Raw genomic sequence first — 144,179 nt, 5'->3', positions numbered from 1 at the left:
GAATGCTTCTGTGTAGTTTATATTTGAATATATTCCTTTTTCCACTACTACTCTCTTAGCGCTCCAAATGTCCAGTTGCATTTTCTACAGAAAGAGTGTTCAGATCTGCTCAATCAAAAGTATGGTTTAACTCTGTTAGCTGAATGCACAGATCAGAAAGAAGTTTCACAGAATGATTCTGTGTAGTTTATATTTGGAGACATTCCTTTTTCCACTATTACCCTCTTAGCTCTCCGAATCTCCACTTGCATTTTCTACAGAAAGAGTGTTTCAGAACGGCTCAATCAAAACTAAGGTTCAACTCTTTTAGTTGAACAAACACAACAGAAAGAAGTTTCACACAATTCTTCTGTGTAGTTTTTATTTGTAGACATTCTTTTTCCCAATATAGGCCTCTTAGCGCTCAGAATGTCCAATTGCAGTTTCTACAGAAAGAGTGTTTCAGAAAGGCTCAATCAAAAGTAAGGTTCAACTCTGTTAGTTGAATGCACAGAACAGAAAGAAGTTTCATACAATGCTTCTGTGTAGTTTATATTTGAACATATTCTTTTTTCCACTATTACCCACTTAGCGCTACGAATGTCCAGTTGCATTTTCTACAGACAGAGTGTTTCAAAACTGCTCAATCAAAAGTATGGTTTAACTCTGTTAGCTGAATGCTCAGATCAGAAAGAAGTTTCACAGAATGCTTCTGTGTAGTTTATATTTGAATATATTCCTTTTCCACTACTACTCTATTAGCGCTCCAAATGTCCAGTTGTATTTTCTACAGAAAGAGTGTTCAGATCTGCTCAATCAAAAGTATGGTTTAACTCTGTTAGCTGAATGCACAGATCAGAAAGAAGTTTCACAGAATGATTCTGTGTAGTTTATATTTGGAGACATTACTTTTTCCACTATGACCCACTTAGCGCTCCGAATCTCCACTTGCATTTTCTACAGAAAGAGTGTTTCAGAACGGCTCAATCAAAACTAAGGTTCAACTCTTTTAGTTGAACAAACAGAACAGAAAGAAGTTTCACACAATTCTTCTGTGTAGTTTTTATTTGTAGACATTCTTTTTCCCAATATAGGCCTCTTAGCGCTCAGAATGTCCAATTGCAGTTTCTACAGAAAGAGTGTTTCAGAACGGCTCAATCAAAAGTAAGGTTCAACTCTGTTAGTTGAATGCACAGAACAGAAAGAAGTTTCATACAATGCTTCTGTGTAGTTTATATTTGAACATATTCTTTTTTCCACTATTACCCACTTAGCGCTACGAATGTCCAGTTGCATTTTCTACAGACAGAGTGTTTCAAAACTGCTCAATCAAAAGTATGGTTTAACTCTGTTAGCTGAATGCTCAGATCAGAAAGAAGTTTCACAGAATGCTTCTGTGTAGTTTATATTTGAATATATTCCTTTTTCCATTACTACGCTCTTAGCGCTCCAAATGTCCAGTTGCATTTTCTACAGAAAGAGTGTTCAGATCCGCTCAATCAAAATTATGTTTTAACTCTATTAGCTGAATGCACAGATCAGAAAGAAGTTTCACCGAATGGTTCTGTGTAGTTTATATTTGAAGACATTCCTTTTTCCACTATTACTATCTTAGCGCTCCGAATCTCCACTTGCATTTTCTACAAAAAGAGTGTTTCATAACTGCTCAATCAAAAATATGTTTTATCTCTGTTAACTGAATTTACAGATCAGAAATAAGTTTCACAGAATGCATCTGTGTAGTTTTTATTTGAAGATATTCTTTTTCCCAATGTAGGCCTCTTAGCGCTTAGCATGTCCAATTGCAGTTTCTACAGAAAGAGTGTTTTAGAACGGTTCAATCAAAAGTAAGGTTCAACTCTGTTAGTTGAATGCACAGAACAGAAAGAATTTTCACAGAATGCTACTGTGTAGTTTATATTTGAATATATTCCTTTTTCCACTATTACCCTCTTAGCGCTCCGAATGTCCACTTGCATTTTCTACAGAAAGATTGTTCAGAACTGCGCAATCAAAAGTATGGTTTAACTCTGTTAGCTTAATGAACATATCAGAAATAAGTTTCACACAATGCTTCTGTGTAGTTTTTATATGAAGATATTATTTTTCCCAATATAGGCCTCTTAGCGCTCAGAATGTCCAATTGCAGTTTCTACAGAAAGAGTGTTTCAGAAAGGCTCAATCAAAAGTAAGGTTCAACTCTGTTAGTTGAATGCACAGAACAGAAAGAAGTTTCATACAATGCTTCTGTGTAGTTTATATTTGAACATATTCTTTTTTCCACTATTACCCACTTAGCGCTACGAATGTCCAGTTGCATTTTCTACAGACAGAGTGTTTCAAAACTGCTCAATCCAAAGTATGGTTTAACTCTGTTAGCTGAATGCTCAGATCAGAAAGAAGTTTCACAGAATGCTTCTGTGTAGTTTATATTTGAATATATTCCTTTTTCCACTACTACTCTCTTAGCGCTCCAAATGTCCAGTTGCATTTTCTACAGAAAGAGTGTTCAGATCTGCTCAATCAAAAGTATGGTTTAACTCTGTTAGCTGAATGCACAGATCAGAAAGAACTTTCACAGAATGATTCTGTGTAGTTTATATTTGGAGACATTCCTTTTTCCACTATTACCCTCTTAGCGCTCCGAATCTCCACTTGCATTTTCTACAGAAAGAGTGTATCAGAACGGCTCAATCAAAACTAAGGTTCAACTCTGTTAGTTGAATGCACAGAACAGAAAGAAGTTTCATACAATGCTTTTGTGTAGTTTATATTTGAACATATTCTTTTTTCCACTATTACCCACTTAGCGCTACGAATGTCCAGTTGCATTTTCTACAGACAGAGTGTTTCAAAACTGCTCAATCAAAAGTATGGTTTAACTCTGTTAGCTGAATGCTCAGATCAGAAAGAAGTTTCACAGAATGCTTCTGTGTAGTTTATATTTGAATATATTCCTTTTTCCATTACTACGCTCTTAGCGCTCCAAATGTCCAGTTGCATTTTCTACAGAAAGAGTGTTCAGATCCGCTCAATCAAAATTATGTTTTAACTCTATTAGCTGAATGCACAGATCAGAAAGAAGTTTCACCGAATGATTCTGTGTAGTTTATATTTGAAGACATTCCTTTTTCCACTATTACTATCTTAGCGCTCCGAATCTCCACTTGCATTTTCTACAAAAAGAGTGTTTCATAACTGCTCAATCAAAAATATGTTTTATCTCTGTTAACTGAATTTACAGATCAGAAATAAGTTTCACAGAATGCATCTGTGTAGTTTTTATTTGAAGATATTCTTTTTCCCAATGTAGGCCTCTTAGCGCTTAGCATGTCCAATTGCAGTTTCTACAGAAAGAGTGTTTCAGAACGGTTCAATCAAAAGTAAGGTTCAACTCTGTTAGTTGAATGCACAGAACAGAAAGAATTTTCACAGAATGCTACTGTGTAGTTTATATTTGAATATATTCCTTTTTCCACTATTACCCTCTTAGCGCTCCGAATGTCCACTTGCATTTTCTACAGAAAGATTGTTCAGAACTGCGCAATCAAAAGTATGGTTTAACTCTGTTAGCTTAATGAACATGTCAGAAATAAGTTTCACACAATGCTTCTGTGTAGTTTTTATATGAAGATATTATTTTTCCCAATATAGGCCTCTTAGCGCTCAGAATGTCCAATTGCAGTTTCTACAGAAAGAGTGTTTCAGAAAGGCTCAATCAAAAGTAAGGTTCAACTCTGTTAGTTGAATGCACAGAACAGAAAGTAGTTTCATACAATGCTTCTGTGTAGTTTATATTTGAACATATTCTTTTTTCCACTATTACCCACTTAGCGCTACGAATGTCCAGTTGCATTTTCTACAGACAGAGTGTTTCAAAACTGCTCAATCCAAAGTATGGTTTAACTCTGTTAGCTGAATGCTCAGATCAGAAAGAAGTTTCACAGAATGCTTCTGTGTAGTTTATATTTGAATATATTCCTTTTTCCACTACTACTCTCTTAGCGCTCCAAATGTCCAGTTGCATTTTCTACAGAAAGAGTGTTCAGATCTGCTCAATCAAAAGTATGGTTTAACTCTGTTAGCTGAATGCACAGATCAGAAAGAAGTTTCACAGAATGATTCTGTGTAGTTTATATTTGGAGACATTCCTTTTTCCACTATTACCCTCTTAGCGCTCCGAATCTCCACTTGCATTTTCTACAGAAAGAGTGTATCAGAACGGCTCAATCAAAACTAAGGTTCAACTCTTTTAGTTGAACAAACAGAACAGAAAGAAGTTTCACACAATTCTTCTGTGTAGTTTTTATTTGTAGACATTCTTTTTCCCAATATAGGCCTCTTAGCGCTCAGAATGTCCAATTGCAGTTTCTACAGAAAGAGTGTTTCAGAACGGCTCAATCAAAAGTAAGGTTCAACTCTGTTAGTTGAATGCACAGAACAGAAAGAATTTTCATACAATGCTTCTGTGTAGTTTATATTTGAACATATTCTTTTTTCCACTATTACCCACTTAGCGCTACGAATGTCCAGTTGCATTTTCTACAGACAGAGTGTTTCAAAACTGCTCAATCAAAAGTATGGTTTAACTCTGTTAGCTGAATGCTCAGATCAGAAAGAAGTTTCACAGAATGCTTCTGTGTAGTTTATATTTGAATATATTCCTTTTTCCACTACTACTCTCTTAGCGCTCCAAATGTCCAGTTGTATTTTCTACAGAAAGAGTGTTCAGATCTGCTCAATCAAAAGTATGGTTTAAATCTGTTAGCTGAATGCACAGATCAGAAAGAAGTTTCACAGAATGATTCTGTGTAGTTTATATTTGGAGACATTACTTTTTCCACTATGACCCACTTAGCGCTCCGAATCTCCACTTGCATTTTCTACAGAAAGAGTGTTTCAGAACGGCTCAATCAAAACTAAGGTTCAACTCTTTTAGTTGAACAAACAGAACAGAAAGTAGTTTCACACAATTCTTCTGTGTAGTTTTTATTTGTAGACATTCTTTTTCCCAATATAGGCCTCTTAGCGCTCAGAATGTCCAATTGCAGTTTCTACAGAAAGAGTGTTTCAGAACGGCTCAATCAAAAGTAAGGTTCAACTCTGTTAGTTGAATGCACAGAACAGAAAGAAGTTTCATACAATGCTTCTGTGTAGTTTATATTTGAACATATTCTTTTTTCCACTATTACCCACTTAGCGCTACGAATGTCCAGTTGCATTTTCTACAGACAGAGTGTTTCAAAACTGCTCAATCAAAAGTATGGTTTAACTCTGTTAGCTGAATGCTCAGATCAGAAAGAAGTTTCACAGAATGCTTCTGTGTAGTTTATATTTGAATATATTCCTTTTTCCATTACTACGCTCTTAGCGCTCCAAATGTCCAGTTGCATTTTCTACAGAAAGAGTGTTCAGATCCGCTCAATCAAAATTATGTTTTAACTCTATTAGCTGAATGCACAGATCAGAAAGAAGTTTCACCGAATGGTTCTGTGTAGTTTATATTTGAAGACATTCCTTTTTCCACTATTACTATCTTAGCGCTCCGAATCTCCACTTGCATTTTCTACAAAAAGAGTGTTTCATAACTGCTCAATCAAAAATATGTTTTATCTCTGTTAACTGAATTTACAGATCAGAAATAAGTTTCACAGAATGCATCTGTGTAGTTTTTATTTGAAGATATTCTTTTTCCCAATGTAGGCCTCTTAGCGCTTAGCATGTCCAATTGCAGTTTCTACAGAAAGAGTGTTTTAGAACGGTTCAATCAAAAGTAAGGTTCAACTCTGTTAGTTGAATGCACAGAACAGAAAGAATTTTCACAGAATGCTACTGTGTAGTTTATATTTGAATATATTCCTTTTTCCACTATTACCCTCTTAGCGCTCCGAATGTCCACTTGCATTTTCTACAGAAAGATTGTTCAGAACTGCGCAATCAAAAGTATGGTTTAACTCTGTTAGCTTAATGAACATATCAGAAATAAGTTTCACACAATGCTTCTGTGTAGTTTTTATATGAAGATATTATTTTTCCCAATATAGGCCTCTTAGCGCTCAGAATGTCCAATTGCAGTTTCTACAGAAAGAGTGTTTCAGAAAGGCTCAATCAAAAGTAAGGTTCAACTCTGTTAGTTGAATGCACAGAACAGAAAGAAGTTTCATACAATGCTTCTGTGTAGTTTATATTTGAACATATTCTTTTTTCCACTATTACCCACTTAGCGCTACGAATGTCCAGTTGCATTTTCTACAGACAGAGTGTTTCAAAACTGCTCAATCCAAAGTATGGTTTAACTCTGTTAGCTGAATGCTCAGATCAGAAAGAAGTTTCACAGAATGCTTCTGTGTAGTTTATATTTGAATATATTCCTTTTTCCACTACTACTCTCTTAGCGCTCCAAATGTCCAGTTGCATTTTCTACAGAAAGAGTGTTCAGATCTGCTCAATCAAAAGTATGGTTTAACTCTGTTAGCTGAATGCACAGATCAGAAAGAACTTTCACAGAATGATTCTGTGTAGTTTATATTTGGAGACATTCCTTTTTCCACTATTACCCTCTTAGCGCTCCGAATCTCCACTTGCATTTTCTACAGAAAGAGTGTATCAGAACGGCTCAATCAAAACTAAGGTTCAACTCTGTTAGTTGAATGCACAGAACAGAAAGAAGTTTCATACAATGCTTTTGTGTAGTTTATATTTGAACATATTCTTTTTTCCACTATTACCCACTTAGCGCTACGAATGTCCAGTTGCATTTTCTACAGACAGAGTGTTTCAAAACTGCTCAATCAAAAGTATGGTTTAACTCTGTTAGCTGAATGCTCAGATCAGAAAGAAGTTTCACAGAATGCTTCTGTGTAGTTTATATTTGAATATATTCCTTTTTCCATTACTACGCTCTTAGCGCTCCAAATGTCCAGTTGCATTTTCTACAGAAAGAGTGTTCAGATCCGCTCAATCAAAATTATGTTTTAACTCTATTAGCTGAATGCACAGATCAGAAAGAAGTTTCACCGAATGATTCTGTGTAGTTTATATTTGAAGACATTCCTTTTTCCACTATTACTATCTTAGCGCTCCGAATCTCCACTTGCATTTTCTACAAAAAGAGTGTTTCATAACTGCTCAATCAAAAATATGTTTTATCTCTGTTAACTGAATTTACAGATCAGAAATAAGTTTCACAGAATGCATCTGTGTAGTTTTTATTTGAAGATATTCTTTTTCCCAATGTAGGCCTCTTAGCGCTTAGCATGTCCAATTGCAGTTTCTACAGAAAGAGTGTTTCAGAACGGTTCAATCAAAAGTAAGGTTCAACTCTGTTAGTTGAATGCACAGAACAGAAAGAATTTTCACAGAATGCTACTGTGTAGTTTATATTTGAATATATTCCTTTTTCCACTATTACCCTCTTAGCGCTCCGAATGTCCACTTGCATTTTCTACAGAAAGATTGTTCAGAACTGCGCAATCAAAAGTATGGTTTAACTCTGTTAGCTTAATGAACATGTCAGAAATAAGTTTCACACAATGCTTCTGTGTAGTTTTTATATGAAGATATTATTTTTCCCAATATAGGCCTCTTAGCGCTCAGAATGTCCAATTGCAGTTTCTACAGAAAGAGTGTTTCAGAAAGGCTCAATCAAAAGTAAGGTTCAACTCTGTTAGTTGAATGCACAGAACAGAAAGTAGTTTCATACAATGCTTCTGTGTAGTTTATATTTGAACATATTCTTTTTTCCACTATTACCCACTTAGCGCTACGAATGTCCAGTTGCATTTTCTACAGACAGAGTGTTTCAAAACTGCTCAATCCAAAGTATGGTTTAACTCTGTTAGCTGAATGCTCAGATCAGAAAGAAGTTTCACAGAATGCTTCTGTGTAGTTTATATTTGAATATATTCCTTTTTCCACTACTACTCTCTTAGCGCTCCAAATGTCCAGTTGCATTTTCTACAGAAAGAGTGTTCAGATCTGCTCAATCAAAAGTATGGTTTAACTCTGTTAGCTGAATGCACAGATCAGAAAGAAGTTTCACAGAATGATTCTGTGTAGTTTATATTTGGAGACATTCCTTTTTCCACTATTACCCTCTTAGCGCTCCGAATCTCCACTTGCATTTTCTACAGAAAGAGTGTATCAGAACGGCTCAATCAAAACTAAGGTTCAACTCTTTTAGTTGAACAAACAGAACAGAAAGAAGTTTCACACAATTCTTCTGTGTAGTTTTTATTTGTAGACATTCTTTTTCCCAATATAGGCCTCTTAGCGCTCAGAATGTCCAATTGCAGTTTCTACAGAAAGAGTGTTTCAGAACGGCTCAATCAAAAGTAAGGTTCAACTCTGTTAGTTGAATGCACAGAACAGAAAGAATTTTCATACAATGCTTCTGTGTAGTTTATATTTGAACATATTCTTTTTTCCACTATTACCCACTTAGCGCTACGAATGTCCAGTTGCATTTTCTACAGACAGAGTGTTTCAAAACTGCTCAATCAAAAGTATGGTTTAACTCTGTTAGCTGAATGCTCAGATCAGAAAGAAGTTTCACAGAATGCTTCTGTGTAGTTTATATTTGAATATATTCCTTTTTCCACTACTACTCTCTTAGCGCTCCAAATGTCCAGTTGTATTTTCTACAGAAAGAGTGTTCAGATCTGCTCAATCAAAAGTATGGTTTAAATCTGTTAGCTGAATGCACAGATCAGAAAGAAGTTTCACAGAATGATTCTGTGTAGTTTATATTTGGAGACATTACTTTTTCCACTATGACCCACTTAGCGCTCCGAATCTCCACTTGCATTTTCTACAGAAAGAGTGTTTCAGAACGGCTCAATCAAAACTAAGGTTCAACTCTTTTAGTTGAACAAACAGAACAGAAAGTAGTTTCACACAATTCTTCTGTGTAGTTTTTATTTGTAGACATTCTTTTTCCCAATATAGGCCTCTTAGCGCTCAGAATGTCCAATTGCAGTTTCTACAGAAAGAGTGTTTCAGAACGGCTCAATCAAAAGTAAGGTTCAACTCTGTTAGTTGAATGCACAGAACAGAAAGAAGTTTCATACAATGCTTCTGTGTAGTTTATATTTGAACATATTCTTTTTTCCACTATTACCCACTTAGCGCTACGAATGTCCAGTTGCATTTTCTACAGACAGAGTGTTTCAAAACTGCTCAATCAAAAGTATGGTTTAACTCTGTTAGCTGAATGCTCAGATCAGAAAGAAGTTTCACAGAATGCTTCTGTGTAGTTTATATTTGAATATATTCCTTTTTCCATTACTACGCTCTTAGCGCTCCAAATGTCCAGTTGCATTTTCTACAGAAAGAGTGTTCAGATCTGCTCAATCAAAAGTATGTTTTAACTCTGTTAGCTGAATGCACAGATCAGAAAGAAGTTTCACTGAATGATTCTGTGTAGTTTATATTTGAAGACATTCCTTTTTCCACTATTACTATCTTAGCGCTCCGAATCTCCACTTGCATTTTCTACAAAAAGAGTGTTTCATAACTGCTCAATCAAAAATATGTTTTATCTCTGTTAACTGAATTTACAGATCAGAAATAAATTTCACAGAATGCATCTGTGTAGTTTTTATTTGAAGATATTCTTTTTCCCAATGTAGGCCTCTTAGCGCTTAGCATGTCCAATTGCAGTTTCTACAGAAAGAGTGTTTCAGAACGGCTCAATCAAAAGTAAGGTTCAACTCTGTTAGTTGAATGCACAGAACAGAAAGAATTTTCACAGAATGCTACTGTGTAGTTTATATTTGAATATATTCCTTTTTCCACTATTACCCTCTTAGCGCTCCGAATGTCCACTTGCATTTTCTACAGAAAGATTGTTCAGAACTGCGCAATCAAAAGTAAGGTTTAACTCTGTTAGCTTAATGAACATATCAGAAATAAGTTTCACACAATGCTTCTGTGTAGTTTTTATATGAAGATATTATTTTTCCCAATATAGGCCTCTTAGCGCTCAGAATGTCCAATTGCAGTTTCTACAGAAAGAGTGTTTCAGAAAGGCTCAATCAAAAGTAAGGTTCAACTCTGTTAGTTGAATGCACAGAACAGAAAGAAGTTTCATACAATGCTTCTGTGTAGTTTATATTTGAACATATTCTTTTTTCCACTATTACCCACTTAGCGCTACGAATGTCCAGTTGCATTTTCTACAGACAGAGTGTTTCAAAACTGCTCAATCAAAAGTATGGTTTAACTCTGTTAGCTGAATGCTCAGATCAGAAAGAAGTTTCACAGAATGCTTCTGTGTAGTTTATATTTGAATATATTCCTTTTTCCACTACTACTCTCTTAGCGCTCCAAATGTCCAGTTGTATTTTCTACAGAAAGAGTGTTCAGATCTTCTCAATCAAAAGTATGTTTTAACTCTGTTAGCTGAATGCACAGATGAGAAAGAAGTTTCACAGAATGATTCTGTGTAGTTTATATTTGGAGACATTCCTTTTTCCACTATTACCCTCTTAGCGCTCCGAATCTCCACTTGCATTTTCTACAGAAAGAGTGATTCAGAACGGCTCAATCAAAACTAAGGTTCAACTCTTTTAGTTGAACAAACAGAACAGAAAGAAGTTTCACACAATTCTTCTGTGTAGTTTTTATTTGTAGACATTCTTTTTCCCAATATAGGCCTCTTAGCGCTCAGAATGTCCAATTGCAGTTTCTACAGAAAGAGTGTTTCAGAACGGCTCAATCAAAAGTAAGGTTCAACTCTGTTAGTTGAATGCACAGAACAGAAAGAAGTTTCATATAATGCTTCTGTGTAGTTTATATTTGAACATATTCTTTTTTCCACTATTACCCACTTAGCGCTACGAATGTCCAGTTGCATTTTCTACAGACAGAGTGTTTCAAAACTGCTCAATCAAAAGTATGGTTTAACTCCGTTAGCTGAATGCTCAGATCAGAAAGAAGTTTCACAGAATGCTTCTGTGTAGTTTATATTTGAATATATTCCTTTTTCCACTACTTCTCTCTTAGCGCTCCAAATGTCCAGTTGCATTTTCTACAGAAAGAGTGTTCAGATCTGCTCAATCAAAAGTATGGTTTAACTCTGTTAGCGGAATGCACAGATCAGAAAGAAGTTTCACCGAATGATTCTGTGTAGTTTATATTTGAAGACATTCCTTTTTCCACTATTACCCTCTTAGCGCTCCGAATCTCCACTTGCATTTTCTACAAAAAGAGTGTTTCATAACTGCTCAATCAAAAATATGTTTTATCTCTGTTAACTGAATTTACAGATCAGAAATAAGTTTCAGAGAATGCATCTGTGTAGTTTTTATTTGAAGATATTCTTTTTCCCAATGAAGGCCTCTTAGCGCTTAGCATGCCCAATTGGAGTTTCTACAGAAAGAGTGTTTCAGAACGGCTCAATCAAAAGTAAGGTTCAACTCTGTTAGTTGAATGCACAGAACAGAAAGAATTTTCACAGAATGCTACTGTGTAGTTTATATTTGAATATATTCCTTTTTCCACTATTACCCTCTTAGCGCTCCGAATGTCCACTTGCATTTTCTACAGAAAGAGTGTTAAGAACTGCGCAATCAAAAGTATGGTTTAACTCTGTTAGCTTAATGAACATATCAGAAATAAGTTTCACACAATGCTTCTGTGTAGTTTTTATTTGAAGATATTATTTTTCCCAATAGAGGCCTCTTAGCGCTCAGAATGTCCAATTGCAGTTTCTACAGAAAGAGTGTTTCAGAACGGCTCAATCAAAAGTAAGGTTCAACTCTGTTAGTTGAATGCACAGAACAGAAAGAAGTTTCATACAATGCTTCTGTGTAGTTTATATTTGAACATATTCTTTTTTCCACTATTACCCACTTAGTGCTACGAATGTCCAGTTGCATTTTCTACAGGCAGAGTGTTTCAAAACTGCTCAATCAAAAGTAGGGTTTAACTCTGTTAGCTGAATGCTCAGATCAGAAAGAAGTTTCACAGAATGCTTCTGTGTAGTTTATATTTGAATATATTCCTTTTTCCACTACTACTCTCTTAGCGCTCCAAATGTCCAGTTGCATTTTCTACAGAAAGAGTGTTCAGATCTGCTCAATCAAAAGTATGGTTTAACTCTGTTAGCTGAATGCACAGATCAGAAAGAAGTTTCACAGAATGATTCTGTGTAGTTTATATTTGGAGACATTCCTTTTTCCACTATTACCCTCTTAGCGCTCCGAATCTCCACTTGCATTTTCTACAGAAAGAGTGTTTCAGAACGGCTCAATCAAAACTAAGGTTCAACCCTTTTAGTTGAACAAACAGAACAGAAAGAAGTTTCACACAATTCTTCTGTGTAGTTTTTATTTGTAGACATTCTTTTTCCCAATATAGGCCTCTTAGCGCTCAGAATGTCCAATTGCAGTTTCTACAGAAAGAGTGTTTCAGAACGGCTCAATCAAAAGTAAGGTTCAACTCTGTTAGTTGAATGCACAGAACAGAAAGAAGTTTCATACAATGCTTCTGTGTAGTTTATATTTGAACATATTCTTTTTTCCACTATTACCCACTTAGCGCTACGAATGTCCAGTTGCATTTTCTACAGACAGAGTGTTTCAAAACTGCTCAATCAAAAGTATGGTTTAACTCTGTTAGCTGAATGCTCAGATCAGAAAGAAGTTTCACAGAATGCTTCTGTGTAGTTTATATTTGAATATATTCCTTTTTCCACTACTACGCTCTTAGCGCTCCAAATGTCCAGTTGCATTTTCTACAGAAAGAGTGTTCAGATCTGCTCAATCAAAAGTATGGTTTAACCCTGTTAGCTGAATGCACAGATCAGAAAGAAGTTTCACCGAATGATTCTGTGTAGTTTATATTTGAAGGCATTCCTTTTTCCACTATTACCCTCTTAGCGCTCCGAATCTCCACTTGCATTTTCTACAAAAAGAGTGTTTCATAACTGCTCAATCAAAAATATGTTTTATCTCTGTTAACTGAATTTACAGATCAGAAATAAGTTTCACAGAATGCATCTGTGTAGTTTTTATTTGAAGATATTCTTTTTCCCAATGTAGGCCTCTTAGCGCTTAGCATGTCCAATTGCAGTTTCTACAGAAAGAGTGTTTCAGAACGGCTCAATCAAAAGTAAGTTTCAACTCTGTTAGTTGAATGCACAGAACAAAAAGGATTTTCACAGAATGCTACTGTGTAGTTTATATTTGAATATGTTCCTTTTTCCACTATTACCCTCGTAGCGCTCCGAAAGTCCACTTGAATTTTCTACAGAAAGAGTGTTCAGAACTGCGCAATCAAAAGTATGGTTTAACTCTGTTAGCTTAATGAACATATCAGAAATAAGTTTCACACAATGCTTCTGTGTAGTTTTTATTTGAAGATATTATTTTTCCCAACAGAGGCCTCTTAGCGCTCACAATGTCCAATTGCAGTTTCTACAGAAAGAGTGTTTCAGAAAGGCTCAATCAAAACTAAGGTTCAACTCTGTTAGTTGAATGCACAGAACAGAAAGAAGTTTCATACAATGCTTCTGTGTAGTTTATATTTGAACATATTCTTTTTTCCACTATTACCCACTTAGCGCTACGAATGTCCAGTTGCATTTTCTACAGACAGAGTGTTTCAAAACTGCTCAATCAAAGGTATGGTTTAACTCTGTTAGCTGAATGCTCAGATCAGAAAGAAGTTTCACAGAATGCTTCTGTGTAGTTTATATTTGAATATATTCCTTTTTCAACTACTACTCTCTTAGCGCTCCAAATGTCCAGTTGCATTTTCTACAGAAAGAGTGTTCAGATCTGCTCAATCAAAAGTATGGTTTAACTCTGTTAGCTGAATGCACAGATCAGAAAGAAGTTTCACAGAATGATTCTGTGTAGTTTATATTTGGAGACATTCCTTTTTCCACTATTACCCTCTTAGCGCTCCGAATCTCCACTTGCATTTTCTACAGAAAGAGTGATTCAGAACGGCTCAATCAAAACTAAGGTTCAACTCTTTTAGTTGAACAAACAGAACAGAAAGAAGTTTCACACAATTCTTCTGTGTAGTTTTTATTTGTAGACATTCTTTTTCCCAATATAGGCCTCTTAGCGCTCAGAATGTCCAATTGCAGTTTCTACAGAAAGAGTGTTTCAGAACGGCTCAATCAAAAGTAAGGTTCAACTCTGTTAGTTGAATGCACAGAACAGAAAGAAGTTTCATACAATGCTTCTGTGTAGTTTATATTTGAACATAATCTTTTTTCCACTATTAAACACTTAGCGCTACGAATGTCCAGTTGCATTTTCTACAGACAGAGTGTTGCAAAACTGCTCAATCAAAAGTATGGTTTAACTCTGTTAGCTGAATGCTCAGATCAGAAAGAAGTTTCACAGAATGCTTCTGTGTAGTTTATATTTGAATATATTCCTTTTTCCACTACTACGCTCTTAGCGCTCCAAATGTCCAGTTGCATTTTCTACACAAAGAGTGTTCAGATCTGCTCCATCAAAAGTATGGTTTAACTCTGTTAGCTGAATGCACAGATCAGAAAGAAGTTTCACCGAATGATTCTGTGTAGTTTATATTTGAAGACATTCCTTTTTCCACTATTACCCCCTTAGCGCTCCGAATCTCCACTTGCATTTTCTACAAAAAGAGTGTTTCATAACTGCTCAATCAAAAATATGTTTTATCTCTGTTAACTGAATTTACAGATCAGAAATAAGTTTCACAGAATGCATCTGTGTAGTTTTTATTTGAAGATATTCTTTTTCCCAATGTAGGCCTCTTAGCGCTTAGCATGTCCAATTGCATTTTCTACAGAAAGAGTGTTTCAGAACGGCTCAATCAAAAGTAAGGTTCAACTCTGTTAGTTGAATGCACAGAACAGAAAGAATTTTCACAGAATGCTACTGTGTAGTTTATATTTGAATATATTCCTTTTTCCACTATTACCCTCTTAGCGCTCCGAAAGTCCACTTGCATTTTCTACAGAAAGAGTGTTCAGAACTGCGCAATCAAAAGTATGGTTTAACTCTGTTAGCTTAATGAACATATCAGAAATAAGTTTCACACAATGCTTCTGTGTAGTTTTTATTTGAAGATATTATTTTTCCCAATATAGGCCTCTTAGCGCTCACAATGTCCAATTGCAGTTTCTACAGAAAGAGTGTTTCAGAACGGCTCAATCAAAAGTAAGGTTCAACTCTGTTAGTTGAATGCACAGAACAGAAAGAAGTTTCATACAATGCTTCTGTGTAGTTTATATTTGAACATATTCTTTTTTCCACTATTACCCACTTAGCGCTACGAATGTCCAGTTGCATTTTCTACAGACAGAGTGTTTCAAAACTGCTCAATCAAAAGTATGGTTTAACTCTGTTAGCTGAATGCTCAGATCAGAAAGAAGTTTCACAGAATGCTTCTGTGTAGTTTATATTTGAGTATATTCCTTTTTCCACTACTACGCTCTTAGCGCTCCAAATGTCCAGTTGCATTTTCTACAGAAAGAGTGTTCAGATCTGCTCAATCAAAAGTATGGTTTAACTCTGTTAGCTGAATGCACAGATCAGAAAGAAGTTTCACCGAATGATTCTGTGTAGTTTATATTTGAAGACATTCCTTTTTCCACTATTACCCTCTTAGCGCTCCGAATCTCCACTTGCATTTTCTACAAAAAGTGTGTTTCATAACTGCTCAATCAAAAATATGTTTTATCTCTGTTAACTGAATTTACAGATCAGAAATATGTTTCAGAGAATGCATCTGTGTAGTTTTTATTTGAAGATATTCTTTTTCCCAATGTAGGCCTCTTAGCGCTTAGCATGCCCATTTGGAGTTTCTACAGAAAGAGTGTTTCAGAACGGCTCAATCAAAAGTAAGGTTCAACTCTGTTAGTTGAATGCACAGAACAGAAAGAATTTTCACAGAATGCTACTGTGTAGTTTATATTTGAATATATTCCTTTTTCCACTATTACCCTCTTAGCGCTCCGAATGTCCACTTGCATTTTCTACAGAAAGAGTGTTCAGAACTGCGCAATCAAAAGTATGGTTTAACTCTGTAAGCTTAATGAACATATCAGAAATAAGTTTCACACAATGCTTCTGTGTAGTTTTTATTTGAAGATATTATTTTTCCCAATAGAGGCCTCTTAGCGCTCAGAATGTCCAATTGCAGTTTCTACAGAAAGAGTGTTTCAGAACGGCTCAATCAATAGTAAGGTTCAACTCTGTTAGTTGAATGCACAGAACAGAAAGAAGTTTCATACAATGCTTCTGTGTAGTTTATATTTGAACATATTCTTTTTTCCACTATTACCCACTTAGCGCTACGAATGTCCAGTTGCATTTTCTACAGACAGAGTGTTTCAAAACTGCTCAATCAAAAGTATGGTTTAACTCTGTTAGCTGAATGCTCAGATCAGAAAGAAGTTTCACAGAATGCTTCTGTGTAGTTTATATTTGAATATATTCCTTTTTCCACTACTACTCTCTTAGCGCTCCAAATGTCCAGTTGCATTTTCTACAGAAAGAGTGTTCAGATCTGCTCAATCAAAAGTATGGTTTAACTCTGTTAGCTGAATGCACAGATCAGAAAGAAGTTTCACAGAATGATTCTGTGTAGTTTATATTTGGAGACATTCCTTTTTCCACTATTACCCTCTTAGCGCTCCGAATCTCCACTTGCATTTTCTACAGAAAGAGTGTTTCAGAACGGCTCAATCAAAACTAAGGTTGAACCCTTTTAGTTGAACAAACAGAACAGAAAGAAGTTTCACACAATTCTTCTGTGTAGTTTTTATTTGTAGACATTCTTTTTCCCAATATAGGCCTCTTAGCGCTCAGAATGTCCAATTGCAGTTTCTACAGAAAGAGTGTTTCAGAACGGCTCAATCAAAAGTAAGGTTCAACTCTGTTAGTTGAATGCACAGAACAGAAAGAAGTTTCATACAATGCTTCTGTGTAGTTTATATTTGAACATATTCTTTTTTCCACTATTACCCACTTAGCGCTACGAATGTCCAGTTGCATTTTCTACAGACAGAGTGTTTCAAAACTGCTCAATCAAAAGTATGGTTTAACTCTGTTAGCTGAATGCTCAGATCAGAAAGAAGTTTCACAGAATGCTTCTGTGTAGTTTATATTTGAGTATATTCCTTTTTCCACTACTACGCTCTTAGCGCTCCAAATGTCCAGTTGCATTTTCTACAGAAAGAGTGTTCAGATCTGCTCAATCAAAAGTATGGTTTAACTCTGTTAGCTGAATGCACAGATCAGAAAGAAGTTTCACCGAATGATTCTGTGTAGTTTATATTTGAAGACATTCCTTTTTCCACTATTACCCTCTTAGCGCTCCGAATCTCCACTTGCATTTTCTACAAAAAGTGTGTTTCATAACTGCTCAATCAAAAATATGTTTTATCTCTGTTAACTGAATTTACAGATCAGAAATATGTTTCAGAGAATGCATCTGTGTAGTTTTTATTTGAAGATATTCTTTTTCCCAATGTAGGCCTCTTAGCGCTTAGCATGCCCATTTGGAGTTTCTACAGAAAGAGTGTTTCAGAACGGCTCAATCAAAAGTAAGGTTCAACTCTGTTAGTTGAATGCACAGAACAGAAAGAATTTTCACAGAATGCTACTGTGTAGTTTATATTTGAATATATTCCTTTTTCCACTATTACCCTCTTAGCGCTCCGAATGTCCACTTGCATTTTCTACAGAAAGAGTGTTCAGAACTGCGCAATCAAAAGTATGGTTTAACTCTGTAAGCTTAATGAACATATCAGAAATAAGTTTCACACAATGCTTCTGTGTAGTTTTTATTTGAAGATATTATTTTTCCCAATAGAGGCCTCTTAGCGCTCAGAATGTCCAATTGCAGTTTCTACAGAAAGAGTGTTTCAGAACGGCTCAATCAATAGTAAGGTTCAACTCTGTTAGTTGAATGCACAGAACAGAAAGAAGTTTCATACAATGCTTCTGTGTAGTTTATATTTGAACATATTCTTTTTTCCACTATTACCCACTTAGCGCTACGAATGTCCAGTTGCATTTTCTACAGACAGAGTGTTTCAAAACTGCTCAATCAAAAGTATGGTTTAACTCTGTTAGCTGAATGCTCAGATCAGAAAGAAGTTTCACAGAATGCTTCTGTGTAGTTTATATTTGAATATATTCCTTTTTCCACTACTACTCTCTTAGCGCTCCAAATGTCCAGTTGCATTTTCTACAGAAAGAGTGTTCAGATCTGCTCAATCAAAAGTATGGTTTAACTCTGTTAGCTGAATGCACAGATCAGAAAGAAGTTTCACAGAATGATTCTGTGTAGTTTATATTTGGAGACATTCCTTTTTCCACTATTACCCTCTTAGCGCTCCGAATCTCCACTTGCATTTTCTACAGAAAGAGTGTTTCAGAACGGCTCAATCAAAACTAAGGTTGAACCCTTTTAGTTGAACAAACAGAACAGAAAGAAGTTTCACACAATTCTTCTGTGTAGTTTTTATTTGTAGACATTCTTTTTCCCAATATAGGCCTCTTAGCGCTCAGAATGTCCAATTGCAGTTTCTACAGAAAGAGTGTTTCAGAACGGCTCAATCAAAAGTAAGGTTCAACTCTGTTAGTTGAATGCACAGAACAGAAAGAAGTTTCATACAATGCTTCTGTGTAGTTTATATTTGAACATATTCTTTTTTCCACTATTACCCACTTAGCGCTACGAATGTCCAGTTGCATTTTCTACAGACAGAGTGTTTCAAAACTGCTCAATCAAAAGTATGGTTTAACTCTGTTAGCTGAATGCTCAGATCAGAAAGAAGTTTCACAGAATGCTTCTGTGTAGTTTATATTTGAGTATATTCCTTTTTCCACTACTACGCTCTTAGCGCTCCAAATGTCCAGTTGCATTTTCTACAGAAAGAGTGTTCAGATCTGCTCAATCAAAAGTATGGTTTAACTCTGTTAGCTGAATGCACAGATCAGAAAGAAGTTTCACCGAATGATTCTGTGTAGTTTATATTTGAAGACATTCCTTTTTCCACTATTACCCTCTTAGCGCTCCGAATCTCCACTTGCATTTTCTACAAAAAGTGTGTTTCATAACTGCTCAATCAAAAATATGTTTTATCTCTGTTAACTGAATTTACAGATCAGAAATATGTTTCAGAGAATGCATCTGTGTAGTTTTTATTTGAAGATATTCTTTTTCCCAATGTAGGCCTCTTAGCGCTTAGCATGCCCATTTGGGGTTTCTACAGAAAGAGTGTTTCAGAACGGCTCAATCAAAAGTAAGGTTCAACTCTGTTAGTTGAATGCACAGAACAGAAAGAATTTTCACAGAATGCTACTGTGTAGTTTATATTTGAATATATTCCTTTTTCCACTATTACCCTCTTAGCGCTCCGAATGTCCACTTGCATTTTCTACAGAAAGAGTGTTCAGAACTGCGCAATCAAAAGTATGGTTTAACTCTGTAAGCTTAATGAACATATCAGAAATAAGTTTCACACAATGCTTCTGTGTAGTTTTTATTTGAAGATATTATTTTTCCCAATAGAGGCCTCTTAGCGCTCAGAATGTCCAATTGCAGTTTCTACAGAAAGAGTGTTTCAGAACGGCTCAATCAATAGTAAGGTTCAACTCTGTTAGTTGAATGCACAGAACAGAAAGAAGTTTCATACAATGCTTCTGTGTAGTTTATATTTGAACATATTCTTTTTTCCACTATTACCCACTTAGCGCTACGAATGTCCAGTTGCATTTTCTACAGACAGAGTGTTTCAAAACTGCTCAATCAAAAGTATGGTTTAACTCTGTTAGCTGAATGCTCAGATCAGAAAGAAGTTTCACAGAATGCTTCTGTGTAGTTTATATTTGAATATATTCCTTTTTCCACTACTACTCTCTTAGCGCTCCAAATGTCCAGTTGCATTTTCTACAGAAAGAGTGTTCAGATCTGCTCAATCAAAAGTATGGTTTAACTCTGTTAGCTGAATGCACAGATCAGAAAGAAGTTTCACAGAATGATTCTGTGTAGTTTATATTTGGAGACATTCCTTTTTCCACTATTACCCTCTTAGCGCTCTGAATCTCCACTTGCATTTTCTACAGAAAGAGTGTTTCAGAACGGCTCAATCAAAACTAAGGTTGAACCCTTTTAGTTGAACAAACAGAACAGAAAGAAGTTTCACACAATTCTTCTGTGTAGTTTTTATTTGTAGACATTCTTTTTCCCAATATAGGCCTCTTAGCGCTCAGAATGTTCAATTGCAGTTTCTACAGAAAGAGTGTTTCAGAACGGCTCAATCAAAAGTAAGGTTCAACTCTGTTAGTTGAATGCACAGAACAGAAAGAAGTTTCATACAATGCTTCTGTGTAGTTTATATTTGAACATATTCTTTTTTCCACTATTACCCACTTAGCGCTACGAATGTCCAGTTGCATTTTCTACAGACAGAGTGTTTCAAAACTGCTCAATCAAAAGTATGGTTTAACTCTGTTAGCTGAATGCTCAGATCAGAAAGAAGTTTCACAGAATGCTTCTGTGTAGTTTATATTTGAGTATATTCCTTTTTCCACTACTACGCTCTTAGCGCTCCAAATGTCCAGTTGCATTTTCTACAGAAAGAGTGTTCAGATCTGCTCAATCAAAAGTATGGTTTAACTCTGTTAGCTGAATGCACAGATCAGAAAGAAGTTTCACCGAATGATTCTGTGTAGTTTATATTTGAAGACATTCCTTTTTCCACTATTACCCTCTTAGCGCTCCGAATCTCCACTTGCATTTTCTACAAAAAGTGTGTTTCATAACTGCTCAATCAAAAATATGTTTTATCTCTGTTAACTGAATTTACAGATCAGAAATATGTTTCAGAGAATGCATCTGTGTAGTTTTTATTTGAAGATATTCTTTTTCCCAATGTAGGCCTCTTAGCGCTTAGCATGCCCATTTGGAGTTTCTACAGAAAGAGTGTTTCAGAACGGCTCAATCAAAAGTAAGGTTCAACTCTGTTAGTTGAATGCACAGAACAGAAAGAATTTTCACAGAATGCTACTGTGTAGTTTATATTTGAATATATTCCTTTTTCCACTATTACACTCTTAGCGCTCCGAATGTCCACTTGCATTTTCTACAGAAAGAGTGTTCAGAACTGCGCAATCAAAAGTATGGTTTAACTCTGTAAGCTTAATGAACATATCAGAAATAAGTTTCACACAATGCTTCTGTGTAGTTTTTATTTGAAGATATTATTTTTCCCAATAGAGGCCTCTTAGCGCTCAGAATGTCCAATTGCAGTTTCTACAGAAAGAGTGTTTCAGAACGGCTCAATCAATAGTAAGGTTCAACTCTGTTAGTTGAATGCACAGAACAGAAAGAAGTTTCATACAATGCTTCTGTGTAGTTTATATTTGAACATATTCTTTTTTCCACTATTACCCACTTAGCGCTACGAATGTCCAGTTGCATTTTCTACAGACAGAGTGTTTCAAAACTGCTCAATCAAAAGTATGGTTTAACTCTGTTAGCTGAATGCTCAGATCAGAAAGAAGTTTCACAGAATGCTTCTGTGTAGTTTATATTTGAATATATTCCTTTTTCCACTACTACTCTCTTAGCGCTCCAAATGTCCAGTTGCATTTTCTACAGAAAGAGTGTTCAGATCTGCTCAATCAAAAGTATGGTTTAACTCTGTTAGCTGAATGCACAGATCAGAAAGAAGTTTCACAGAATGATTCTGTGTAGTTTATATTTGGAGACATTCCTTTTTCCACTATTACCCTCTTAGCGCTCCGAATCTCCACTTGCATTTTCTACAGAAAGAGTGTTTCAGAACGGCTCAATCAAAACTAAGGTTCAACTCTTTTAGTTGAACAAACAGAACAGAAAGAAGTTTCACACAATTCTTCTGTGTAGTTTTTATTTGTAGACATTCTTTTTCCCAATATAGGCCTCTTAGCGCTCAGAATGTCCAATTGCAGTTTCTACAGAAAGAGTGTTTCAGAACGGCTCAATCAAAAGTAAGGTTCAACTCTGTTAGTTGAATGCACAGAACAGAAAGAAGTTTCATACAATGCTTCTGTGTAGTTTATATTTGAACATATTCTTTTTTCCACTATTACCCGCTTAGCGCTACGAATGTCCAGTTGCATTTTCTACAGACAGAGTGTGTCAAAACTGCTCAATCAAAAGTATGGTTTAACTCTGTTAGCTGAATGCTCAGATCAGAAAGATGTTTCACAGAATGCTTCTGTGTAGTTTATATTTGAATATATTCCTTTTTCCACTACTACGCTCTTAGCGCTCCAAATGTCCAGTTGCATTTTCTACAGAAAGAGTGTTCAGATCTGCTCAATCAAAAGTATGGTTTAACTCTGTTAGCTGAATGCACAGATCAGAAAGATGTTTCACGGAATTATTCTGTGTAGTTTATATTTGAAGACATTCCTTTTTCCACTATTACCCTCTTAGCGCTCCGAATCTCCACTTGCATTTTCTACAAAAAGAGTGTTTCATAACTGCTCAATCAAAAATATGTTTTATCTCTGTTAACTGAATTTACAGATCAGAAATAAGTTTCACAGAATGCATCTGTGTAGTTTTTATTTGAAGATATTCTTTTTCCCAATGTAGGCCTCTTAGCGCTTAGCATGCCCAATTGGAGTTTCTGCAGAGAGTGTTTCAGAACGGCTCAATCAAAAGTAAGGTTCAACTCTGTTAGTTGAATGCACAGAACAGAAAGAATTTTCAAAGAATGCTACTGTGTAGTTTATATTTGAATATATTCCTTTTTCCACTATTACCCTCTTAGCGCTCCGAATGTCCACTTGCATTTTCTACAGAAAGAGTGTTCAGAACTGCGCAATCAAAAGTATGGTTTAACTCTGTTAGCTTAATGAACATATCAGAAATAAGTTTCACACAATGCTTCTGTGTAGTTTTTATTTGAAGATATTATTTTTCCCAATATATGCCTCTTAGCGCTCAGAATGTCCAATTGCTGTTTCTACAGAAAGAGTGTTTCAGAAAGGCTCAATCAAAAGTAAGGTTCAACTCTGTTAGTTGAATGCACAGAACAGAAAGTAGTTTCAAACAATGCTTCTGTGTAGTTTATATTTGAAAATATTCTTTTTTCCACTATTACCCACTTAGCGCTACGAATGTCCAGTTGCATTTTCTACAGACAGAGTGTTTCAAAACTGCTCAATCAAAAGTATGGTTTAACTCTGTTAGCTGAATGCTCAGATCAGAAAGAAGTTTCACAGAATGCTTCTGTGTAGTTTATATTTGAATATATTCCTTTTTCCACTACTACTCTCTTAGCGCTCCAAATGTCCAGTTGTATTTTCTACAGAAAGAGTGTTCAGATCTGCTCAATCAAAAGTATGGTTTAACTCTGTTAGCTGAATGCACAGATCAGAAAGAAGTTTCACAGAATGATTCTGTGTAGTTTATATTTGGAGACATTCCTTTTTCCACTATTACCCTCTTAGCGCTCCGAATCTCCACTTGCATTTTCTACAGAAAGAGTGTTTCAGAACGGCTCAATCAAAACTAAGGTTCAACTCTTTTAGTTGAACAAACAGAACAGAAAGAAGTTTCACACAATTCTTCTGTGTAGTTTTTATTTGTAGACATTCTTTTTCCCAATATAGGCCTCTTAGCGCTCAGAATGTCCAATTGCAGTTTCTACAGAAAGAGTGTTTCAGAACGGCTCAATCAAAAGTAAGGTTCAACTCTGTTAGTTGAATGCACAGAACAGAAAGAAGTTTCATACAATGCTTCCGTGTAGTTTATATTTGAACATATTCTTTTTTCCACTATTACCCGCTTAGCGCTACGAATATCCAGTTGCATTTTCTACAGACAGAGTGTGTCAAAACTGCTCAATCAAAAGTATGGTTTAACTCTGTTAGCTGAATGCTCAGATCAGAAAGATGTTTCACAGAATGCTTCTGTGTAGTTTATATTTGAATATATTCCTTTTTCCACTACTACGCTCTTAGCGCTCCAAATGTCCAGTTGCATTTTCTACAGAAAGAGTGTTCAGATCTGCTCAATCAAAAGTATGGTTTAACTCTGTTAGCTGAATGCACAGATCAGAAAGATGTTTCACGGAATTATTCTGTGTAGTTTATATTTGAAGACATTCCTTTTTCCACTATTACCCTCTTAGCGCTCCGAATCTCCACTTGCATTTTCTACAAAAAGAGTGTTTCATAACTGCTCAATCAAAAATATGTTTTATCTCTGTTAACTGAATTTACAGATCAGAAATAAGTTTCACAGAATGCATCTGTGTAGTTTTTATTTGAAGATATTCTTTTTCCCAATGTAGGCCTCTTAGCGCTTAGCATGCCCAATTGGAGTTTCTGCAGAGAGTGTTTCAGAACGGCTCAATCAAAAGTAAGGTTCAACTCTGTTAGTTGAATGCACAGAACAGAAAGAATTTTCAAAGAATGCTACTGTGTAGTTTATATTTGAATATATTCCTTTTTCCACTATTACCCTCTTAGCGCTCCGAATGTCCACTTGCATTTTCTACAGAAAGAGTGTTCAGAACTGCGCAATCAAAAGTATGGTTTAACTCTGTTAGCTTAATGAACATATCAGAAATAAGTTTCACACAATGCTTCTGTGTAGTTTTTATTTGAAGATATTATTTTTCCCAATATATGCCTCTTAGCGCTCAGAATGTCCAATTGCTGTTTCTACAGAAAGAGTGTTTCAGAAAGGCTCAATCAAAAGTAAGGTTCAACTCTGTTAGTTGAATGCACAGAACAGAAAGTAGTTTCATACAATGCTTCTGTGTAGTTTATATTTGAAAATATTCTTTTTTCCACTATTACCCACTTAGCGCTACGAATGTCCAGTTGCATTTTCTACAGACAGAGTGTTTCAAAACTGCTCAATCAAAAGTATGGTTTAACTCTGTTAGCTGAATGCTCAGATCAGAAAGAAGTTTCACAGAATGCTTCTGTGTAGTTTATATTTGAATATATTCCTTTTTCCACTACTACTCTCTTAGCGCTCCAAATGTCCAGTTGTATTTTCTACAGAAAGAGTGTTCAGATCTGCTCAATCAAAAGTATGGTTTAACTCTGTTAGCTGAATGCACAGATCAGAAAGAAGTTTCACAGAATGATTCTGTGTAGTTTATATTTGGAGACATTACTTTTTCCACTATTACCCTCTTAGCGCTCCGAATCTCCACTTGCATTTTCTACAGAAAGAGTGTTTCAGAACGGCTCAATCAAAACTAAGGTTCAACTCTTTTAGTTGAACAAACAGAACAGAAAGAAGTTTCACACAATTCTTCTGTGTAGTTTTTATTTGTAGACATTCTTTTTCCCAATATAGGCCTCTTAGCGCTCAGAATGTCCAATTGCAGTTTCTACAGAAAGAGTGTTTCAGAACGGCTCAATCAAAAGTAAGGTTCAACTCTGTTAGTTGAATGCACAGAAGAGAAAGAAGTTTCATACAATGCTTCTGTGTAGTTTATATTTGAACATATTCTTTTTTCCACTATTACCCACTTAACGCTACGAATGTCCAGTTGCATTTTCTACAGACAGAGTGTTTCAAAACTGCTCAATCAAAAGTATGGTTTAACTCTGTTAGCTGAATGCTCAGATCAGAAAGAAGTTTCACAGAATGCTTCTGTGTAGTTTATATTTGAATATATTCCTTTTTCCACTACTACGCTCTTAGCGCTAAAAATGTCCAGTTGCATTTTCTACAGAAAGAGTGTTCAGATCTGCTCAATCAAAAGTATGGTTTAACTCTGTTAGCTGAATGCACAGATCAGAAAGAAGTTTCACCGAATGATTCTGTGTAGTTTATATTTGAAGACATTCCTTTTTCCACTATTACCCTCTTAGCGCTCCGAATCTCCACTTGCATTTTCTACAAAAAGAGTGTTTCATAACTGCTCAATCAAAAATATGTTTTATCTCTGTTAACTGAATTTACAGATCAGAAATAAGTTTCACAGAATGCATCTGTGTAGTTTTTATTTGAAGATATTATTTTTCCCAATGTAGGCCTCTTAGCGCTTAGCATGTCCAATTGCAGTTTCTACAGAAAGAGTGTTTCAGAACGGCTCAATCAAAAGTAAGGTTCTACTCTGTTAGTTGAATGCACAGAACAGAAAGAATTTTCACACAATGCTACTGTGTAGTTTATATTTGAATATATTCCTTTTTCCACTATTATCCTCTTAGCGCTCCGAATGTCCACTTGCATTTTCTACAGAAAGAGTGTTCAGAACTGCGCAATCAAAAGTATGGTTTAACTCTGTTAGCTTAATGAACATATCAGAAATAAGTTTCACACAATGCTTCTGTGTAGTTTTTATTTGAAGATATTATTTTTCCCAATATAGGCCTCCTAACGCTCACAATGTCCAATTGCAGTTTCTACAGAAAGAGTGTTTCAGAAAGGCTCAATCAAAAGTAAGGTTCAACTCCGTTAGTTGAATGCACTGAACAGAAAGAAGTTTCATACAATGCTTCTGTGTAGTTTATATTTGAACATATTCTTTTTTCCACTATTACCCACTTAGCGCTACGAATGTCCAGTTGCATATTCTACAGACAGAGTGTTTCAAAACAGCTCAATCAAAAGTATGGTTTAACTCTGTTAGCTGAATGCTCAGATCAGAAAAAAGTTTCACAGAATGCTTCTGTGTAGTTTATATTTGAATATATTCCTTTTTCCACTACTACGCTCTTAGCGCTCCAAATGTCCAGTTGCATTTCCTACAGAAAGAGTGTTCAGATCTGCTCAATCAAAAGTATGGTTTAACTCTGTTAGCTGAATGCACAGATCAGAAAGAAGTTTCACCAAATGATTCTGTGTAGTTTATATTTGAAGACATTCCTTTTTCCACTATTACCCTCTTAGCGCTCCGAATCTCCACTTGCATTTTCTACAAAAAGAGTGTTTCATAACTGCTCAATCAAAAATATGTTTTATCTCTGTTAACTGAATTTACAAATCAGAAATAAGTTTCACAGAATGCATCTGTGTAGTTTTTATTTGAAGATATTCTTTTTCCCCATGTAGGCCTCTTAGCGCTTAGCATGTCCAATTGCAGTTTCTACAGAAAGAGTGTTTCAGAACGGCTCAATCAAAAGGAAGGTTCAACTCTGTTAGTTGAATGCACAGAACAGAAAGAATTTTCACAGAATGCTACTGTGTAGTTTATATTTGAATATATTCCTTTTTCCACTATTACCCTCTTAGCGCTCCGAATGTTCACTTGCATTTTCTACAAAAAGAGTGTTTCATAACTGCTCAATCAAAAATATGTTTTATCTCTGTTAACTGAATTTACAGATCAGAAATAAGTTTCACAGAATGCATCTGTGTAGTTTTTATTTGAAGATATTCTTTTTCCCAATGTAGGCCTCTTAGCGCTTAGCATGTCCAATTGCAGTTTCTACAGAAAGAGTGTTTCAGAACGGCTCAATCAAAAGTAAGGTTCAACTCTGTTAGTTGAATGCACAGAACAGAAAGAATTTTCACACAATGCTACTGTGTAGTTTATATTTGAATATATTCCTTTTTCCACTATTACCCTCTTAGCGCTCCGAATGTCCACTTGCATTTTCTACAGAAAGAGTGTTCAGAACTGCGCAATCAAAAGTATGGTTTTACTCTGTTAGCTTAATGAACATATCAGAAATAAGTTTCACACAATGCTTCTGTGTAGTTTTTATTTGAAGATATTATTTTTCCCAATATAGGCCTCCTAGCGCTCAAAATGTCCAATTGCAGTTTCTACAGAAAGAGTGTTTCAGAAAGGCTCAATCAAAAGTAAGGTTCAACTCCGTTAGTTGAATGCACAGAACAGAAAGAAGTTTCATACAATGCTTCTGTGTAGTTTATATTTGAACATATTCTTTTTTCCACTATTACCCACTTAGCGCTACGAATGTCCAGTTGCATTTTCTACAGACAGAGTGTTTCAAAACAGCTCAATCAAAAGTATGGTTTAACTCTGTTAGCTGAATGCTCAGATCAGAAAGAAGTTTCACAGAATGCTTCTGTGTAGTTTATATTTGAATATATTCCTTTTTCCACTACTACGCTCTTAGCGCTCCAAATGTCCAGTTGCATTTTCTACAGAAAGAGTGTTCAGATCTGCTCAATCAAAAGTATGGTTTAACTCTGTTAGCTGAATGCAAAGATCAGAAAGAAGTTTCACCGAATGATTCTGTGTAGTTTATATTTGAAGACATTCCTTTTTCCACTATTACCCTCTTAGCGCTCCGAATCTCCACTTGCATTTTCTACAAAAAGAGTGTTTCATAACTGCTCAATCAAAAATATGTTTTATCTCTGTTAACTGAATTTACAGATCAGAAATAAGTTTCACAGAATGCATCTGTGTAGTTTTTATTTGAAGATATTCTTTTTCCCAATGTAGGCCTCTTAGCGCTTAGCATGTCCAATTGCAGTTTCTACAGAAAGAGTGTTTCAGAACGGCTCAATCAAAAGTTAGGTTCAACTCTGTTAGTTGAATGCACAGAACAGAAAGAATTTTCACAGAATGCTACTGTGTAGTTTATATTTGAATATATTCCTTTTTCCACTATTACCCTCTTAGCGCTCCGAATGTCCACTTGCATTTTCTACAGAAAGAGTGTTCAGAACTGCGCAATCAAAAGTATGGTTTAACTCTGTTAGCTTAATGAACATATCAGAAATAAGTTTCACACAATGCTTCTGTGTAGTTTTTATTTGAAGATATTATTTTTCCCAATATAGGCCTCTTAGCGCTCACAATGTCCAATTGCAGTTTCTACAGAAAGAGTGTTTCAGAAAGGCTCAATCAAAAGTAAGGTTCAACTCCGTTAGTTGAATGCACAGAACAGAAAGAAGTTTCATACAATGCTTCTGTGTACTTTATATTTGAACATATTCTTTTTTCCACTATTACCCACTTAGCGCTACGAATGTCCAGTTGCATTTTCTACAGACAGAGTGTTTCAAAACTGCTCAATCAAAAGTATGGTTTAACTCTGTTAGCTGAATGCTCAGATCAGAAAGAAGTTTCACAGAATGCTTCTGTGTAGTTTATATTTGAATATATTCCTTTTTCCACTACTACGCTCTTAGCGCTCCAAATGTCCAGTTGCATTTTCTACAGAAAGAGTGTTCAGATCTGCTCAATCAAAAGTATGGTTTAACTCTGTTAGCTGAATGCACAGATCAGAAAGAAGTTTCACCGAATGATTCTGTGTAGTTTATATTTGAAGACATTCCTTTTTCCACTATTACCCTCTTAGCGCTCCGAATCTCCACTTGCATTTTCTACAAAAAGAGTGTTTCATAACTGCTCAATCAAAAATATGTTTTATCTCTGTTAACTGAATTTACAGATCAGAAATAAGTTTCACAGAATGCATCTGTGTAGTTTTTATTTGAAGATATTCTTTTTCCCCATGTAGGCCTCTTAGCGCTTAGCATGTCCAATTGCAGTTTCTACAGAAAGAGTGTTTCAGAACGGCTCAATCAAAAGTAAGGTTCAACTCTGTTAGTTGAATGCACAGAACAGAAAGAATTTTCACAGAATGCTACTGTGTAGTTTATATTTGAATATATTCCTTTTTCCACTATTAACCTCTTAGCGCTCCGAATGTTCACTTGCATTTTCTACAGAAAGAGTGTTCAGAACTGCGCAACCAAAGTATGGTTTAACTCTGTTAGCTTAATGAACATATCAGAAATAAGTTTCACACAATGCTTCTGTGTAGTTTTTATTTGAAGATATTATTTTTCCCAATATAGGCCTCTTAGCGCTCACAATGTCCAATTGCAGTTTCTACAGAAAGAGTGTTTCAGAAAGGCTCAATCAAAAGTAAGGTTCAACTCCGTTAGTTGAATGCACAGAACAGAAAGAAGTTTCATACAATGCTTCTGTGTAGTTTATATTTGAACATATTCTTTTTTCCACTATTACCCACTTAGCGCTACCAATGTCCAGTTGCATTTTCTACAGACAGAGTGTTTCAAAACTGCTCAATCAAAAGTATGGTTTAACTCTGTTAGCTGAATGCTCAGATCAGAAAGAAGTTTCACAGAATGCTTCTGTGTAGTTTATATTTGAATATATTCCTTTTTCCACTACTACTCTCTTAGCGCTCCAAATGTCCAGTTGCATTTTCTACAGAAAGAGTGTTCAGATCTGCTCAATCAAAAGTATGGTTTAACACTGTTAGCTGAATGCACAGATCAGAAAGAAGTTTCACAGAATGATTCTGTGTATTTTATATTTGGAGACATTCCTTTTTCCACTATTACCCTCTTAGCCCTCCGAATCTCCACTTGCATTTTCTACAGAAAGAGTGTTTCAGAAAGGCTCAATCAAAACTAAGGTTCAACTCTTTTAGTTGAACAAACAGAACAGAAAGAAGTTTCACACAATTCTTCTATGTAGTTTTTATTTGTAGACATTCTTTTTCCCAATATAGGCCTCTTAGCGCTCAGAATGTCCAATTGCAGTTTCTACAGAAAGAGTGTTTCAGAACGGCTCAATCAAAAGTAAGGTTCAACTCTGTTAGTTGAATGCACAGAACAGAAAGAAGTTTCATACAATGCTTCTGTGTAGTTTATATTTGAACATATTCTTTTTTCCACTATTACCCACTTAGCGCTACGAATGTCCAGTTGCATTTTCTACAGACAGAGTGTTTCAAAACTTCTCAATCAAAAGTATGGTTTAACTCTGTTAGCTGAATGCTCAGATCAGAAAGAAGTTTCACAGAATGCTTCTGTGTAGTTTATATTTGAATATATTCCTTTTTCCACTACTACTCTCTTAGCGCTCCAAATGTCCACTTGCATTTTCTACAGAAAGAGAGTTCAGATCTGCTCAATCAAAAGTATGGTTTAACTCTGTTAGCTGAATGCACAGATCAGAAAGAAGTTTCACAGAATGATTCTGTGTAGTTTATATTTGGAGACATTCCTTTTTCCACTATTACCCTCTTAGCGCTCCGAATCTCCACTTGCATTTTCTACAGAAAGAGTGTTTCAGAACGGCTCAATCAAAACTAAGGTTCAAATATTTTAGTTGAACAAACAGAACAGAAAGAAGTTTCACACAATTCTTCTGTGTAGTTTATATTTGTAGACATTCTTTTTCCCAATATAGGCCTCTTAGCGCTCAGAATGTCCAATTGCAGTTTCTACAGAAAGAGTGTTTCAGAACGGCTCAATCAAAAGTAAGTTTCAACTCTGTTACTTGAATGCACAGAACAGAAAGAAGTTTCATACAATGCTTCTGTGTAGTTTATATTTGAACATATTCTTTTTTCCACTATTACCCACTTAGCGCTACGAATGTCCAGTTGCATTTTCTACAGACAGAGTGTTTCAAAACTGCTCAATCAAAAGTATGGTTTAACTCTGTTAGCTGAATGCTCAGATCAGAAAGAAGTTTCACAGAATGCTTCTGTGTAGTTTATATTTGAATATATTCCTTTTTCCACTACTACGCTCTTAGCGCTCCAAATGTCCATTTGCATTTTCTACAGAAAGAGTGTTCAGATCTGCTCAATCAAAAGTATGGTTTAACTCTGTTAGCTGAATGCACAGATCAGAAAGAATTTTCACCGAATGATTCTGTGTAGTTTATATTTGAAGACATTCCTTTTTCCACTATTACCCTCTTAGCGCTCCGAATCTCCACTTGCATTTTCTACAAAAAGAGTGTTTCATAACTGCTCAATCAAAAATATGTTTTATCTCTGTTAACTGAATTTACAGATCAGAAATAAGTTTCAGAGAATGCATCTGTGTAGTTTTTATTTGAAGATATTCTTTTTCCCAATGTAGGCCTCTTAGCGCTTAGCATGCCCAATTGGAGTTTCTACAGAAAGAGTGTTTCAGAACGGCTCAATCAAAAGTAAGGTTCAACTCTGTTAATTGAATGCACAGAACAGAAAGTATTTTCACAGAATGCTACTGTGTAGTTTATATTTGAATATATTCCTTTTTCCACTATTACCCTCTTAGCGCTCCGAATGTCCACTTGCATTTTCTACAGAAAGAGTGTTCAGAACTGCGCAATCAAAAGTATGGTTTAACTCTGTTAGCTTAATGAACATATCAGAAATAAGTTTCACACAATGCTTCTGTGTAGTTTTTATTTGAAGATATTATTTTTCCCAATATATGCCTCTTAGCGCTCAGAATGTCCAATTGCAGTTTCTACAGAAAGAGTGTTTCAGAAAGGCTCAATCAAAAGTAAGGTTCATCTCTGTTAGTTGAATGCACAGAACAGAAAGAAGTTTCATGCAATGCTTCTGTGTAGTTTATATTTGAACATATTCTTTTTTCCACTATTATCCACTTAGCGCTACGAATGTCCAGTTGCATTTTCTACAGACAGAGTGTTTCAAAACTGCTCAATCAAAGGTATGGTTTAACTCTGTTAGCTGAATGCTCAGATCAGAAAGAAGTTTCACAGAATGCTTCTGTGTAGTTTATATTTGAATATATTCCTTTTTCCACTACTACTCTCTTAGCGCTGCAAATGTCCAGTTGCATTTTCTACAGAAAGAGTGTTCAGATCTGCTCAATCAAAAGTATGGTTTAACACTGTTAGCTGAATGCACAGATCAGAAAGAAGTTTCACAGAATGATTCTGTGTAGTTTATATTTGGAGACATTCCTTTTTCCACTATGACCCTCTTAGCGCTCCGAATCTCCACTTGCATTTTCTACAGAAAGAGTGTTTCAGAACGGCTCAATCAAAACTAAGGTTCAACTCTTTTAGTTGAACAAACAGAACAGAAAGAAGTTTCACACAATTCTTCTGTGTAGTTTTTATTTGTAGACATTCTTTTTCCCAATATAGGCCTCTTATCGCTCAGAATGTCCAATTGCAGTTTCTACAGAAAGATTGTTTCAGAACGGCTCAATCAAAAGTAAGGTTCAACTCTGTTAGTTGAATGCAGAGAACAGAGAGAAGTTTCATACAATGCTTCTGTGTAGTTTATATTTGAACATATTCTTTTTTCCACTATTACCCACTTAGCGCTACGAATGTCCAGTTGCATTTTCTACAGACAGAGTGTTTCAAAACTGCTCAATCAAAAGTATGGTTTAACTCTGTTAGCTGAATGCTCAGATCAGAAATAAGTTTCACAGAATGCTTCTGTTTAGTTTATATTTGAATATATTCCTTTTTCCACTACTACGCTCTTAGCGCTCCAAATGTCCAGTTGCATTTTCTACAGAAAGAGTGTTCAGATCTGCTCAATCAAAAGTATGGTTTAACTCTGTTAGCTGAATGCACAGATCAGAAAGAAGTTTCACCGAATGATTCTGTGTAGTTTATATTTGAAGACATTCCTTTTTCCACTATTACCCTCTTAGCGCTCCGAATCTCCACTTGCATTTTCTACAAAAAGAGTGTTTCATAACTGCTCAATCAAAAATATGTTTTATCTCTGTTAACTGAATTTACAGATCAGAAATAAGTTTCAGGGAATTCATCTGTGTAGTTTTTATTTGAAGATATTCTTTTTCCCAATGTAGGCCTCTTAGCGCTTAGCATGCCCAATTGGAGTTTCTACAGAGAGTGTTTCAGAACGGCTCAATCAAAAGTAAGGTTCAACTCTGTTAGTTGAATGCACAGAACAGAAAGAATTTTCACAGAATGCTACTGTGTAGTTTATATTTGAATATATTCCTTTTTCCACTATTACCCTCTTAGCGCTCCGAATGTCCACTTGCATTTTCTACAGAAAGAGTGTTCAGAACTGCGCAATCAAAAGTATGGTTTAACTCTGTTAGCTTAATGAACATATCAGAAATAAGTTTCACACAATGCTTCTTTGTAGTTTTTATTTGAAGATATTATTTTTCCCAATATAGGCCTCTTAGCGCTCAGAATGTCCAATTGCAGTTTCTACAGAAAGAGTGTTTCAGAAAGGCTCAATCAAAAGTAAGGTTCAACTCTGTTAGTTGAATGCACAGAACAGAAAGAAGTTTCATACAATGCTTCTGTGTAGTTTATATTTGAACGTATTCTTTTTTCCACTATTACCCACTTAGCGCTACGAATGTCCAGTTGCATTTTCTACAGACAGAGTGTTTCAAAACTGCTCAATCAAAAGTATGGTTTAACTCTGTTAGCTGAATGCTCAGATCAGAAAGAAGTTTCACAGAATGCTTCTGTGTAGTTTATATTTGAATATATTCCTTTTTCCACTACTACTCTCTCAGCGCTCCAAATGTCCAGTTGCATTTTCTACAGAAAGAGTGTTCAGATCTGCTCAATCAAAAGTATGGTTTAACACTGTTAGTGGAATGCACAGATCAGAAAGAAGTTTCACAGAATGATTCTGTGTAGTTTATATTTGGAGACATTCCTTTTTCCACTATTACCCTCTTAGCGCTCCGAATCTCCACTTGCATTTTCTACAGAAAGAGTGTTTCAAAACGGCTCAATCAAAACTAAGGTTCAACTCTTTTAGTTGAACAAACAGAACAGAAAAAAGTTTCACACAATTCTTCTGTGTAGTTTTTATTTGTAGACATTCTTTTTCCCAATATAGGCCTCTTAGCGCTCAGAATGTCCAATTGCAGTTTCTACAGAAAGAGTGTTTCAGAACGGCTCAATCAAAAGTAAGGTTCAACTCTGTTAGTTGAATGCACAGAACAGAAAGAAGTTTCATACAATGCTTCTGTGTAGTTTATATTTGAACATATTCTTTTTTCCACTACTACCCACTTAGCGCTACGAATGTCCAGTTGCATTTTCTACAGACAGAGTGTTTCAAAACTGCTCAATCAAAAGTATGGTTTAACTCTGTTTGCTGAATGCTCAGATCAGAAAGAAGTTTCACAGAATGCTTCTGTGTAGTTTATATTTGAATATATTCCTTTTTCCACTACTACGCTCTTAGCGCTCCAAATGTCCAGTTGCATTTTCTACACAAAGAATGTTCAGATCTGCTCAATCAAAAGTGTGGTTTAACTCTGTTAGCTGAATGCACAGATCAGAAAGAAGTTTCACCGAATGATTCTGTGTAGTTTATATTTGAAGACATTCCTTTTTCCACTATTACCCTCTTAGCGCTCCGAATCTCCACTTGCATTTTCTACAAAAAGAGTGTTTCATAACTGCTCAATCAAAAATATGTTTTATCTCTGTTAACTGAATTTACAGATCAGAAATAAGTTTCACAGAATGCATCTGTGTAGTTTTTATTTGAAGATATTCTTTTTCCCAATGTAGGCCTCTTAGCGCTTATCATGTCCAATTGCAGTTTCTACAGAAAGAGTGTTTCAGAACGGCTCAATCAAAAGTAAGGTTCAACTCTGTTAGTTGAATGCACAGAACAGAAAGAATTTTCACAGAATGCTACTGTGTAGTTTATATTTGAATATATTCCGTTTTCCACTAGTACCCTCTTAGCGCTCCGAATGTCCACTTGCATTTTCTACAGAAAGAGTGTTCAGAACTGTGCAATCAAAAGTATGGTTTAACTCTGTTAGCTTAATGAACATATCAGAAATAATTTTCACAGAATGCTTCTGTGTAGTTTTTATTTGAAGATATTTTTTTTCCCAATATAGGCCTCTTAGCGCTCAGAATGTCCAATTGCAGTTTCTACAGAAAGAGTGTTTCAGAAAGGCTCAATCAAAAGTAAGGTTCAACTCTGTTAGTTGAATGCACAGAACAGAAAGAAGTTTCATACAATGCTTATGTGTAGTTTATATTTGAACATATTTTTTTTCCACTATTACCCACTTAGCGCTACGAATGTCCAGTTGCATTTTCTACAGACAGAGTGTTTCAAAACTGCTCAATCAAAAGTATGGTTTAACTCTGTTAGCTGAATGCTCAGATCAGAAAGAAGTTTCACAGAATGCTTCTGTGTAGTTTATATTTGAATATATTCCTTTTTCCACTACTACACTCTTAGCGCTCCAAATGTCCAGTTGCATTTTCTACAGAAAGAGTGTTCAGATCTGCTCAATCAAAAGTATGGTTTAACTCTGTTAGCTGAATGCACAGATCAGAAAGAAGTTTCACAGAATGATTCTGTGTAGTTTATATTTGGAGACATTCCTTTTTCCACTATTACCCTCTTAGCGCTCCGAATCTCCACTTGCATTTTCTACAGAAAGAGTGTTTCAGAACGGCTCAATCAAAACTAAGGTTCAACTCTTTTAGTTGAACAAACAGAACAGAAAGAAGTTTCACACAATTCTTCTGTGTAGTTTTTATTTGTAGACATTCTTTTTCCCAATATAGGCCACTTAGCGCTCAGAATGTCCAATTGCAGTTTCTACAGAAAGAGTGTTTCAGAACGGATCAATCAAAAGTAAGTTTCAACTCTGTTAGTTGAATGCACAGAACAGAAAGAAGTTTCATACAATGCTTCTGTGTAGTTTATATTTGAACATATTCTTTTTTCCACTATTACCCACTTAGCGCTACGAATGTCCAGTTGCATTTTCTACAGACAGAGTGTTTCAAAACTGCTCAATCAAAAGTATGGTTTAACTCTGTTAGCTGAATGCTCAGATCAGAAAGAAGTTTCACAGAATGCTTCTGTGTAGTTTATATTTGAATATATTCCTTTTTCCACTACTACGCTCTTAGCGCTCCAAATGTCCAGTTGCATTTTCTACAGAAAGAGTGTTCAGATCTGCTCAATCAAAAGTATGGTTTAACTCTGTTAGCTGAATGCACAGATCAGAAAGAAGTTTCACCGAATGATTCTGTGTAGTTTATATTTGAAGACATTCCTTTTTCCACTATTACCCTCTTAGCGCTCCGAATCTCCACTTGCATTTTCTACAAAAAGAGTGTTTCATAACTGCTCAATCAAAAATATGTTTTATCTCTGTTACCTGAATTTACAGATCAGAAATAAGTTTCAGAGAATGCATCTGTGTAGTTTTTATTTGAAGATATTCTTTTTCCCAATGTAGGCCTCTTAGCGCTTAGCATGCCCAATAGGAGTTTCTACAGAAAGAGTGTTTCAGAACGGCTCAATCAAAAGTAAGGTTCAACTCTGTTAGTTGAATGCACAGAACAGAAAGAATTTTCACAGAATGCTACTGTGTAGTTTATATTTGAATATATTCCTTTTTCCACTATTACCCTCTTAGCGCTCCGAATGTCCACTTGCATTTTCTACAGAAAGAGTGTTCAGAACTGCGCAATCAAAAGTATGGTTTAACTCTGTTAGCTTAATGAACATATCAGAAATAAGTTTCACACAATGCTTCTGTGTAGTTTTTATTTGAAGATATTATTTTTCCCAATATAGGCCTCTTAGCGCTCAGAATGTCCAATTGCAGTTTCTACAGAAAGAGTGTTTCAGAAAGGCTCAATCAAAAGTAAGGTTCAACTCTGTTAGTTGAATGCACAGAACAGAAAGAAGTTTCATACAATGCTTCTGTGTAGTTTATATTTGAACATATTCTTTTTTCCACTATTATCCACTTAGCGCTACGAATGTCGAGTTGCATTTTCTACAGACAGAGTGTTTCAAAACTGCTCAATCAAAGGTATGGTTTAACTCTGTTAGCTGAATGCTCAGATCAGAAAGAAGTTTCACAGAATGCTTCTGTGTAGTTTATATTTGAATATATTCCTTTTTCCACTACTACTCTCTTAGCGCTCCAAATGTCCAGTTGCATTTTCTACAGAAAGAGTGTTCAGATCTGCTCAATCAAAAGTATGGTTTAACACTGTTAGCTGAATGCACAGATCAGAAAGAAGTTTCACAGAATGATTCTGTGTAGTTTATATTTGGAGACATTCCTTTTTCCACTATGACCCTCTTAGCGCTCCGAATCTCCACTTGCATTTTCTACAGAAAGAGTGTTTCAGAACGGCTCAATCAAAACTAAGGTTCAACTCTTTTAGTTGAACAAACAGAACAGAAAGAAGTTTCACACAATTATTCTGTGTAGTTTTTATTTGTAGACTTTCTTTTTCCCAATATAGGCCTCTTATCGCTCAGAATGTCCAATTGCAGTTTCTACAGAAAGAGTGTTTCAGAACGGCTCAATCAAAAGTAAGGTTCAACTCTGTTAGTTGAATGCACAGAACAGAGAGAAGTTTCATACAATGCTTCTGTGTAGTTTATATTTGAACATATTCTTTTTTCCACTATTACCCACTTAGCGCTACGAATGTCCAGTTGCATTTTCTACAGACAGAGTGTTTCAAAACTGCTCAATCAAAAGTATGGTTTAACTCTGTTAGCTGAATGCTCAGATCAGAAAGAAGTTTCACAGAATGCTTCTGTTTAGTTTATATTTGAATATATTCCTTTTTCCACTATTACGCTCTTAGCGCTCCAAATGTCCAGTTGCATTTTCTACAGAAAGAGTGTTCAGATCTGCTCAATCAAAAGTATGGTTTAACTCTGTTAGCTGAATGCACAGATCAGAAAGAAGTTTCACCAAATGATTCTGTGTAGTTTATATTTGAAGACATTCCTTTTTCCACTATTACCCTCTTAGCGTTCCGAATCTCCACTTGCATTTTCTACAAAAAGAGTGTTTCATAACTGCTCAATCAAAAATATGTTTTATCTCTGTTAACTGAATTTACAGATCAGAAATAAGTTTCAGAGAATTCATCTGTGTAGTTTTTATTTGAAGATATTCTTTTTCCCAATGTAGGCCTCTTAGCGCTTAGCATGCCCAATTGGAGTTTCTACAGAGAGTGTTTCAGAACGGCTCAATCAAAAGTAAGGTTCAACTCTGTTAGTTGAATGCACAGAACAGAAAGAATTTTCACAGAATGCTACTGTGTAGTTTATATTTGAATATATTCCTTTTTCCACTATTACCCTCTTAGCGCTCCGAATGTCCACTTGCATTTTCTACAGAAAGAGTGTTCAGAACTGCGCAATCAAAAGTATGGTTTAACTCTGTTAGCTTAATGAACATATCAGAAATAAGTTTCACACAATGCTTCTTTGTAGTTTTTATTTGAAGATATTATTTTTCCCAATATAGGCCTCTTAGCGCTCAGAATGTCCAATTGCAGTTTCTACAGAAAGAGTGTTTCAGAAAGGCTCAATCAAAAGTAAGGTTCAACTCTGTTAGTTGAATGCACAGAACAGAAAGAAGTTTCATACAATGCTTCTGTGTAGTTTATATTTGAACATATTCTTTTTTCCACTATTACCCACTTAGCGCTACGAATGTCCAGTTGCATTTTCTACAGACAGAGTGTTTCAAAACTGCTCAATCAAAAGTATGGTTTAACTCTGTTAGCTGAATGCTCAGATCAGAAAGAAGTTTCACAGAATGCTTCTGTGTAGTTTATATTTGAATATATTCCTTTTTCCACTACTACTCTGTTAGCGCTCCAAATGTCCAGTTGCATTTTCTACAGAAAGAGTGTTCAGATCTGCTCAATCAAAAGTATGGTTTAACACTGTTAGCGGAATGCACAGATCAGAAAGAAGTTTCACAGAATGATTCTGTGTAGTTTATATTTGGAGACATTCCTTTTTCCACTATTACCCTCTTAGCGCTCCGAATCTCCACTTGCATTTTCTACAGAAAGAGTGTTTCAGAACGGCTCAATCAAAACTAAGGTTCAACTCTTTTAGTTGAACAAACAGAACAGAAAATAGTTTCACAAAATTCTTCTGTGTAGTTTTTATTTGTAGACATTCTTTTTCCCAATATAGGCCTCTTAGCGCTCAGAATGTCCAATTGCAGTTTCTACAGAAAGAGTGTTTCAGAACGGCTCAATCAAAAGTAAGGTTCAACTCTGTTAGTTGAATGCACAGAACAGAAAGAAGTTTCATACAATGCTTCTGTGTAGTTTATATTTGAACATATTCTTTTTTCCACTATTACCCACTTAGCGCTACGAATGTCCAGTTGCATTTTCTACAGACAGAGTGTTTCAAAACTGCTCAGTCAAAAGTATGGTTTAACTCTGTTTGCTGAATGCTCAGATCAGAAAGAAGTTTCACAGAATGCTTCTGTGTAGTTTATATTTGAATATATTCCTTTTTCCACTACTACGCTCTTAGCGCTCCAAATGTCCAGTTGCATTTTCTACACAAAGAGTGTTCAGATCTGCTCAATCAAAAGTGTGGTTTAACTCTGTTAGCTGAATGCACAGATCAGAAAGAAGTTTCACCGAATGATTCTGTGTAGTTTATATTTGAAGACATTCCTTTTTCCACTATTACCCTCTTAGCGCTCCGAATCTCCACTTGCATTTTCTACAAAAAGAGTGTTTCATAACTGCTCAATCAAAAATATGTTTTATCTCTGTTAACTGAATTTACAGATCAGAAATAAGTTTCACAGAATGCATCTGTGTAGTTTTTATTTGAAGTTATTCTTTTTCCCAATGTAGGCCTCTTAGCGCTTAGCATGTCCAATTGCAGTTTCTACAGAAAGAGTGTTTAAGAACGGCTCAATCAAAAGTAAGGTTCAACTCTGTTAGTTGAATGCACAGAACAGAAAGAATTTTCACAGAATGCTACTGTGTAGTTTATATTTGAATATATTACGTTTTCCACTAGTACCCTCTTAGCGCTCCGAATGTCCACTTGCATTTTCTACAGAAAGAGTGTTCAGAACTGTGCAATCAAAAGTATGGTTTAACTCTGTTAGCTTAATGAACATATCAGAAATAATTTTCACATAATGCTTCTGTGTAGTTTTTATTTGAAGATATTTTTTTTCCCAATATAGGCCTCTTAGCGCTCAGAATGTCCAATTGCAGTTTCTACAGAAAGAGTGTTTCAGAAAGGCTCAATCAAAGTAAGGTTCAACACTGTTAGTTGAATGCACAGAACAGAAAGAAGTTTCATACAATGCTTATGTGTAGTTTATATTTGAACATATTTTTTTTCCACTATTACCCACTTAGCGCTACGAATGTCCAGTTGCATTTTCTACAGACAGAGTGTTTCAAAACTGCTCAATCAAAAGTATGGTTTAACTCTGTTAGCTGAATGCTCAGATCAGAAAGAAGTTTCACAGAATGCTTCTGTGTAGTTTATATTTGAATATATTCCTTTTTCCACTACTACACTCTTAGCGCTCCAAATGTCCAGTTGCATTTTCTACAGAAAGAGGGTTCAGATCTGCTCAATCAAAAGTATGGTTTAAATCTGTTAGCTGAATGCACAGATCAGAAAGAAGTTTCACAGAATGATTCTGTGTAGTTTATATTTGGAGACATTCCTTTTTCCACTATTACCCTCTTAGCGCTCCGAATCTCCACTTGCATTTTCTACAGAAAGAGTGTTTCAGAACGGCTCAATCAAAACTAAGGTTCAACTCTTTTAGTTGAACAAACAGAACAGAAAGAAGTTTCACACAATTCTTCTGTGTAGTTTTTATTTGTAGACATTCTTTTTCCCAATATAGGCCACTTAGCGCTCAGAATGTCCAATTGCAGTTTCTACAGAAAGAGTGTTTCAGAACGGATCAATCAAAAGTAAGGTTGAACTCTGTTAGTTGAATGCACAGAACAGAAAGAAGTTTCATACAATGCTTCTGTGTAGTTTATATTTGAACATATTCTTTTTTCCACTATTACCCACTTAGCGCTACGAATGTCCAGTTGCATTTTCTACAGACAGAGTGTTTCAAAACTGCTCAATCAAAAGTATGGTTTAACTCTGTTAGCTGAATGCTCAGATCAGAAAGAAGTTTCACAGAATGCTTCTGTGTAGTTTATATTTGAATATATTCCTTTTTCCACTACTACGCTCTTAGCGCTCCAAATGTCCAGTTGCATTTTCTACAGAAAGAGTGTTCAGATCTGCTCAATCAAAAGTATGGTTTAACTCTGTTAGCTGAATGCACAGATCAGAAAGAAGTTTCACCGAATGATTCTGTGTAGTTTATATTTGAAGACATTCCTTTTTCCACTTTTACCCTCTTAGCGCTCCGAATCTCCACTTGCATTTTCTACAAAAAGAGTGTTTCATAACTGCTCAATCAAAAATATGTTTTATCTCTGTTAACTGAATTTACAGATCAGAAATAAGTTTCAGAGAATGCATCTGTGTAGTTTTTATTTGAAGATATTCTTTTTCCCAATGTAGGCCTCTTAGCGCTTAGCATGCCCAATAGGAGTTTCTACAGAAAGAGTGTTTCAGAACGGCTCAATCAAAAGTAAGGTTCAACTCTGTTAGTTGAATGCACAGAACAGAAAGAATTTTCACAGAATGCTACTGTGTAGTTTATATTTGAATATATTCCTTTTTCCACTATTACCCTCTTAGCGCTCCGAATGTCCACTTGCATTTTCTACAGAAAGAGTGTTCAGAACTGCGCAATCAAAAGTATGGTTTAACTCTGTTAGCTTAATGAACATATCAGAAATAAGTTTCACACAATGCTTCTGTGTAGTTTTTATTTGAAGATATTATTTTTCCCAATATAGGCCTCTTAGCGCTCAGAATGTCCAATTGCAGTTTCTACAGAAAGAGTGTTTCAGAAAGGCTCAATCAAAAGTAAGGTTCAACTCTGTTAGTTGAATGCACAGAACAGAAAGAAGTTTCATACAATGCTTCTGTGTAGTTTATATTTGAACATATTCTTTTTTCCACTATTATCCACTTAGCGCTACGAATGTCGAGTTGCATTTTCTACAGACAGAGTGTTTCAAAACTGCTCAATCAAAGGTATGGTTTAACTCTGTTAGCTGAATGCTCAGATCAGAAAGAAGTTTCACAGAATGCTTCTGTGTAGTTTATATTTGAATATATTCCTTTTTCCACTACTACTCTCTTAGCGCTCCAAATGTCCAGTTGCATTTTCTACAGAAAGAGTGTTCAGATCTGCTCAATCAAAAGTATGGTTTAACACTGTTAGCTGAATGCACAGATCAGAAAGAAGTTTCACAGAATGATTCTGTGTAGTTTATATTTGGAGACATTCCTTTTTCCACTATGACCCTCTTAGCGCTCCGAATCTCCACTTGCATTTTCTACAGAAAGAGTGTTTCAGAACGGCTCAATCAAAACTAAGGTTCAACTCTTTTAGTTGAACAAACAGAACAGAAAGAAGTTTCACACAATTCTTCTGTGTAGTTTTTATTTGTAGACTTTCTTTTTCCCAATATAGGCCTCTTATCGCTCAGAATGTCCAATTGCAGTTTCTACAGAAAGAGTGTTTCAGAACGGCTCAATCAAAAGTAAGGTTCAACTCTGTTAGTTGAATGCACAGAACAGAGAGAAGTTTCATACAATGCTTCTGTGTAGTTTATATTTGAACATATTCTTTTTTCCACTATTACCCACTTAGCGCTACGAATGTCCAGTTGCATTTTCTACAGACAGAGTGTTTCAAAACTGCTCAATCAAAAGTATGGTTTAATTCTGTTAGCTGAATGCTCAGATCAGAAAGAAGTTTCACAGAATGCTTCTGTTTAGTTTATATTTGAATATATTCCTTTTTCCACTATTACGCTCTTAGCGCTCCAAATGTCCAGTTGCATTTTCTACAGAAAGAGTGTTCAGATCTGCTCAATCAAAAGTATGGTTTAACTCTGTTAGCTGAATGCACAGATCAGAAAGAAGTTTCACCGAATGATTCTGTGTAGTTTATATTTGAAGACATTCCTTTTTCCACTATTACCCTCTTAGCGTTCCGAATCTCCACTTGCATTTTCTACAAAAAGAGTGTTTCATAACTGCTCAATCAAAAATATGTTTTATCTCTGTTAACTGAATTTACAGATCAGAAATATGTTTCAGAGAATTCATCTGTGTAGTTTTTATTTGAAGATATTCTTTTTCCCAATGTAGGCCTCTTAGCGCTTAGCATGCCCAATTGGAGTTTCTACAGAGAGTGTTTCAGAACGGCTCAATCAAAAGTAAGGTTCAACTCTGTTAGTTGAATGCACAGAACAGAAAGAATTTTCACAGAATGCTACTGTGTAGTTTATATTTGAATATATTCCTTTTTCCACTATTACCCTCTTAGCGCTCCGAATGTCCACTTGCATTTTCTACAGAAAGAGTGTTCAGAACTGCGCAATCAAAAGTATGGTTTAACTCTGTTAGCTTAATGAACATATCAGAAATAAGTTTCACACAATGCTTCTTTGTAGTTTTTATTTGAAGATATTATTTTTCCCAATATAGGCCTCTTAGCGCTCAGAATGTCCAATTGCAGTTTCTACAGAAAGAGTGTTTCAGAAAGGCTCAATCAAAAGTAAGGTTCAACTCTGTTAGTTGAATGCACAGAACAGAAAGAAGTTTCATACAATGCTTCTGTGTAGTTTATATTTGAACATATTCTTTTTTCCACTATTACCCACTTAGCGCTACGAATGTCCAGTTGCATTTTCTACAGACAGAGTGTTTCAAAACTGCTCAATCAAAAGTATGGTTTAACTCTGTTAGCTGAATGCTCAGATCAGAAAGAAGTTTCACAGAATGCTTCTGTGTAGTTTATATTTGAATATATTCCTTTTTCCACTACTACTCTCTTAGCGCTCCAAATGTCCAGTTGCATTTTCTACAGAAAGAGTGTTCAGATCTGCTCAATCAAAAGTATGGTTTAACACTGTTAGCGGAATGCACAGATCAGAAAGAAGTTTCACAGAATGATTCTGTGTAGTTTATATTTGGAGACATTCCTTTTTCCACTATTACCCTCTTAGCGCTCCGAATCTCCACTTGCATTTTCTACAGAAAGAGTGTTTCAGAACGGCTCAATCAAAACTAAGGTTCAACTCTTTTAGTTGAACAAACAGAACAGAAAAAAGTTTCACAAAATTCTTCTGTGTAGTTTTTATTTGTAGACATTCTTTTTCCCAATATAGGCCTCTTAGCGCTCAGAATGTCCAATTGCAGTTTCTACAGAAAGAGTGTTTCAGAACGGCTCAATCAAAAGTAAGGTTCAACTCTGTTAGTTGAATGCACAGAACAGAAAGAAGTTTCATACAATGCTTCTGTGTAGTTTATATTTGAACATATTCTTTTTTCCACTATTACCCACTTAGCGCTACGAATGTCCAGTTGCATTTTCTACAGACAGAGTGTTTCAAAACTGCTCAATCAAAAGTATGGTTTAACTCTGTTTGCTGAATGCTCAGATCAGAAAGAAGTTTCACAGAATGCTTCTGTGTAGTTTATATTTGAATATATTCCTTTTTCCACTACTACGCTCTTAGCGCTCCAAATGTCCAGTTGCATTTTCTACACAAAGAGTGTTCAGATCTGCTCAATCAAAAGTGTGGTTTAACTCTGTTAGCTGAATGCACAGATCAGAAAGAAGTTTCACCGAATGATTCTGTGTAGTTTATATTTGAAGACATTCCTTTTTCCACTATTACCCTCTTAGCGCTCCGAATCTCCACTTGCATTTTCTACAAAAAGAGTGTTTCATAACTGCTCAATCAAAAATATGTTTTATCTCTGTTAACTGAATTTACAGATCAGAAATAAGTTTCACAGAATGCATCTGTGTAGTTTTTATTTGAAGATATTCTTTTTCCCAATGTAGGCCTCTTAGCGCTTATCATGTCCAATTGCAGTTTCTACAGAAAGAGTGTTTCAGAACGGCTCAATCAAAAGTAAGGTTCAACTCTGTTAGTTGAATGCACAGAACAGAAAGAATTTTCACAGAATGCTACTGTGTAGTTTATATTTGAATATATTCCGTTTTCCACTAGTACCCTCTTAGCGCTCCGAATGTCCACTTGCATTTTCTACAGAAAGAGTGTTCAGAACTGTGCAATCAAAAGTATGGTTTAACTCTGTTAGCTTAATGAACATATCAGAAATAATTTTCACAGAATGCTTCTGTGTAGTTTTTATTTGAAGATATTTTTTTTCCCAATATAGGCCTCTTAGCGCTCAGAATGTCCAATTGCAGTTTCTACAGAAAGAGTGTTTCAGAAAGGCTCAATCAAAAGTAAGGTTCAACACTGTTAGTTGAATGCACAGAACAGAAAGAAGTTTCATACAATGCTTATGTGTAGTTTATATTTGAACATATTTTTTTTCCACTATTACCCACTTAGCGCTACGAATGTCCAGTTGCATTTTCTACAGACAGAGTGTTTCAAAACTGCTCAATCAAAAGTATGGTTTAACTCTGTTAGCTGAATGCTCAGATCAGAAAGAAGTTTCACAGAATGCTTCTGTGTAGTTTATATTTGAATATATTCCTTTTTCCACTACTACACTCTTAGCGCTCCAAATGTCCAGTTGCATTTTCTACAGAAAGAGTGTTCAGATCTGCTCAATCAAAAGTATGGTTTAACTCTGTTAGCTGAATGCACAGATCAGAAAGAAGTTTCACAGAATGATTCTGTGTAGTTTATATTTGGAGACATTCCTTTTTCCACTATTACCCTCTTAGCGCTCCGAATCTCCACTTGCATTTTCTACAGAAAGAGTGTTTCAGAACGGCTCAATCAAAACTAAGGTTCAACTCTTTTAGTTGAACAAACAGAACAGAAAGAAGTTTCACACAATTCTTCTGTGTAGTTTTTATTTGTAGACATTCTTTTTCCCAATATAGGCCACTTAGCGCTCAGAATGTCCAATTGCAGTTTCTACAGAAAGAGTGTTTCAGAACGGATCAATCAAAAGTAAGGTTCAACTCTGTTAGTTGAATGCACAGAACAGAAAGAAGTTTCATACAATGCTTCTGTGTAGTTTATATTTGAACATATTCTTTTTTCCACTATTACCCACTTAGCGCTACGAATGTCCAGTTGCATTTTCTACAGACAGAGTGTTTCAAAACTGCTCAATCAAAAGTATGGTTTAACTCTGTTAGCTGAATGCTCAGATCAGAAAGAAGTTTCACAGAATGCTTCTGTGTAGTTTATATTTGAATATATTCCTTTTTCCACTACTACGCTCTTAGCGCTCCAAATGTCCAGTTGCATTTTCTACAGAAAGAGTGTTCAGATCTGCTCAATCAAAAGTATGGTTTAACTCTGTTAGCTGAATGCACAGATCAGAAAGAAGTTTCACCGAATGATTCTGTGTAGTTTATATTTGAAGACATTCCTTTTTCCACTATTACCCACTTAGCGCTCCGAATCTCCACTTGCATTTTCTACAAAAAGAGTGTTTCATAACTGCTCAATCAAAAATATGTTTTATCTCTGTTAACTGAATTTACAGATCAGAAATAAGTTTCAGAGAATGCATCTGTGTAGTTTTTATTTGAAGATATTCTTTTTCCCAATATAGGCCTCTTAGCGCTTTGCATGCCCAATTGGAGTTTCTACAGAAAGAGTGTTTCAGAACGGCTCAATCAATAGTAAGGTTCAACTCTGTTAGTTGAATGCACAGAACAGAAAGTATTTTCACAGAATGCTACTCTGTAGTTTATATTTGAATATATTCCTTTTTCCACTATTACCGTCTTAGCGCTCCGAATGTCCACTTGCATTTTCTACAGAAAGAGTGTTTAGAACTGCGCAATCAAAAGTATGGTTTAACTCTGTTAGCTTAATGAACATATCAGAAATAAGTTTCACACAATGCTTCTGTGTAGTTTTTATTTGAAGATATTATTTTTCCCAATAGAGGCCTCTTAGCGCTCAGAATGTCCAATTGCAGTTTCTACAGAAAGAGTGTTTCAGAAAGGCTCAATCAAATGTTAGGTTCAACTCTGTTAGTTGAATGCACAGAACAGAAAGAAGTTTCATACAATGCTTCTGTATAGTTTATATTTGAATATATTCTTTTTTCCACTATTACCCACTTAGCACTACGAATGTGCAGTTGCATTTTCTACAGACAGAGTGTTTCAAAACTGCTCAATCAAAAGTATGGTTTAACTCTGTTAGCTGAATGCTCAGATCAGAAAGAAGTTTCACAGAATGCTTCTGTGTAGTTTATATTTGAATATATTCCTTTTTCCACTACTACTCTCTTAGCGCTCCAAATGTCCAGTTGCATTTTCTACAGAAAGAGTGTTCAGATCCGCTCAATCAAAAGTATGGTTTAACTCTGTTAGCTGAATGCACAGATCAGAGAGAAGTTTCACAGAATGATTCTGTGTAGTTTATATTTGGAGACATTCCTTTTTCCACTACTAACCTCTTAGCGCTCCGAATCTCCACTTGCATTTTCTACAGAAAGAGTGTTTCAGAACAGCTCAATCAAAACTAAGGTTCAACTCTTTTAGTTGAACAAACAGAACAGAAAGTAGTTTCACACAATTCTTCTGGGTAGTTTTTATTTGTAGACATTATTTTTCCCAATATAGGCCTCTTAGCGCTCAGAATGTCCAATTGCAGTTTCTACAGAAATAGTGTTTCAGAACGGCTCAATCAAAAGTAAGGTTCAACTCTGTTAGTTGAATGCACAGAACAGGAAGAAGTTTCATACAATGCTTCTGTGTAGTTTATATTTGAACATATTCTTTTTTCCACTATTACCCACATAGCGCTACGAATGTCCAGTTGCATTTTCTACAGACAGAGTGTTTCAAAACTGCTCAATCAAAAGTATGGTTTAACTCTGTTAGCTGAATGCTCAGATCAGAAAGAAGATTCACAGAATGCTTCTGTGTAGTTTATATTTGAATATATTCCTTTTTCCACTATTACTCTCTTAGCGCTCCAAATGTCCAGTTGCATTTTCTACAGAAAGAGTGTTCAGATCTGCTCAATCAAAAGTATGGTTTAATTCTGTTAGCTGAATGCACAGATCAGAAAGAAGTTTCACAGAATGATTCTGTGTAGTTTATATTTGGAGACATTCCTTTTTCCACTATTACCCTCTTAGCGCTCCGAATCTCCACTTGCATTTTCTACAGAAAGAGTGTTTCAGAACGGCTCAATCAAAACTAAGGTTCAACCCTTTTAGTTGAACAAACAGAACAGAAAGAAGTTTCACACAATTCTTCTGTGTAGTTTTTATTTGTAGACATTCTTTTTCCCAATATAGGCCTCTTAGCGCTCAGAATGTCCAATTGCAGTTTCTACATAAAGAGTGTTTCAGAACGGCTCAATCAAAAGTAAGGTTCAACTCTGTTAGTTGAATGCACAGAACAGAAAGAAGTTTCATACAATGCTTCTGTGTAGTTTATATTTGAACATATTCTTTTTTCCACTATTACCCACTTAGCGCTACGAATGTCCAGTTGCATTTTCTACAGACAGAGTGTTTCAAAACTGCTCAATCAAAAGTATGGTTTAACTCTGTTAGCTGAATGCTCAGATCAGAAAGAAGTTTCACAGAATGCTTCTGTGTAGTTTATATTTGAATATATTCCTTTTTCCACTACTACGCTCTTAGCGCTCCAAATGTCCAGTTGCATTTTCTACACAAAGAGTGTTCAGATCTGCTCAATCAAAAGTGTGGTTTAACTCTGTTAGCTGAATGCACAGATCACAAAGAAGTTTCACCGAATGATTCTGTGTAGTTTATATTTGAAGACATTCCTTTTTCCACTATTACCCTCTTAGCGCTCCGAATCTCCACTTGCATTTTCTACAAAAAGAGTATTTCATAACTGCTCAATCAAAAATATGTTTTATCTCTGTTAACTGAATTTACAGATCAGAAATAAATTTCACAGAATGCATCTGTGTAGTTTTTATTTGAAGATATTTTTTTCCCAATGTAGGCCTCTTAGCGCTTAGCATGTAAAATTGCAGTTTCTACAGAAAGAGTGTTTCAGAACAGCTCAATCAAAAGTAAGGTTCAACTCTGTTAGTTGAATGCACAGAACAGAAAGAATTTTCACAGAATGCTACTGTGTAGTTTATATTTGAATATATTCCTTTTTCCACTATTACCATCTTAGCGCTCCGAATGTCCACTTGCATTTTCTACAGAAAGAGTGTTCAGAACTGCGCAATCAAAAGTATGGTTTAACTCTGTTAGCTTAATGAACATATCAGAAATAAGTTTCACACAATGCTTCTGTGTAGTTTTTATTTGAAGATATTATTTTTCCCAATAGAGGCCTCTTAGCGCTCAGAATGTCCAATTGCATTTTCTACAGAAAGAGTGTTTCAGAAAGGCTCAATCAAAAGTAAGGTTCAACTCTGTTAGTTGAATGCACAGAACAGAAAGAAGTTTCATACAATGCTTCTGTGTAGTTTATATTTGAACATATTCTTTTTTCCACTATTACCCACTTAGCGCTACGAATGTCCGGTTGCATTTTCTACAGACAGAGTGTTTCAAAACTGCTCAATCAAAAGTATGGTTTAACTCTGTTAGCTGAATGCTCAGATCAGAAAGAAGTTTCACAGAATGCTTCTGTGTAGTTTATATTTGAATATATTCCTTTTTCCACTACTACTCTCTTAGCGCTCCAAATGTCCAGTTGCATTTTCTACAGAAAGAGTGTTCAGATCTGCTCAATCAAAAGTATGGTTTAACTCTGTTAGCTGAATGCACAGATCAGAAAGAAGTTTCACAGAATGATTCTGTGTAGTTTATATTTGGAGACATTCCTTTTTCCACTATTACCCTCTTAGCGCTCCGAATCTCCACTTGCATTTTCTACACAAAGAGTGTTTCAGAACGGCTCAATCAAAACTAAGGTTCAACTCTTTTAGTTGAACAAACAGAACAGAAAGAAGTTTCACACAATTCTTCTGTGTAGTTTTTATTTGTAGACATTCTTTTTCCCAATATAGGCCTCTTAGCGCTCAGAATGTCCAATTGCAGTTTCTACAGAAAGAGTGTTTCAGAACGGCTCAATCAAAAGTAAGGTTCAACTCTGTTAGTTGAATGCACAGAACAGAAAGAAGTTTCATACAATGCTTCTGTGTAGTTTATATTTGAACATATTCTTTTTTCCACTATTACCCACTTAGCGCTACGAATGTCCAGTTGCATTTTCTACAGACAGAGTGTTTCAAAACTGCTCAATCAAAAGTATGGTTTAACTCTGTTAGCTGAATGCTCAGATCAGAAAGAAGTTTCACAGAATGCTTCTGTGTAGTTTATATTTGAATATATTCCTTTTTCCACTACTACGCTCTTAGCGCTCCAAATGTCCAGTTGCATTTTCTACAGAAAGAGTGTTCAGATCTGCTCAATCAAAAGTATGGTTTAACTCTGTTAGCTGAATGCACAGATCAGAAAGAAGTTTCACCGAATGATTCTGTGTAGTTTATATTTGAAGACATTCCTTTTTCCACTATTACCCTCTTAGCGCTCCGAATCTCCACTTGCATTTTCTACAAAAAGAGGGTTTCATAACTGCTCAATCAAAAATATGTTTTATCTCTGTTAACTGAATTTACAGATCAGAAATAAGTTTCAGAGAATGCATCTGTGTAGTTTTTATTTGAAGATATTCTTTTTCCCAATGTAGGCCTCTTAGCGCTTAGCATGCCCAATTGGAGTTTCTACAGAAAGAGTGTTTCAGAACGGCTCAATCAAAAGTAAGGTTCAACTCTGTTAGTTGAATGCACAGAACAGAAAGAATTTTCACAGAATGCTACTGTGTAGTTTATATTTGAATATATTCCTTTTTCCACTATTACCCTCTTAGCGCTCCGAATGTCCACTTGCATTTTCTACAGAAAGAGTGTTCAGAACTGCGCAATCAAAAGTATGGTTTAACTCTGTTAGCTTAATGAACATATCAGAAATAAGTTTCACACAATGCTTCTGTGTAGTTTTTATTTGAAGATATTATTTTTCCCAATATAGGCCTCTTAGCACTCAGAATGTCCAATTGCAGTTTCTACAGAAAGAGTGTTTCAGAAAGGCTCAATCAAAAGTAAGGTTCAACACTGTTAGTTGAATGCACAGAACAGAAAGAATTTTCACAGAATGCTACTGTGTAGTTTATATTTGAATATATTCCGTTTTCCACTAGTACCCTCTTAGCGCTCCGAATGTCCACTTGCATTTTCTACAGAAAGAGTGTTCAGAACTGTGCAATCAAAAGTATGGTTTACCTCTGTTAGCTTAATGAACATATCAGAAATAATTTTCACAGAATGCTTCTGTGTAGTTTTTATTTGAAGATATTTTTTTTCCCAATATAGGCCTCTTAGCGCTCAGAATGTCCAATTGCAGTTTCTACAGAAAGAGTGTTTCAGAAAGGCTCAATCAAAAGTAAGGTTCAACACTGTTAGTTGAATGCACAGAACAGAAAGAAGTTTCATACAATGCTTATGTGTAGTTTATATTTGAACATATTTTTTTTCCACTATTACCCACTTAGCGCTACGAATGTCCAGTTGCATTTTCTACAGACAGAGTGTTTCAAAACTGCTCAATCAAAAGTATGGTTTAACTCTGTTAGCTGAATGCTCAGATCAGAAAGAAGTTTCACAGAATGCTTCTGTGTAGTTTATATTTGAATATATTCCTTTTTCCACTACTACACTCTTAGCGCTCCAAATGTCCAGTTGCATTTTCTACAGAAAGAGTGTTCAGATCTGCTCAATCAAAAGTATGGTTTAACTCTGTTAGCTGAATGCACAGATCAGAAAGAAGTTTCACAGAATGATTCTGTGTAGTTTATATTTGGAGACATTCCTTTTTCCACTATTACCCTCTTAGCGCTCCGAATCTCCACTTGCATTTTCTACAGAAAGAGTGTTTCAGAACGGCTCAATCAAAACTAAAGTTCAACACTTTTAGTTGAACAAACAGAACAGAAAGAAGTTTCACACAATTCTTCTGTGTAGTTTTTATTTGTAGACATTCTTTTTCCCAATATAGGCCACTTAGCGCTCAGAATGTCCAATTGCAGTTTCTACAGAAAGAGTGTTTCAGAACGGATCAATCAAAAGTAAGGTTCAACTCTGTTACTTGAATGCACAGAACAGAAAGAAGTTTCATACAATGCTTCTGTGTAGTTTATATTTGAACGTATTCTTTTTTCCACTATTACCCACTTAGCGCTACGAATGTCCAGTTGCATTTTCTACAGACAGAGTGTTTCAAAACTGCTCAATCAAAAGTATGGTTTAACTCTGTTAGCTGAATGCTCAGATCAGAAAGAAGTTTCACAGAATGCTTCTGTGTAGTTTATATTTGAATATATTCCTTTTTCCACTACTACGCTCTTAGCTCTCCAAATGTCCAGTTGCATTTTCTACAGAAAGAGTGTTCAGATCTGCTCAATCAAAAGTATGGTTTAACTCTGTTAGCTGAATGCACAGATCAGAAAGAAGTTTCACCGAATGATTCTGTGTAGTTTATATTTGAAGACATTCCTTTTTCCACTATTACCCTCTTAGCGCTCCGAATCTCCACTTGCATTTTCTACAAAAAGAGTGTTTCATAACTGCTCAATCAAAAATATGTTTTATCTCTGTTAACTGAATTTACAGATCAGAAATAAGTTTCAGAGAATGCATCTGTGTAGTTTTTATTTGAAGATATTCTTTTTCCCAATGTAGGCCTCTTAGCGCTTAGCATGCCCAATTGGAGTTTCTACAGAAAGAGTGTTTCAGAACGGCTCAATCAAAAGTAAGGTTCAACTCTGTTAGTTGAATGCACAGAACAGAAAGAATTTTCACAGAATGCTACTGTGTAGTTTATATTTGAATATATTCCTTTTTCCACTATTACCCTCTTAGCGCTCCGAATGTCCACTTGCATTTTCTACAGAAAGAGTGTTCAGAACTGCGCAATCAAAAGTATGGTTTAACTCTGTTAGCTTAATGAACATATCAGAAATAAGTTTCACACAATGCTTCTGTGTAGTTTTTATTTGAAGATATTATTTTTCCCAATATAGGCCTCTTAGCACTCAGAATGTCCAATTGCAGTTTCTACAGAAAGAGTGTTTCAGAAAGGCTCAATCAAAAGTAAGGTTCAACACTGTTAGTTGAATGCACAGAACAGAAAGAATTTTCACAGAATGCTACTGTGTAGTTTATATTTGAATATATTCCGTTTTCCACTAGTACCCTCTTAGCGCTCCGAATGTCCACTTGCATTTTCTACAGAAAGAGTGTTCAGAACTGTGCAATCAAAAGTATGGTTTACCTCTGTTAGCTTAATGAACATATCAGAAATAATTTTCACAGAATGCTTCTGTGTAGTTTTTATTTGAAGATATTTTTTTTCCCAATATAGGCCTCTTAGCGCTCAGAATGTCCAATTGCAGTTTCTACAGAAAGAGTGTTTCAGAAAGGCTCAATCAAAAGTAAGGTTCAACACTGTTAGTTGAATGCACAGAACAGAAAGAAGTTTCATACAATGCTTATGTGTAGTTTATATTTGAACATATTTTTTTTCCACTATTACCCACTTAGCGCTACGAATGTCCAGTTGCATTTTCTACAGACAGAGTGTTTCAAAACTGCTCAATCAAAAGTATGGTTTAACTCTGTTAGCTGAATGCTCAGATCAGAAAGAAGTTTCACAGAATGCTTCTGTGTAGTTTATATTTGAATATATTCCTTTTTCCACTACTACACTCTTAGCGCTCCAAATGTCCAGTTGCATTTTCTACAGAAAGAGTGTTCAGATCTGCTCAATCAAAAGTATGGTTTAACTCTGTTAGCTGAATGCACAGATCAGAAAGAAGTTTCACAGAATGATTCTGTGTAGTTTATATTTGGAGACATTCCTTTTTCCACTATTACCCTCTTAGCGCTCCGAATCTCCACTTGCATTTTCTACAGAAAGAGTGTTTCAGAACGGCTCAATCAAAACTAAAGTTCAACACTTTTAGTTGAACAAACAGAACAGAAAGAAGTTTCACACAATTCTTCTGTGTAGTTTTTATTTGTAGACATTCTTTTTCCCAATATAGGCCACTTAGCGCTCAGAATGTCCAATTGCAGTTTCTACAGAAAGAGTGTTTCAGAACGGATCAATCAAAAGTAAGGTTCAACTCTGTTACTTGAATGCACAGAACAGAAAGAAGTTTCATACAATGCTTCTGTGTAGTTTATATTTGAACGTATTCTTTTTTCCACTATTACCCACTTAGCGCTACGAATGTCCAGTTGCATTTTCTACAGACAGAGTGTTTCAAAACTGCTCAATCAAAAGTATGGTTTAACTCTGTTAGCTGAATGCTCAGATCAGAAAGAAGTTTCACAGAATGCTTCTGTGTAGTTTATATTTGAATATATTCCTTTTTCCACTACTACGCTCTTAGCTCTCCAAATGTCCAGTTGCATTTTCTACAGAAAGAGTGTTCAGATCTGCTCAATCAAAAGTATGGTTTAACTCTGTTAGCTGAATGCACAGATCAGAAAGAAGTTTCACCGAATGATTCTGTGTAGTTTATATTTGAAGACATTCCTTTTTCCACTATTACCCTCTTAGCGCTCCGAATCTCCACTTGCATTTTCTACAAAAAGAGTGTTTCATAACTGCTCAATCAAAAATATGTTTTATCTCTGTTAACTGAATTTACAGATCAGAAATAAGTTTCAGAGAATGCATCTGTGTAGTTTTTATTTGAAGATATTCTTTTTCCCAATGTAGGCCTCTTAGCGCTTAGCATGCCCAATAGGAGTTTCTACAGAAAGAGTGTTTCAGAACGGCTCAATCAAAAGTAAGGTTCAACTCTGTTAGTTGAATGAACAGAACAGAAAGAATTTTCACAGAATGCTACTGTGTAGTTTATATTTGAATATATTCCTTTTTCCACTATTACCCTCTTAGCGCTCCGAATGTCCACTTGCATTTTCTACAGAAAGAGTGTTCAGAACTGCGCAATCAAAAGTATGGTTTAACTCTGTTAGCTTAATGAACATATCAGAAATAAGTTTCACACAATGCTTCTGTGTAGTTTTTATTTGAAGATATTATTTTTCCCAATATAGGCCTCTTAGCGCTCAGAATGTCCAATTGCAGTTTCTACAGAAAGAGTGTTTCAGAAAGGCTCAATCAAAAGTAAGGTTCAACTCTGTTAGTTGAATGCACAGAACAGAAAGAAGTTTCATACAATGCTTCTGTGTAGTTTATATTTGAACATATTCTTTTTTCCACTATTATCCACTTAGCGCTACGAATGTCGAGTTGCATTTTCTACAGACAGAGTGTTTCAAAACTGCTCAATCAAAGGTATGGTTTAACTCTGTTAGCTGAATGCTCAGATCAGAAAGAAGTTTCACAGAATGCTTCTGTGTAGTTTATATTTGAATATATTCCTTTTTCCACTACTACTCTCTTAGCGCTCCAAATGTCCAGTTGCATTTTCTACAGAAAGAGTGTTCAGATCTGCTCAATCAAAAGTATGGTTTAACACTGTTAGCTGAATGCACAGATCAGAAAGAAGTTTCACAGAATGATTCTGTGTAGTTTATATTTGGAGACATTCCTTTTTCCACTATGACCCTCTTAGCGCTCCGAATCTCCACTTGCATTTTCTACAGAAAGAGTGTTTCAGAACGGCTCAATCAAAACTAAGGTTCAACTCTTTTAGTTGAACAAACAGAACAGAAAGAAGTTTCACACAATTCTTCTGTGTAGTTTTTATTTGTAGACTTTCTTTTTCCCAATATAGGCCTCTTATCGCTCAGAATGTCCAATTGCAGTTTCTACAGAAAGAGTGTTTCAGAACGGCTCAATCAAAAGTAAGGTTCAACTCTGTTAGTTGAATGCACAGAACAGAGAGAAGTTTCATACAATGCTTCTGTGTAGTTTATATTTGAACATATTCTTTTTTCCACTATTACCCACTTAGCGCTACGAATGTCCAGTTGCATTTTCTACAGACAGAGTGTTTCAAAACTGCTCAATCAAAAGTATGGTTTAACTCTGTTAGCTGAATGCTCAGATCAGAAAGAAGTTTCACAGAATGCTTCTGTGTAGTTTATATTTGAATATATTCCTTTTTCCACTACTACGCTCTTAGCGCTCCAAAGGTCCAGTTGCATTTTCTACACAAAGAGTGTTCAGATCTGCTCAATCAAAAGTGTGGTTTAACTCTGTTAGCTGAATGCACAGATCACAAAGAAGTTTCACCGAATGATTCTGTGTAGTTTATATTTGAAGACATTCCTTTTTCCACTATTACCCTCTTAGCGCTCCGAATCTCCACTTGCATTTTCTACAAAAAGAGTATTTCATAACTGCTCAATCAAAAATATGTTTTATCTCTGTTAACTGAATTTACAGATCAGAAATAAATTTCACAGAATGCATCTGTGTAGTTTTTATTTGAAGATATTTTTTTCCCAATGTAGGCCTCTTAGCGCTTAGCATGTAAAATTGCAGTTTCTACAGAAAGAGTGTTTCAGAACAGCTCAATCAAAAGTAAGGTTCAACTCTGTTAGTTGAATGCACAGAACAGAAAGAATTTTCACAGAATGCTACTGTGTAGTTTATATTTGAATATATTCCTTTTTCCACTATTACCATCTTAGCGCTCCGAATGTCCACTTGCATTTTCTACAGAAAGAGTGTTCAGAACTGCGCAATCAAAAGTATGGTTTAACTCTGTTAGCTTAATGAACATATCAGAAATAAGTTTCACACAATGCTTCTGTGTAGTTTTTATTTGAAGATATTATTTTTCCCAATAGAGGCCTCTTAGCGCTCAGAATGTCCAATTGCATTTTCTACAGAAAGAGTGTTTCAGAAAGGCTCAATCAAAAGTAAGGTTCAACTCTGTTAGTTGAATGCACAGAACAGAAAGAAGTTTCATACAATGCTTCTGTGTAGTTTATATTTGAACATATTCTTTTTTCCACTATTACCCACTTAGCGCTACGAATGTCCGGTTGCATTTTCTACAGACAGAGTGTTTCAAAACTGCTCAATCAAAAGTATGGTTTAACTCTGTTAGCTGAATGCTCAGATCAGAAAGAAGTTTCACAGAATGCTTCTGTGTAGTTTATATTTGAATATATTCCTTTTTCCACTACTACTCTCTTAGCGCTCCAAATGTCCAGTTGCATTTTCTACAGAAAGAGTGTTCAGATCTGCTCAATCAAAAGTATGGTTTAACTCTGTTAGCTGAATGCACAGATCAGAAAGAAGTTTCACAGAATGATTCTGTGTAGTTTATATTTGGAGACATTCCTTTTTCCACTATTACCCTCTTAGCGCTCCGAATCTCCACTTGCATTTTCTACACAAAGAGTGTTTCAGAACGGCTCAATCAAAACTAAGGTTCAACTCTTTTAGTTGAACAAACAGAACAGAAAGAAGTTTCACACAATTCTTCTGTGTAGTTTTTATTTGTAGACATTCTTTTTCCCAATATAGGCCTCTTAGCGCTCAGAATGTCCAATTGCAGTTTCTACAGAAAGAGTGTTTCAGAACGGCTCAATCAAAAGTAAGGTTCAACTCTGTTAGTTGAATGCACAGAACAGAAAGAAGTTTCATACAATGCTTCTGTGTAGTTTATATTTGAACATATTCTTTTTTCCACTATTACCCACTTAGCGCTACGAATGTCCAGTTGCATTTTCTACAGACAGAGTGTTTCAAAACTGCTCAATCAAAAGTATGGTTTAACTCTGTTAGCTGAATGCTCAGATCAGAAAGAAGTTTCACAGAATGCTTCTGTGTAGTTTATATTTGAATATATTCCTTTTTCCACTACTACGCTCTTAGCGCTCCAAATGTCCAGTTGCATTTTCTACAGAAAGAGTGTTCAGATCTGCTCAATCAAAAGTATGGTTTAACTCTGTTAGCTGAATGCACAGATCAGAAAGAAGTTTCACCGAATGATTCTGTGTAGTTTATATTTGAAGACATTCCTTTTTCCACTATTACCCTCTTAGCGCTCCGAATCTCCACTTGCATTTTCTACAAAAAGAGGGTTTCATAACTGCTCAATCAAAAATATGTTTTATCTCTGTTAACTGAATTTACAGATCAGAAATAAGTTTCAGAGAATGCATCTGTGTAGTTTTTATTTGAAGATATTCTTTTTCCCAATGTAGGCCTCTTAGCGCTTAGCATGCCCAATTGGAGTTTCTACAGAAAGAGTGTTTCAGAACGGCTCAATCAAAAGTAAGGTTCAACTCTGTTAGTTGAATGCACAGAACAGAAAGAATTTTCACAGAATGCTACTGTGTAGTTTATATTTGAATATATTCCTTTTTCCACTATTACCCTCTTAGCGCTCCGAATGTCCACTTGCATTTTCTACAGAAAGAGTGTTCAGAACTGCGCAATCAAAAGTATGGTTTAACTCTGTTAGCTTAATGAACATATCAGAAATAAGTTTCACACAATGCTTCTGTGTAGGTTTTATTTGAAGATATTATTTTTCCCAATATAGGCCTCTTAGCACTCAGAATGTCCAATTGCAGTTTCTACAGAAAGAGTGTTTCAGAAAGGCTCAATCAAAAGTAAGGTTCAACACTGTTAGTTGAATGCACAGAACAGAAAGAATTTTCACAGAATGCTACTGTGTAGTTTATATTTGAATATATTCCGTTTTCCACTAGTACCCTCTTAGCGCTCCGAATGTCCACTTGCATTTTCTACAGAAAGAGTGTTCAGAACTGTGCAATCAAAAGTATGGTTTACCTCTGTTAGCTTAATGAACATATCAGAAATAATTTTCACAGAATGCTTCTGTGTAGTTTTTATTTGAAGATATTTTTTTTCCCAATATAGGCCTCTTAGCGCTCAGAATGTCCAATTGCAGTTTCTACAGAAAGAGTGTTTCAGAAAGGCTCAATCAAAAGTAAGGTTCAACACTGTTAGTTGAATGCACAGAACAGAAAGAAGTTTCATACAATGCTTATGTGTAGTTTATATTTGAACATATTTTTTTTCCACTATTACCCACTTAGCGCTACGAATGTCCAGTTGCATTTTCTACAGACAGAGTGTTTCAAAACTGCTCAATCAAAAGTATGGTTTAACTCTGTTAGCTGAATGCTCAGATCAGAAAGAAGTTTCACAGAATGCTTCTGTGTAGTTTATATTTGAATATATTCCTTTTTCCACTACTACACTCTTAGCGCTCCAAATGTCCAGTTGCATTTTCTACAGAAAGAGTGTTCAGATCTGCTCAATCAAAAGTATGGTTTAACTCTGTTAGCTGAATGCACAGATCAGAAAGAAGTTTCACAGAATGATTCTGTGTAGTTTATATTTGGAGACATTCCTTTTTCCACTATTACCCTCTTAGCGCTCCGAATCTCCACTTGCATTTTCTACAGAAAGAGTGTTTCAGAACGGCTCAATCAAAACTAAGGTTCAACACTTTTAGTTGAACAAACAGAACAGAAAGAAGTTTCACACAATTCTTCTGTGTAGTTTTTATTTGTAGACATTCTTTTTCCCAATATAGGCCACTTAGCGCTCAGAATGTCCAATTGCAGTTTCTACAGAAAGAGTGTTTCAGAACGGATCAATCAAAAGTAAGGTTCAACTCTGTTAGTTGAATGCACAGAACAGAAAGAAGTTTCATACAATGCTTCTGTGTAGTTTATATTTGAACGTATTCTTTTTTCCACTATTACCCACTTAGCGCTACGAATGTCCAGTTGCATTTTCTACAGACAGAGTGTTTCAAAACTGCTCAATCAAAAGTATGGTTTAACTCTGTTAGCTGAATGCTCAGATCAGAAAGAAGTTTCACAGAATGCTTCTGTGTAGTTTATATTTGAATATATTCCTTTTTCCACTACTACGCTCTTAGCTCTCCAAATGTCCAGTTGCATTTTCTACAGAAAGAGTGTTCAGATCTGCTCAATCAAAAGTATGGTTTAACTCTGTTAGCTGAATGCACAGATCAGAAAGAAGTTTCACCGAATGATTCTGTGTAGTTTATATTTGAAGACATTCCTTTTTCCACTATTACCCTCTTAGCGCTCCGAATCTCCACTTGCATTTTCTACAAAAAGAGTGTTTCATAACTGCTCAATCAAAAATATGTTTTATCTCTGTTAACTGAATTTACAGATCAGAAATAAGTTTCAGAGAATGCATCTGTGTAGTTTTTATTTGAAGATATTCTTTTTCCCAATGTAGGCCTCTTAGCGCTTAGCATGCCCAATAGGAGTTTCTACAGAAAGAGTGTTTCAGAACGGCTCAATCAAAAGTAAGGTTCAACTCTGTTAGTTGAATGAACAGAACAGAAAGAATTTTCACAGAATGCTACTGTGTAGTTTATATTTGAATATATTCCTTTTTCCACTATTACCCTCTTAGCGCTCCGAATGTCCACTTGCATTTTCTACAGAAACAGTGTTCAGAACTGCGCAATCAAAAGTATGGTTTAACTCTGTTAGCTTAATGAACATATCAGAAATAAGTTTCACACAATGCTTCTGTGTAGTTTTTATTTGAAGATATTATTTTTCCCAATATAGGCCTCTTAGCGCTCAGAATGTCCAATTGCAGTTTCTACAGAAAGAGTGTTTCAGAAAGGCTCAATCAAAAGTAAGGTTCAACTCTGTTAGTTGAATGCACAGAACAGAAAGAAGTTTCATACAATGCTTCTGTGTAGTTTATATTTGAACATATTCTTTTTTCCACTATTATCCACTTAGCGCTACGAATGTCGAGTTGCATTTTCTACAGACAGAGTGTTTCAAAACTGCTCAATCAAAGGTATGGTTTAACTCTGTTAGCTGAATGCTCAGATCAGAAAGAAGTTTCACAGAATGCTTCTGTGTAGTTTATATTTGAATATATTCCTTTTTCCACTACTACTCTCTTAGCGCTCCAAATGTCCAGTTGCATTTTCTACAGAAAGAGTGTTCAGATCTGCTCAATCAAAAGTATGGTTTAACACTGTTAGCTGAATGCACAGATCAGAAAGAAGTTTCACAGAATGATTCTGTGTAGTTTATATTTGGAGACATTCCTTTTTCCACTATGACCCTCTTAGCGCTCCGAATCTCCACTTGCATTTTCTACAGAAAGAGTGTTTCAGAACGGCTCAATCAAAACTAAGGTTCAACTCTTTTAGTTGAACAAACAGAACAGAAAGAAGTTTCACACAATTCTTCTGTGTAGTTTTTATTTGTAGACTTTCTTTTTCCCAATATAGGCCTCTTATCGCTCAGAATGTCCAATTGCAGTTTCTACAGAAAGAGTGTTTCAGAACGGCTCAATCAAAAGTAAGGTTCAACTCTGTTAGTTGAATGCACAGAACAGAGAGAAGTTTCATACAATGCTTCTGTGTAGTTTATATTTGAACATATTCTTTTTTCCACTATTACCCACTTAGCGCTACGAATGTCCAGTTGCATTTTCTACAGACAGAGTGTTTCAAAACTGCTCAATCAAAAGTATGGTTTAACTCTGTTAGCTGAATGCTCAGATCAGAAAGAAGTTTCACAGAATGCTTCTGTTTAGTTTATATTTGAATATATTCCTTTTTCCACTATTACGCTCTTAGCGCTCCAAATGTCCAGTTGCATTTTCTACAGAAAGAGTGTTCAGATCTGCTCAATCAAAGGTATGGTTTAACTCTGTTAGCTGAATGCACAGATCAGAAAGAAGTTTCACCGAATGATTCTGTGTAGTTTATATTTGAAGACATTCCTTTTTCCACTATTACCCTCTTAGCGTTCCGAATCTCCACTTGCATTTTCTACAAAAAGAGTGTTTCATAACTGCTCAATCAAAAATATGATTTATCTCTGTTAACTGAATTTACAGATCAGAAATAAGTTTCAGAGAATTCATCTGTGTAGTTTTTATTTGAAGATATTCTTTTTCCCAATGTAGGCCTCTTAGCGCTTAGCATGCCCAATTGGAGTTTCTACAGAGAGTGTTTCAGAACGGCTCAATCAAAAGTAAGGTTCAACTCTGTTAGTTGAATGCACAGAACAGAAAGAATTTTCACAGAATGCTACTGTGTAGTTTATATTTGAATATATTCCTTTTTCCACTATTACCCTCTTAGCGCTCCGAATGTCCACTTGCATTTTCTACAGAAAGAGTGTTCAGCACTGCGCAATCAAAAGTATGGTTTAACTCTGTTAGCTTAATGAACATATCAGAAATAAGTTTCACAAAATGCTTCTTTGTAGTTTTTATTTGAAGATATTATTTTTCCCAATATAGGCCTCTTAGCGCTCAGAATGTCCAATTGCAGTTTCTACAGAAAGAGTGTTTCAGAAAGGCTCAATCAAAAGTTAGGTTCAACTCTGTTAGTTGAATGCACAGAACAGAAAGTAGTTTCATACAATGCTTCTGTGTAGTTTATATTTGAACATATTCTTTTTTCCACTATTACCCACTTAGCGCTACGAATGTCCAGTTGCATTTTCTACAGACAGAGTGTTTCAAAACTGCTCAATCAAAGGTATGGTTTAACTCTGTTAGCTGAATGCTCAGATCAGAAAGAAGTTTCACAGAATGCTTCTGTGTAGTTTATATTTGAATATATTCCTTTTTCCACTACTACTCTCTTAGCGCTCCAAATGTCCAGTTGCATTTTCTACAGAAAGAGTGTTCAGATCTGCTCAATCAAAAGTATGGTTTAACACTGTTAGCTGAATGCACAGATCAGAAAGAAGTTTCACAGAATGATTCTGTGTAGTTTATATTTGGAGACATTCCTTTTTCCACTATGACCCTCTTAGCGCTCCGAATCTCCACTTGCATTTTCTACAGAAAGAGTGTTTCAGAACGGCTCAATCAAAACTAAGGTTCAACTCTTTTAGTTGAACAAACAGAACAGAAAGAAGTTTCACACAATTCTTCTGTGTAGTTTTTATTTGTAGACTTTCTTTTTCCCAATATAGGCCTCTTATCGCTCAGAATGTCCAATTGCAGTTTCTACAGAAAGAGTGTTTCAGAACGGCTCAATCAAAAGTAAGGTTCAACTCTGTTAGTTGAATGCACAGAAGAGAGAGAAGTTTCATACAATGCTTCTGTGTAGTTTATATTTGAACATATTCTTTTTTCCACTATTACCCACTTAGCGCTACGAATGTCCAGTTGCATTTTCTACAGACAGAGTGTTTCAAAACTGCTCAATCAAAAGTATGGTTTAACTCTGTTAGCTGAATGCTCAGATCAGAAAGAAGTTTCACAGAATGCTTCTGTTTAGTTTATATTTGAATATATTCCTTTTTCCACTATTACGCTCTTAGCGCTCCAAATGTCCAGTTGCATTTTCTACAGAAAGAGTGTTCAGATCTGCTCAATCAAAAGTATGGTTTAACTCTGTTAGCTGAATGCACAGATCAGAAAGAAGTTTCACCGAATGATTCTGTGTAGTTTATATTTGAAGACATTCCTTTTTCCACTATTACCCTCTTAGCGTTCCGAATCTCCACTTGCATTTTCTACAAAAAGAGTGTTTCATAACTGCTCAATCAAAAATATGTTTTATCTCTGTTAACTGAATTTACAGATCAGAAATAAGTTTCAGAGAATTCATCTGTGTAGTTTTTATTTGAAGATATTCTTTTTCCCAATGTAGGCCTCTTAGCGCTTAGCATGCCCAATTGGAGTTTCTACAGAGAGTGTTTCAGAACGGCTCAATCAAAAGTAAGGTTCAACTCTGTTAGTTGAATGCACAGAACAGAAAGAATTTTCACAGAATGCTACTGTGTAGTTTATATTTGAATATATTCCTTTTTCCACTATTACCCTCTTAGCGCTCCGAATGTCCACTTGCATTTTCTACAGAAAGAGTGTTCAGCACTGCGCAATCAAAAGTATGGTTTAACTCTGTTAGCTTAATGAACATATCAGAAATAAGTTTCACAAAATGCTTCTTTGTAGTTTTTATTTGAAGATATTATTTTTCCCAATATAGGCCTCTTAGCGCTCAGAATGTCCAATTGCAGTTTCTACAGAAAGAGTGTTTCAGAAAGGCTCAATCAAAAGTAAGGTTCAACTCTGTTAGTTGAATGCACAGAACAGAAAGAAGTTTCATACAATGCTTCTGTGTAGTTTATATTTGAACATATTCTTTTTTCCACTATTACCCACTTAGCGCTACGAATGTCCAGTTGCATTTTCTACAGACAGAGTGTTTCAAAACTGCTCAATCAAAAGTATGGTTTAACTCTGTTAGCTGAATGCTCAGATCAGAAAGAAGTTTCACAGAATGCTTCTGTGTAGTTTATATTTGAATATATTCCTTTTTCCACTACTACTCTCTTAGCGCTCCAAATGTCCAGTTGCATTTTCTACAGAAAGAGTGTTCAGATCTGCTCAATCAAAAGTATGGTTTAACACTGTTAGCGGAATGCACAGATCAGAAAGAAGTTTCACAGAATGATTCTGTGTAGTTTATATTTGGAGACATTCCTTTTTCCACTATTACCCTCTTAGCGCTCCGAATCTCCACTTGCATTTTCTACAGAAAGAGTGTTTCAGAACGGCTCAATCAAAACTAAGGTTCAACTCTTTTAGTTGAACAAACAGAACAGAAAAAAGTTTCACAAAATTCTTCTGTGTAGTTTTTATTTGTAGACATTCTTTTTCCCAATATAGGCCTCTTAGCGCTCAGAATGTCCAATTGCAGTTTCTACAGAAAGAGTGTTTCAGAACGGCTCAATCAAAAGTAATGTTCAACTCTGTTAGTTGAATGCACAGAACAGAAAGAAGTTTCATACAATGCTTCTGTGTAGTTTATATTTGAACATATTCTTTTTTCCACTATTACCCACTTAGCGCTACGAATGTCCAGTTGCATTTTCTACAGACAGAGTGTTTCAAAACTGCTCAATCAAAAGTATGGTTTAACTCTGTTTGCTGAATGCTCAGATCAGAAAGAAGTTTCACAGAATGCTTCTGTGTAGTTTATATTTGAATATATTCCTTTTTCCACTACTACGCTCTTAGCGCTCCAAATGTCCAGTTGCATTTTCTACACAAAGAGTGTTCAGATCTGCTCAATCAAAAGTGTGGTTTAACTCTGTTAGCTGAATGCACAGATCAGAAAGAAGTTTCACCGAATGATTCTGTGTAGTTTATATTTGAAGACATTCCTTTTTCCACTATTACCCTCTTAGCGCTCCGAATCTCCACTTGCATTTTCTACAAAAAGAGTGTTTCATAACTGCTCAATCAAAAATATGTTTTATCTCTGTTAACTGAATTTACAGATCAGAAATAAGTTTCACAGAATGCATCTGTGTAGTTTTTATTTGAAGATATTCTTTTTCCCAATGTAGGCCTCTTAGCGCTTATCATGTCCAATTGCAGTTTCTACAGAAAGAGTGTTTCAGAACGGCTCAATCAAAAGTAAGGTTCAACTCTGTTAGTTGAATGCACAGAACAGAAAGAATTTTCACAGAATGCTACTGTGTAGTTTATATTTGAATATATTCCGTTTTCCACTAGTACCCTCTTAGCGCTCCGAATGTCCACTTGTATTTTCTACAGAAAGAGTGTTCAGAACTGTGCAATCAAAAGTATGGTTTAACTCTGTTAGCTTAATGAACATATCAGAAATAATTTTCACAGAATGCTTCTGTGTAGTTTTTATTTGAAGATATTTTTTTTCCCAATATAGGCCTCTTAGCGCTCAGAATGTCCAATTGCAGTTTCTACAGAAAGAGTGTTTCAGAAAGGCTCAATCAAAAGTAAGGTTCAACACTGTTAGTTGAATGCACAGAACAGAAAGGAGTTTCATACAATGCTTATGTGTAGTTTATATTTGAACATATTTTTTTTCCACTATTACCCACTTAGCGCTACGAATGTCCAGTTGCATTTTCTACAGACAGAGTGTTTCAAAACTGCTCAATCAAAAGTATGGTTTAACTCTGTTAGCTGAATGCTCAGATCAGAAAGAAGTTTCACAGAATGCTTCTGTGTAGTTTATATTTGAATATATTCCTTTTTCCACTACTACACTCTTAGCGCTCCAAATGTCCAGTTGCATTTTCTACAGAAAGAGTGTTCAGATCTGCTCAATCAAAAGTATGGTTTAACTCTGTTAGCTGAATGCACAGATCAGAAAGAAGTTTCACAGAATGATTCTGTGTAGTTTATATTTGGAGACATTCCTTTTTCCACTATTACCCTCTTAGCGCTCCGAATCTCCACTTGCATTTTCTACAGAAAGAGTGTTTCAGAACGGCTCAATCAAAACTAAGGTTCAACTCTTTTAGTTGAACAAACAGAACAGAAAGAAGTTTCACACAATTCTTCTGTGTAGTTTTTATTTGTAGACATTCTTTTTCCCAATATAGGCCACTTAGCGCTCAGAATGTCCAATTGCAGTTTCTACAGAAAGAGTGTTTCAGAACGGATCAATCAAAAGTAAGGTTCAACTCTGTTAGTTGAATGCACAGAACAGAAAGAAGTTTCATACAATGCTTCTGTGTAGTTTATATTTGAACATATTCTTTTTTCCACTATTACCCACTTAGCGCTACGAATGTCCAGTTGCATTTTCTACAGACAGAGTGTTTCAAAACTGCTCAATCAAAAGTATGGTTTAACTCTGTTAGCTGAATGCTCAGATCAGAAAGAAGTTTCACAGAATGCTTCTGTGTAGTTTATATTTGAATATATTCCTTTTTCCACTACTACGCTCTTAGCGCTCCAAATGTCCAGTTGCATTTTCTACAGAAAGAGTGTTCAGATCTGCTCAATCAAAAGTATGGTTTAACTCTGTTAGCTGAATGCACAGATCAGAAAGAAGTTTCACCGAATGATTCTGTGTAGTTTATATTTGAAGACATTCCTTTTTCCACTATTACCCACTTAGCGCTCCGAATCTCCACTTGCATTTTCTACAAAAAGAGTGTTTCATAACTGCTCAATCAAAAATATGTTTTATCTCTGTTAACTGAATTTACAGATCAGAAATAAGTTTCAGAGAATGCATCTGTGTAGTTTTTATTTGAAGATATTCTTTTTCCCAATGTAGGCCTCTTAGCGCTTTGCATGCCCAATTGGAGTTTCTACAGAAAGAGTGTTTCAGAACGGCTCAATCAATAGTAAGGTTCAACTCTGTTAGTTGAATGCACAGAACAGAAAGTATTTTAACAGAATGCTACTCTGTAGTTTATATTTGAATATATTCCTTTTTCCACTATTACCGTCTTAGCGCTCCGAATGTCCACTTGCATTTTCTACAGAAAGAGTGTTTAGAACTGCGCAATCAAAAGTATGGTTTAACTCTGTTAGCTTAATGAACATATCAGAAATAAGTTTCACACAATGCTTCTGTGTAGTTTTTATTTGAAGATATTATTTTTCCCAATAGAGGCCTCTTAGCGCTCAGAATGTCCAATTGCAGTTTCTACAGAAAGAGTGTTTCAGAAAGGCTCAATCAAATGTTAGGTTCAACTCTGTTAGTTGAATGCACAGAACAGAAAGAAGTTTCATACAATGCTTCTGTATAGTTTATATTTGAATATATTCTTTTTTCCACTATTACCCTCTTAGCGCTACGAATGTGCAGTTGCATTTTCTACAGACAGAGTGTTTCAAAACTGCTCAATCAAAACTATGGTTTAACTCTGTTAGCTGAATGCTCAGATCAGAAAGAAGTTTCACAGAATGCTTCTGTGTAGTTTATATTTGAATATATTCCTTTTTCCACTACTACTCTCTTAGCGCTCCAAATGTCCAGTTGCATTTTCTACAGAAAGAGTGTTCAGATCCGCTCAATCAAAAGTATGATTTAACTCTGTTAGCTGAATGCACAGATCAGAAAGAAGTTTCACAGAATGATTCTGTGTAGTTTATATTTGGAGACATTCCTTTTTCCACTACTAACCTCTTAGCGCTCCGAATCTCCACTTGCATTTTCTACAGAAAGAGTGTTTCAGAACAGCTCAATCAAAACTAAGGTTCAACTCTTTTAGTTGAACAAACAGAACAGAAAGTAGTTTCACACAATTCTTCTGGGTAGTTTTTATTTGTAGACATTCTTTTTCCCAATATAGGCCTCTTAGCGCTCAGAATGTCCAATTGCAGTTTCTACAGAAATAGTGTTTCAGAACGGCTCAATCAAAAGTAAGGTTCAACTCTGTTAGTTGAATGCACAGAACAGGAAGAAGTTTCATACAATGCTTCTGTGTAGTTTATATTTGAACATATTCTTTTTTCCACTATTACCCACATAGCGCTACGAATGTCCAGTTGCATTTTCTACAGACAGAGTGTTTCAAAACTGCTCAATCAAAAGTATGGTTTAACTCTGTTAGCTGAATGCTCAGATCAGAAAGAAGTTTCACAGAATGCTTCTGTGTAGTTTATATTTGAATATATTCCTTTTTCCACTATTACTCTCTTAGCGCTCCAAATGTCCAGTTGCATTTTCTACAGAAAGAGTGTTCAGATCTGCTCAATCAAAAGTATGGTTTAATTCTGTTAGCTGAATGCACAGATCAGAAAGAAGTTTCACAGAATGATTCTGTGTAGTTTATATTTGGAGACATTCCTTTTTCCACTATTACCCTCTTAGCGCTCCGAATCTCCACTTGCATTTTCTACAGAAAGAGTGTTTCAGAACGGCTCAATCAAAACTAAGGTTCAACTCTTTTAGTTGAACAAACAGAACAGAAAGAAGTTTCACACAATTCTTCTGTGTAGTTTTTATTTGTAGACATTCTTTTTCCCAATATAGGCCTCTTAGCGCTCAGAATGTCCAATTGCAGTTTCTACATAAAGAGTGTTTCAGAACGGCTCAATCAAAAGTAAGGTTCAACTCTGTTAGTTGAATGCACAGAACAGAAAGAAGTTTCATACAATGCTTCTGTGTAGTTTATATTTGAACATATTCTTTTTTCCACTATTACCCACTTAGCGCTACGAATGTCCAGTTGCATTTTCTACAGACAGAGTGTTTCAAAACTGCTCAATCAAAAGTATGGTTTAACTCTGTTAGCTGAATGCTCAGATCAGAAAGAAGTTTCACAGAATGCTTCTGTGTAGTTTATATTTGAATATATTCCTTTTTCCACTACTACGCTCTTAGCGCTCCAAATGTCCAGTTGCATTTTCTACACAAAGAGTGTTCAGATCTGCTCAATCAAAAGTGTGGTTTAACTCTGTTAGCTGAATGCACAGATCACAAAGAAGTTTCACCGAATGATTCTGTGTAGTTTATATTTGAAGATATTCCTTTTTCCACTATTACCCTCTTAGCGCTCCGAATCTCCACTTGCATTTTCTACAAAAAGAGTATTTCATAACTGCTCAATCAAAAATATGTTTTATCTCTGTTAACTGAATTTACAGATCAGAAATAAATTTCACAGAATGCATCTGTGTAGTTTTTATTTGAAGATATTTTTTTCCCAATGTAGGCCTCTTAGCGCTTAGCATGTCCAATTGCAGTTTCTACAGAAAGAGTGTTTCAGAACAGCTCAATCAAAAGTAAGGTTCAACTCTGTTAGTTGAATGCACAGAACAGAAAGAATTTTCACAGAATGCTACTGTGTAGTTTATATTTGAATATATTCCTTTTTCCACTATTACCCTCTTAGCGCTCCGAATGTCCACTTGCATTTTCTACAGAAAGGGTGTTCAGAACTGCGCAATCAAAAGTATGGTTTAACTCTGTTAGCTTAATGAACATATCAGAAATAAGTTTCACACAATGCTTCTGTGTAGTTTTTATTTGAAGATATTATTTTTCCCAATAGAGGCCTCTTAGCGCTCAGAATGTCCAATTGCATTTTCTACAGAAAGAGTGTTTCAGAAAGGCTCAATCAAAAGTAAGGTTCAACTCTGTTAGTTGAATGCACAGAACAGAAAGAAGTTTCATACAATGCTTCTGTGTAGTTTATATTTGAACATATTCTTTTTTCCACTATTACCCACTTAGCGCTACGAATGTCCGGTTGCATTTTCTACAGACAGAGTGTTTCAAAACTGCTCAATCAAAAGTATGGTTTAACTCTGTTAGCTGAATGCTCAGATCAGAAAGAAGTTTCACAGAATGCTTCTGTGTAGTTTATATTTGAATATATTCCTTTTTCCACTACTACTCTCTTAGCGCTCCAAATGTCCAGTTGCATTTTCTACAGAAAGAGTGTTCAGATCTGCTCAATCAAAAGTATGGTTTAACTCTGTTAGCTGAATGCACAGATCAGAAAGAAGTTTCACAGAATGATTCTGTGTAGTTTATATTTGGAGACATTCCTTTTTCCACTATTACCCTCTTAGCGCTCCGAATCTCCACTTGCATTTTCTACAGAAAGAGTGTTTCAGAACGGCTCAATCAAAACTAAGGTTCAACTCTTTTAGTTGAACAAACAGAACAGAAAGAAGTTTCACACAATTCTTCTGTGTAGTTTTTATTTGTAGACATTCTTTTTCCCAATATAGGCCTCTTAGCGCTCAGAATGTCCAATTGCAGTTTCTACAGAAAGAGTGTTTCAGAACGGCTCAATCAAAAGTAAGGTTCAACTCTGTTAGTTGAATGCACAGAACAGAAAGAAGTTTCATACAATGCTTCTGTGTAGTTTATATTTGAACATATTCTTTTTTCCACTATTACCCACTTAGCGCTACGAATGTCCAGTTGCATTTTCTACAGACAGAGTGTTTCAAAACTGCTCAATCAAAAGTATGGTTTAACTCTGTTAGCTGAATGCTCAGATCAGAAAGAAGTTTCACAGAATGCTTCTGTGTAGTTTATATTTGAATATATTCCTTTTTCCACTACTACGCTCTTAGCTCTCCAAATGTCCAGTTGCATTTTCTACAGAAAGAGTGTTCAGATCTGCTCAATCAAAAGTATGGTTTAACTCTGTTAGCTGAATGCACAGATCAGAAAGAAGTTTCACCGAATGATTCTGTGTAGTTTATATTTGAAGACATTCCTTTTTCCACTATTACCCTCTTAGCGCTCCGAATCTCCACTTGCATTTTCTACAAAAAGAGTGTTTCATAACTGCTCAATCAAAAATATGTTTTATCTCTGTTAACTGAATTTACAGATCAGAAATAAGTTTCAGAGAATGCATCTGTGTAGTTTTTATTTGAAGATATTCTTTTTCCCAATGTAGGCCTCTTAGCGCTTAGCATGCCCAATAGGAGTTTCTACAGAAAGAGTGTTTCAGAACGGCTCAATCAAAAGTAAGGTTCAGCTCTGTTAGTTGAATGCACAGAACAGAAAGAATTTTCACAGAATGCTACTGTGTAGTTTATATTTGAATATACTCCTTTTTCCACTATTACCCTCTTAGCGCTCCGAATGTCCACTTGCATTTTCTACAGAAAGAGTGTTCAGAACTGCGCAATCAAAAGTATGGTTTAACTCTGTTAGCTTAATGAACATATCAGAAATAAGTTTCACACAATGCTTCTGTGTAGTTTTTATTTGAAGATATTATTTTTCCCAATATAGGCCTCTTAGCGCTCAGAATGTCCAATTGCAGTTTCTACAGAAAGAGTGTTTCAGAAAGGCTCAATCAAAAGTAAGGTTCAACTCTGTTAGTTGAATGCACAGATCAGAAAGAAGTTTCATACCATGCTTCTGTGTAGTTTATATTTGAACATATTCTTTTTTCCACTATTATCCACTTAGCGCTACGAATGTCCAGTTGCATTTTCTACAGACAGAGTGTTTCAAAACTGCTCAATCAAAAGTATGGTTTAACTCTGTTAGCTGAATGCTCAGATCAGAAAGAAGTTTCACAGAATGCTTCTGTGTAGTTTATATTTAAATATATTCCTTTTTCCACTACTACTCTCTTAGCGCTCCAAATGTCCAGTTGCATTTTCTACAGAAGGAGTGTTCAGATCTGCTCAATCAAAAGTATGGTTTAACTCTGTTAGCTGAATGCAGAGATCAGAAAGAAGTTTCACAGAATGATTCTGTGTAGTTTATATTTGGAGACATTCCTTTTTCCACTATTAACCTCTTAGCGCTCCGAATCTCCACTTGCATTTTCTACAGAAAGTGTGTTTCAGAACAGCTCAATCAAAACTAAGGTTCAACTCTTTTAGTTGAACAAACAGAACAGAAAGAAGTTTCACACAATTCTTCTGTGTAGTTTTTATTTGTAGACATTCTTTTTCCCAATATAGGCCTCTTAGCGCTCAGAATGTCCAATTGCAGTTTCTACAGAAAGAGTGTTTCAGAACGGCTCATTCAAAAGTAAGGTTCAACTCTGTTAGTTGAATGCACAGAACAGAAAGAAGTTTCATACAATGCTTCTGCGTAGTTTATATTTGAACATATTCTTTTTTCCACTATTACCCACTTAGCGCTACGAATGTCCAGTTGCATTTTCTACAGACAGAGTGTTTCAAAACTGCTCAATCAAAAGTATGGTTTAACTCTGTTAGCTGAATGCTCAGATCAGAAAGAAGTTTCACAGAATGCTTCTGTGTAGTTTATATTTGAATATATTCCCTTTTCCACTACTACGCTCTTAGCGCTCCAAATGTCCAGTTGCATTTTCTACAGAAAGAGTGTTCAGATCTGCTCAATCAAAAGTATGGTTTAACTCTGTTAGCTGAATGCACAGATCAGAAAGAAGTTTCACCGAATGATTCTGTGTAGTTTATATTTGAAGACATTCCTTTTTCCACTATTACCCTCTTAGCGCTCCGAATCTCCACTTGCATTTTCTACAAAAAGAGGGTTTCATAACTGCTCAATCAAAAATATGTTTTATCTCTGTTAACTGAATTTACAGATCAGAAATAAGTTTCAGAGAATGCATCTGTGTAGTTTTCATTTGAAGATATTCTTTTTCCCAATGTAGGCCTCTTAGCGCTTAGCATGCCCAATTGGAGTTTCTACAGAAAGAGTGTTTCAGAACGGCTCAATCAAAAGTAAGGTTCAACTCTGTTAGTTGAATGCACAGAACAGAAAGAATTTTCACAGAATGCTACTGTGTAGTTTATATTTGAATATATTCCTTTTTCCACTATTACCCTCTTAGCGCTCCGAATGTCCACTTGCATTTTCTACAGAAAGAGTGTTCAGAACTGCGCAATCAAAAGTATGGTTTAACTCTGTTAGCTTAATGAACATATCAGAAATAAGTTTCACACAATGCTTCTGTGTAGTTTTTATTTGAAGATATTATTTTTCCCAATATAGGCCTCTTAGCGCTCAGAATGTCCAATTGCAGTTTCTACAGAAAGAGTGTTTCAGAAAGGCTCAATCAAAAGTAAGGTTCAACTCTGTTAGTTGAATGCACAGATCAGAAAGAAGTTTCATACAATGCTTCTGTGTAGTTTATATTTGAACATATTCTTTTTTTTACTATTACCCACTTAGCGCTACGAATGTCCAGTTGCATTTTCTACAGACAGAGTGTTTCAAAACTGCTCAATCAAAAGTATGGTTTAACTCTGTTAGCTGAATGCTCAGATCAGAAAGAAGTTTCACAGAATGCTTCTGTGTAGTTTATATTTGAATATATTCCTTTTTCCACTACTACTCTCTTAGCGCTCCAAATGTCCAGTTTCATTTTCTACAGAAAGAGTGTTCAGATCTGCTCAATCAAAAGTATGGTTTAACTCTGTTAGCTGAATGCACAGATCAGAAAGAAGTTTCACAGAATGATTCTGTGTAGTTTATATTTGGAGACATTCCTTTTTCCACTATTACCCTCTTAGCGCTCCGAATCTCCACTTGCATTTTCTACAGAAAGAGTGTTTCAGAACGGCTCAATCAAAACTAAGGTTCAACTCTTTTAGTTGAACAAACAGAACAGAAAGAAGTTTCACACAATTCTTCTGTGTAGTTTTTATTTGTAGACATTCTTTTTCCCAATATAGGCCTCTTAGCGCTCAGAATGTCCAATTGCAGTTTCTACAGAAAGAGTGTCTCAGAACGGCTCAATCAAAAGTAAGGTTCAACTCTGTTAGTTGAATGCACAGAACAGAAAGAAGTTTCATACAATGCTTCTGTGGAGTTTATATTTGAACATATTCTTTTTTCCACTATTACCCACTTAGCGCTACGAATGTCCAGTTGCATTTTCTACATACAGAGTGTTTCAAAACTGCTCAATCAAAAGTATGGTTTAACTCTGTTAGCTGAATGCTCAGATCAGAAAGAAGTTTCACAGAATGCTTCTGTGTAGTTTATATTTGAATATATTCCTTTTTCCACTACTACGCTCTTAGCGCTCCAAATGTCCAGTTGCATTTTCTACAGAAAGAGTGTTCAGATCTGCTCAATCAAAAGTAAGGTTTAACGCTGTTCGCTGAATGCACAGATCAGAAAGAAGTTTCACCGAATGATTCTGTGTAGTTTATATTTGAAGACATTCCTTTTTCCACTATTACCCTCTTAGCGCTCCGAATCTCCACTTGCATTTTCTACAAAAAGAGTGTTTCATAACTGCTCAATCAAAAATATGTTTTATCTCTGTTAACTGAATTTACAGATCAGAAATAAGTTTCACAGAATGCATCTGTGTAGTTTTTATTTGAAGATATTCTTTTTCCCAATGTAGGACTCTTAGCGCTTAGCATGTCCAATTGCAGTTTCTACAGAAAGAGTGTTTCAGAACGGCTCAATCAAAAGTAAGGTTCAACTCTGTTAGTTGAATGCACAGAACAGAAAGAATTTTCACAGAATGCTACTGTGTAGTTTATATTTGAATATATTCCTTTTTCCTCTATTACCCTCTTAGCGCTCCGAATGTCCACTTGCATTTTCTACAGAAAGAGTGTTCAGAACAGCGCAATCAAAAGTATGGTTTAACTCTGTTAGCTTAATGAACATATCAGAAATAAGTTTCACACAATGCTTCTGTGTAGTTTTTATTTGAAGATATTATTTTTCCCAATAGAGGCCTCTTAGCGCTCAGAATGTCCAATTGCAGTTTCTACAGAAAGAGTGTTTCAGAAAGGCTCAATCAAAAGTAAGGTTCAACTCTGTTAGTTGAATGCACAGAACAGAAAGAAGTTTCATACAATGCTTCTGTGTAGTTTATATTTGAACATATTCTTTTTTCCACTATTACCCACTTAGCGCTACGAATGTCCAGTTGCATTTTCTACAGACAGAGTGTTTCAAAACTGCTCAATCAAAAGTATGGTTTAACTCTGTTAGCTGAATGCTCAGATCAGAAAGAAGTTTCACAGAATGCTTCTGTGTAGTTTATATTTGAATATATTCCTTTTTCCACTACTACTCTCTTAGCGCTCCAAATGTCCAGTTGCATTTTCTACAGAAAGAGTGTTCAGATCTGCTCAATCAAAAGTATGGTTTAACTCTGTTAGCTGAATGCACAGATCAGAAAGAAGTTTCACAGAATGATTCTGTGTAGTTTATATTTGGAGACATTCCTTTTTCCACTATTACCCTCTTAGCGCTCCGAATCTCCACTTGCATTTTCTACAGAAAGAGTGTTTCAGAACGGCTCAATCAAAACTAAGGTTCAACTCTTTTAGTTGAACAAACAGAACAGAAAGAAGTTTCACACAATTCTTCTGTGTAGTTTTTATTTGTAGACATTCTTTTTCCCAATATAGGCCTCTTAGCGCTCAGAATGTCCAATTGCAGTTTCTACAGAAAGAGTGTCTCAGAACGGCTCAATCAAAAGTAAGGTTCAACTCTGTTAGTTGAATGCACAGAACAGAAAGGAGTTTCATACAATGCTTCTGTGTAGTTTATATTTGAACATATTCTTTTTTCCACTATTACCCACTTAGCGCTACGAATGTCCAGTTGCATTTTCTACATACAGAGTGTTTCAAAACTGCTCAATCAAAAGTATGGTTTAACTCTGTTAGCTGAATGCTCAGATCAGAAAGAAGTTTCACAGAATGCTTCTGTGTAGTTTATATTTGAATATATTCCTTTTTCCACTACTACGCTCTTAGCGCTCCAAATGTCCAGTTGCATTTTCTACAGAAAGAGTGTTCAGATCTGCTCAATCAAAAGTATGGTTTAACGCTGTTCGCTGAATGCACAGATCAGAAAGAAGTTTCACCGAATGATTCTGTGTAGTTTATATTTGAAGACATTCCTTTTTCCACTATTACCCTCTTAGCGCTCCGAATCTCCACTTGCATTTTCTACAAAAAGAGTGTTTCATAACTGCTCAATCAAAAATATGTTTTATCTCTGTTAACTGAATTTACAGATCAGAAATAAGTTTCACAGAATGCATCTGTGTAGTTTTTATTTGAAGATATTCTTTTTCCCAATGTAGGCCTCTTAGCGCTTAGCATGCCCAATTGGAGTTTCTACAGAAAGAGTGTTTCAGAACGGCTCAATCAAAAGTAAGGTTCAACTCTGTTAGTTGAATGCACAGAACAGAAAGAATTTTCACAGAATGCTACTGTGTAGTTTATATTTGAATATATTCCTTTTTCCACTATTACCCTCTTAGCGCTCCGAATGTCCACTTGCATTTTCTACAGAAAGAGTGTTCAGAACTGCGCAATCAAAAGTATGGTTTAACTCTGTTAGCTTAATGAACACATCAGAAATAAGTTTCACACAATGATTCTGTGTAGTTTTTATTTGAAGATATTATTTTTCCCAATATAGGCCTCTTAGCGCTCAGAATGTCCAATTGCAGTTTCTACAGAAAGAGTGTTTCAGAAAGGCTCAATCAAAAGTAAGGTTCAACTCTGTTAGTTGAATGCACAGATCAGAAAGAAGTTTCATACAGTGCTTCTGTGTAGTTTATATTTGAACATATTCTTTTTTCCACTATTATCCACTTAGCGCTACGAATGTCCAGTTGCATTTTCTACAGACAGTGTGTTTCAAAACTGCTCAATCAAAAGTATGGTTTAACTCTGTTAGCTGAATGCTCAGATCAGAAAGAAGTTTCACAGAATGCTTCTGTGTAGTTTATATTTGAATATATTCCTTTTTCCACTACTACTCTCTTAGCGCTCCAAATGTCCAGTTGCATTTTCTACAGAAGGAGTGTTCAGATCTGCTCAATCAAAAGTATGGTTTAACTCTGTTAGCTGAATGCACAGATCAGAAAGAAGTTTCACAGAATGATTCTGTGTAGTTTATATTTGGAGACATTCCTTTTTCCACTATTACCCTCTTAGCGCTCCGAATCTCCACTTGCATTTTCTACAGAAAGAGTGTTTCAGAACGGCTCAATCAAAACTAAGGTTCAACTCTTTTAGTTGAACAAACAGAACAGAAAGAAGTTTCACACAATTCTTCTGTGTAGTTTTTATTTGTAGACATTCTTTTTCCCAATATAGGCCTCTTAGCGCTCAGAATGTCCAATTGCAGTTTCTACAGAAAGAGTGTCTCAGAACGGCTCAATCAAAAGTAAGGTTCAACTCTGTTAGTTGAATGCACAGAACAGAAAGAAGTTTCATACAATGCTTCTGTGTAGTTTATATTTGAACATATTCTTTTTTCCACTATTACCCACTTAGCGCTACGAATGTCCAGTTGCATTTTCTACATACAGAGTGTTTCAAAACTGCTCAATCAAAAGTATGGTTTAACTCTGTTAGCTGAATGCTCAGATCAGAAAGAAGTTTCACAGAATGCTTCTGTGTAGTTTATATTTGAATATATTCCTTTTTCCACTACTACGCTCTTAGCGCTCCAAATGTCCAGTTGCATTTTCTACAGAAAGAGTGTTCAGATCTGCTCAATCAAAAGTATGGTTTAACGCTGTTCGCTGAATGCACAGATCAGAAAGAAGTTTCACCGAATGATTCTGTGTAGTTTATATTTGAAGACATTCCTTTTTCCACTATTACCCTCTTAGCGCTCCGAATCTCCACTTGCATTTTCTACAAAAAGAGTGTTTCATAACTGCTCAATCAAAAATATGTTTTATCTCTGTTAACTGAATTTACAGATCAGAAATAAGTTTCACAGAATGCATCTGTGTAGTTTTTATTTGAAGATATTCTTTTTCCCAATGTAGGCCTCTTAGCGCTTAGCATGCCCAATTGGAGTTTCTACAGAAAGAGTGTTTCAGAACGGCTCAATCAAAAGTAAGGTTCAACTCTGTTAGTTGAATGCACAGAACAGAAAGAATTTTCACAGAATGCTACTGTGTAGTTTATATTTGAATATATTCCTTTTTCCACTATTACCCTCTTAGCGCTCCGAATGTCCACTTGCATTTTCTACAGAAAGAGTGTTCAGAACTGCGCAATCAAAAGTATGGTTTAACTCTGTTAGCTTAATGAACACATCAGAAATAAGTTTCACACAATGCTTCTGTGTAGTTTTTATTTGAAGATATTATTTTTCCCAATATAGGCCTCTTAGCGCTCAGAATGTCCAATTGCAGTTTCTACAGAAAGAGTGTTTCAGAAAGGCTCAATCAAAAGTAAGGTTCAACTCTGTTAGTTGAATGCACAGATCAGAAAGAAGTTTCATACAGTGCTTCTGTGTAGTTTATATTTGAACATATTCTTTTTTCCACTATTATCCACTTAGCGCTACGAATGTCCAGTTGCATTTTCTACAGACAGTGTGTTTCAAAACTGCTCAATCAAAAGTATGGTTTAACTCTGTTAGCTGAATGCTCAGATCAGAAAGAAGTTTCACAGAATGCTTCTGTGTAGTTTATATTTGAATATATTCCTTTTTCCACTACTACTCTCTTAGCGCTCCAAATGTCCAGTTGCATTTTCTACAGAAGGAGTGTTCAGATCTGCTCAATCAAAAGTATGGTTTAACTCTGTTAGCTGAATGCACAGATCAGAAAGAAGTTTCACAGAATGATTCTGTGTAGTTTATATTTGGAGACATTCCTTTTTCCACTATTACCCTCTTAGCGCTCCGAATCTCCACTTGCATTTTCTACAGAAAGAGTGTTTCAGAACGGCTCAATCAAAACTAAGGTTCAACTCTTTTAGTTGAACAAACAGAACAGAAAGAAGTTTCACACAATTCTTCTGTGTAGTTTTTATTTGTAGACATTCTTTTTCCCAATATAGGCCTCTTAGCGCTCAGAATGTCCAATTGCAGTTTCTACAGAAAGAGTGTCTCAGAACGGCTCAATCAAAAGTAAGGTTCAACTCTGTTAGTTGAATGCACAGAACAGAAAGAAGTTTCATACAATGCTTCTGTGTAGTTTATATTTGAACATATTCTTTTTTCCACTATTACCCACTTAGCGCTACGAATGTCCAGTTGCATTTTCTACATACAGAGTGTTTCAAAACTGCTCAATCAAAAGTATGGTTTAACTCTGTTAGCTGAATGCTCAGATCAGAAAGAAGTTTCACAGAATGCTTCTGTGTAGTTTATATTTGAATATATTCCTTTTTCCACTACTACGCTCTTAGCGCTCCAAATGTCCAGTTGCATTTTCTACAGAAAGAGTGTTCAGATCTGCTCAATCAAAAGTATGGTTTAACGCTGTTCGCTGAATACACAGATCAGAAAGAAGTTTCACCGAATGATTCTGTGTAGTTTATATTTGAAGACATTCCTTTTTCCACTATTACCATCTTAGCGCTCCGAATCTCCACTTGCATTTTCTACAAAAAGAGTGTTTCATAACTGCTCAATCAAAAATATGTTTTATCTCTGTTAACTGAATTTACAGATCAGAAATAAGTTTCACAGAATGCATCTGTGTAGTTTTTATTTGAAGATATTCTTTTTCCCAATGTAGGCCTCTTAGCGCTTAGCATGCCCAATTGGAGTTTCTACAGAAAGAGTGTTTCAGAACGGCTCAATCAAAAGTAAGGTTCAACTCTGTTAGTTGAATGCACAGAACAGAAAGAATTTTCACAGAATGCTACTGTGTAGTTTATATTTGAATATATTCCTTTTTCCACTATTACCCTCTTAGCGCTCCGAATGTCCACTTGCATTTTCTACAGAAAGAGTGTTCAGAACTGCGCAATCAAAAGTATGGTTTAACTCTGTTAGCTTAATGAACATATCAGAAATAAGTTTCACACAATGCTTCTGTGTAGTTTTTATTTGAAGATATTATTTTTCCCAATATAGGCCTCTTAGCGCTCAGAATGTCCAATTGCATTTTCTACAGAAAGAGTGTTTCAGAAAATCTCAATCAAAAGTAAGGTTCAACTCTGTTAGTTGAATGCACAGAACAGAAAGAATTTTCATACAATGCTTCTGTGTAGTTTATATTTGAACATATTCTTTTTTCCACTATTACCCACTTAGCGCTACGAATGTCCAGTTGCATTTTCTACAGACAGAGTGTTTCAAAACTGCTCAATCAAAAGTATGGTTTAACTCTGTTAGCTGAATGCTCAGATCAGAAAGAAGTTTCACAGAATGCTTCTGTGTAGTTTATATTTGAATATATTCCTTTTTCCACTACTACTCTCTTAGCGCTCCAAATGTCCAGTTGCATTTTCTACAGAAAGAGTGTTCAGATCTGCTCAATCAAAAGTATGGTTTAACTCTGTTAGCTGAATGCACAGATCAGAAAGAAGTTTCACAGAATGATTCTGTGTAGTTTATATTTGGAGACATTCCTTTTTCCACTATTACCCTCTTAGCGCTCCGAATCTCCACTTGCATTTTCTACAGAAAGAGTGTTTCAGAACGGCTCAATCAAAACTAAGGTTCAACTCTTTTAGTTGAACAAACAGAACAGAAAGAAGTTTCACACAATTCTTCTGTGTAGTTTTTATTTGTAGACATTCTTTTTCCCAATATAGACCTCTTAGCGCTCAAAATGTCCAATTGCAGTTTCTACAGAAAGAGTGTTTCAGAACGGCTCAATCAAAAGTAAGGTTCAACTCTGTTAGTTGAATGCACAGAACAGAAAGAAGTTTCATACAATGCTTCTGTGTAGTTTATATTTGAACATATTCTTTTTTCCACTATTACCCACTTAGCGCTACGAATGTCCAGTTGCATTTTCTACAGACAGAGTGTTTCAAAACTGCTCAATCAAAAGTATGGTTTAACTCTGTTAGCTGAATGCTCAGATCAGAAAGAAGCTTCACAGAATGCTTCTGTGTAGTTTATATTTGAATATATTCCTTTTTCCACTACTACGCTCTAAGCGCTCCAAATGTCCAGTTGCATTTTCTACAGAAAGAGTGTTCAGATCTGCTCAATCAAAAGTATGGTTTAAATCTGTTAGCTGAATGCACAGATCAGAAAGAAGTTTCACCGAATGATTCTGTGTAGTTTATATTTGAAGACATTCCTTTTTCCACTATTACCCTCTTAGCGCTCCGAATCTCCACTTGCATTTTCTACAAAAAGAGTGTTTCATAACTGCTCAATCAAAAATATGTTTTATCTCTGTTAACTGAATTTACAGATCAGAAATAAGTTTCACAGAATGCATCTGTGTAGTTTTTATTTGAAGATATTCTTTTTCCCAATGTAGGCCTCTTAGCGCTTAGCATGCCCAATTGGAGTTTCTACAGAAAGAGTGTTTCAGAACGGCTCAATCAAAAGTAAGGTTCAACTCTGTTAGTTGAATGCACAGAACAGAAAGAATTTTCACAGAATGCTACTGTGTAGTTTATATTTGAATATATTCCTTTTTCCACTATTACCCTCTTAGCGCTCCGAATGTCCACTTGCATTTTCTACAGAAAGAGTGTTCAGAACTGCGCAATCAAAAGTATGGTTTAACTCTGTTAGCTTAATGAACATATCAGAAATAAGTTTCACACAATGCTTCTGTGTAGTTTTTATTTGAAGATATTATTTTTCCCAATATAGGCCTCTTAGCGCTCAGAATGTCCAATTGCAGTTTCTACAGAAAGAGTGTTTCAGAAAGGCTCAATCAAAAGTAAGGTTCAACTCTGTTAGTTGAATGCACAGATCAGAAAGAAGTTTCATACAATGCTTCTGTGTAGTTTATATTTGAACATATTCTTTTTTCCACTATTATCCACTTAGCGCTACGAATGTCCAGTTGCATTTTCTACAGACAGAGTGTTTCAAAACTGCTCAATCAAAAGTATGGTTTAACTCTGTTAGCTGAATGCTCAGATCAGAAAGAAGTTTCACAGAATGCTTCTGTGTAGTTTATATTTGAATATATTCCTTTTTCCACTACTACTCTCTTAGCGCTCCAAATGTCCAGTTGCATTTTCTACAGAAGGAGTGTTCAGATCTGCTCAATCAAAAGTATGGTTTAACTCTGTTAGCTGAATGCACAGATCAGAAAGAAGTTTCACAGAATGATTCTGTGTAGTTTATATTTGGAGACATTCCTTTTTCCACTATTACCCTCTTAGCGCTCCGAATCTCCACTTGCATTTTCTACAGAAAGAGTGTTTCAGAACGGCTCAATCAAAACTAAGGTTCAACTCTTTTAGTTGAACAAACAGAACAGAAAGAAGTTTCACACAATTCTTCTGTGTAGTTTTTATTTGTAGACATTCTTTTTCCCAATATAGGCCTCTTAGCGCTCAGAATGTCCAATTGCAGTTTCTACAGAAAGAGTGTTTCAGAACGGCTCAATCAAAAGTAAGGTTCAACTCTGTTAGTTGAATGCACAGAACAGAAAGAAGTTTCATACAATGCTTCTGTGTAGTTTATATTTGAACATATTCTTTTTTCCACTATTACCCACTTAGCGCTCCGAATGTCCACTTGCATTTTCTACAGAAAGAGTGTTCAGAACTGCGCAATCAAAAGTATGGTTTAACTCTGTTAGCTTAATGAACATATCAGAAATAAGTTTCACACAATGCTTCTGTGTAGTTTTTATTTGAAGATATTATTTTTCCCAATATAGGCCTCTTAGCGCTCAGAATGTCCAATTGCAGTTTCTACAGAAAGAGTGTTTCAGAAAGGCTCAATCAAAAGTAAGGTTCAACTCTGTTAGTTGAATGCACAGATCAGAAGGAAGTTTCATACAATGCTTCTGTGTAGTTTATATTTGAACATATTCTTTTTTCCACTATTATCCACTTAGCGCTACGAATGTCCAGTTGCATTTTCTACAGACAGAGTGTTTCAAAACTGCTCAATCAAAAGTATGGTTTAACTCTGTTAGCTGAATGCTCAGATCTGAAAGAAGTTTCACAGAATGCTTCTGTGTAGTTTATATTTGAATATATTCCTTTTTCCACTACTACTCTCTTAGCGCTCCAAATGTCCAGTTGCATTTTCTACAGAAGGAGTGTTCAGATCTGCTCAATCAAAAGTATGGTTTAACTCTGTTAGCTGAATGCACAGATCAGAAAGAAGTTTCACAGAATGATTCTGTGTAGTTTATATTTGGAGACATTCCTTTTTCCACTATTACCCTCTTAGCGCTCCGAATCTCCACTTGCATTTTCTACAGAAAGAGTGTTTCAGAACGGCTCAATCAAAACTAAGGTTCAACTCTTTTAGTTGAACAAACAGAACAGAAAGAAGTTTCACACAATTCTTCTGTGTAGTTTTTATTTGTAGACATTCTTTTTCCCAATATAGGCCTCTTAGCGCTCAGAATGTCCAATTGCAGTTTCTACAGAAAGAGTGTCTCAGAACGGCTCAATCAAAAGTAAGGTTCAACTCTGTTAGTTGAATGCACAGAACAGAAAGAAGTTTCATACAATGCTTCTGTGTAGTTTATATTTGAACATATTCTTTTTTCCACTATTACCCACTTAGCGCTACGAATGTCCAGTTGCATTTTCTACATACAGAGTGTTTCAAAACTGCTCAATCAAAAGTATGGTTTAACTCTGTTAGCTGAATGCTCAGATCAGAAAGAAGTTTCACAGAATGCTTCTGTGTAGTTTATATTTGAATATATTCCTTTTTCCACTACTACGCTCTTAGCGCTCCAAATGTCCAGTTGCATTTTCTACAGAAAGAGTGTTCAGATCTGCTCAATCAAAAGTAAGTTTTAACGCTGTTCGCTGAATGCACAGATCAGAAAGAAGTTTCACCGAATGATTCTGTGTAGTTTATATTTGAAGACATTCCTTTTTCCACTATTACCCTCTTAGCGCTCCGAATCTCCACTTGCATTTTCTACAAAAAGAGTGTTTCATAACTGCTCAATCAAAAATATGTTTTATCTCTGTTAACTGAATTTACAGATCAGAAATAAGTTTCACAGAATGCATCTGTGTAGTTTTTATTTGAAGATATTCTTTTTCCCAATGTAGGCCTCTTAGCGCTTAGCATGTCCAATTGCAGTTTCTACAGAAAGTGTGTTTCAGAACGGCTCAATCAAAAGTAAGGTTCAACTCTGTTAGTTGAATGCACAGAACAGAAAGAATTTTCACAGAATGCTACTGTGTAGTTTATATTTGAATATATTCCTTTTTCCACTATTACCCTCTTAGCGCTCCGAATGTCCACTTGCATTTTCTACAGAAAGAGTGTTCAGAACTGCGCAATCAAAAGTATGGTTTAACTCTGTTAGCTTAATGAACATATCAGAAATAAGTTTCACACAATGCTTCTGTGTAGTTTTTATTTGAAGATATTATTTTTCCCAATAGAGGCCTCTTAGCGCTCAGAATGTCCAATTGCAGTTTCTACAGAAAGAGTGTTTCAGAAAGGCTCAATCAAAAGTAAGGTTCAACTCTGTTAGTTGAATGCACAGAACAGAAAGAAGTTTCATACAATGCTTCTGTGTAGTTTATATTTGAACATATTCTTTTTTCCACTATTACCCACTTAGCGCTACGAATGTCCAGTTGCATTTTCTACAGACAGAGTGTTTCAAAACTGCTCAATCAAAAGTATGGTTTAACTCTGTTAGCTGAATGCTCAGATCAGAAAGAAGTTTCACAGAATGCTTCTGTGTAGTTTATATTTGAATATATTCCTTTTTCCACTACTACTCTCTTAGCGCTCCAAATGTCCAGTTGCATTTTCTACAGAAAGAGTGTTCAGATCTGCTCAATCAAAAGTATGGTTTAACTCTGTTAGCTGAATGCACAGATCAGAAAGAAGTTTCACAGAATGATTCTGTGTAGTTTATATTTGGAGACATTCCTTTTTCCACTATTACCCTCTTAGCGCTCCGAATCTCCACTTGCATTTTCTACAGAAAGAGTGTTTCAGAACGGCTCAATCAAAACTAAGGTTCAACTCTTTTAGTTGAACAAACAGAACAGAAAGAAGTTTCACACAATTCTTCTGTGTAGTTTTTATTTGTAGACATTCTTTTTCCCAATATAGGCCTCTTAGCGCTCAGAATGTCCAATTGCAGTTTCTACAGAAAGAGTGTCTCAGAACGGCTCAATCAAAAGTAAGGTTCAACTCTGTTAGTTGAATGCACAGAACAGAAAGAAGTTTCATACAATGCTTCTGTGGAGTTTATATTTGAACATATTCTTTTTTCCACTATTACCCACTTAGCGCTACGAATGTCCAGTTGCATTTTCTACATACAGAGTGTTTCAAAACTGCTCAATCAAAAGTATGGTTTAACTCTGTTAGCTGAATGCTCAGATCAGAAAGAAGTTTCACAGAATGCTTCTGTGTAGTTTATATTTGAATATATTCCTTTTTCCACTACTACGCTCTTAGAGCTCCAAATGTCCAGTTGCATTTTCTACAGAAAGAGTGTTCAGATCTGCTCAATCAAAAGTAAGGTTTAACGCTGTTCGCTGAATGCACAGATCAGAAAGAAGTTTCACCGAATGATTCTGTGTAGTTTATATTTGAAGACATTCCTTTTTCCACTATTACCCTCTTAGCGCTCCGAATCTCCACTTGCATTTTCTACAAAAAGAGTGTTTCATAACTGCTCAATCAAAAATATGTTTTATCTCTGTTAACTGAATTTACAGATCAGAAATAAGTTTCACAGAATGCATCTGTGTAGTTTTTATTTGAAGATATTCTTTTTCCCAATGTAGGACTCTTAGCGCTTAGCATGTCCAATTGCAGTTTCTACAGAAAGAGTGTTTCAGAACGGCTCAATCAAAAGTAAGGTTCAACTCTGTTAGTTGAATGCACAGAACAGAAAGAATTTTCACAGAATGCTACTGTGTAGTTTATATTTGAATATATTCCTTTTTCCTCTATTACCCTCTTAGCGCTCCGAATGTCCACTTGCATTTTCTACAGAAAGAGTGTTCAGAACAGCGCAATCAAAAGTATGGTTTAACTCTGTTAGCTTAATGAACATATCAGAAATAAGTTTCACACAATGCTTCTGTGTAGTTTTTATTTGAAGATATTATTTTTCCCAATAGAGGCCTCTTAGCGCTCAGAATGTCCAATTGCAGTTTCTACAGAAAGAGTGTTTCAGAAAGGCTCAATCAAAAGTAAGGTTCAACTCTGTTAGTTGAATGCACAGAACAGAAAGAAGTTTCATACAATGCTTCTGTGTAGTTTATATTTGAACATATTCTTTTTTCCACTATTACCCACTTAGCGCTACGAATGTCCAGTTGCATTTTCTACAGACAGAGTGTTTCAAAACTGCTCAATCAAAAGTATGGTTTAACTCTGTTAGCTGAATGCTCAGATCAGAAAGAAGTTTCACAGAATGCTTCTGTGTAGTTTATATTTGAATATATTCCTTTTTCCACTACTACTCTCTTAGCGCTCCAAATGTCCAGTTGCATTTTCTACAGAAAGAGTGTTCAGATCTGCTCAATCAAAAGTATGGTTTAACTCTGTTAGCTGAATGCACAGATCAGAAAGAAGTTTCACAGAATGATTCTGTGTAGTTTATATTTGGAGACATTCCTTTTTCCACTATTACCCTCTTAGCGCTCCGAATCTCCACTTGCATTTTCTACAGAAAGAGTGTTTCAGAACGGCTCAATCAAAACTAAGGTTCAACTCTTTTAGTTGAACAAACAGAACAGAAAGAAGTTTCACACAATTCTTCTGTGTAGTTTTTATTTGTAGACATTCTTTTTCCCAATATAGGCCTCTTAGCGCTCAGAATGTCCAATTGCAGTTTCTACAGAAAGAGTGTTTCAGAACGGCTCAATCAAAAGTAAGGTTCAACTCAGTTAGTTGAATGCACAGAACAGAAAGAAGTTTCATACAATGCTTCTGTGTAGTTTATATTTGAACATATTCTTTTTTCCACTATTACCCACTTAGCGCTACGAATGTCCAGTTGCATTTTCTACAGACAGAGTGTTTCAAAACTGCTCAATCAAAAGTATGGTTTAACTCTGTTAGCTGAATGCTCAGATCAGAAAGAAGCTTCACAGAATGCTTCTGTGTAGTTTATATTTGAATATATTCCTTTTTCCACTACTACGCACTAAGCGATCCAAATGTCCAGTTGCATTTTCTACAGAAAGAGTGTTCAGATCTGCTCAATCAAAAGTATGGTTTAACTCTGTTAGCTGAATGCACAGATCAGAAAGAAGTTTCACCGAATGATTCTGTGTAGTTTATATTTGAAGACATTCCTTTTTCCACTATTACCCTCTTAGCGCTCCGAATCTCCACTTGCATTTTCTACAAAAAGAGTGTTTCATAACTGGTCAATCAAAAATATGTTTTATCTCTGTTAACTGAATTTACAGATCAGAAATAAGTTTCAGAGAATGCATCTGTGTAGTTTTTATTTGAAGATATTCTTTTTCCCAATGTAGGCCTCTTAGCGCTTAGCATGCCCAATTGGAGTTTCTACAGAAAGAGTGTTTCAGAACGGCTCAATCAAAAGTAAGGTTCAACTCTGTTAGTTGAATGCACAGAACAGAAAGAATTTTCACAGAATGCTACTGTGTAGTTTATATTTGAATATATTCCTTTTTCCACTATTACCCTCTTAGCGCTCCGAATGTCCACTTGCATTTTCTACAGAAAGAGTGTTCAGAACTGCGCAATCAAAAGTATGGTTTAACTCTGTTAGCTTAATGAACATATCAGAAATAAGTTTCACACAATGCTTCTGTGTAGTTTTTATTTGAAGATATTATTTTTCCCAATATAGGCCTCTTAGCGCTCAGAATGTCCAATTGCAGTTTCTACAGAAAGAGTGTTTCAGAAAGGCTCAATCAAAAGTAAGTTTCAACTCTGTTAGTTGAATGCACAGATCAGAAAGAAGTTTCATACAATGCTTCTGTGTAGTTTATATTTGAACATATTCTTTTTTCCACTATTATCCACTTAGCGCTACGAATGTCCAGTTGCATTTTCTACAGACAGAGTGTTTCAAAACTGCTCAATCAAAAGTATGGTTTAACTCTGTTAGCTGAATGCTCAGATCAGAAAGAAGTTTCACAGAATGCTTCTGTGTAGTTTATATTTGAATATATTCCTTTTTCCACTACTACTCTCTTAGCGCTCCAAATGTCCAGTTGCATTTTCTACAGAAGGAGTGTTCAGATCTGCTCAATCAAAAGTATGGTTTAACTCTGTTAGCTGAATGCACAGATCAGAAAGAAGTTTCACAGAATGATTCTGTGTAGTTTATATTTGGAGACATTCCTTTTTCCACTATTACCCTCTTAGTGCTCCGAATCTCCACTTGCATTTTCTACAGAAAGAGTGTTTCAGAACGGCTCAATCAAAACTAAGGTTCAACTCTTTTAGTTGAACAAACAGAACAGAAAGAAGTTTCACACAATTCTTCTGTGTAGTTTTTATTTGTAGACATTCTTTTTCCCAATATAGGCCTCTTAGCGCTCAGAATGTCCAATTGCAGTTTCTACAGAAAGAGTGTCTCAGAACGGCTCAATCAAAAGTAAGGTTCAACTCTGTTAGTTGAATGCACAGAACAGAAAGAAGTTTCATACAATGCTTCTGTGTAGTTTATATTTGAACATATTCTTTTTTCCACTATTACCCACTTAGCGCTACGAATGTCCAGTTGCATTTTCTACATACAGAGTGTTTCAAAACTGCTCAATCAAAAGTATGGTTTAACTCTGTTAGCTGAATGCTCAGATCAGAAAGAAGTTTCACAGAATGCTTCTGTGTAGTTTATATTTGAATATATTCCTTTTTCCACTACTACGCTCTTAGCGCTCCAAATGTCCAGTTGCATTTTCTACAGAAAGAGTGTTCAGATCTGCTCAATCAAAAGTATGGTTTAACGCTGTACGCTGAATGCACAGATCAGAAAGAAGTTTCACCGAATGATTCTGTGTAGTTTATATTTGAAGACATTCCTTTTTCCACTATTACCCTCTTAGCGCTCCGAATCTCCACTTGCATTTTCTACAAAAAGAGTGTTTCATAACTGCTCAATCAAAAATATGTTTTATCTCTGTTAACTGAATTTACAGATCAGAAATAAGTTTCACAGAATGCATCTGTGTAGTTTTTATTTGAAGATATTCTTTTTCCCAATGTAGGCCTCTTAGCGCTTAGCATGCCCAATTGGAGTTTCTACAGAAAGAGTGTTTCAGAACGGCTCAATCAAAAGTAAGGTTCAACTCTGTTAGTTGAATGCACAGAACAGAAAGAATTTTCACAGAATGCTACTGTGTAGTTTATATTTGAATATATTCCTTTTTCCACTATTACCCTCTTAGCGCTCCGAATGTCCACTTGCATTTTCTACAGAAAGAGTGTTCAGAACTGCGCAATCAAAAGTATGGTTTAACTCTGTTAGCTTAATGAACACATCAGAAATAAGTTTCACACAATGCTTCTGTGTAGTTTTTATTTGAAGATATTATTTTTCCCAATATAGGCCTCTTAGCGCTCAGAATGTCCAATTGCAGTTTCTACAGAAAGAGTGTTTCAGAAAGGCTCAATCAAAAGTAAGGTTCAACTCTGTTAGTTGAATGCACAGATCAGAAAGAAGTTTCATACAGTGCTTCTGTGTAGTTTATATTTGAACATATTCTTTTTTCCACTATTATCCACTTAGCGCTACGAATGTCCAGTTGCATTTTCTACAGACAGTGTGTTTCAAAACTGCTCAATCAAAAGTATGGTTTAACTCTGTTAGCTGAATGCTCAGATCAGAAAGAAGTTTCACAGAATGCTTCTGTGTAGTTTATATTTGAATATATTCCTTTTTCCACTACTACTCTCTTAGCGCTCCAAATGTCCAGTTGCATTTTCTACAGAAGGAGTGTTCAGATCTGCTCAATCAAAAGTATGGTTTAACTCTGTTAGCTGAATGCACAGATCAGAAAGAAGTTTCACAGAATGATTCTGTGTAGTTTATATTTGGAGACATTCCTTTTTCCACTATTACCCTCTTAGCGCTCCGAATCTCCACTTGCATTTTCTACAGAAAGAGTGTTTCAGAACGGCTCAATCAAAACTAAGTTTCAACTCTTTTAGTTGAACAAACAGAACAGAAAGTAGTTTCACACAATTCTTCTGTGTAGTTTTTATTTGTAGACATTCTTTTTCCCAATATAGGCCTCTTAGCGCTCAGAATGTCCAATTGCAGTTTCTACAGAAAGAGTGTCTCAGAACGGCTCAATCAAAAGTAAGGTTCAACTCTGTTAGTTGAATGCACAGAACAGAAAGAAGTTTCATACAATGCTTCTGTGTAGTTTATATTTGAACATATTCTTTTTTCCACTATTACCCACTTAGCGCTACGAATGTCCAGTTGCATTTTCTACATACAGAGTGTTTCAAAACTGCTCAATCAAAAGTATGGTTTAACTCTGTTAGCTGAATGCTCAGATCAGAAAGAAGTTTCACAGAATGCTTCTGTGTAGTTTATATTTGAATATATTCCTTTTTCCACTACTACGCTCTTAGCGCTCCAAATGTCCAGTTGCATTTTCTACAGAAAGAGTGTTCAGATCTGCTCAATCAAAAGTATGGTTTAACGCTGTTCGCTGAATGCACAGATCAGAAAGAAGTTTCACCGAATGATTCTGTGTAGTTTATATTTGAAGACATTCCTTTTTCCACTATTACCATCTTAGCGCTCCGAATCTCCACTTGCATTTTCTACAAAAAGAGTGTTTCATAACTGCTCAATCAAAAATATGTTTTATCTCTGTTAACTGAATTTACAGATCAGAAATAAGTTTCACAGAATGCATCTGTGTAGTTTTTATTTGAAGATATTCTTTTTCCCAATGTAGGCCTCTTAGCGCTTAGCATGTCCAATTGCAGTTTCTACAGAAAGAGTGTTTCAGAACGGCTCAATCAAAAGTAAGGTTCAACTCTGTTAGTTGAATGCACAGAACAGAAAGAATTTTCACAGAATGCTACTGTGTAGTTTATATTTGAATATATTCCTTTTTCCACTATTACCCTCTTAGCGCTCCGAATGTCCACTTGCATTTTCTACAGAAAGAGTGTTCAGAACTGCGCAATCAAAAGTATGGTTTAACTCTGTTAGCTTAATGAACATATCAGAAATAAGTTTCACACAATGCTTCTGTGTAGTTTTTATTTGAAGATATTATTTTTCCCAATATAGGCCTCTTAGCGCTCAGAATGTCCAATTGCATTTTCTACAGAAAGAGTGTTTCAGAAAATCTCAATCAAAAGTAAGGTTCAACTCTGTTAGTTGAATGCACAGAACAGAAAGAATTTTCATACAATGCTTCTGTGTAGTTTATATTTGAACATATTCTTTTTTCCACTATTACCCACTTAGCGCTACGAATGTCCAGTTGCATTTTCTACAGACAGAGTGTTTCAAAACTGCTCAATCAAAAGTATGGTTTAACTCTGTTAGCTGAATGCTCAGATCAGAAAGTAGTTTCACAGAATGCTTCTGTGTAGTTTATATTTGAATATATTCCTTTTTCCACTACTACTATCTTAGCGCTCAAAATGTCCAGTTGCATTTTCTACAGAAAGAGTGTTCAGATCTGCTCAATCAAAAGTATGGTTTAACTCTGTTAGCTGAATGCACAGATCAGAAAGAAGTTTCACAGAATGATTCTGTGTAGTTTATATTTGGAGACATTCCTTTTTCCACTATTACCCTCTTAGCGCTCCGAATCTCCACTTGCATTTTCTACAGAAAGAGTGTTTCAGAACGGCTCAATCAAAACTAAGGTTCAACTCTTTTAGTTGAACAAACAGAACAGAAAGAAGTTTCACACAATTCTTCTGTGTAGTTTTTATTTGTAGACATTCTTTTTCCCAATATAGGCCTCTTAGCGCTCAAAATGTCCAATTGCAGTTTCTACAGAAAGAGTGTTTCAGAACGGCTCAATCAAAAGTAAGGTTCAACTCTGTTAGTTGAATGCACAGAACAGAAAGAAGTTTCATACAATGCTTCTGTGTAGTTTATATTTGAACATATTCTTTTTTCCACTATTACCCACTTAGCGCTACGAATGTCCAGTTGCATTTTCTACAGACAGAGTGTTTCAAAACTGCTCAATCAAAAGTATGGTTTAACTCTGTTAGCTGAATGCTCAGATCAGAAAGAAGCTTCACAGAATGCTTCTGTGTAGTTTATATTTGAATATATTCCTTTTTCCACTACTACGCTCTAAGCGCTCCAAATGTCCAGTTGCATTTTCTACAGAAAGAGTGTTCAGATCTGCTCAATCAAAAGTATGGTTTAACTCTGTTAGCTGAATGCACAGATCAGAAAGAAGTTTCACCGAATGATTCTGTGTAGTTTATATTTGAAGACATTCCTTTTTCCACTATTACCCTCTTAGCGCTCCGAATCTCCACTTGCATTTTCTACAAAAAGAGTGTTTCATAACTGGTCAATCAAAAATATGTTTTATCTCTGTTAACTGAATTTACAGATCAGAAATAAGTTTCAGAGAATGCATCTGTGTAGTTTTTATTTGAAGATATTCTTTTTCCCAATGTAGGCCTCTTAGCGCTTAGCATGCCCAATTGGAGTTTCTACAGAAACAGTGTTTCAGAACGGCTCAATCAAAAGTAAGGTTCAACTCTGTTAGTGGAATGCACAGAACAGAAAGTATTTTCACAGAATGCTACTGTGTAGTTTATATTTGAATATATTCCTTTTTCCACTATTACCCTCTTAGCGCTCCGAATGTCCACTTGCATTTTCTACAGAAAGAGTGTTCAGAACTGCGCAATCAAAAGTATGGTTTAACTCTGTTAGCTTAATGAACATATCAGAAATAAGTTTCACACAATGCTTCTGTGTAGTTTTTATTTGAAGATATTATTTTTCCCAATATAGGCCTCTTAGCGCCCAGAATGTCCAATTGCAGTTTCTACAGAAAGAGTGTTTCAGAAAGGCTCAATCAAAAGTAAGGTTCAACTCTGTTAGTTGAATGCACAGATCAGAAAGAAGTTTCATACAATGCTTCTGTGTAGTTTATATTTGAACATATTCTTTTTTCCACTATTATCCACTTAGCGCTACGAATGTCCAGTTGCATTTTCTACAGACAGAGTGTTTCAAAACTGCTCAATCAAAAGTATGGTTTAACTCTGTTAGCTGAATGCTCAGATCAGAAAGAAGTTTCACAGAATGCTTCTGTGTAGTTTATATTTGAATATATTCCTTTTTCCACTACTACTCTCTTAGCGCTCCAAATGTCCAGTTGCATTTTCTACAGAAGGAGTGTTCAGATCTGCTCAATCAAAAGTATGGTTTAACTCTGTTAGCTGAATGCACAGATCAGAAAGAAGTTTCACAGAATGATTCTGTGTAGTTTATATTTGGAGACATTCCTTTTTCCACTATTACCCTCTTAGCGCTCCGAATCTCCACTTGCATTTTCTACAGAAAGAGTGTTTCAGAACGGCTCAATCAAAACTAAGGTTCAACTCTTTTAGTTGAACAAACAGAACAGAAAGAAGTTTCACACAATTCTTCTGTGTAGTTTTTATTTGTAGACATTCTTTTTCCCAATATAGGCCTCTTAGCGCTCAGAATATCCAATTGCAGTTTCTACAGAAAGAGTGTCTCAGAACGGCTCAATCAAAAGTAAGGTTCAACTCTGTTAGTTGAATGCACAGAACAGAAAGAAGTTTCATACAATGCTTCTGTGTAGTTTATATTTGAACATATTCTTTTTTCCACTATTACCCACTTAGCGCTACGAATGTCCAGTTGCATTTTCTACAGACAGAGTGTTTCAAAACTGCTCCATCAAAAGTATGGTTTAACTCTGTTAGCTGAATTCTCAGATCAGAAAGAAGTTTCACAGAATGCTTCTGTGTAGTTTATATTTGAATATATTCCTTTTTCCACTACTACGCTCTTAGCGCTCCAAATGTCCAGTTGCATTTTCTACAGAAGGAGTGTTCAGATCTGCTCAATCAAAAGTATGGTTTAACTCTGTTAGCTGAATGCACAGATCAGAAAGAAGTTTCACAGAATGATTCTGTGTAGTTTATATTTGGAGACATTCCTTTTTCCACTATTACCCTCTTAGCGCTCCGAATCTCCACTTGCATTTTCTACAGAAAGAGTGTTTCAGAACGGCTCAATCAAAACTAAGGTTCAACTCTTTTAGTTGAACAAACAGAACAGAAAGAAGTTTCACACAATTCTTCTGTGTAGTTTTTATTTGTAGACATTCTTTTTCCCAATATAGGCCTCTTAGCGCTCAGAATGTCCAATTGCAGTTTCTACAGAAAGAGTGTCTCAGAACGGCTCAATCAAAAGTAAGGTTCAACTCTGTTAGTTGAATGCACAGAACAGAAAGAAGTTTCATACAATGCTTCTGTGTAGTTTATATTTGAACATATTCTTTTTTCCACTATTACCCACTTAGCGCTACGAATGTCCAGTTGCATTTTCTACAGACAGAGTGTTTCAAAACTGCTCAATCAAAAGTATGGTTTAACTCTGTTAGCTGAATGCTCAGATCAGAAAGAAGTTTCACAGAATGCTTCTGTGTAGTTTATATTTGAATATATTCCTTTTTCCACTACTACTCTCTTAGCGCTCCAAATGTCCAGTTGCATTTTCTACAGAAAGAGTGTTCAGATCTGCTCAATCAAAAGTATGGTTTAACTCTGTTAGCTGAATGCACAGATCAGAAGGAAGTTTCACAGAATGATTCTGTGTAGTTTATATTTGGAGACATTCCTTTTTCCACTATTACCCTCTTAGCGCTCCGAATCTCCACTTGCATTTTCTACAGAAAGAGTGTTTCAGAACGGCTCAATCAAAACTAAGGTTCAACTCTTTTAGTTGAACAAACAGAACAGAAAGAAGTTTCACACAATTCTTCTGTGTAGTTTTTATTTGTAGATATTCTTTTTCCCAATATAGGCCTCTTAGCGCTCAGAAAGTCCAATTGCAGTTTCTACAGAAAGAGTGTTTCAGAACGGCTCAATCAAAAGTAAGGTTCAACTCTGTTAGTTGAATGCACAGAACAGAAAGAATTTTCATACAATGCTTCTGTGTAGTTTATATTTGAACATATTCTTTTTTCCACTATTACCCACTTAGCGCTACGAATGTCCAGTTGCATTTTCTACAGACAGAGAGTTTCAAAACGGCTCAATTGAAAGTATGGTTTAACTCTGTTAGCTGAATGCTCAGATCAGAAAGAAGTTTCACAGAATGCTTCTGTGTAGTTTATATTTGAATATATTTCTTTTTCTACTACTACGCTCTTAGCGCTCCAAATGTCCAGTTGCATTTTCTACAGAAAGAGTGTTCAAATCTGCTCAATCAAAAGTATGGTTTAACGCTGTTCGCTGAATGCACAGATCAGAAAGAAGATTCACCGAATATTTCTGTGTAGTTTATATTTGAAGACATTCCTTTTTCCACTATTACCCTCTTAGCGCTGCGAATCTCCACTTGCATTTTCTACAAAAAGAGTGTTTCATAACTGCTCAATCAAAAATATGTTTTATCTCTGTTAACTGAATTCACAGATCAGAAATAAGTTTCACAGAATGCATCTGTGTAGTTTTTATTTGAAGATATTCCTTTTCCCAATGTAGGCCTCTTAGCGCTTAGCATGTCCAATTGCAGTTTCTACAGAAAGAGTGTTTCAGAACGGCTCAATCAAAAGTAAGGTTCAACTCTGTTAGTTGAATGCACAGAACAGAAAGAATTTTCACAGAATGCTACTGTGTAGTTTATATTTGAATATATTCCTTTTTCCACTATTACCCTCTTAGCGCTACGAATGTCAAGTTGCATTTTCTACAGACAGAGTGTTTCAAAACTGCTCAATCAAAAGTATGGTTTAACTCTGTTAGCTGAATGCTCAGATCTGAAAGAAGTTTCACAGAATGCTTCTGTGTAGTTTATATTTGAATATATTCCTTTTTCCACTACTACGCTCTTAGCGCTCCAAATGTCCAGTTGCATTTTCTACAGAAAGAGAGTTCAGATCTGCTCAATCATAAGTATGGTTTAACTCTCTTAGCTGAATGCACAGATCAGAAATAAGTTTCAGAGAATGTATCTGTGTAGTTTTTATTTGAAGATATTCTTTATCCCAATGTAGGCCTCTTAGCGCTTAGCATGTCCAATTGCAGTTTCTACAGAAAGAGTGTTTCAGAACGGCTCCATCAAAAGTAAGGTTCAACTCTGTTAGTTGAATGCACAGAACAGAAAGAATTTTCACAGAATGCTACTGTGTAGTTTATATTTGAATATATTCCTTTTTCCACTATTACCCTCTTAGCGCTCCGAATGTCCACTTGCATTTTCTACAGAAAGAGTGTTCAGAACTGCGCAATCAAAAGTATGGTTTAACTCTGTTAGCTTAATGAGCATATCAGAAATAAGTTTCACACAATGCTTCTGTGTAGTTTTTATTTGAAGATATTATTTTTCCCAATATAGGCCTCTTAGCGCTCAGAATGTCCAATTGCAGTTTCTACAGAAAGAGTGTTTCAGAAAGGCTCAATCAAAAGTAAGGTTCAACTCTGTTAGTTGAATGCACAGAACAGAAAGAAGTTTCATACAATGCTTCTGTGTAGTTTATATTTGAACATGTTCTTTTTTCCACTATTACCCACTTAGCGCTACGAATGTCCAGTTGCATTTTCTACAGACAGAGTGTTTCAAAACTGCTCATTCCTAAGTATGGTTTAACTCTGTTAGCTGAATGCTCAGATCAGAAAGAAGTTTCACAGAATGCTTCTGTGTAGTTTATATTTGAATATATTCCTTTTTCCACTACTACGCTCTTATCGCTCCAAATGTCCAGTTGCATTTTCTACAGAAAGAGTGTTCAGATCTGCTCAATCAAAAGTATGGTTTAACTCTGTTAGCTGAATGCACAGATCAGAAAGAAGTTTCACCAAATGATTCTGTGTAGTTTATATTTGAAGACATTCCTTTTTCCACTATTACCCACTTAGCGCTCCGAATCTCCACTTGCATTTTCTACAAAAAGAGTGTTTCATGACTGCTCAATCAAAAATATGTTTTATCTCTGTTAACTGAATTTACAGATCAGAAATAAGTTTCACAGAATGCATCTGTGTAGTTTTTATTTGAAGATATTCCTTTTCCCAATGTAGGCCTCTTAGCGCTTAGCATGTCCAATTGCAGTTTCTACAGAAAGAGTGTTTCAGAACGGCTCAATCAAAAGTAAGGTTCAACACTGTTAGTTGAATGCACAGAACAGAAAGAATTTTCACAGAATGCTACTGTGTAGTTTATATTTGAATATATTCCTTTTTCCACTATTACCCTCTTAGCGCTCCGAATGTCCACTTGCATTTTCTACAGAAAGAGTGGTCAGAACTGCGCAATCAAAAGTATGGTTTAACTCTGTTAGCTTAATGAACATATCAGAAATAAGTTTCACACAATGCTTCTGTGTAGTTTTTATTTGAAGATATTATTTTTCCCAATAGAGGCCTCTTAGCGCCCAGAATGTCCAATTGCAGTTTCTACAGAAAGAGTGTTTCAGAAAGGCTCAATCAAAAGTAAGTTTCAACTCTGTTAGTTGAATGCACAGAACAGAAAGAAGTTTCATAAAATGCTTCTGTGTAGTTTATATTTGAACATATTCTTTTTTCCACTATTACCCACTTAGCGCTACGAATGTCAAGTTGCATTTTCTACAGACAGAGTGTTTCAAAACTGCTCAATCAAAAGTATGGTTTAACTCTGTTAGCTGAATGCTCAGATCAGAAAGAAGTTTCACAGAATGCTTCTGTGTAGTTTATATTTGAATATATTCCTTTTTCCACTATTACTCTCTTAGCGCTCCAAATGTCCAGTTGCATTTTCTACAGAAAGAGTGTTCAGATCTGCTCAATCAAAAGTATGGTTTAACTCTGTTAGCTGAATGCACAGATCAGAAAGAAGTTTCACAGAATGATTCTGTGTAGTTTATATTTGGAGACATTCCTTTTTCCACTATTACCCTCTTAGCGCTCCGAATCTCCACTTGCATTTTCTACAGAAAGAGTGTTTCAGAACGGCTCAATCAAAACTAAGGTTCAACTCTTTTAGTTGAACAAACAGAACAGAAAGAAGTTTCACACAATTCTTCTGTGTAGTTTTAATTTGTAGACATTCTTTTTCCCAATATAGGCCTCTTAGCGCTCAGAATGTCCAATTGCAGTTTCTACAGAAAGAGTGTTTCAGAACGGCTCAATCAAAAGTAAGGTTCAACCCTGGTAGTTGAATGCACAGAACAGAAAGAAGTTTCACAGAATGCTTCTGTGTAGTTTATATTTGAATATATTCCTTTTTCCACTATTACCCTCTTAGCGCTCCGAATGTCCACTTACATTTTCTACAGAAAGAGTGTTCTGAACTGAGCAATCAAAAGTATGGTTTAACTCTGTTAGCTGAATGCACATATCAGAAATAATTTTCAAACAATGCTTCTGTGTAATTTTTATTTGAAGATATTATTATTCCCAATATAGGCCTGTCAGCGCTCAGAATGTCCAATTGCAGTTTCTACAGATAGGGTGTTTCAGAACGCCTCATGCAAATGTCAGGTTCAACTCTGTTAGTTGAATGCGCAGAACAGAAAGTAGTTTCACAGAATGCTTCTGTGTAGTATTTAGTTGAAGATACTCCTTTTTGGACTATTACCCACTTAGCGCGCAGAATAACCACTGGCAGTTTCTACACAAAGTTTGTTTCAGAACTGCTCCTTCGAAAGTAAGGCTCAAATCTGTTAGTTGAATGCGGAGAACAGAAAGGGGTTTCAGAGAATGCTTCTGTGTAGTTTTTAATTGGAGATATTCCTTTTTCCTCTATTACAATCTTAGCGCTCCAAATGTCCAGTTGCATTTTCTACAGAAAGAGTGTTCAGATCTGCTCAATCAAAAGTATGGTTTAACTCTGTTAGCTGAATGCACAGATCAGAAATAAGTTTCAGAGAATGTATCTGTGTAGTTTTTATTTGAAGATATTCTTTATCCCAATGTAGGCCTCTTAGCGCTTAGCATGTCCAATTGCAGTTTCTACAGAAAGAGTGTTTCAGAACGGCTCAATCAAAAGTAAGGTTCAACTCTGTTAGTTGAATCCACAGAACAGAAAGAATTTTCACAGAATGCTACTGTGTAGTTTATATTTGAATATATTCCTTTTTCCACTATTACCCTCTTAGCGCTCCGAATGTCCACTTACATTTTCTACAGAAAGAATGTTCTGAACTGAGCAATCAAAAGTATGGTTTAACTCTGTTAGCTGAATGCACATATCAGAAATAAGTTTCAAAGAATGCTTCTGGGTAGTTTTTATTTGAAGATATTATTATTCCCAATATAGGCCTCTCAGCGCTCAGAATGTCCAATTGCAGTTTCTACAGAAAGGGTGTTTCAGAACGCCTCAATCAAATGTCAGGTTCAACTCTCTTAGTTGAATGCACAGAACAGAAAGTAGTTTCACAGAATGCTTCTGTGTAGTATTTAGTTGAAGATACTACTTTTTGGACTATTACCCACTTAGCGCTCAGAATATCCACTGGCAGTTTCTACACAAAGTTTGTTTCAGAACTGCTCCTTCGAAAGTAAGGATCAACTCTGTTAGTTGAATGCGGAGAACAGAAAGGGGTTTCAGAGAATGCTTCTGTGTAGTTTTTAATTGGAGATATTCCTTTTTCCTCTATTACAATCTTAGCGCTCCCAATGTCCACTTGCATTTCCTACAAAAAGAGTGTTTCATAACTGCTCAATCAAAAATATGGTTTAGCTCTGTTAACTGAATTTACAGATCAGAAATAAGTTTCAGAGAATGTATCTGTGTAGTTTTTATTTGAAGATATTCTTTATCCCAATGTAGGCCTCTTAGCGCTTAGCATGTCCAATTGCAGTTTCTACAGAAAGAGTGTTTCAGAACGGCTCCATCAAAAGTAAGGTTCAACTCTGTTAGTTGAATGCACAGAACAGAAAGAATTTTCACAGAATGCTACTGTGTAGTTTATATTTGAATATATTCCTTTTTCCACTATTACCCTCTTAGCGCTCCGAATGTCCACTTGCATTTTCTACAGAAAGAGTGTTCAGAACTGCGCAATCAAAAGTATGGTTTAACTCTGTTAGCTTAATGAGCATATCAGAAATAAGTTTCACACAATGCTTCTGTGTAGTTTTTATTTGAAGATATTATTTTTCCCAATATAGGCCTCTTAGCGCTCAGAATGTCCAATTGCAGTTTCTACAGAAAGAGTGTTTCAGAAAGGCTCAATCAAAAGTAAGGTTCAACTCTGTTAGTTGAATGCACAGAACAGAAAGAAGTTTCATACAATGCTTCTGTGTAGTTTATATTTGAACATGTTCTTTTTTCCACTATTACCCACTTAGCGCTACGAATGTCCAGTTGCATTTTCTACAGACAGAGTGTTTCAAAACTGCTCATTCCTAAGTATGGTTTAACTCTGTTAGCTGAATGCTCAGATCAGAAAGAAGTTTCACAGAATGCTTCTGTGTAGTTTATATTTGAATATATTCCTTTTTCCACTACTACGCTCTTATCGCTCCAAATGTCCAGTTGCATTTTCTACAGAAAGAGTGTTCAGATCTGCTCAATCAAAAGTATGGTTTAACTCTGTTAGCTGAATGCACAGATCAGAAAGAAGTTTCACCAAATGATTCTGTGTAGTTTATATTTGAAGACATTCCTTTTTCCACTATTACCCACTTAGCGCTCCGAATCTCCACTTGCATTTTCTACAAAAAGAGTGTTTCATGACTGCTCAATCAAAAATATGTTTTATCTCTGTTAACTGAATTTACAGATCAGAAATAAGTTTCACAGAATGCATCTGTGTAGTTTTTATTTGAAGATATTCCTTTTCCCAATGTAGGCCTCTTAGCGCTTAGCATGTCCAATTGCAGTTTCTACAGAAAGAGTGTTTCAGAACGGCTCAATCAAAAGTAAGGTTCAACACTGTTAGTTGAATGCACAGAACAGAAAGAATTTTCACAGAATGCTACTGTGTAGTTTATATTTGAATATATTCCTTTTTCCACTATTACCCTCTTAGCGCTCCGAATGTCCACTTGCATTTTCTACAGAAAGAGTGGTCAGAACTGCGCAATCAAAAGTATGGTTTAACTCTGTTAGCTTAATGAACATATCAGAAATAAGTTTCACACAATGCTTCTGTGTAGTTTTTATTTGAAGATATTATTTTTCCCAATAGAGGCCTCTTAGCGCCCAGAATGTCCAATTGCAGTTTCTACAGAAAGAGTGTTTCAGAAAGGCTCAATCAAAAGTAAGTTTCAACTCTGTTAGTTGAATGCACAGAACAGAAAGAAGTTTCATAAAATGCTTCTGTGTAGTTTATATTTGAACATATTCTTTTTTCCACTATTACCCACTTAGCGCTACGAATGTCAAGTTGCATTTTCTACAGACAGAGTGTTTCAAAACTGCTCAATCAAAAGTATGGTTTAACTCTGTTAGCTGAATGCTCAGATCAGAAAGAAGTTTCACAGAATGCTTCTGTGTAGTTTATATTTGAATATATTCCTTTTTCCACTATTACTCTCTTAGCGCTCCAAATGTCCAGTTGCATTTTCTACAGAAAGAGTGTTCAGATCTGCTCAATCAAAAGTATGGTTTAACTCTGTTAGCTGAATGCACAGATCAGAAAGAAGTTTCACAGAATGATTCTGTGTAGTTTATATTTGGAGACATTCCTTTTTCCACTATTACCCTCTTAGCGCTCCGAATCTCCACTTGCATTTTCTACAGAAAGAGTGTTTCAGAACGGCTCAATCAAAACTAAGGTTCAACTCTTTTAGTTGAACAAACAGAACAGAAAGAAGTTTCACACAATTCTTCTGTGTAGTTTTTATTTGTAGACATTCTTTTTCCCAATATAGGCCTCTTAGCGCTCAGAATGTCCAATTGCAGTTTCTACAGAAAGAGTGTTTCAGAACGGCTCAATCAAAAGTAAGGTTCAACCCTGGTAGTTGAATGCACAGAACAGAAAGAAGTTTCACAGAATGCTTCTGTGTAGTTTATATTTGAATATATTCCTTTTTCCACTATTACCCTCTTAGCGCTCCGAATGTCCACTTACATTTTCTACAGAAAGAGTGTTCTGAACTGAGCAATCAAAAGTATGGTTTAACTCTGTTAGCTGAATGCACATATCAGAAATAATTTTCAAACAATGCTTCTGTGTAATTTTTATTTGAAGATATTATTATTCCCAATATAGGCCTGTCAGCGCTCAGAATGTCCAATTGCAGTTTCTACAGATAGGGTGTTTCAGAACGCCTCATGCAAATGTCAGGTTCAACTCTGTTAGTTGAATGCGCAGAACAGAAAGTAGTTTCACAGAATGCTTCTGTGTAGTATTTAGTTGAAGATACTCCTTTTTGGACTATTACCCACTTAGCGCGCAGAATAACCACTGGCAGTTTCTACACAAAGTTTGTTTCAGAACTGCTCCTTCGAAAGTAAGGCTCAAATCTGTTAGTTGAATGCGGAGAACAGAAAGGGGTTTCAGAGAATGCTTCTGTGTAGTTTTTAATTGGAGATATTCCTTTTTCCTCTATTACAATCTTAGCGCTCCAAATGTCCAGTTGCATTTTCTACAGAAAGAGTGTTCAGATCTGCTCAATCAAAAGTATGGTTTAACTCTGTTAGCTGAATGCACAGATCAGAAATAAGTTTCAGAGAATGTATCTGTGTAGTTTTTATTTGAAGATATTCTTTATCCCAATGTAGGCCTCTTAGCGCTTAGCATGTCCAATTGCAGTTTCTACAGAAAGAGTGTTTCAGAACGGCTCAATCAAAAGTAAGGTTCAACTCTGTTAGTTGAATCCACAGAACAGAAAGAATTTTCACAGAATGCTACTGTGTAGTTTATATTTGAATATATTCCTTTTTCCACTATTACCCTCTTAGCGCTCCGAATGTCCACTTACATTTTCTACAGAAAGAATGTTCTGAACTGAGCAATCAAAAGTATGGTTTAACTCTGTTAGCTGAATGCACATATCAGAAATAAGTTTCAAAGAATGCTTCTGGGTAGTTTTTATTTGAAGATATTATTATTCCCAATATAGGCCTCTCAGCGCTCAGAATGTCCAATTGCAGTTTCTACAGAAAGGGTGTTTCAGAACGCCTCAATCAAATGTCAGGTTCAACTCTCTTAGTTGAATGCACAGAACAGAAAGTAGTTTCACAGAATGCTTCTGTGTAGTATTTAGTTGAAGATACTACTTTTTGGACTATTACCCACTTAGCGCTCAGAATATCCACTGGCAGTTTCTACACAAAGTTTGTTTCAGAACTGCTCCTTCGAAAGTAAGGATCAACTCTGTTATTTGAATGCGGAGAACAGAAAGGGGTTTCAGAGAATGCTTCTGTGTAGTTTTTAATTGGAGATATTCCTTTTTCCTCTATTACAATCTTAGCGCTCCCAATGTCCACTTGCATTTCCTACAAAAAGAGTGTTTCATAACTGCTCAATCAAAAATATGGTTTAGCTCTGTTAACTGAATTTACAGATCAGAAATAAGTTTCAGAGAATGTATCTGTGTAGTTTTTATTTGAAGATATTCTTTATCCCAATGTAGGACTCTTAGCGCTTAGAATGTCCAATTGCAGTTTCTACAGAAAGAGTGTTTCAGAACGGCTCAATCAAAAGTAAGGTTCAACTCTGTTAGTTGAATGCACAGAACAGAAAGAATTTTCACAGAATGCTACTGTGTAGTTTATATTTGAATATATTCCTTTTTCCACTATTACCCTCTTAGCGCTTCGAATGTCCACTTGCATTTTCTACAGAAAGAGTGTTCAGAACTGCGCAATCAAAAGTATGGTTTAACTCTGTTAGCTTAATGAACATATCAGAAATAAGTTTCACACAATGCTTCTGTGTAGTTTTTATTTGAAGATATTATTTTTTCCAATAGAGGCCTCTTAGCGCTCAGAATGTCCAATTGCAGTTTCTACGGAAAGAGTGTTTCAGAAAGGCTCAATCAAAAGTAAGGTTCAACTCTGTTAGTTGAATGCAGAGAACAGAAAGAAGCTTCATACAATGCTTCTGTGCAGTTTATATTTGAACATATTCTTTTTTCCACTATTATCCACTTAGCGCTACAAATGTCCAGTTGCATTTTCTACAGACAGAGTGTTTCAAAACTGCTCAATCAAAAGTATGGTTTAACTCTGTTAGCTGAATGCTCAGATCAGAAAGAAGTTTCACAGAATGCTTCTGTGTAGTTTATATTTGAATATATTACTTTTTCCACTACTACTCTCTTAGCGCTCCAAATGTCCAGTTGCATTTTCTACAGAAAGAGTGTTCAGATCTGCTCAATCAAAAGTATGGTTTAACTCTGTTAGCTGAATGCACAGATCAGAAAGAAGTTTCACAGAATGATTCTGTGTAGTTTATATTTGGAGACATTCCTTTTTCCACTATTACCCTCTTAGCGCTCCGAATCTCCACTTGCATTTTCTACAGAAAGAGTGTTTCAGAACGGCTCAATCAAAACTAAGGTTCAACTCTTTTAGTTGAACAAACAGAACAGAAAGAAGTTTCACACAATTCTTCTGTGTAGTTTTTATTTGTAGACATTCTTTTCCAAATATAGGCCTCTTAGCGCTCAGAATGTCCAATTGCAGTTTCTAAAAAAGAGTGTTTCAGAACGGTTCAATCAAAAGTAAGGTTCAACTCTGTTAGTTGAATGCACAGAACAGAAAGAAGTTTCATACAATGCTTCTGTGTAGTTTATATTTGAACATATTCTTTTTTCCACTATTACCCATTTAGCGCTACGAATGTCCAGTTGCATTTTCTACAGACAGAGTGTTTCAAAACTGCTCAATCAAAAGTATGGTTTAACTCTGTTAGCTGAATGCTCAGATCAGAAAGAAGTTTCACAGAATGCTTCTGTGTAGTTTATATTTGAATATATTCCTTTTTCAACTACTACGCTCTTAGCGCTCCAAATGTCCAGTTGCATTTTCTACAGAAAGAGTGTTCAGATCTGCTCAATCAAAAGTATGGTTTAACTCTGTTAGCTGAATGCACAGATCAGAAAGAAATTTCACCGAATGATTCCGTGTAGTTTATATTTGAAGACATTCCTTTTTCCACTATTAGCCTCTTAGCGCTCCGAATCTCCACTTGCATTTTCTACAAAAAGAGTGTTTCATAACTGCTCAATCAAAAACATGTTTTATCTCTGTTAACTGAATTTAAAGATCAGAAATAAGTTTCACAGAATGCATCTGTGTAGTATTTATTTGAAGATATTCTTTTTCCCAATGTAGGCCTCTTAGCGCTTAGCATGTCCAATTGCAGTTTCTACAGAAAGAGTGTTTCAGAACGGCTCAATCAAAAGTAAGGTTCAACTCTGTTAGTTGAATGCACAGAACAGAAAGAAGTTTCACAGAATGCTTCTGTGTAGTTTATATTTGAATATATTCCTTTTTCCACTATTACCCTCTTAGCGCGCCGAAAGTCCACTTACATTTTCTACAGAAAGTGTGTTCTGAACTGCGCAATCAAAAGTATGGTTTAACTCTGTTAGCTGAATGCACATATCAGAAATAAGTTTCCAACAATGCTGCTTTGTAGTATTTATTTGAAGATATTATTTTTCCCAATAGAGGCCTCTTAGCGCTCAGAATGTCCAATTGCAGTTTCTACAGAAAGAGTGTTTCAGAACGGCTCAATCAAAGTAAGGTTCAACTCTGTTAGTTGAATGCACAGAACAGAAAGAAGTTTCATACAATGCTTCTGTGTAGTTTATATTTGAACATTTTCTTTTTTCCTCTATTACCCACTTAGCGCTACGAATGTCCAGTTGCATTTTCTACAGACAGAGTGTTTCAAAACTGCTCAATCAAAAGTATGGTTTAACTCTATTAGCTGAATGCTCAGATCAGAAAGAAGTTTCACAGAATGCTTCTGTGTAGTTTATATTTGAATATATTCCTTTTTCCACTACTACCCTCTTAGCGCTCCAAATGTCCAGTTGCATTTTCTACAAAAAGAGTGTTCAGATCTGCTCAATCAAAAGTATGGTTTAACTCTGTTAGCTGAATGCACAGATCAGAAAGAAGTTTCACAGAATGATTCTGTGTAGTTTATATTTGAAGACATTCCTTTTTCCACTATTACCCTCTTAGCGCTCCGAATCTCCACTTGCATTTTCTACAGAAAGAGTGTTTCAGAAAGGCTCAATCAAAACTAAGGTTCAACTCTTTTAGTTGAATGAACAGAACAGAAAGAAGTTTCACAGAATGCTTCTGTGTAGTTTTTATTTGTAGATATTCTTTTTCCCAATATAGGCCTCTTAGCGCTCAGAATGTCCAATTGCAGTTTCTACAGAAAGAGTGTTTCAGAACGGCTCAATCAAAAGTAAGTTTCAAACCTGGTATTTGAATGCACAGAACAGAAAGAAGTTTCACAGAATGCTTCTGTGTAGTTTATATTTGAATATATTCCTTTTTCCACTATTACCCTCTTAGCGCTCCGAAAGTCCACTTGCATTTTCTACAGAAAGAGTATTCTGAACTGCGCAATCAAAAGTATGGTTTAACTCTGTTAGCTGAATGCACATATCAGAAATAAGTTTCAAACAATGCTTCTGGGTAATTTTTATTTGAAGATATTATTTTTCCCAATATAGGCCTCTTAGCACTCAGAATGTCCAATTGCAGTTTCTACAGAAAGAGTGTTTCAGAACGGCTGAATCAAATGTAAGGTTCAACTCTCTTAGTTGAATGCACAGAACAGAAAGAAGTTTCACTGAACGCTTCTGTGTAGTATTTAGTTGAAGATACTCCTTTTTGTACTATTACACACTTAGCGCTCCGAATATCCACTGGCAGTTTCTACACAAAGAGTGTTTCAGAACTGCTCCTTCAAAAGTAAGGCTCAACTCTGTTAGTTGAATGCGGAGAACAGAAAGGGGTTTCAGAGAATGCTTCTGTGTAGTTTTTAATTGGATATATTCCTTTTTCCTCTATTACAATCGTAGCGCTCCGAATGTCCACTTGCATTTCCTACAAAAAGAGTGTTTCATAACTGCTCAATCAAAAATATGGTTTAGCTCTTTTAACTGAATTTACAGATCAGAAATAAGTTTCACAGAATGCATCTGTGTAGTTTTTATTTGAAGATATTCTTTTTCCCAATGTAGGCCTCTTAGCCCTTAGAATGTAAAATTGCAGTTTCTACAGAAAGAGTGTTTCAGAACGGCTCAATCAAAAGTAAGGTTCAACTCTGTTAGTTGAATGCACAGAACAGAAAGAAGTTTCACAGAATGCTACTGTGTAGTTTATATTTGAAGACATTCCTTTTTCCACTATTACCCTCTTTGCGCTCCGAATGTCCACTTGCATTTTCTACAGAAAGAGTGTTCGGAACTGCGCAATCAAAAGTATGGTTTAACTCTGTTAGCTGAATGCACATATCAGAAATAAGTCTCACACAATGCTTCTGTGTAGTTTTTATTTGAAGATATTATTTTTCCCAATATAGGCCTCTTAGCGCTCAGAATGTCCAATTGCAGTTTCTACAGAAAGAGTGTTTCAGAACGGCTCAATCAAAACTAAGGTTCAACTCTTTTAGTTGAATGAACAGAACAGAAAGAAGTTTCAAAGAATGCTACTGTGTAGTTTATAATTGAATATATTCCTTTTTCCACTCTTACCCTCATAGCGCTCCGAATGTCCACTTGCATTTTCCACAGAAAGAGTGTTCTGAACTGCGCAATCAAAAGTATGGTTTCACTCTGTTAGCTGAATGCACATATCAGAAATAAGTTTCAAACAATGCTTCTGTGTAGTTTTTATTTGAATATATTATTTTTCCCAATATAGGCCTCTTAGCACTCAGAATGTCCAATTCCAGTTTCTACAGAAAGAGTGTTTCAGAACGGCTCAATCAAATGTAAGGTTCAACTCTCTTAGTTGAATGCATAGAACAGAAAGAAGTTTCACAGAATGCTTCTGTGTAGTATTTAGTTGAAGATACTCCTTTTTGGACTATTACCCACTAAGCGCTCCGAATATCCACTGGCAGTTTCTACACAAAGAGTGTTTCAGAACTGCTCCTTCGAAAGTAAGGCTCAACTCTCTTAGTTGAATGCGGAGAACAGAAAGGGGTTTCAGAGAATGCTTCTGTGTAGTTTTTAATTGAAGATATTCCTTTTTCCTCTATTACAATCTTAGCGCTCCGAATGTCCACTTGCATTTTCTACAAAAAGAGTGTTTCATAACTGCTCAATCAAAAATATGGTTTAGCTCTGTTATCTGAATTTACAGATCAGAAATAAGTTTCACAGAATGCATCTGTGTAGTTTTTATTTGAAGATATTCTTTTTCCCAATGTAGGCCTCTTAGCGCTTAGAATGTCCAATTGCAGTTTCTACAGAAAGAGTGTTTCAGAACGGCTCAATCAAAAGTAAGGTTCAACACTTTTAGTTGAATGCACAGAACAGAAAGATGTTTCATACAATGCTTCTGTGTAGTTTATATTTGAACATATTCTTTTTTCCAATATTACCCACTTAGCGCTACGAATGACCAGTTGCATTTTCTACAGACAGAGTGTTTCAAAACTGCTCAATCCAAAGTATGGTTTAACTCTGTTAGCTGAATGCTCAGATCAGAAAGAAGTTTCACAGAATGCTTCTGTGTAGTTTATATTTGAATATATTCCTTTTTCCACTACTACCCTCTTAGCGCTCCAAATGTCCAGTTGCATTTTCTACAGAAAGAGTGTTCAGATCTGCTGAATCAAAAGTATGGTTTAACTCTGTTAGCTTAATGCACAGATCAGAAAGAAGTTTCACAGAATCATTCTGTGCAGTTTATATTTGAAGACATTCCATTTTCCACTATTACCCTCTTAGCGCTCCGAATCTCCACTTGTATTTTCTACAGAAAGAGTGTTTCAGAACGGCTCAATCAAATCTAAGGTTGAAATCTGTTAGTTGAATGCACAGAACAGAATGTAGTTTCACAGATTGCTTCTGTGTAGTTTGTATTTGAAGATATTCCTTTTTCCACTGTTACCCTCTTAGAGCTCAGAATGTCCACTTGCATTTTCTACAGAAAGTGTGTTCAGAACTGCTCTATCAAAAGTATGATTTAACTCTGTTAGGTGAATGCACAGATCAGAAATAAGTTTCACAGAATTCTTCTGTGTAGTTTATATATGAAGATATTCCATTTTCCACTATTACCCACTTAGCTCTCTGAATGTCCAGTTGCATTTTCTACAGAAAGAGTGTTTCAGAACTGTTCAATCAAAAGTATGGTTTAGCTCAGTTACCTGAATGCACAGATCAGAAAGATGTTTCACAGAATGCTGCTCTGTAGTGTTTATATGGAGATATTCTTTTTACCAATATAGGCCTCTTAGCGCACAGAATTTCCAATTGCACTTTCTACAGAAAGTGTGTTTCAGAAAGGCTCAATCAAAAGTAAGGTTCAACTCTGTTAGTTGAATGAACAGAACAGAAAGAAGTTTCAGAGAATGATTCTGTGTAGTTTATATTTGAAGATATTCCTTTTTCCACTATTACCTTCTAAGCGCTCCGAATGTCCACTTGCATTTTCTACAGAAAGAGTTTTTCCGAACTGCTCAATCAAAAGTATGGTTTAACTCTGTTAGCTGAATGCACAGATCAGTACGAAGTTTCACAGAATGTTTCTGTGTAGTTTTCATTTGAAGATAGTCCTTTCTCATATATAGGCCTCTTACCGCTCCGAATATCCAATTGCATTTTCTACAGAAAGAGTGTTTCAGAACGGCTCAATGAAAAGTAGGGTTCACCTCTTTTAGTTGAATTCACAGAACAGAAAGAAGTTTCACAGAATGCTTCTGTGTACTATTTATTTGAAGGTATTCCTTTTTCCACTATTAACCTCTTAGCGCTCCAAATGTCCAGTTGCATTTTCTACAGAAGGAGTGTTCAGAACTGCTCAAACATAAGTGTGGTTTAACCCTGTTAGGTGAATGCACAGATCAGAAAGAAGTTTCACAGAATTCTTCTGTGTAGTTTATATTTGAAGATATTCCATTTTTCACTATTACCCACTTAGCGCTCTGAATCTCCAGTTGCATTATGTACAGAAAGATTGTTTCAGAACTGCTCAATCAAAAGAATGGTTTAACTCTGTTAGCTGAATGCACAGAACAGAAAGAAGTTTCACAGAATGCTGCGGTGTAATGTTTATATGAAGATATTCTTTTTACCAATATAGGCCTCTTAGCGCTCAGAATGTCCAATTGCAGTTTCTACAGAAAGGGTGTTTCAGAAAAGCTCAATCAAAAGTAAGGTTCAACTATTTTAGTTGAATGCACAGAACAAAAAGAAGTTTCACAGAATGCTTCTGTGTAGTTTATATTTGAATATATTGCTTTTTCCAATACTACCCTCTTAGCGCTCCAAATGTCCAGTTGCATTTTCTACAGAAAGAGTGTTCAGAACTGCTCAATCAAATGTATGATTTAACTCTCTTAGCTGAATGCACAGATTAGAAAGAAGTTGCACAGAATGCTTCTGTGTAGTTTTTATTTGAAGATATTCTTTTTCCCAATATAGGCCTCTAGCGCTCAGATTGTCCAATTGCAGTTTCTACACAAAGAGTGTTTCAGAACTGCTCCTTCAAAAGTAGGGATCAACTCTGTTATTTGAATGCACAGAACAGAAAGTAGTTTCACAGAATGCTTCTCTGTAATTCATATTTGACGATATTACTTTTTCCACTATTACCCACTTAGAGCTACGAATGTCCACTTGCATTTTCTACAGAAAGAGTGTTCAGAACTGCTCAATCAAAAGTATGGTTTAACTCTGTTAGTTGAATGCACAGATCAGAAAGAAGTTTCACAGAATTCTTCTGTGTAGTTTTTATTTGAAGATATTCCTTTTTCCAATATAGGTCTCTTAGCGCTCAGAATGTCCAATTGCAGTATCTGCAGAAAGAGAGTTTCAGAACTGCTCAATCAAAAGTAAGGTTCAATACTGTTAGTTGAATGCACGGAACAGAAAGAAGTTTCAGAGAATGCTTCTGTGTAGTTTATATTTGAAGATATTCCTTTTTTCACTATTACCCTCTTAGCGCTCCGAATCACCACTTGCATTTTCTACAGAAAGAGTGTTTCAGAACGGCTCAATCAAAAGTAAGGTTCAACTCTTTTAGTTGAATGCACAGAACAGAAAGAATTTTCACAGAATGCTTCTGTGTAGTATTTAGTTATAGATATTCCTTTTTCAACTATTACCCTCTTAGCGTTCCGAATGTCCACTGGCAGTTTCTACACAATGAGTGTTTCAGAACAGCTCCTTCAAAGTAAGGCTCAAATCTGTTAGTTGAATGCAGAGAACAGAAAAGAGTTTCAGAGAATGCTTCTGTGTAGTTTTAATTTGGGGATATTCCTTTTTCCACTAATACAATCTTAGCGCTCCGAATGTCCACTTGCATTTTCTACAGAAAGAGTGTCTCATAAATTCTCAATCAAAAGTATCGTTTAACTCTGTTAGCTGAATGCACAGATCAGAAATAAGTTTCACAGAATGCTTCTGAGTAGTTTTTATTTGGAGATATTCTTTTTCCCAATATAGGCCACTTAGCGCTCAGAATGTCCAATTGCAGTTTCTACAGAATGAGTGTTTCAGAAGGCTCAATCAAAAGTAAGGTTCAACTCTGTTAGTTGAATGCACAGAACAGAAAGAAGTTTCACAGAATGCTTCTGTGTAGTTTATATTTGAATGTATTCCTTTTTCCACTATTACCATCTTAGCGCTCCGAATGTCCACTTGCATTTTCTACAGAAAGAGGGTTTCAGAACGGTTCCATCTAAAGTAAGGTTCAACTCTGTTACTTGAATGCACAGAACAGCAAGAAGTTTCACAGAATGTTTCTGTGTAGTTTATATTTGAATATATTCCTTTTTCCAGTATTACCCTCTTAGTGCTCCGAATGTCCACATGCATTTTCTACAGAAAGAGTGTTCAGAACGGCTCAATCAAAAGTATGGTTTTACTCTGTTATTTGAATGCACATATCAGAAATAAGTTTCACAGAATCCTTCCGTGTAGTATTTTGTTGAAGACATTCCTTTTTCGACTATTATCCTCTTAGCTCTCCGAATGTCCAATTTCAGTTTCTACACAAAGAGTGTTTCAGAACTGCTCCTTCTAAAGTAGGGCTCAACTCTGTTAGTTGAATGCAGAGAACAGAAAGGAGTTACACAGAATGCCTCTGTGTAGTTTATATTTGAATATATTCCCTTTTTCAGTATTACCCTCTTAGCGCTCCGAATGTCCACTTGCATTTTCTACAGAAAGAGTGTTCAGAACTGCTCAATCAAAAGTATGGTTTAACTCTGTTAGCTGAATGCACAGATCAGAAAGAATTTTCACAGAATGCTTCTGTGTACTTTTTATTTGAAGATATTCCTTTCTCCAATATAGGAGTCTTAGCGCTCAGTATGTCCAATTGCAGTATCTACAGAAAGAGTGTTTCTGAACTGCTCAAATGTAAGGTTCAACTCTGTTAGTTGAATGAACGGAACAAAAAGAAGTTTCACAGAATGTTTCTGTGTAGTTTATATTTGGAGACATTCCTTTTTCCACTATTACCCTCATAGCGCTCCGAATGTCCACTTTCAGTTTCTACAGAAAGAGTGTTTCAGGACTGCTCCTTCAAAAATAAGGCTCAACCCTGTTAGTTGAAAGCAGAGAACAGAAACAAGTTTCAGAGAATGCCTCTGTGTAGTTTTTATTTGAAGATATTCCTTTTTCCACAATTACCATCTTAGCGCACCGAATGTCCACTTGCATTTTCTACAGAAAGAGTGTTTCAGAACTGCTAAATCAAATGTATCGTTTAACTCTGTTAGCTGAATGCACAGATAAGAAAGAAGTTTCACAGAATGCATCTGTTTAGTTTTTATTTTAAGATATTCTTTATCCCAATATAGGCATCATAGCACTCAGTATGTTAAATTGCAGTTTCTACAGAAAGAGTGTTTCAGAACTGCTCAATCAAAATTAAGTTTCAACTCTGTTAGTTGAATGCACAGAACACAATGTAGTTTCACAGAATGCTTCTGTGTAGTTTATATTTGAATATATTCCATTTTCCACTATTACCCACTTAGCGCTCTGAATGTCCAGTTGCATTTTCTACAGAAAGAGTGTTTCAGAACTGCTCAATCAAAAGTATGGTTTAACTCTGTTAGCTGAATGCACAGATCAGAAAGAAGCTTCACAGAATGCTGCTGTGTAGTGTTTATATGAAGATATTCTTTTTACCAATATAGGCCTCTTAGATCTCCGAAAGTCCACTTGCATTTTCTACAGAAAGTGTGTTCAGAACTGCTCTATCAAAAGTATGGTTTAACTGTGTTAGGTGAATGCACAGATCAGAAATAGGTTTCACAGAATTCTTCTGTGTAGTTAATATTTGAAGATATTCCATTTTCCACTATTACCCACTTAGCGCTCTGAATGTCCAGTTGCACTTTCTACAGAAAGAGTGTTTCAGAACTGCTCAATCAAAAGTATGGTTTAACTCTGTTAGCTGAATGCACAGATCAGAAAGAAGTTTCACAGAATGCTGCTGTGTAGTGTTTATATGAAGATATTCTTTTTACCAATATAGGCCTCTTAGCGCTCAGAATGTCCAATTGCATTTTCTACAGAAAGAGTGTTTCAGAAAGGCTCAATCAAAAGTAAGGTTCAACTATGTTAGTTGAATGCACAGAACAGAAACAAGTTTCACAGAATGCTTCTGTGTAGTTTATATTTGAATATATTCCTTTTTGCACTACTACCCTCTTAGCGCTCCAAATGTCCAGTTGTATTTTCTACAGAAAGAGTGTTCAGAACTGATCAATCAAATGTATGATTTAACTCTGTTAGCTGAATGCACAGATCAGAAAAAGTGTCACAGAATGCTTCTGTGTAGTTTTTATTTGAAGATATTCTTTTTCCCAATATAGGCCTCTTATCGCTCAGATTGTCCAATTGAATTTTCTACAGAAAGAGTGTTTCAGAATGGCTCTATCAAAAGTAAGGTTCAACTCTGTTATTTGAATGCACAGAACAGAAAGTAGTTTCACAGAATGCTTGTCTGTAGTTCTTATTTGACGATATTACTTTTTCCACTATTATCCTCTTAGAGCTCCGAATGTCCACTTGCATTTTCTACAGAAAGAGTGTTCAGAACTGCTCAATCAAAAGTATGGTTTAACTCTGTTAGTTGAATGCACAGATCAGAAAGAAGTTTCACAGAATTCTTCTGTGTAGTTTTTATTTGTAGATATTCCTTTTTCCAATATAGGACTCTTAGCGTTCAGAATTTCCAATTGCAGTATCTACAGAAAGAGAGTTTCAGAACTGGTCAATCAAAAGTAAGGTTCAATATTGTTAGTTGAATGCAAGGAACAGAAAGAAGTTCTACAGAATGCTTCTGTGTAGTTTATATTTGAAGATATTCCTTTTTCCTCTATTACCCTCTTAGCGCTCCGAATCACCACTTGCATTTTCTACAGAAAGAGTGTTTCAGAACGGCTCAATCAAAAGTAAGGTTCAACTCTTTTAGTTGAATGCACAGAAAAGAAAGAAGTTTCACAGAATGCTTCTGTTTAGTATTTAGTTGAAGATATTCCTTTTTCGACTATTACCCTCTTAGCGTTCCGAATGTCCACTGGCAGTTTCTACACAAAGATTGTTTCAGAACAGCTCCTTCAAAAGTAAGGCTCAACTCTGTTAGTTTAATGCAGAGAACAGAAAGGAGTTTCAGAGAATGCTTCTGTGTAGTTTTTATTTGGGGATATTCCTTTTTCCACTATTACAATCTTAGCGCTCCTAATGTCCAGTTGCATTTCCTACAGAAACAGTGTTTAATAACTGCTCAATCAAAAGTATGGTTTAACTCTGTTAGCTGAATGCACAGATCAGAAATAAGTTTCACAGAATTCTTCTGAGTAGTTTTTATTTGGAGATATTCTTTTTCCCAATATAGGCCACTTAGCGCTCAGAATGTCCAATTGCAGTTTCTACAGAATGAGTGTTTCAGGACGGCTCAATCAAAAGTATGGTTCAACTCTGTTAGTTGAATGCACAGAACAGAAAGAAGTTTCACAGAATTCTTCTGTGTAGTTTATATTTGAATATATTCCTTTTTCCTGTATTACCTTCTTAGTGCTCCGAATGTCCACTTGCATTTTCTTCAGAAAGAGTGTTCATAATGGCTCAATCAAAAGTATGGTTTTACTCTGTTAGTTGAATGCACATATCAGAAATAAGTTTCACAGAATGCTTCTGTGTAGTATTTAGCTGAAGATATTCCTTTTTCGACTTTTATCCTCTTAGCTCTCCGAATGTCCAATTTCAGTTTCTACACAAAGAGTGTTTCGGAACTGCTCCTTCAAAAGTAAGGCTCAACTCTGTTAGTTGAATGCAGAGAACAGAAAGAAGTTGCAGAGAACAGAAAGAAATTTCACAGAATGCTTCTGTTTACTTTATATTTGAATATATTCCTTTTTCCACTACTACCCTCTTAGCGCTGCAAATGTCCAGTTGCATTTTCTACAGAAAGAGTGTTCAGAACTGCTCAATCAAAAGTACGGTTTAACTCTGTTAGCTGAATGCACAGATCAGAAAGATGTTTCACAGAATGATTCTGTGTAGTTTATATTTGAAGATATTCCTTTCTGTTCTCTGCATTAAAATCAATCAAAAAATTATATTGAAATTGAAATACTGAATTTTATACTAAAGACAAGGCATACAACTGAAAATGAAATTTTCCAGGTGAAAATTTCCAAATCATAAATATGTAGGGACAAAAAACTTTATTTATAAAGAAAAAGATAATTCTAATTAATTGATGATTCAAAGGTTTACAACTTTAAAAGTAAATATTATCTTTGAAGTAAAGTCCATTTAAATTATTTATGCCGCCAAAATTTTAGTAATTGTATATGTATATCATGTAAACTTTTTCGAGAAAGATGGAATTGGAAATGTTAGAGTATTATGCGGAAAAAATCACCTAAAGGAAAAAATTATCTCCTCATGAAATATTACTTTAGCCACTTTGACAGGTGTAGGTAAAAGAACACTTAATGCACATCAATATGATTAGGAGATGCGCGCTTAGAAATACGTTATCATTGAAAAGAGAATTGTATTATCAGGTTTGCAGGGGCCCTTCTTATCCTTCATATTTATGTAACTTTGTCATCTATAGAAAGATTATAAGAATTTTAAAAATAGCTGATAGTTAAGAAACATCACCATAACACTGTGCTGAATGCATAATAAAACATTTCCCTTCTCTCTAAAAGCCTTTTAAAATTATGTACCATAATCAGTATGGCCAGCAGAGGGTCATTTCCATGTTCAAGTTCCTCTGTTTCTCGAGGGTGAGAATCCTTCTATAGTCTTCTGAGGGTGACACTGTAGTGTTTTCTTAGCCTGATTATTTTTATCTATTTTTTCCGATCCTTTCCTTTGTATATTTACATTTTACATATTGAAAGTTATTTTTTCAAATATTTTATATGCAAATTTACAAAGTACAACGACTGTACATTAAAATAACTTATTTATGCCATATGGAAGATTAAATATAATTTTACAATATCTAATATTGATTGTTTAGTTTCTAATCATTGATACTTGACATGATTTTTCCCAGCATACCTCAAAATATTCTTCAAAATCCTGCGAATTAATTCCTGTAACACTTCTGAGGTGTATTAATAAGCTAGAGATGTAAAGAAGATTTGCAGAGAAAATTAGGTTCCCAAATTAGAAATTTTGTCCCACTATCGACTAGAAACCTCTTGAAATGATCAAAAACAATAATAATGCATGTCATAGAGGAAAACCAATAAGGCTGCTGCAGCATGACTACCTCTGTGACCTCATACAAGTTACGTGTGGGTCCCTACTTCTGTGACCTCAGACAAGTTACGTGTGGGTCCGCACTTATTTTCTTCATCTCTAATAAATATTTGACAAATCTCATTTTCAAAAGTCTTTTAAGGCCTATCCACCTTTATTTTTCAGATGGAGTTTTGCTCTCATTGCCCAGGCTGCAGTGCAATGTCATGGTCTCGGCTCACACAACCTCCGACTCCCGGGTTCATGTGATTCTCCTGCCTCCACCTCCTGAGTAGCTGGGATTACAGGTGCGCAACACAACGCCCAGCTAATTTTTTGTATTTTTAGTAGAGATGGGGTTTCACCATGTTGGTCAGGCTGGTCTTGAACTCCCGACCTCAGGTGATCTGCACGCCTCGGCCTCTCAAAGTGCTGGGATTACAGGCATGAGCAACCGCGGCCTGTGAGGGCTTTCTACTTTTAAGATGTCAGGACGTATAGCCTGGGAGGTAAATGGTAGTATATATATACATATATATATACACACACACACTGTATATATATACATATATACGGTATATTATACTATATATACATATATACTGAATATTATACTCTATATATACATATCTACTGTATATTATATGTATATATATATATACACATACACACATACACACATACACACATGAGACAGAGAGAAGAGATAGACAATTTCATGTGAAAATATAAACTGTTAACATAATATTTTGCTTCTCTGAGGAATATTTAGCATTGTTCTCAATCTTCTCTGCAGAATTTAAGCATTTTTCTCAGAACTCACCAGATAGAATGAGGGAGGGGCCATATGATACGAGCCAGAGATGAAGGGAGAACAATAGAGAGGGTGCTTTGGGAAAAATAGTACAGTAAGGCTAGGGAATACTTCTCTCCAACAAAAAGACCAAGGTCACAGCTGTATCTCTTCAGAAGCCAAACTTTCTTTTAAAATGTCAATTTCCATCTATTTCTTGCTTCACAGACATTCCATTCATTGCTGGATTTCAAATAAAGCCTTTCCATGTGCAACCTTTCTATAGAAAAAGAGAAATATGGGGGACAGTACAGTCTAAGAAGTGATTAAGAATATCTAGTGGACTTTCCCAGACTGTAAATCTTTACATATATCTGAGCCTAATGAGGTGATTTATTGTGCTATAATGCACAGTGAACTATACAGATGCTTCTTTTTGATCATGCTGCAGAATGGAACTAAATACTAAATACCAAATAGCACTCCCATGATTCTTATACATGTCATTCATATGGCATATTTATGCTTTTTTATATAGCAATTCTTATTCTTAGCTCTTAGGCAATTACGGAATCTTTTTGTCATTTTAATAATCATGCTCCATTTGAGTTATGCAAGGTAGAAATTCTAAGTAGAAAATCTTGTTTTTATTGAAAGTTTTTAGTAAACATTTTGGAAAAAGTCTGTTTTTTGATGCTACTTCTGCACGCTTTCTCAACATGATATTACTTGGTATTGTCCTTATTAACCATAGTACACCATATTCTGCAAATGTTAGAGAGGGTTAAAAATCAGTCATGTATAAGTAAAGCTAATGAAATAGAAAGGAAACCATATTTAGGAAATGGAAGGCAGAAGCAAATGTATTAACCGTGAGTTAGAAACGGTTTAGTCTTTGGAATGAAGCAGCAAGAGTTTAAAAATCTGGTTTGTGATTCACTAGCTTTGTGACCTTGGAGAATTACTTCAGATTTCTGAGTATCAGTTTAGTAGGTGATATCAATTGCAACTTCGCAGAAATATCACAAGTATTAAATAAAGGACTTAGTATCTGGGAGAGCATAGAAAATTACTAATAGTTACATTTTTGTTAATATTACCGTTATTATTATCATACGTATAGTATTTTCTTTCACTGACAATGCATTTAGGACATAAGGAGAACTATAGAACAGTGCTTCTCCAACTTAAATGCAGAGCATGAATCACCTGGAGTTTTGTCAAAATGCGAATTCTGACTCAGTAGCCCTGCAAACTAAGGAAATCTTGATAATGCTGGTGCTGCTAGTTCACCAACAGACCACACGTTTTGCAACAGCTATACAGAATGTCCTGTTTCTTTTTTTAATCACAAAACATGGCAAGCTCTAAAATAAAGCAGAATAACAGATTTAAATGTTAATACTCATGTCCTCAATTTATAATTTCTCCCTCCCTAACAATGGTATAATTCTGATTAAAAATTAGCAAAGAAAAAAATGGAAATTAATCTTCCTATGTTTATTCTTTTAACAAATTCTGTGTGATTACTACTGGGTTACTTGCTGTAGGAAATAGAAAAATTGCTTTGACATAGATCCTCAAGAATCTGTCCCACTACAAGCTTATTTTTGTAGGAAGCTAAAAGATTTATATAAATAACCGTAATTAAAGAGACAAAGGAAGAAGTGCAATGAAAGACGTAGGGAAAGTGCTAGAGGAGTTCGGGGTGGAGGAAAATTATCCTATAATAATATCTATGCGTAACATTATGCTATCTTCCCTAACCAGCGCTTGACCAGATTGTCACAGTGAACTTTGGTCCTTTCTTATATCTTAGTTTTGGTTCCCACATCCTTCTGTTTGGGGAAGTTCTTGTTTTCCTCATGTAATGACAACAACACTTAAACAATGTATACTAGATAAAAGGAACTATATTGCTTTATTTACATAGTTAATTTAATTTGTACAATGAACTATGAAGTAATCAGCATTATTTCCTTCATTTTACATATGAGAAAATGGAGAATCAGCGACATTGAATCATCTCAAGTTTCTAAAATATCCACTCTCACCAGGCTGTTTACCCTGTTTTTGTCTGTATGCTGCTATAACAAAATGCCACAGATTGAGTAATTCATAAAAAACAGAAATGTATTTCTCACAGTTCTGGGGCTGAGAAGTCCGAAATCAAGGCAGTGGAGATTTGGCAGTTGGTCCCGAGGTGGCACCTTCTTGCTTCGTCTTCACGTGACAAAAGTGGGCAAAAACGGACAATGTAAGGACATGGCAGAAGAGACTGAGGAGCCCGGCATTCCTCTAAAGCATCTCTTACGAGGACGTTTATCTCATTCATGAGGGTGGATCCTTCTTCATTTAATCACTTAACCAAAAGCCCCATCTCTTGATGTCATTGTCCTGGGATTTTAGTTTCAACATACAAACTTTGGATGGGCACATAGGTTCAAATCATAGCACCCTCCAAATTATAATGCCTCTCTCATGCCTGTTCTCCTTGAAGTACCCTCTGGTTTTGCTCTCTTCATTCTTGCCATCACAGTTAACCCTTCAGTTCCATTTCTTTAAGTAATCTCTAAATTTGTAAGATGGTTCCATCTTTTTTTTTTGTATATGGCAGTCTCTCAAACATATTTGTCATATGAACTAAGCAGGTAAATATGTAAATGCCAGCTAAATTTTAGTGAATGATATAATGGCCTAAAGTTGTATCTACCCTTCAGCCAAATATATTTACTTTTAGTAGCAATCTCCTGTCATATACAAAGTCACGACTCTAGGGGTAAGCATTTTAGCCTGTGGGTAAGATGTAAAGCAGTGGTATGTTATAGTGACAACTCACTGTCATAGCACTGGGACATGCTCCTCTATCTGCTACAAATTGAATCAACAAAATATATATGATTTTGTCAGATTTAAATGTATGCTCCTGTTAGTAAAATAAAAGTATGGGAAAACTTTACGGAGTAGATTTAATAGAAATGTTTTCCTGAGTTATCTGCCTTCTTTATTTTTATGTTATGCTTTAAGTCTATGGTCAATGTATAGAGCTATGATTGATGTGCTTTTCCAATTCTGTTCAGATCAGACAGGTTAATTTTCTTCTTTTAAATCTTCTTGAATTTTGTCTAACACTTTTTGTTCCAATTTCTTACTAGATTATACTCCCTTCCCTAACTGCTTCATGATTACTTATACACAAACAATATTATGATATTGACACATTGAATTCATTTTAGGTGATGATTTTGGTCATAAACATGAGCAGGTTGTGAAGTGTTTCAGCCATCCCAGGGCATGGCTGTGAGTCCCTTGTCTAATGTTTCAAAAAAATCTTGAATTTGTGATGATGCTGTGATGGTCCCTCAGATATTCTTACACACATCTTTGCCCCTTGTTCCCTCTAACTTTCCTCTTCTGATAAAAAAGCAAACACTGCCAAGCTCAAATGGAATTACATTTGGATGCAAGTGTCACTATGCAATGGTTGCCAATAAAAGTACACAAGGAATTTCATTATGGTGAATTAAAGGCAAACAGACTTCAGAGAAATGAGCACGAACATGAAAATGGCGCATGGTACGCGGATCTCACTGGAAAGTCATTCGGTACACAATGTTTTCACTAGAAAAATCCATTAGCTTTAGCTAGAAATTGAAATTACTTTGTAGGAAATCAGAATAAAATATGTGAAAACATTATATTCTGTGCAAGATTAATACCACGCCTGGTGTTGAAAGGTTTGTGGTCTTGCTTCGACGATGCTAAAAGGTCAGAAACCACAAAGATGCATATGTGTTGTCGTTTGCACAGTTACTAATTTTTCTCATTATTTCCATAATGCGATGTGCTGTTTCAACAGAGAAACCCTCTGGAGAGTGGCTTGCACTGTTTTCAGGCAGCTCTTTTGCTTTCATGTTTTGGCCTTGGCCAGGGAATTCAGACAGACTTTTCAGTTATTTTCGACAAGAATGTATTCATTGATTGTTTTAAATAATAATAAATAGATTTTAAAATTACTGTACATTACTGCACTTTAAACGCCATGAGGTCAAGGACTCTAAAGTCTGGACATCATTGTATACCCTACATCTTGCACAAGGTTTAGAAAAAATGGCATGGACACCTATTTTTTGAATCAATAAATGAATACATAAAAGAATTCCAAACTCTAGTCCAAGGTTTTAGATTAATAATGTATTAAAATGCGTAAAATTTATAGACAAAACTCTTCTTATTTAGAAGTTTATTCTTTAGTTGGAGAGATAAAATATATGCACATAAAAGCTTAAGGAAAAATAATAAGGGTTTTGAAGTACTTACTATGTGAAAAATTTAGCATAAATCTTACATCCATTTATTTAACACATTTTATACGTTGCATTATTTATATATAGTGCTGATTGGTAGAATTCATATGTGAACGGAACTATAAAAATTTTGAGGATAAGCACTAGAAACACAGAATAAATAGAGTGTTAACATGCAAAACACAGAAATACTTAAATTGACTAGGTGAAAGAAAAGATTTCTGGTTCCATGTACACTGATTATTGAGGGATGAGTATGACATTATTATGCCAGAATCAATAAATATTTTAAATAGGGAGAAAACTATAATTATATATCTTTGTGTTCAACAGGAGTAGCAGTACTGATAAAGTAGAAGTTTGTTATACCTTTTTTATAGTCTTTTAAAGTTGTTTATAAATAAAATCTACTCTTAGTTAATTAATGGTTGATGTTCATTGAAGTGTTTTCAAATTTTTGACCTCTGAATTGCCTTGTACATATGGAGAAATAAAGCTTGCCTAGCATAATTTCTTGAGTGGAGAATGAATGATCTGGATAGATTTGTTGACAATATGTCTGTACTTATTTTATTAATTCTTTAATCTTCATGAAGAAAAATATAAAAGTCATATTCTAGTATTTTATACCATGGAAAAAATGTCTTATCCTTTTCCTAAGGAAAAATACATCATGACACAAAAGTAAAGTTAATTAAATTACTTACTTTATTAATTAACTGTCTATTATTTCTATGGGTTGAAGTAAATTTGATACTCAATGCTATTTAATCTAATTCTAAAAGCTTGAATGAGTAATGATTTTTTCATGTAAGGTTAGTTGAAATAAATTATCACTGATTTTCAGATTTAATATTAATTAGCTATTGCATATTCTTAATGGGAAATAAGTGTTTAAAAAGCCCTTTTTGGTTGCGAAAAGACCACGCCCATTGTAGACTTCTTAGAATACATCACATCTGGCCTCCTTTTTAGAGTGGGGAATTCAACTCATAAGTGGCTGGACATTGATTCTGAACATTTTGAACATTATTTGCCTGTCTTCACTCATACTGGTTGCTGTTCTTTTATAAGTAATCACCATGTTTAGCATGCACTTGAACTATTGTTACTTAGGGTGCTTGACTATTTACAAGTCTCACTAGGATTCTAGGTATTCATTAGTCTCGTGGTGTGTATTTGCTGATGGTCCTATTATCTTTGTTGGTTCAGTTACACAGTACCATCCAAGATGCTGCAACACATTATACACAGGCTATGGGTTGTGGGAGCTACAGATTTCAGTTATTATTTAGGCTCAGAAACTTAGAATCTCTGCAAGGTTGGACATGATCCTTAGTCTTGTTTTAAGACCGTCTTGTTTTAAAAGTTAAACCCAAATTCTTAAAATATAGAATAGGGGTGCTAGTAGTGCTCACAGAATTGTAGTAAAGATCAGCTGGGAAAGAAGAGCCTATTAAACAGAGCCTGGTATTTAATAAGTATCAGCTGCCTTCAATTAGGAATCTGTGTTGTCATGATTAGAAGATTGCTGGTTTATTTTACAGATCTGTAAGTATAGCCAAAATATGTCAAAATAACCACCAGAAAGAATCATATACCGTCCCTTGAACATTTCATCCCTAGAATCTAGCCAGATTAGCATCTCTATACTGGCAATACTGTTAACACAGATTGTGCTCAAACCCCTCATTGACTTTTCAGCACCTGTAAATTACTGGAGATTTAGGAAGAAGTCTGGGGTTATGGCTTAGTTAAGCTGAGTGGCCAGAAAGTGTGAGATGCTGGATGCCTCCTCCAGTTCATTTCTCCAGCGGCCGCACCAGGCGTATCCATAGCTCCGCTCCTGGGAGCTCGTCTCCGGCGTGGGGTGTGTGCGCACCCCTGGCCGGGCGGAGCCTGGAGCCTGCTCATTAGCAGCGCGGGCAGCTCGTGCGCCCGCAGGAGGGAGGCGGAAGCACAGCCCTGAGCCGCCAGCAGGAGGAGGGAGCGCGGCGGCTGCAGGCAGGGGAGGGAGAGGAAAGAACGGAGGGACGGTTCCCGGACAGAGCGGGAGGAATCGGGGAGCGGCCAGTCCAGGGGGAGCTGCTCCGCTGCGCTGCGCTCGTTATTCACAGGACGCGGCGGCGCTTCCCGGGGCCGCTTCCCGGTCCCCTGGGTGGAGGCTGCCATCTAAACCTGACTCCAGGTGAGTTCCCCAAAGAGGCGAAGCGAGGGGTCTCGAACCAGAGACTTGGAACTGGCGAGGCTGCTCGGCTCCCCAAGCGCTGCTGCCTTGACATTTCCCGATTCACGGGAGGTTTTGGGGGCGGCTGCACAGGCTGGAGGGGCGGATGGGCGGTTGCGATCCTCAGCCGGCGTGGGGGCGTTCGGGAGGAATTAGCTTCAGTGAACGGGGTTTTAGGAGATGTCCGCAAGGCACGCGCTATGTACGCGTTTCTAGACGAGCTTTTGAGACAGAAATTTGGCTTCCCGGATGCCCGTTTTGGCCTTCTGTCCTTCCTTTTGCTTGCCTCATGCCCAATTTTCCAAGCCGAGGAAAGGACTGGAAGGGCGTGGAAGTAGGAGGTCTGGGCACAGCATTCGGCAGGGCAGCCCTGGTCTCCAAGTTTGGGGGTGGGGGGTGGGACTTTTTTCCTTTCAGCCTAATTTACCAGGGGAAAACCCGCAGAGCACCTTGAGGTGCCTTTGCTCCGCACCCTCCATAAGCTTATTAGAGGGAACTTGAGGCTCGCTAGACAACCTGTGACAGGTGACGGCAATTTAGCTTAAAAGCCATGTTGGTTCACTTCGTCTCCTCTTTATCCTTTGTTGCAAAATTGATACCTTTTTGGATTTCTTTAACAGCACAAAGTTTAAGTGGCCGGCTGACAGGAAATATTTCTTTTGAAAATGCTATGAGAAAAGTGATGAGTTAACGTTGAGAGAAAGGCAACTTTATTTTCTCGGAAGAACTTTGGAGAAAGAGATTGATAGGGAAATTCTGGGCATGAAATTATGGACATTTCCCACAGAACTTCCTTCATTTATTTATTTTTTTACATTTCCTTCATTTTTTTTTTAATCGTGTGTGTGTGTATCAGAGAGACAAAATTCGTTGGAGGTATTAGGACTTTATTTGGTTTAGAAGTTTCTTTCTTACTAATAGCACTAATTTGTGATCTTCATGATTATAAGAATTTACTAAGTGTTTTGCTTTTAGGTGTTTTGGGTCTGTTTTTTAAAAAAATTCAATACTTACTTTGTGGGCCCTGCTGAATACCTCTCAATAAAATCGGTGGGCATACAGTTAGTGACATGACCCCTGTGGATTTAATAGCAGGTAAGTATACAAATGATAAGTTTAGGAAATAAATGTCAGAATCAACATTTAGGTGTGAAATTGAAATATCTTTCAAATATTTACCAAACTCTCTTATAGGATCCAATGTCATTTTATGGTCAAGAGAGCTTAAAGGTTTCTCAGATTGAGATATATGTATCTACTTTGTTAATCCAAATGTAATGTTTTATTTTGTTCTTTAATGACTGTTTGAATTCAACAAATAAAACTTGCATATTTAATGTAAGGTTCTTTCACATATATTACTTCTCCAATTTTTAATATAAATTTAAGGAGAAAAGCAATATTCCATTTTGTAGATGAAGAGACTGTGTCACAGAAGTATTACTTTACCTAGATTTCTGTAATTATTATGTTATAAACTTAGAAATTACATATTATTCTGGAACATATAAAATATATGAATGTTATAAACCATAAGAATTCAGACCTATGCTATTTAACTTCAAGTTTAGTTCTTTACCCAAACAATTGCATGACTACATTGAGACTACTGAAGTAATTATATATGAACACGCTATACGAAAAAATACTTAAAACATTTCTTATTTTTGTCGTTTCTCTTTGATATAAAATATACTATAATTTAATGGAGTTATATTCCATATTTAGATGCTCCTAACTTCCAAATAACACCTAAACTCCTAAAAACTGACCTGTGTCCTTCTTAATAGAAGTGGCTTGACCGGGAGACCCAATTTTTACTAAGAATATTCTTGGGATAATTTATGTCTTATAATCAAGATAAAGACAGGCCACATTTAGTTGTATTTTTAAACCACTTAGTGTGAAGTTGCAACGCAGACATAACTTGCTTTCAGGCTACACTGCCAGCTTTGCAGTGAATAGTCTTTAAGATTCCGTGGAAACATTGGCAGATATAGCTAATGTCTATCTGATGTAGGATTTATGAGAAAAGGAGAGGTAGAAACTGAATGCTCTTATATTTCATATGTGACCACATTCATAAAACTTTATTGATAAGTACTTTGTTGTCTGACACGGGCTGATACAAATAGGCTTCTTCAAGAGTTGAGGAAGAAAACTAAATCCCTATAATACAGCCTTTTTCCTCCTTTTCTTTCTTAAGCGGTAATAGTTGATCCTAGCTTTTGTGTGTCTATGCATGCTCAATACAGTTAGGGGTATAAGGAGAAGTTAAGCAAGAATATTGAATGCTAGCTAGGAAAGTTTTTGGAGTCTCAAATACTTTGGAACGATTTTTCACATTATATACATAAAATTCCTAGTTACATTTGGGAACTAAGTATATTATACACAACTTTGCATCTGATTACAGGATTCCCTGTACATTTATAGCTCAGGTATTCTGGAAAGAGTCAAGATAATTAGTTTTATGGCTCTTGCCCGTGTGACCTGTTTCTTTCTGGTCCTGATATTAAAAGGATGACTTAAATTTTCTGGAATGTCAAAATTTTCTCTTCCCTTGGATCCTACAAAATACTTCAAGCAGTGTATGTGTGATACTCGCTGTCATTCCAACATTTCCAATCCTCCTGAGAATGCTAAACAATGCCCTAGATTTCTTCCTTTGTAATTCTTTCAGATAGAGGGTTAGCTGAGTTAGGAAGAAAGGAGAGAGGGAGAGAAGAAGAGAGATGACATTTTATCCCTCAGGAAAGAACAAGACCAATTGTATTCCTAATTTAGAAATATTATTCTACAAACATTCCTGAACAAGAGGGCTTTGCATATACATTAAAGCAGAATACCTAGTCAACTTCTAGTTATGCCATGTAGTGAAATGGAAGTAAGATGAGCAGGCCGAGATCATTTTTGTTGGAGAACTGAGACCACATGAAATAGGTAACAGAGTTACCCCAACTGGGGGGCAAGAGGACTTGAAAGTTTCCTCCATAAATTTGCAGTTAGTACAGGGCTGCTCCAGTGATCAGAGTCATGAATGCCCTAGAGTGTCTGTATAACCCTGTACACAGGCTGAGACAGCTCTAACGGCCCAGAAAAGCCTCTGGACAGAATCACTGCACCCTTGGACATTGTCCGACCGCATGTATGAGAATAGTGAGTGCTGAGGAGTTGTGGGTAGCTCGGTACAACTCTTGCTAAAGGAGTGTCATCAACATTCATTGCTGAAAGTGAATTTTTTCATTCACATATGTGATGCCTATTAGGTCATGATTTCTTGGATACCAATTTGTACAAGATATGAATTAATTTTTGAACATCCTTTCTTAAAAGTACCATGTTCATATAGTTGCTCATTTTAATATGAGTAGTTCAGATGGGACATAATAGAGTAAGGAAATGATTGAACATCCTAAGATCTAGTGTATATACCTTTGTTCATGATGAGATTCATCCCCTGTCCCCCTTTGTAGTGACACTGATGGCATAAGGAGTATTAGATGAAATTTAATGCAGAAAACAATGGGATATATGAATGGTAGATATGGTTGACAACCACCATTTTCACTGAAGTTGTTTCAAAGCAAAGAAATTTGGGATAAATTCATTTTATTTGCTCCTGAAGGGTAATTAGGAATAAGTAGGAATTGTGAAGAGGCTGTAGTGTTGACATTAAGAGAAGTTTTTGATTCTTAAAATAGGATATATTACACAAGAGTGAACAAACAGAAGATACTGAACAAATATTCTGTCATAAGTAAGTGATGGATTATTCGGACTTGTTGAACTATGTTTTTAAATGTATTATTTAAATATTTAAATATTATTAAAACCTTAAATAATATTTAAATATTATAAAAGTTGTAGAAAATTATGTTTTCAATACAAATATACACTTATAAGCTATATTGTAGATATGGGAGTAAACAATGCAATTTTTTTTAACTGAGTGAAAAATTTAGTTTTTTAAAATTCCAAATGGAGCTAACAGCTTAGTGTGATACATATTTTGAATTTCAAAATTTGTAACCAAATAGGACAAATGTGTTGAACTGTACTTTTCTTGAAGAACCGTGATAAGAATGAGCGGTGAAAAAATTACAGCATACTTACCAGGGATCAAATACTTGCTTAGGGTTAATAAGAAAAATCTCAGCAAACGCTAGAAATGAGGTACACGATCTATCAGAGACCCATGATTAAAGTGGTATCTTGTTAGGTATATGAGCTTGAAAAGAAACGGCATAGCTTCACTTTACCCCAGTTGCTTCTTTTGTAAAACGGGGAGACTAAGAGTGTGGTAACTCAAAATCCTTTGTTAATGATTTTCTTCTTAGAACAGTGCCAGGTCCAATTAGGATTAGATTGCTATTTTTATTATTGATATTTGCCCTAGTTCTGCCTTTTATTGACTGTGTGAAATTGGTGAAGATCCCTTTCTGAAGCTTTGTTTCTTACCTACAAGCTGGGAATAGAATACTTGCTATGAAGAGTGGTTGTTAGTACATTAGAAAGGCTGGATATTTGTTGATATAAGGGGCTCAGCGCATGGTAGAAATTTGATAGCATTTTTTTCTTGCCCTCCCATGTATTACTGTGGAGACATCCCACATATTATGTCCAAGTTTTTATTTTCCCCTCAAATGCAATGTCAAGCACAAAACATTCCCATCTCCCAATTCTCTTCTGATGTTCTACAACCATTAAAGTATAGAAAACTAGAATGAGTGTTTTTATAACTTTTGCTGTACTTAAGCATGTGGAGAGAAGAGCGCTAGATCACAGGACACACTTTGATAGGAAAAGGGAAATATTTACACTGCAAACAACTTTCTCCTCATGCTTAACAGTTTTATGCTGTCATTCTGTCAGCACCAAGTGAGATTTTTCTATTTAAATAGTTTTCTATTTGTGGTATGATAATTCATGTATGGACTTCATGTAACTAACATAAATATAATGGATGGTTGAGAAGTGGTTTATTTTTACCAAGAGGAAAAAATGTGTACACGATTTTTTAAAATATTGCTTTGAAAATATTTAAAATTAATTTTGATTCAGTTGATGGAAGATAGCGTCACAAATTCACTGCTAGTGGTATTCTTGAGAAGTAATGTTTGAATTTTCTAGGTATTGTCCCCAGACTGGCTTAAAAGAATTTAATTTTAGATGTAAATTTTCTGCTTAACATGGAAGATTTTCCCTGAAAATATTAGCTTCATCAGATACATAGTTGCTTAGGGGTAGCTGCATGGAATTATGGGAAGAGTGAAATAGAAAAAAATTTTCATGTCTAAGTTATACATACTGGTGTAATCATATTGATTGGATGATAATGATAATTACAGCAATAATGTGATTGAAAGGGTAAGCAAGTAACATATACTACAGTTACTAATATAATCCTGTGATTGAGTTTACCACTTCGTTTCTCTTTCCTGGAAACCCTTAAGTTTGTCACTATTGCACTTTATTTCCTTTGCTTATTGTAGTGGTGTATTAGTTGTATTACTGCTGCTATAACAAATTACGACACATTTACATAACTTAACACATATTTATTGTCTTGCAGTTTCAAAGGTCAGAAGTCCAAAATCACTTTAATATGGCTAAGTCAATGTGTCTGCAGTGTGGGTTCCTTCTGGAGGTGCTGAGGGGAGAATCCATTCTCTTGCATTTTCTGCTTCTGGTGGCACCTGTCTTCATTGTCTTTTCCCCATTCCTCCATTTTCAAGGTGCGTTGCTTTTATTTCTGTTTCTGTCTCCGCGCTGTCTCCTCCTTTAACTTTGAGTCCTTCTCTCCACTTCATCTAAGGACTCCTGTGATTACTTTGGACTCACGTGGATGATCTGGGATAATCACCTTGTCTCCAGATCCTTAAATGAATCGTATCTACAAGTCCTTTGGCTGTGTAAGGCAGCACATTCCCAGGGCCGGGAGATTAGGTGAAGAACATCTTTTGGGACTATTATGCAGCCTATCACAAGTGGTAATATCACTTTTATGCCTTGAGACCCTGAAATTAATGTACTTGCTTACGCATGGAAAAACAATGTATCTGTGGGGGTAACAGTTTATTTTTGAACCATTAGAAGGTATTGATGGGGAAGTTTTCATCTGACAACAGATACTGATAAATTAAATACCCTTAGATTTGTCAAAACTAGCTTTAGTAAAATATAAGTAAAAGTATTTGCACTGCTAGGGTCAAAAATATTAATTAAACCCATTATTTATCAAGGCCAAGTCCTGGATTAGTTAGGTTTAAATTAACCTAGAACATTATCTTCCATAGTGCTTAATTGTGAAGCTTAGTTCTTGTTGACAAAAGCTCATCCATATAAGAAAGCATCGAAAGGTTGGTGTTTTTTAACCTTTGCAGAATATAACTTTTCAAAGGGATGTTAGACAGTAGTTCCATCACAATTGATGCAGTTCACAGACATTCTTTGTGAATATTTTATCTCATGAGTTATATCTATCACACTAATCATAGACTTCTAGAAGAAATTTAGCAATGGTCATGTCAGCCTTTCAAATCTTTCTGTAACCTAGAAGAGGATCATTGCATAAGATAGATTCATTTTCCCCTTTATTCCATTGTTGCCAGAGAGAACTTGAAATGCCCTGTTCAAATTAATTTAATGCAAATGAATTCTTGCTGCCTCACAAGTAGTTTGTCCTTCATTTTTCTTAAAATTAGATTGAAAATGGATGTGACCTGCTTTACTGGTTGTTGTGCAGGAAGCGTTGTCCTTCCTGAAAGCTCCCTCAGTTGTCAAAATGAAGCCATTAAGAGTAAAGTAAATTATATTATCTGATCATAGTATCACAATTGACCTTAAAACAATAAATTTTATAATCAGTGCAAATTGCTGAATAGTGTTTGCAGTTGTAGAAATTTCAAAGGAAACCCTGGTTGAGATACAAAGCTGCTATAATCATTTTTAAAATCTTTGTTTTTCTTTTACTTTGGAACAGTAGTGCAGTAAGTACTTTTGCCTTATTGTTCTCTCTGCCTTCCAGAAACCCTCATTCAAATATTCTAAGTTTTTAAGTCTTTTTCATTTCTTTTAATATTGTAACATTTAACAATGTCAAAGAAAGTATAATTTTTCTGGAAATCAAGCTAAAAATAAAGAGAAGCCGATGTAAATGAACATCAAATTAACAAGATTGATTAGGAAAAGTAATTTTTGAAAAGGGCCCAAAATCCCTTTGCACATAAATGCAAAAGAATTTAGTGAAAGAAGGTGAAACTGGAGTAAAGAACTCTACGGATGCGTAAGTAACTCTTAATAAGAATGAGTAACGTACATGCGTATCTTTAGCTCCCAGTTTCAGAGATACAGTAGTTGTACAACAAATGGTCCTTTCCTGCTCTTAAGGAAGCCTCTCCTCCTCCAGCCATGCCATTCCTCAGAGCAAGCTCTTCCACTGAGTTTTCAGCAACCATAAGTAAGAAGGATGGTACGATAGGCTGCGTGTACATATGGCCCTCATTAGCAGGCCAACTGTTCCTTTTGCCCACCCACATCACTGGGGACATATGGCGTTACTTTGACTGTTGAAACAAGTGTGTGTGGACATATCTTGGTATGAGTAAAAGACTGTTGATTGTCTTTCTCTTGTCGCTCGTGCAACCGTCTCCTTGTGGAGATCGTATTATCCATAACACTAGATTTGAGGATGATAAATGACGTTGTTATTATTAACTGAATTTGCCTCTCTAGTTTGATCACAAAACCAGCGAATGTTTGCTTATGGAACATGTAAAGCTTATAGAAGACGGAAAGCTTACAGAAAGAAATGATGGCTTTTCTAAGCATAAGAGTCAGGTCTTTTTCAATCAAAAACTAACTCATTCAAAAATTCAAGAGTTCTGTAAAACCAGAACAGCAGAGGTTTCAGAAATGCTATTGAGATCATTTATTATAAAATAGCCATTAATGAAATGTAATAGTGAGTCTGTTGTTGTGACTATGTGGAGAAATGAATGAGAAAATATAAGATAGGCTGGAATGAAGAGAGTCATCGGATCCCAGCATAATTCATTTTGTATAGTTCACAGTATTGTAACTTTAAAAAATTATGAATTTTTTCAGTACTGTGAATTCTGAATTTGCAATATGAGGCTTTTCAATCCTTGCAACAAGTGTGTATTTTTCAGTGGTTCTAGAATTATCGGGGCTTTCGAGCTGCTTCTGATAAGAAGGCAAGGCTAGAGGACTTGTGTTGAGGTGGCATTTGCACAGGACTTTAGATAACATACATCGATGATGTAGAGAGAAGAGCGGGTGATGTTGCTGTGGATTATAGGGGAAAGGCACCTTTTGCTCCCTCTGCTGACCTCTTTGTGTATTCAGCTGTGTAGCATATTTCTTGTATAATTACATAGTAATTTCACACACTACATTAAGAAAATCTGAACAATTTTTACTAAACTCATGTTTTCTAAATATTAAGTAAATAAAACCAATATTTGGCTAGGTAACATTTATAAAAACAGGATTTCTAGATAGATGATGATAAATTTTCATCTATATCTATAGAGCTGATAAATTTTCAAAACCCTTTGAATATCACTTGTACTACAAAGTCTCGTTTCAGTTTCAGTGCCATGGCACATTGATTAATCACCACTAAAGCGGTACATGAAATATTTGGCAATATAGGTATTTGGTAATGGTGATTGATGCACAGAATACGGCACCATTATTATGCACTGGCCTTGAGAACTTTAGTTTTCATCTTAGATCACCTGATAGAGAACAAACTAACAGCTTTTTTCTTTCACCTTGCTGGAGAATAAACTAACAACTTCAAATTATCTGATCCATCCAAAAACTTATTTCCGTGAAACTCACTGATTTATTTATTATTTCGTGGGGATCACTATTATTTGCTGTAGTAAAATATCAAATGATCGATGTTTTATACCAACATGGCAGCTCACATGGTAGGCAACAGAATGAAAACAAACAGGTTTACTACCAAGAATTATACTATATTGCTTTTATTGACAGAAAAAGCATACAGATAATTTTATTCAGAGATTTTATGTGAATTATTTTGATAAGTGTACACATATATTTATAACTGACCTTTCTTTGTCAAGTGTGTGCCCACACACGTATTCATACTAAATCAATCTTAGAGATCTTATCCAAAGATTGAATTTCTTAAAGTGACTGTTCCAAATATGTATAATTTATGGCAAAAAAGTCACAAAATGGCAATACAAGGAGGCATAAAACTGAAGATAAAGGGGGAGATGATGGTTAAAAACACCTGTAAATGAATAATTGATTTTGATTTAAATTCTTTTTAGTTCTTAGCTGATGAAATGAATATAAATGAAATTATTATGCAAAACACCTCTATTTGTTGTATATGCATGTACATATATGTGTTACAAATACAAAACTGATAGGATATTATTTAACATATATTCACACTCATAATGTGCATATATGTACAAAATGAAAATGAGTGCTTGTTTTATATGTATGTATACACACACATACACATATTGCATACTTTCATTTTTTAAAATTTTACTTTAAGTTCTGGGATACATGTGCTGAACATGCAGGTTTGTTACATAGGTATACTTGTGCCATGGTAATTTGCTGCACCCATCAACCCGTCATCTAGGTTTTAAGCTCCACATGCATTAGCTATTTGTCCTAATGCTCTCCCTCCCCTTTCCCCACACCCACCTACAGACCCCAGTGTGTGATGTTCCTCTCCCTGTGTCAACATGTTCTCATTGTTCAGCACCCACTTATGAGTGAGAACATGCAGTGTTTGGTTTTCTGTTCCTGTGTTAGTTTGCTGAGGATGATGGTTTCCAGCTTCATCCATATCCCCGCAAAGGACGTGAACTCATCCTTTTTTATGGCTGTGTAGTATTCTATGGTGAATATGTGCCACATTTTCTTCATCCAGTCTCTCATTGATGGGCATTATGTTGGTTCCAAGTCTTTGCTATTGTAAATAGTCCCATGATAAACATATATGTACATGTGTCTTTAGAGTAGAATGATGTATAATCCTTTGGTATATACCCAGTAATGGGATTGCTGGGTCAAATGGTATTTCTGGTTTTATATCCTTGAGGAATCACCACATTGTATTCCACAATGGTTGAACTATTTTACAAGCCCACCAACAGTGTAAAAGTGTTCCTATTTCTCTGCATCTTCTCCAGCATCTGCTGTTTCCAGAATTTTTAATGATCACCATTCTAACTGGTGTGAGATGGTATGTCATTGTGGTTTTGATTTGCATTTCTCTAATGAACAGTGATAATGAGCTTTTTTCATATGTTTATTGGCCATATACATATCTTCTTTTGAGGAGTGTCTGTTCATATCCTTTGCCCACTTTTTGATGGGGTTGTTCGTTTTTTTTTTCTTGTAAATTTGTTTAAGTTCCTTCTAGATTCTGGATATTAGACCTTTGTCAGATGGATAGATTGCAAAAATTTTCTCATATTTTGTAGGTTGCCTGTTCACTCTTGTGATAGTTTATTTTACTGAGCAGAAGCTCTTTAGTTTGATTAGATTCCATCTGTCAATTTTGGCTGTTGTTTCAAGTGCTGTTGGTGATTTAGTCATGAAGTCTTTGCCCACACCTATGTCCTGAATCATATTGCCTAGGTTTTCTTCTAGGGTTTTTATAGTTTTAGGTTTTACATTTATGTTTTTAATCCACCTTGAGTTAATTCTTTTATAAGGTATAATGAAGGGGTCTAGTTTCTCTTTTCTGCATATGGCTACCCAGTTTTCCCAGCGCCATTAATTACATAGGGAATCCTTTCCCCATTGCTTGCTTTTGTCAGGTTTGTTGAAGATCAGATTGTTGTAGATGTGTGGTGTTATTTCTGAGGCCTCTATTCTGTTTCATTGGTCTATATATCTGTTTTGGTATTAGCACCATGCTGTTTTGGTTACTTTAGCTTTGTAATATAGTTTGAAGTCAGGCAGCGTCATGCCTCCAGCTTTGTTCTTTTTGCTTAGGTTAGCCTTGGCTCCACAGGCTCTTTTTTGCTTCCATATGAAATTTAACATAGTTTTTTTCTAGTTCTGTGAAGAAAGTCAATGGTAGCTTGATGGGAATAGCATTGAATCTATAAATTACTTTGGGCAATATGGCCATTTTCATGATATTGAGTCTTCCTATCCATGAGGATGGAGTGTTTCTCTATATGTTTGTGTCCTGTCATTTCCTTGAGCTCTGGTTTGTAGTTTTCTTTGAAGAGGTCCTTCACATCCCTTGTAGGTTGTATTCCTAGGTATTTTGTTTTCTTTATAGCAATTGTGAATGGGAGTTTACTAATGATTTGGCTCTCTGCTTGTCTGTTATTGGTATATAAGAATGATTGTGATTTTTGCACATTAATTTTATATCCTGAGACTTTGCCAAAGTTGCTTATCAGGTTAAGGAATTTTTGGGCTGAGGTGGTGGCGTTTTGTAAATATACAATCATGTCATCTGCAGACAGAGACAATTTGATTTCCTCTCTTCCTATTTGCATGCTTTTATTTCTTTCTCTTACTCGATTGCCCTGGCCAGAACTTCCAATACTATGTTGATAAGAGTGGGGAGAGAGGGCATCCTACTCTTGGGCCAGTTTTCAAAGGTAATGCTTCCAGCTTTTGGCCATTTAGCATGATATTAGCTATGCATTTGTCATAAATAGCTCTTATTTTTGTGAGATATGTTCCATCAATACCTAGTTTATTGAGAGTTTTTAGTATGAGGGGTGTTGAATTTTATTGAAGGCCTTTTCTGCATCTATTGAGATAATCATGTGGTTTTTGTCATTGGTTCTGTTTATGTGATGGATTATGTTTATTGAATTGCATATGTTGAACCAGCCTTGCATGCCAGGCATGAAGCCAACTTGATCGTGGTGGATAAGTTTTTGATGTGCTGCTGGATTCTCTTGCCAGTATTTTATTCAGGATTTTCGCATCGATGTTCATCAGTGATATTGGCCTGAAATTTTCTTTTTCTATTGGGTCTCCGCCAGGTTTTGGAATCAGAGTGATGCTGGCCTCATAAAATGATTTAGGGAGGAGTCTTTCTTTTTCTATTGTTCAGAATAGTTTCAGAAGGAATGGTACCAGCTCCTCTTTGTACCTCTGGTAGAACTCGGCTGTGAAGACATCTGGTCCTGGGCTTTTTTTGGTTGGTAGGCTAGTAATTACTGAGTCAATTTCAGAACTTGTTATTGGTCTATTCAGGGATTTGACTTCTTCCTGCTTCAGTCTTGGGAGGGTGTATGTGTCCAGGACTTTATCCATTTCTTCTAGATTTTCTAGTTTATTTGTGTAGAGGTGTTTACAGTATTCTCTAATAATAGTTTGTATTTCTGTGGGATCAGTGGTGATATCCCCTTTATCGTTTTTTAATGTGTCTATTTGATCTTTCTCTCTTTTCTTCCTTGTTAGTCTGGCTACCGGTCTATCTATTTTGTTAATCTTTTCAAAAAACCCACTCCTAGATTCATTGATTTTTTTTTGAAGGTTTTTTTGTGTTTCTCTCCCATTCGGTTCTGCTGTGATCTTAGTTATTTCTTGTTTTATACTAGGTTTTTAATGTGTTTTCCATTGCTTCTTTTGATTGTGATGTTAGGGTGTCTATTTTAGATCTTTCCCACTTTCTAATGTGGACATTTAATGCTGTAAATTTCCCTCTAAACACTGTTTTAACTGTATCCCAGAAATTCTGATATGTTGTGTCTTTGTTCTCATTGGTTTCAAAGAACTTATTTATTTCTGCCTTAATTTTGCTATTTACCCAGTAGTCATTCATAAGCAGGTTGTTCAGTTTCCATGTAGTTGTGCAGTTTTGAGTGAGCTTCTTAATTCTGAGTTCTAATTTGATTACACTGTGGTGTGAGAGATTGTTTGTTATGATTTTCATTCTTTTGCATTTGCTGAGGAGTGTTTTACTTCCAATTATGTGGTTGATTTTAGAATAAGTGCTATGTGGTGCTGAGAAGAATGTATATTCTGTTGATTTGGGGTGGAGAGTTCTGTAGGTATCTATTAGGTCCACTTGGACCAGAGCTGAGTTCAAGTCTGAATATCCTTGTTAATTTCCTTTCTTGTTGATCTGTCTAATATTGATAGTGGGTTGTTAAAGTTTCCCACTATTATTGTGTGGGAGTCTAAGTCTCCTTGTAGGTCTCTAGGAACTCGTTTTATGAATCCTGGTGCTCCTGTATTTGGCATATATATATATTTAGGATACTTAGCTCTTCTTGTTGCATTGATCCCTTTACTACTATGTAATGCCCTTCTTTGTCCTTTTTTATCCTTGTTGGTTTAAAGTCTGTTTTATTAGAGACTAGGATTGCAACTCCTGCTTTTTTTTTCTTTCTTTCCATTTGCTTGGTAAATATTCCTCCATCCCTTTATTTTGAGCCTATGTGTGACCTTGCAAGTGAGATGTGTCTCCTGAATACAGCACACCTGTGGGTATTGACTCTTTATCCAATTTGCCAGTGTATGTCTTTTAATTGGGGCATTTAGCTCATTTATATTTACCGTTAATATTGTTATGTGTGAATTTGGTCCTGTCATCATGATGTTAGCTGGTTATTCTGCACATTAGTTGAAGCAGTTTCTTCCTAGTTTCATTGGTTTATATATTTTGGTGTGTTTTTGCAGAGGCTGGTACTGGTTTTTCCTTTCCATGTTTAGTGCTTCCTTTAGGAGCTCTTGGAAGGCAGGTCTGATGGTGACTAAATCTGTCAGCATCTGCTTGTCTGTAAAGGATTTTATTTCTCATTCACTTATGAAGCTTAGTTTGGCTGGTTATGAAATTCCATATGTACATCATGGAAACGAGTGCATGTGATACACACACACACACACGCACACACATTGCATACTTTCATTTTTGTGTCCATTTCTTTTCTGATTTTATCAGCAGCCAACTAAAGAAAATAGAAAAAAAAATTGGTAATTCGATCTTTCATGTTCTGCATCTTCCAGCTTCACAACTTATAGTTTTCTATTTTTATTGTTATTGTGATCAGAATGAAAATGTATACAATAGAATCAGAATCAGGTCAGAATCAACAAAAATACTATAATGTTTGTACATGCTTTCGATGCAGTTTGTCTCTGCAAAGGGTGTGTGTGTTTCTATGCACATGTGCATGTACACAAGTGTGTAAATAAGTGTTTTATTCATGATGGAGAAAGGCTGGTCAAAATGATTCTGAATGAGATAGCACCACTACAGCAGATAATCAGGTCTCTATCAATAAAACAAGTCATTAAACATGTTTCTAAGCATCTACTCAGTATCTGGCACAATGTTAAGTAGTGTAAATATAATCATTAGCAAAATTCAGCTTCTACCCTCAATGGTATATGTGTAGAACAAATTGGTAAAGCTGGAGTACATTTCAGGACCAAAAACAGTTTCTGTGTAGTTCCCACTTCATCAAGACCATGTTGTATACCTCTCATACACTTAAGCCATAGGGAAGCAATTATTCCATCCATCCTTTTACAGGGTAGTGGTGGGGAAGAAGAGCTGACTGTCATGCTTGAATTCACATAATTTCATAATTAAATAATTTCATGTTACATAATCTCGATAAACCTAAAATCCAATATATGATAAAGATAGTGTTTCAAATCAGTGGATAAGTGATAAACAGTTCATAAAATGGTGTTCAGATAATTGGCTATATGTATTTTATAGTTGCACAAAGGTATAATATGTCATTAATAAATATTAATTCCATAGTGGATGTCAAATACACTTTTCCAAAATATAAAGAAAAAATACCATAGACAAATATCACTTGCAACATTACGGTTAAAATTAAATATCCAAACATAGCCCTAACCAATAACAGAAAATTTAAAAAAAAATTTATGGATTGGAATTTGTTAAAATATAAAACTTTTCTTTTTCAGAGGATACAATGAATATGTGTAAAAAGCAAATATCAAATCAGCAACAAGTGCTTGCAGTTCACTTGACATATTTAAAATATGAGTAGTTCCAACAAATCATAAATAAATGATTAGTAGTCCAATAAAAAAAAGACAAAGTACATTGACAGGAAACTGTATGAAACTCATGAACACTAAATGTCTTAGATTCTCTATTGTTAAACAAAATGCAAAAACAATAGAGAACATTATGAATATGGAGTTAATATTTAACAAAATTATTTTATCCATGTTATAAGTAAATATTTACATCCAAAAACCCTTGTTTTCTCTGAAAGTTGTCACTTATGAGTCTATTTTGAAAATGTTTAAAGAATAGTAATTAATTAACTTTAATAAATAGGTACTCCTATTGAGGGAAAACAGACATTTCCATAATTTTTCTTCTGTTTCTAATCTAGTAGATGGTAGGAAAATAATGACAATTGCATATTCATACCTGGAGAATATGCATTCCATTTCTTTTAAACTTTTGCATTCTCAAAACTATATTGATACCTCAAAGCATACCCTTTGCTGTTGAAAACAGCCTTTCAAGTATAAAGACACACACATCACTTTCCTTAAATCTTATATAAGGCAAGGGCCTAGATTCCTATCAGAAAATGTATTTCAAGAATGCTTTTTTAGTAGTTCCTGTGGCCTTATCTTATAGAGGAAGGTTTTTTTTTAAACATACACACAGTATTTGATGCACATTTTTATTGGAAAGAGCTTTTATTTCCTTAAATGTTTTGTTGTCTAAGTGTGAAAAGTATCCTGCAGTGGAATTTAGTGGCACAGATGCTTATTGTGATAGATGAGATGAACTTGCTTCCCTAAGCATGCATGGTCATGAAATGCATCTGGCTTCTGTACGTAAAAGTCAGTTATGTTCCCAAATGTGTCTCTGCATTTACACAGACGTTTAGGGGCAGACACCCTACTGTTCCCTCAAAAGGCGGCTCTGCTTAATTATGAAGTTCAAGTTAGACCAGAAGTTGGAAAATACTAAATTCCACATTGCAGACAGAGCCTGAGCAGGTGATGTCACCACTGCATTCTAAGGTGGCAAGTCCTCAGAGAAGTCACTTATCACCTTACCATGGAGAAAAATAACCGTGTCCAGAACACAAGAGGATGCTTTTAGGTAGCGTACAATCAAGTGTGCAAACCTGTGCAATACATACCAGATGAAATCCAGTTCAGAGGCTCAGGAAAACAAACAAATGAGGATATGCTTTAAAAAATAGGACTTAATATAAACAGTCGTGAGAGTAAAACTATTGCTAAGCACATAGGAAACATAAACCAGGCTTTCAGGAAGGAGTTTGGCACATGTGTGCACTGGTAGGAGGTGTAATGTGCAGAAATCCGGCCTTTTGTGGCATAGCAACTAAAGTTCCTTTTCTATTGTCCAGACAACCTTAAATATTCCTTTATGCAGTACTATTTTAAAAAGGCCATCTACTGTGCACAATGTGTTAGCATCAAGGACATGAAATTTATCTGGAATATACCAAAACTTTAATCAATAGACTAGGACCAAAGCTTTTAAAAACAGGTTTTCGTAGATAAATCATTATAAGTTATTATTTCCTCGCCATAGGTAAGGCATGATAGATAACTTTACTTTTTCTCAGTCACTTAGTGTGTAGGTAGAATAATGACCCTTAGCAGGATGACCTTTTGAATGTGTTGTTAGGCAGCATGGAAGCATTATGGTTAGAGGTGGAATTAAGATTGCTAATCACCTCACCTTAAACTGGAGCGATTATCCTGAATTATCTAGGTGGGCCCACTGTAGTCACAAAGAACCTTCAGACAGGAAGGCGGAGAGACCAGAGTGAGCAGAAGAGCTTGGGTAAACTGGAGCCGAGGCTGAAGTGATGTGCTGTGTCCAAGATGTGCAGAGGCCAAGAGCTCAGGGATACATGTGACCCCTCAAACCTGGTGAATTCTCTCCTGGAATCTCTAGACAAAATATACACTTGATGATACCTTGATTTTAGCACACTAAGACCCATTTTGGACTTCTGACCCCCAGAAGTATAAAGAAAAAAAATGTGTTGTTTTAAGCCTCTGAGTTTATGTTAATTTACTGTAACAGCAGTAAGAAACTAACACAGTAAGATGGCTTTTATTTTTATGTGATGTATAGAATTAAATTGGATATGCTAGGAAATATTGGAAATTTATTGATTTATTTTTTTGTCTGAGCTGGAGTCTGGCTCTGTCGCCCAGGCTGGAGTGCAGTGGCGCGATCTCGGCTCACTGCATGCTCTGCCTCCCGGGTTCCCGCCATTCTCCTGCCTCAGCCTCCCGAGTAGCTGGGACTACAGGCGCCACCACCACGCCGGCTAATTTTCTGTATTTTTAGTAGAGACGGGGTTTCACCATGGTCTCGATCTCCTGACCTCGTGATCCGCCCGCCTCGGCCTCCCAAAGTGCTGGGATTACAAGTGTGAGCCACCGCGCCCGGCCAGGAATTTATTTTCTTAATATAGTTCTTCATATTAGAATAATGAGAACCATCGAGTAATGAAGTGTTCTATTTTGTGAAGGATGATTATATAAACAGTACGAAGGTTAAAAACCGGGCGGGACCGGCTGGGCACAATGGCTCGTTCATGTAATCCCAGCACTTTGGGAGGCCGGGGCAGGTGGATCTCTTGAGCCCAGGAGTCTCAGATCAGCCTGGGCAACATGTGAAACCCCATCTCCACAAAAATACAAAAACCAGGCAGACGTGGTGGCGGCGCCTGTGGTCCCAGCCACTCAGGAGGCTGCGGTGGAAGGATCAGAGCCCGGCAGGTGCAGGCTGCGGTGGACCGTGATTATGCCACTGCGCTCCAGTCTGGGTGACAGAGTGAGACCTTGTCTCCATTAAATAAATAGATAAATAAATATATATATAAGTAAAAGAGGAGGGTGTCTTTTGAAGGCTATTAAAGTCGTCTAAGTGTCCTCTGATTATATGAGGCTGGAATGGTGCATGGAATGTTGTGTTGAATAACCTGATACAGTCTCTGAAACTATAGAAGCATTAGTAATTTTAGCCTGAGAGTGCTATAATCTGGGATAATTTGGTCCAATACTTCCAGAGAGGGTTGAAGTTTTGAGATAGCTGGAGTTATTTCAGTTGAAGACCTGAATATGAGGCAACTGGATACTCAATTACAATTCAATTTCTACTCTTTATATAAGGTAGAAATGGGTAACATGTGGGACACTGTGTTAAAAGTAATGCAGCCATAGTGTAGTGGTAGAAGCAGATGAAAAGTACTATAATAGTCGTATAGATGAGGTACTGGAAAGAAGCAGAGTTGAAAAATTGGAGATAAATGTCAGTTTTCCAGAGCCATGGGATGAAAACCAAACAGGATTACAACAGATTCAATTCACTCAAGATGTCTAACTTGGTAATAGGTCAGAAAACTCAATTTGTCGTATTTTCTTAAAAGTACACAAAAATGTTCCTTTTGATAAAACACGTGTAGTGCACCTTCGGATTTGATTTTTCTTTATGTTCTGTAAACTGCTCACAGTAAAACAGAAAAAAAGTCTGACAAATATGATGGTCCTTAAATATTGTAGGAGTATGATGCTTCTCCAAAGAATAGAGGTTTTCCTAGGAAGGCCCTAAGCAAGGAATCAAGTTTCCTTTTGCAAGAAATAAAATTCTCAAAAGTTCCCTGCACCTTGGAAAGGCTCTGGTTGAAATTAATAGCACAACGTTATTTATTTAAATTTTAACTTTTAAGTTCAGGGGTACAAGTGTAGGTTTGTTACAGAGGTAAGCTTATGCCATGGGATTGGTTGTACAGTTTATTTCATCACCCAGATATTAAGCCTAATATCCATTAGTTGTTTTTCCTGATCCTCATAGCAAATATTACCCCCATAAAGTTTTATGGTTACTTTTTTCTTATCTTCTGATTAATGCCATTAGATTCACCAATTGAAATTATTTTTCAGTAGTTTAATTCCCTCTAGAAGGTTTAAAAAATGTTTCCGAATTTCCTAAGTCTTCTTTCTTTGTTAGTCTTCTAAAAAGCTATATTCAATAGAATTCATGTGCTTAGGTACAGTTTCACTAAAAGCGTATCTTCAACATTTGATCTGTTTAAAAGTTCTTAAGGTGTTAAGGAACATTAGGTATCAGAGTTTATGGCATTTGATTAATCTGAATAAATCTTGGCATCAAATTGAATTCAGCAAAAGTAACAGTGATAAATCAGAGAGCAATATTTGAAATGTCTCC

Source organism: Symphalangus syndactylus, chromosome 16, assembly GCF_028878055.3.
Source record: "Symphalangus syndactylus isolate Jambi chromosome 16, NHGRI_mSymSyn1-v2.1_pri, whole genome shotgun sequence".
In the NCBI taxonomy this organism is placed as follows: domain Eukaryota; kingdom Metazoa; phylum Chordata; class Mammalia; order Primates; family Hylobatidae; genus Symphalangus; species Symphalangus syndactylus.
The sequence above is the reverse complement of the archived record's forward strand: the minus strand, read 5'-3'. Positions refer to the sequence as shown.